The following is a 144,179-nucleotide window of genomic DNA, read 5'->3' on the forward strand; positions in this document are numbered from 1 at the left end:
ACTAATAAGTTTGGAATAGGTAATATTATTCCTAACATTTAATCCTTTCATCTAATCCTCCACATATTTTCTAAAGGAATGATCTCATTCTCTACCAAATTGTATAAATATTCAGAGCATGGCCACTTTCGAACCCTACACTAAATGATCATGTATAAAGAACTAAATGATCGTGTATAAATAACTAAACAATCATTTATAAATATCTAGACGATCGTGTGGAACATAGTAAACGATCATGTATAAAGAACTAAATGATCGTTTGTACTTTATTATACAATATTGTATAAAGAACTATTTGATAGTTTTGGACTTTATTACACGGTCGCAGATGATTGAATAAACAATCATGCAAAGAAAAAAATCAAACACTTGCACTTATGTTGTTTCTGAAGTCGATCGAATCTGAGCAAATATGAAATTGAACCTTCACCCTCAGATATTCTGAGAGATAACGATTTAAGAAGAATTTTCCAGTGAAGAGTATGGAATGAGAATTAATGTTTAAAAGGAACTTTTCTTGTCCCATTGTTGATACAAGTTCATTCAATACTTATGGATAAATGTTCGTTGGGAGTAAATATTTTGGTGGAATGTTGGTAAAAATGTATCTAAGAAATTGGTTGGAGAGAGAAAGGAAAAATAACGTCTATTTGAATAGAAAATTAAGGATAAAAGTTCAAATTTGCATCATAAAAAGGTTAGTTGTACTAAAGTTTTTACAAATAGGTTAATGATTATTCTAATTTTTTTGACATATTTGAAAGGTTAAATTACAAAAAGTGTTCTTTATATTTTTAGATGCATAAGAATTCCCATCCAATGCGGAATTTCCATTCCCATTCCCGTTTTGGGTAGTTGAGGTCGGGGTTGGGAGTCCCCGTTTAGGGTTCAGGGACATGGGGAAAAAATTCATTCATGGAAGAGTCATAACACATTCTCAAGTAAATACATGGATTCATCATAACCATACAAATACATTGAGAAATTACCAAACATAGAATTACTTTTGGGCATAAATTAGAATGGAAGGATGAGTTTTTAGAAGGATGATTAACAAATAAGCATATGTGAAAAAATCTATACATTGCCCTAAAATTAGAAACCATAAAAATCAACTTTTATCTACTCCTACCTCACTTTCTTTTCTTGCGTGTGCCTCCTCAACAAGCAAAATTGAACGGTGACCACAACTTCATACGACGCACACGAACAACTATCGAACAATAGCGATAACGGTTTTGACAACCTCACGTAACCTCCTGCTTCTTCGTGAAACCTTTGGACGTCGAACCCATCAAACGAAGGCGAAGAGAAGTAGCAAAGACTTGGACGGCGACACCAAAAACTCAGATTGGCGATAGCTGAAACTCGACGGTGATGACTAAACCTCGACAACAATCGCTAAAACTCAACCGCAACTAAGTTGGGTTTCGACTACTTAGATGACGTCTAAAACTCATTGAGTACTTCATCAAACTCAAACTTCAAAGATTGTGAGGGACTAGTTGACTGGTTTTGATTGTTTTTTAAGTATTCTTCTCTATTCGGATGGAAGATTAAGTTTATATGTTTCCTGATTTGTAAATTTATCCTGGGCTTCCAATTAGAAATTTTTTTTCTTTGCTTGTTGAGAATACATTTGTTGGTTTTATTTTGGTTTCACCAACCTTTCAGGAAAATGAAAAGAAAACTTGCGATCACAGACCACCAAAAACATTGTCAACGAGCCCGTGTAACTGATCATTATCATGTTGATAAGTGATTTGAAGATGAATATAAAATATAAGGTGAGGGGAAATTTGGGAAGTTTTTAATTAAGCTATTTTTTCATTTAGCAACTTTCAAACTCAATTGTGTCCAACTCCAAATTAATTTTACTCTCTTTTATGTTTTCTTTCGTTTTTATAAGCTGGTTTTATACTTGTTTTTTTTTGTGTGATTTTGGGTGGTTTTACACATGAAGTTTTGTAGTTACTTTTTTTTTTCTTATATCGCATCCATCTCTCGAATATCTTAGCAACTCCAAAAGTTGAAATACCCAACTCTAAATCAATTATATACTTGATTTTAGGTAATTTAGTAGGGTGATTTTGCACATGATTTACGAAATTTTGTAGGGTGATTTCTTGTGTGTAAGATGCATGTGCGAGATAATATTTGTGAGATTAAAATGATAGCTAAAAAAACTCTATTAAACATGATAAATTACTCTAAATCACCTAAAACAAGTATAAAATTAATGTGGAGCTGGGTATTTCAAATTTAGACACTGCGGGATGTGTGTGAGATTAAAATGATAGTTAAAAAACTCCATCAACATTTTAAAACACCTCAAACAAGTATAAAATTAATTTGAAGTTCGGTATTTTAAATTTGGACGTTGCGAGATATTTGCGGTATATATGCGAGATGCATGTGAGAATGATTGCGATATTAAAAAAAATAATAACTAAAAAAACTCAATCAAACATATTGTTAAATCACCATAAATCACTTAAAATAAATATATAATTGATTTTGAGTTAGTCTATTTCAAATTTGGATATCGAGAGATATTTACAAGATAATAAACATTACTTGAAAAACTACGTGAAACACATGTTTGAAAACACTTTATATCACCTAGAAAAATATAAAATTGATTTAGAGTCAAGTATTTAATGTTAATTTTAAAATTGCGAGATATGTGCAAGATGTCCGAGATAAAAAAGATATTAGTTAAAAAAAACTCCATAAAACATGTTTCAAATTACCATAATTCACCTAAAAACACGCGTCAAATTGATGTCAACGTGAGCAGATGTTTGCAAGATAAGAAAAAATAGCTAAAAAAAATTAAACATGGGCAGAATCTTCCTAAATCAACTAAAACAAGTATAGAATTAATTAAATATACCCACTTATTATTAAATGATTAATAATTTGAATAAATACTTGGTTGCATCATTTTAATAAAGTTAATGAATGAAAATGAAATTAAAGTATTATACTTTAAATATGTATGAATGGATATGAGTCAAACCTAAGATAACCACATTCAACACTTTTTTTTTTTTTATCCCACTTCTATTTGAGATAAAAAAAAAAAAAAAAACAACTTTAAGTAGACTTATTAGTTGGAGGTGAAGGGAAAAAGAAATTGGTGTCCCTCAAATTTGGTTTTGTTAGAATGTTGATTCTTGAATAATAACTTAGAAACACTATTTTCCCCCTTTAACTTTTGGTTTGTGTTGTTATCACTTTTCCACTAATGTGGCTAAAGGAAATGAAACTGAAACTTTCCCCGGCCATCATATTTTTTAATCAATAGACCATTGCTACAAAATAATTGCTGCCCTTATTTTCCCTCAATTGAAACGAGAGAGAGCAGATTTTTCATCACTTCAGTGTAAAGGACAAAGAGAATGAAAGAGTGTTAACCATCACAATAGATGGAAAGAAGAAGAAAATTAGAATAGTAAAAACATATCACAAAGTTATAAACTTCGGTTAGTTACACCGATAGAAAACGGACGAATTGACCAAATAAATTATTTCTAGATAGAAATCTCAAAAAAAAAAAAAAGGATAGTTTTAAATTTTTTAAATAAAAACTTGCAGATATTTTAAAAATTTTGGAAGTTTATAAAAGTATTTTGTTAACATAAGTATAAAATGTTGGAAATGCCAACTTCATTTATGAAATGATGTGCATATGAGAGGGAAAAGGAGGCAAGGAGAGGGTGGAGCAATTAATGAGAAAATATATAGTTTGCTAAAGGAGGTAACAGCACACAAAAGGGTTTATGAAGGCCAAAAAATTAAAGAAGAAAAGACCACCTCATACATTCTCTCTCAATAAAGTGATATGCAAGAATAAAAAAAAAAAGGAAAAAAGTTTAATTAAACATGATAAAAAATGTCAATTCCACAATATATATATATATATATATATATATGTATAAAATGTAGAGTACCTAAAACCTATATAATATTAACACTATTATATCTATCTAAGGATGTTGAGAATATCCAATGACCCAAAATGATCAACCTAACTCTGATATTATTACTACAAATTTGGTCTTTTTGATATATGGCAAAAGTTGTCTACCTTGATGGTCTTTGCCCATCGAGTATGCAGACATCAAGAAAGCCTATCCGTCAAGAAAATCAGTTTTTTTGAAAGTCATAACGCATGTCATCAAAAACCATTTTTTGATGGTATTTGCCATCAAGGTAAAGGAATTTGATGTTTTTTGCCCCTCAAGTATGATGAAAAGCTCATCAAGAAAAATCTGCATGATTTTAATCATCAAGAAAGGAGACTTTGCTGTCTTTTGTCCATCAAGAATATGGAAAAAAACTATCAAGATAATCATTTTCATTGACCTATTTTACCCATTAGGTAATAGTTTTTTACCATCAACTAAACTCTTTTTATTGACGTTTTTCAACCGTCAACTATAACAATTTTAAAAATATATACATGAGTCACTACGACCCTCCCATATATGCGACCTGAAATTATAGAAATGTCAAAATTTGAAAAATCCACATACATACAACTACAAACCAACTTCAAACAACTTCTACGAAATACCAGCAGTCACAAATATTATATCATTTAACACAATCAAAATGTATTAACAACTTAGTATAAAATATATTCAACATCATTAAGAAAATGAAAATAAACTTGTAATTAAAATGACTTAAACATTAACAAATCTTCAAGTTCGAACTAGACGTCATATATCTCGATGATTGTTTCTTTGTCCTTATTAACAAATGACCCTCATCCCATATACCTTGATGATTGTTTTTTCGTCCTTAAATTAAAATACAATAAGTTGCCTGTGGGCCTTTGCTTGATGGCCATATATTGTTAACTTAAATATATTTTTTGATGGGCTATCTCATCAAGAAAACCAGTGCCAAAATTTAAAATTGACGATTACTTAATGGGCAATATGCGTAAAGTAATATGGTATTCTTGATATGTATTGCCCGTCGAGACTTGATGGTTTGGGACTGTCAAGAAATATGGTAATCTTGATGTCTATTGCCCATCAAGAAAGGTTTTTCTTGAAAATTTTTGCCCGTCAACAAAACAACAACCCGAGAACTCATACTTTTTAACGTTTTTGCCTATTTTTTTCAACAAAAGAAAAGATATTTTCTTAACGCATATGAACGTCAAGATAAATATTGCATGAAGAAAAATATTTTTCTTAATGGTCTTTTGTCATGGCCATTAAAAAACGAAAATTTGCATGTGTCAAGAAAAGACAAACTTGTAATAGTGTGTACAATTTAGGTTGGATTATCAATTTATTTGGGTTGGATAAGGTTGTTTTATGGGTTCATATAAAATAACCCAAACCGAATTTGAACCATCATAAACTTACTATCATCTTTAAAATGTAGAATTTTTTTTTTATTATTGATACAATTATATATACATATATTTATTTTAGTTTTATTTAAGGTAAATTTACATAAATATAACAAAGAGAAACTTACATAAATATAACAAAACTATAAACTATTTACTGGCCATGTAATAAAGCTCATAAAGTTAGCCATTTTTTAAATATTCCAGGTTTGCCCTTCCATCTATCTATTCTTCCTCGCGATTCGTCTTCCTCCTATTATTTCATTTCTCCTGCGATTTCGTCTTTCTTCTTTTCTCTTTTTCTTTTCTGCAATTTCTTTCCACCATTTTTCTTATTTTTCAATTATTTGTTTATGTCGTTTAATCTTTCCATCGTTTTCTTCTTTTCCTCTTCGTTTTTTTTGCTTCAATTTCTTTCCGTCGTCTTTCTACTTTTTCTTTTTTTTTTTCACTGCAATTTCTTTCTTCGTCTTTCTTTTTTTTTTTATGCGTTTACATTTGGTAACCAAATCTAAACGACTGTGTATAAGTCTGTGTACAACAAAATAGCAAAATCTAAAAAATCGTGTATAAAGAATCTTGAAAAAAAATCATTTAGATTGGAGTAGCCAAATGTAAACGATCGTGTAAAAAAACAAAAGATTGTGTATAAAGAATCTTGAAAAAAAAATCATTTAGATTGGAGTAGCTAAATGTAAACGATCGTTTAAAAAAGTAAACGATCTTGTAAAAAAATAAAAGATCGTGTATAAAAAATCTTGAAAAAAAATTATTTGGATTGGAGTAGACAAATGTAAACAATCGTGTACCAAAAGAATTAAAAAAATCGTATACCAAATTTTTTTAAAAGAATTATTTAGACGATCGTGTAACAAAATCAAACGATGGAATTGAAAAGATAAATTGTAGTCATATCTAAACGATCGCGTATAAATTGTAGTCATATCTAAACGATCGTGTATAAATTATAATCATATCTAAATGATCGTTTTGTAGTCATATCTAAACAATCGTGTATATTGAACCATATCTAAACGATCGTCTTGTAGCCATATCTAAACGATCGCGTATAAATCGCAAATATATTACGTGCGCGTTATTGACGGCATGGTTGACGGGGTATTTTTGGTATTTTACACAGTTGGCCTCTGGACTTTTTCCGTTTTTGGAATTGTTCGCTTTTTTATATTTTTGAAAAGACCCCTATAACAAAGGTGCTAAATATTTACGGCTTGTATAACAATTTAAGAAAAATCCATGAAGCCAATTGCTTTTTGATAAACTCCATATTTGTCCTTATTGGATTTTGATATTGTTGGATGATTGTTTAGTTCTTTTTCTTCCTCTTCTTTGGGATAATTTATCCTTTTTTTTTTATATATATTATTACTTCTCCTTCTTCATATTTCTACTTCTTGTTTGCAATTTCTTCATTTCCTCTTCCAGAATCTCTTCCTTCTTCATCTCTCATCTTCTTTTTCTTCTTGGTTCAAGATCTAAACAATATTGGTATAGGATTTAAACGATCGTGTACTAATATCTAAACGATCAATTGTCTATCCCGAATAAATAGAGATAGACCACTATTATCACTAATAGACTGTTTAGCTTTGGTACAATATCATTTAAGTTGAGTATAAGAGTACAAGATCGTTTAGATTTGGTACAAAGATCGTTTAGACTTAGTACAAAATTGTTTTCACACATGTGTGATCGATTAATCAAGGATATTTTTGTTATTTTACGTTGTGAGCTTGTTGGTTTTTTTCTTTTCTAAAATTGTTCTATATGTAAATATTTTTGTATTTTGTTTTATTTTTTAAATACTCCTTTATTTAATTAAAATAATTTTTCCGACAACTCCTAATTATATTATATGATGATGTGATATGTCATCAAAGTTCACTGAGTGTTAATTTGGTATTTTCTTTAATATTTGATTAATAAGGTTAACTAAAAAAATATCATATTTAATTAAAAGAGACCACATGTGTTTTCATTTGATGAAATTATCTAGCAAGTCATTTTCGTCCATCATGTCCCTAAATAGTCATTGTCAAATCAAATAGTCTGTATATACATAAATATATATATATATATAAATCTAGTGAAATGATTCCATCATATAGATTGCATTTAATAAACATGTCATACCATAAATATAAACAAAATAATTTATGTATATGAATAATACCACTCTCAGTACACTCAATGGAAAAAGAAATTATCAGACTCCATTTTAATAAAAAGTACATATCACAATTATATCAAAGTATCGTGACGAATACTAAATTTTGATTTGGTGTTATTAACATATTCTCTTCACTAGTTTTAATTTAATTTAATTTGATTTGATTATTTTTTCTTTCAGAAAAGTTATATTTTTGTCTGTAAGTCATCGTGAAACAAAAATATAATAATTAGTATGATTATATAAAAAAAACAAATGTATAAATTTAAACTCTAAATATTGAAAGTTTAAATTAATATATTTATTAAAATTTAAGAATTAAATCGATTTATTTATTAGTTTATGGTTTAATATGATATAATTTTAAAGTTATATACAACCACAAAATTCAAAACTTAAATCAATAAAAATATCACAATTTTAAGGTTTAAAATAGATATTTGATCAAAATTTTATTTTGAAATCACTTCTCATCTTTTTCAAATTTACGATATTTTTCAATATAATTGACATACCTAAATATCTTGTTTAAATATCTGTCTTTAGTCTGACCTTACAAAAGGACAATGTACTATGAATCTTTTTATAAAAGGTCGCTGTAGTTTTGATAACAAATCATTTTTAAAATTTATGCATATTTTATTCTAAATATTCATTTTAGATTTTGTATTTTTAAAGTAAAAAAATGATAATTTGGATCAAATGAACTTGAAGATGAAGAATTTAAACTTGAAATCTAAATCTTTCGTTGGTCTAAAATGAAACAAAGTTAGAGAATATAATAGGAAGCATTAAAAATTAAAAATTATAGGTAGTAAAACCAACTAATTTTTTTGTTTTCTTATTTTTATCAAACATGACATAATCCTAAATTCTATTTAATTTGTTTTTTAAAAAAAAAAAAAAAAAAAAAAAAAAAAGAGAATAGGCAGAACTAAATTTGAATGAAACCGTCGTCGTGGTCGTCGTCTTCTTCATCTGCTTCATGAAAATTCTCATGAGTTTGATTTCATATCATTTCTCCATACATTTAGAAACAAACTCTCTAACTTGATTCATCAACACAGAACTCTCACCAATTTCAGGAAACAAATAAAAAGCATGAATCATATTTGGATATTCAATCAAATCCACTTTCTTCCCATTTTTCTTCAACCAATCGTAATACCTTCTCTGCCAATCCTTCAACGGATCAAATCCTCCCACGAACACTACCGTCGCCGGAAATTCCTCCAACTCCGAAATCTCCTCCGCATTTTCTCCACTCACATTCGCCGCTCCATGGTCCCGATCCGCTCCTTCCGGCAAAAACGCCCTCCATAACCAATCCGTCCTCGCAATCGAAACAATATACCCCGGATCTAATTGAATCTCCGCTTCCGTCCTCTCCTCACCTCCGAAAAACGGTTGAATCGACACTAATCCCACGACTCTCGCTCTCTCAAACTGCGATCTCTGCCTACAGAATCGAACCGCAACGTGATGCGCGAGATTCGCACCGGCGCTGTCTCCGGCAAGGAAACAGTTGGATAGATCGGCATTGGGAGGGAGGAGACCGATGGTGTTGCTTTCATGGTCGAGGAAACGGAGAACGTCGAATCCATCGTCGTACTGAGAAGGGAAACGGTGTTCGGGAGAGAGACGGTAATCGACGGAGAGGACAATGGCTGGGAGACGGCGAGCGAAACGGCGACAAACAGCGACGTAAGAGAAAGAGGAGTTGCTGAGTAAAGCAAAACCGCCGCCGTGGAAGAAGATGAGGATGGGGAGGGAAGCGGCGTCGGAGGAAGGGGTGAAGACACGAACAGAGAGATTGCGGGAGGAATCGACAATGACGTCGAAGGAGAGGACGCCATGAATGGGTTTGACGGGATTGGGAGGGGATTTGAAATCGAAGAGACGGAAGAGACGGCGGTTGACGGTGCCGTTGGGGCGAGTGGCGAGGTCGCCGCAGACGGAGGAGAGGGAGACGAGGAGGCGGGTTTTCCAGGGCAGAGAGGGGGAGGAGGGAGGAGGAGGAGGAGGAGGCGGGGGCGGAGGGGAAGGGAAATCCATGGAGGGATTAGGTGAAAGAGAAGAGGAAATGAATGAAAGAAATAAAGAAGATGAAGCCCTGCTCTGCCATGGCCAATGAGCTGTTACTTTTCTTTTTTCTTTTTTCTTTTTTTTTTCTCATTCATTTATTGCCTTTTCTTTTTGGTAACTAATTTTTCAAACTAATACAACAACTTTTATTTTAATTTTATTAATTCTAACCTATTCTTATTAAGACAGTAATCATTAGGTGCAAGAAATAAAAAAATTAATTAATTATCTATCTTTTACAATATATATATATATATATATATATATATATCAAAAACCTTTTTTTTCCAAATTCCATTACTAATGGGCAACATGGAGCCTAATTTTCTTACACCCTATATAAGAAAAAATCACAACTTAAGTAATCTGGAAGAGTTCGATTGGAAGAAAAAGAAAAATTCTATTTAGTTCACCAACTCACCTTTGTTTTTATAGCTAATCAAAGGTCTCCAAAACATAAACTCATTATACTATATATATCTTTTTAATGAGGGTAAACAGTTTTTTTTTTTTTTTTTTTTTTTTATTAAAGTTATAAGTTTGATTGAAGGTTGAGGTTAGGGTTAAAAATAGTATCTAAACTTTCATTTAAATTGGGTCCAATTGGTTATTGAAAAATGTAAATTTTGGTTAAAATCAATTTCATGCCTATGCATAGAGAATTTCTCAAAGCATTAGGAGTATCTCTTAGTTATACTAACAAACATTTTATGTATATCAGTTGAGCTATGTTAAATTGTGTGTGAAAGAATTGAACCATTGACCTTATGCTCAAGATTCTAATAATAGAAATTGTTTGAAATATTGAGTTAAGTTCTAAAGTCTAGATTAATAGTTAAAGTTAAGAAAATTGTGTTTGAGGTGCATAGTTTGAAGATAAAATCTCTCCACAAATATGAAAAAGGAAAAGAGAAAGATGGAAAGATTATGTTTTAAAGTCAATGAGTTGCACTTAAGTTTTTTTTTTTTTTTTTTTTTTTCATTTTCTAAAGGCACATATTTTTTTATGTAATTGATATTCTTTAATTATGAGATAGGATCTAAATTAAACTTCAATCAACAAAGTTTATAGATTAAATTTGTAAGTTAACTTAAAATTAATAATGAAAACATACCAAGCAAATAGTTGGGAATGATTAGCTAATTTAACATTAAATGAGTTACTTTCGAAGCGAAGATTCCCAATAAAGTTGAATATTTGCATTCTTTCATGCATTAAAAGACAAATTTTCATCCAAAAGCAATAATAAATTTAAGAATTCGTATCGGTTCGTATGTTTAATGAATTATGTACTTATTTAAATGTACATGTAAGAGGGTTGTTGAATGATTTTAATGAACCTACACAAATTAGTGAAAGATTAGTCCTTTAATGGTATCATTTTAATTAGATTAAATGGAGTTGTAATTCCACGGTACAAAAGTTGAATTTAAATGAAGTTTCTCATAGTGTTTTATCTCTCAAGTTTTATACTTTTCTTGTGTTAGAATGCATGTTTAAGACTTTCAATCGAGTTTGATCAATTACACTATGGATAGTTTAAAATTCTCGATCTTTGATAAACCTTTTTAAGTAAAATCTCTTTAACTTTTATGGAGTTGCTCACCAATTTGTTTAATTAGAATCGGGTATTCTTATTACTAGTGTAGAAGTTCACCTTGTACCAGTTACAGTTAGTAAACAACAATAATTTGGTGTGTTATTTAATTAGGAAGCAAAAAGGTGAGGAGACAATATACTTTTAGATAAAACCATAAAAATTTATATTTTGGTATTGAAAAAATTGGGGGAAGGGTATAGGATGATTGTGCCCCATGCCCTACACCCTTAAATTGGGTGGTGGTTGTAAATTTGATACAAAAATAGAAATAATGGAAACACCTACTTACATTAAAGAGAGAAATATATATATATATATATATATATATATATATATATATATATATATATATATATATATATATATTTATATTAATGTGAAAATTTGTAACAAATCACTATTTCTTTTTAATCTAACAATTGTAGGGTGACATTCTTTAAACAAAAATGTTATGTTAATTATGGTTCAGCTAATATTTCTTGAATTCATACTCTATAGATGCTATATAAATTAACAAAATCAATGATAATATTAAAAAAAAAAAAAGGTAAGTTTTTTATTATTTAGTTTTTGAAAATTAAATCATATAAACAACCATCACTATATGTTTAATTATGTTTTCTTTGTCTAAACTTAATCTCATAGGATGGGTTTACAAAATTATTAAATTTTTAAAAAGTAAAATTTAGAAACACTATCATGTTTTTAGAATTTTGATCATATTTAAAATGAAACAATTACAGTTTTATGAAGAAAAAAAATGAAAAAAAATTACGTATAAAATTACTACTAAATAGTTTCAAATTTTTGTTATATTTAAATATATATATATTTTCACCTATTTTATTAGATTATAATATTTAGATTATTAGACATTGAAAATCGAAGTTTAGAGATTTATTAGTAAATAACTTTTTTTAAAAAAAAAACCAAGCTTGTGATTTAAATTTGATAACTATATAATATTAGATTATAAAAGTATTATAAATATAATGTTCACCTAAATATATAATGAAAGGTGATTGGATCTAATTTTATTTTGGTAGGAGAGAAAAGTAAAATTGAATTAAAATTGTGGGGTTAGACTCAATGCTATGGTAGGAAAAGTTGTTTCCTCTGACTTTTTATTCCACTTTATATTTTCATATACACAACCTTGTAAACATAAAATACAAATAAGGAAAACGTATAGAAACAAAGTCATAAATGTGCCCCCTGGCCCCTTTATCTATCTGCCCTTCAGATCACTCTAAAAAGAAGATGTTTGTATGGCCCAACATTAAAAACACAAAATCATGTCTAATCTATTTAGGCTTTAACACACAGTTGCTACCAAGTTTCAATTTCGATATCAACAACAACCACCACCAACCATTTGACTCCAACATTTTCTTTTTAATATTGCATATGGGTAGGTAGGTAGGAAGGTAGGAGGTGGATATTGCTGCAAAAGTCTTAACACAATCAAGCAAGCTGCATTAGTAGTATTAGTAGTACAAGTTCTTTATAGAATCATCATCTTCTTTTCATGATTCGTTTTTAATTATTTACATAATCAAAAATTAATTAAAGTGGGGAGCCCAATTCAATTATCTATTTATAGAAATTAGTTCAATTAATTTATGTGTCATGCTTAAGAAGAAATACCATATACTATAATAAAAAGACTTTTAGTCAATAAAGATATATAACGTATTATAATTGATTACAAACACAAAGACTTGGAAAGACATGTTATTTTCTTGGAAGCAACATCAAATGGTACACCCCTCTCCCATACAATATAATTTCCTAAAATTAGGATCTCCCACACATAATATTTAGCTAAATATTAGGGAGTCTAACGTCCACCCATAATGATTTGGAGTTAGAGGTTTAAATCTCGTAACTCTTTATTTTAAAATAATTATATATGATCGTTATACATTAAAGCTTATTTGATTTTAATTCTTGTACTTTCAATATATCTCAAATTTAGTCCTAAAATTTTAATTTTTATACTTAATAAATTTATTACAATCTAAACTCTAAATTTTAGGATTTTTAACCATTTAGTTTAGTCTCATAAATGGTCCAAAATCTAGTTCCAACTCGATTCAATAAGTTTTAGGTTTTAGGTTTTATTTCATCTTATATTTGTAATCAAGTAGAAATGATGTAAGTCTCTATCTTTTTCACCAATATGGAAAGATAAGATGTTTGTTCTTTCTAGTTTTGAGGATTTTGTTGGAACTCGCTGTATTTTGGAGTATATTGATAGTATAGTTGATATTTCTTGTCTATGAGTTTTACTCTTGATTTGTAGATTATCTTGTTATTGATTGAAAACCAATGATCGAGTGTGCAATTCCATGCTTTAGATTAATGTATAATAGGTGACATAAAATTGTATGTTTATCTCTAAGAAACAAATAGGTTAGATAGGGTTGTGATTTTTTTTATAATCATTTGATTTTTTTTTTTTTTTGTTTTTAAAAATTAAGTTTATTAATGTCTTCTAACACATATAAAATTATTACTTTGTTATTACTGTCAACAATATTTTTAAAAACGATTTTGAAAACTAGAAAGAAAAAAGAAAAAAGTTAATGTTTTTTGAATTTGGGTAAAAATGCAATAGTAAGAAATTGAGGAAAATTTTGCTTTAATTTAAAAAAATAAAAATGATACGAAGCCAAAATCGAGTCAGAGTAGATCGATCACCTTAGGTTGCGACGAAGACTGATGAGATGAGGATTTGATGACAGTTAATTTGCACAAGATGACACAAGTACATATTGAAAAGATGACAGTGATGAATGAATCTTGAAGAGGTGATCAAGAAAGTGAATAACAACATAAACAACTCAACGTAGTGTTTATTATAAGCAAGGATGAGATATCAATGTTGATCGAAAATATTGAATTCCTAACTTTATGGAAATGTTAGAAATTTTGAAGAAAACCTCAAAAATTTTGAGAAATTTCAAGAAATAGAGAGAAAATCGAAAATTTTCCACTACTAAAATTTCTAGTCTCGAAACTTCAAACAAAACTTAGAACCGTAACTATAAGTTTGTATAAAGTAAAGCAACATAATGGTAAAACCATACCTAAAAAAGAATAGGGACATTTTCAAATAAAGCGTATTGAATTCAAATATTTACAAAATATAAAAAATTTCAAATTTTGAGTGTCTATTAGGAGCTAAAAGTCTATCGTTAATAGAATAATTTTTTTATACTACATCTAATAATTATTTTTAACAGTTTTGTTATTTACAATCATTTCTACAAAAAAGTATTCATGAACTTGATAATGATAACTATAAGCCCCTTACGTGTAAACCAAAGGAAACAAGTAAAAATCAAATCAAAGTTTTTAGTGGTATTTTTTCCTAATATAATACATACAACAACCTTACTAGAATGTGTAACCTAAAAGGAAATATCTTTTGTTTTCTCTGTGACTTGCATTCCTCATCTTCAAATAGTATATTTAGATTAGAGAATAATCTAATCACTCACTGTTCCTAATGCAAATTACTTGATGTTGAAAGGGAAGGGTTGGGAGATGATTGCTTAAGCAAGGGGGAATCAAAGAAAAAAACAAGAATGAGCTTAAATTAATGGACAGCTTTCTTGCTTTGGAAGTACATAGTTTGTTCTTGGACTAGAAGAAGCTATTGTTAATTTTTTGGTTTTGAGTTTTTAGTTTTTGAAAATTAAGTTTATAAATAACGTTTTTTTAACTCTAAATCTTATGTTTTGTATCTGCCTAAGTTAAATTTTTTAAGATGGAAACAAATAATTTTTGAAACATGAAATTTGACTAAGAATTCAATCTTTGTATTTAAGAAGTATATAAATTATTGTCAAAGAATGCATTCTTCCTTTCTACTTCTCACAACATTCTCTCTTGAACAATGAGATCAAACGATGTTGATGGATCGTGTGAAAACACTTCCTGATGTTGAATTCTAAAAGATGATACTATTCACTAAGCTTCTAAAAGACAATACCTTACAATGACTTGGTTCAAATGTACTATTTTTTTCAATTAAAGGTATAGTTGGACCTTTTCCTTTAGAGACATATCTCAAGTCCTAATTCACTAACTAAAATGTCCGACTTCCTCATTTTCCACTCCTATAACCAAATAAAATAACAAACTTTCTAGCTAATTATTAATACATTCTTAGTAACACTTCAATAAAATAGGCAGAAGATACTCACATTAGTTACAAATGGATAAAATCTTACGTACAAACATAACAACTCTATTGGCATGATGCATATCAAATAGAAGTCCAAGTAAAGCCACACACTAAAAATGTAGACAATGTATGAAGAGGGCCATTCTCATTTCTCAATTCTCATAACAGTATACAAACTCGCAACCATGTGAAATAGAAATCCCAAAGCTTAATTTAAGTTGGACATTCTAAGCCTTTGAACGTAGGAATCCAAAAGTTTAAATTAGGAGTTATCACATTTAAACTCCAAAAACTTAAATGGATAGGTAAGCTAAATAGTACAATAGAAGTCCAAACCTCAAGAGTGAAGCATGTCCTCAACTTATACAACCGTTAGAATTCTACCCTCAAATTACATAATTGTTGAAACTATAAAAATGGTATAAGTTTGGAAGTCAAGGGCGTGGAAAACCAACATAGAGACAGACATCTCACAAGTGAAGCATATATATATCTATGGGACAAATTGCAAACACCATTCCTAAAGTATGGTTGTAGTTACAATTACACCCTCAAATTTTCAACGATAAAAATCGAGCTCCTCAAACTTATAAAAGTGTCAAAATTGTAAACTCAAACTTACATAATTAGAGTTTAAATTTTATCATTTGAGGTTCCGATTTCTAAGACTATAATAAGTTTGAGGGTCCAATTTTAACATCGGTAGAAATTTGAGAAGCTACCGACTATAATCATACTTCAGGGTGGTTTTTGCAATTTGTTCTATATTTATATATATAAAAATCACGCTGATCATCATCTTCAGCATGAATGAATCAATGCAGAAAAGCATATATAGCAGTAGAAATATAGACCAAAAGAGCAGAGGAAACAAGAACAAGAAGAGCAGCCACAGCATGAACAGCAGACTTACTTCCACAAGACAACATCCCAAGCCGAATTTGAATAACATCCACCATTGACAGCATCAGAAACAAGCATCCCATAACAGATCCAATAGCAGAAGCCAACATCCCCAATCTCAAAACCTTCAAGTTGATATGAGCCCTAAACGCCTCATCCACATCTTTACTATTTAAAAGATTAATCGCAAGCTTCAAACCCTGCGCTACAAGAGACGAGAACAGAAAAAAGCTAAACGAAACAACCTCAAACACCAGAAGCTTCCGTGCAACGTCAATGCCGGCATCACAAACAGAGGAATTCTCAAGACTATGCTGCCCTGGTGTGGTCAGCGAAAGTCCTACAAAAACAGCGATTGTGAAAAGGGAATTGACGTTGACGAGACCGTCCAACGCTGTAACGTGGACGCTGGTGGTCGACGATGAGGAAGAGGATGTGCGCTGGATTTCTTCTCTTCTGCTCCGGCCATTGAAATGGTCTTTTGGGTATGCTTCGGATCTGGTTAAAAAGGGAAAATGAGATGAAAAAGGAAAGAAAATGAAGAATGTGAAAATGGAAGAGAGAGATTAGAGCTTACTCGTCCATTGAAGGTGGATTGTGGCGGATTGAGGATTGAGGATTGAAGATTGAAGATTGAAGATTGAAGATTGAGGAATGGGTATCGGATTACTTGGAGGAATTGTATTGGGGATTTTGGGAAGAAGAAGCAAAAGGAAGAAGAAGAGATGCGTTTGGGGTTTGTGCTTCTTTTGCTAGCTTTGGGTTTGTGCTTTTCTAGATAGCTTTGGGTTTGCTTTTTTGGTTTTGTTGAAATGGAGAAACTTGATGAAGTCCAAAAAGGAAGTCAAATACAGGGTCGTTGAGGTCAAGGGGTATTTTCGCCTAAGGAAAAAACTTTTTTCTATTATTACACCCATAACAATGTTCTTTTAGGACCGTTTGGGAAAGGCGCTTATCAAGTATTAGAGTTATCATAATCATCACTCCTTGCCTTGCTTGAGAGGAGGGTTAGCATAAGAGGGGAATTAGGATATCCTATTTCAACCCCATAACTCCTCTTCATAACATCCATTTGTCTTCATTTTTTTAATTTTATTGTTTTTGTATTATTTAAATTTTGTAAAGATTAGAAAAGATATACAATTTTATTTTTCTTTCTTAAAAAATTATTAAAATTTTACTTTTAGTTTTAGTTTTAGTTTTTTTAAGGGTCTTTTCAAAAATATAACAAAGCCACAAAATATTTACATTGTATAGAACAATTCCAAAAACAGAAAAAATCTAGAGGCACACCTTGCAAAATACCAAAAATGCCCAGTCAACAACGCGCGTGTAATATATTTGCTACACCATCGTTTAGATTTGGTTATTGTTTGGTGCACAATCATTTAGATATGACTAAAATTTATTTTTTTATTTTTTTAATTCTATTGTTTAATTTTGTTAATTTGGTTACGTTTAAATTTGGTTAGCCGATCGTTTAGATTTGGGTCTTAGGTTTGGACCCAAATCTAAACGATTTTTTTTCTTCAAAATTTGGTTACACGATCGTTTAGGTTTTGATGCAAATGTAAATGATTTTTTTTTTCAAAATTTGGTTACACGATCGTTTAGGTTTGGCTAAACAAATTTTTTTTAATTCTTTTGCTACATGATCATTTATTCTTTTCTACACGATCGTTTATTTTTGGCTAAACGATTTTTTAATTCTTTGTCTACCTGATGATTTTTTTTACACGATCGTTTACATTTAGCTACTCCAATCTAAATGATTCTTTTTCATAATTATTTATACACAATCTTTTAGATTTTACTATTTTTTTTGTACATTGTCGTTTAGATTTGGTTACCCAAATTTAAATGATGTAAAAAATGAATCAGAAAAGAAGAAAGACGTTGGAAAGAAATTGCAACAAAAAAAAAAAGAATAAGAAAAGAAGAAAGACGATGAATCACAACGAAGAGGAAGACGATGAAAGAATCGCAATGGGGAAAAGAAGAAAGGCGAAAAAGCAAATTTGGAATATTTAAAAAATCGCTAATTTAATTGGCTTTGTTACACGGGCTGTGAATAGTTTATTGGTTTGTTACTGTTCGCACGAGATTTCAGGAGAAATTTAATTCGTGGAATCGAACTTTGTATTGATTTATGTATTTAGGATACAATCTCTAATATTTACTCCTTTGATTCTTTCTCTCGGATACAAAAAAGTAAAATTTAGAACTTCGTGGTCTTTGATCTTCAAGAAGTCGTAACTACAAGTCAATTCAAGCTTCAATCTTCTGGAATTCAAGGAAAGTTTGATCTTCCAAGTCTTCGATCTTTCAGAAGGTTGATTTTGAGGTTGATGATAACTTGCGCGTCTTGAGAGTCTTCAGAAGTTTTTGTCTTCAATTCTTCAGAGCTTCGATTCTTCTCTTCAATCAAAGGTCCCCTCAAATGAATGGTAGATGTCTCTATTTATAGAGAAATTTTATGGGCTTTAAGTGGGCTTGGGCCTGTTTGTTTGTTAGGCTTAGGCTTAGCCCATTTGCTTATTGGGCTTGGGCTTGAGCCCACCTGACACTCTGGGCTTGGGCCCATTTGCTTGTTGGGTTCGTGTCCGGGCCCAATTGTTTGACGGGCTTGGTCCATTATTTCTTACCCTAATTTATATTTAGGGCTTAATTAGATCAGGTACAAGAAAGCTTCATTATCCAAACCCAATCAAATTATGATTATCACAATATTTATTGTGATGACGTGGCATAATTTAATTGGCCAAAATTTATTGCTCAACAAATGCCCCCTTTTCGAGATTCGTACACCTGCATGAGTGGATGAATTTCGAAAACAATAATCTGAGATCAAAAATACAAGCGATTTGTTCTTGATTTTGGCTCCCATAAAAAATGTCAAATTAATCACTATGCATTTGGATATGAGTGATTAAAACACTACGTGAAATTTAATTAATTAATTTATTATTATCATTATTTTTAAATTGTAATTGGAAAATTGACGCTTAAAAGTAATAAAATTGGAATATTGTCAATTTATGGATGTAAGTTGTTTATTATTATTATTGACTCTAATGTTTTTTTTTTTTTTTTTGTGTAAAAGAGAAATGGGATGGTAAAATTAGTACTTATTTATTTATTTATTTTATTATATTTTCTACATATTTAGAAGAAAAGAGAAGAAAGAAAAATAATAATAATAATAATAATAAAAATAAGAAAGATAAAAATGTGTATATGAATGACAATCTTTCTTCTTTTTTTTTTTTTTTTAATTTAATATATATATGTATATATCTTCCTCTTTTGAATTATTATTATTTGTATAGAATATATAGATACATATTTTCCAGAAAACGGAAGAGAAAAAAAAAAGAAAAAGATAAATAAATAAATAAAATCTCAAACTTCTCCAAGATTTAAAAGAAAACTTTTTTTTTTAAGATTTAGATAAAGATCTCAACAATTTAAATGTTTTAGATGAAGATCTCAACCATTTAAATGTTAAATCTCACCAATTTAAATATTAAATCTCAATAATTTAAATGTTAAATCTCAACAATTTAAATGTTAAATCTCAACAATCCTAGATATGATTTATTTTTAGTCCCTATAAATACGTGAGGCTATGGTGCAAAGAGGCACAACATTCACATCATTTATTGTCAAAGAGGGAGGAAGAAGAAAAAGGTTTTTCTTTGTTTCATTTTTTTTTTTATTGTTGATTTTTTTTTTTTTGGTTTTTTTTTTTTTTTTTTTTTTTTTAATTCCGCCGGCTGTCCTCTGTTAGTCAGCGGCGAAAGAAAGAAGAAGAAAAAAAAAAGAGAAAGGAAGAAGAAGAAGAGGTGCAGAGACGTAGAGGAGAAGGAAGAAAAAAAAAGAAAAATGAAAAAGGGGAAAGAAAGAGAGAAAAAAAAAGAAGAAGAAGAAAAAGGGAGAAGTGGCAGAGAAAAGACTTAAGAGAAGGAGAAAAGAAAGAGAAGGGGGGGGGGGGGGGGGGGGCGCGGCAGACTAGGTGTTTCTTTCTTCTTTTTTTTTTTTTATTTTTTTTATTTTAATTTTATTTTATTTTAATAAGTATCTATTTATAATTTTCTTTTTCTTTTTCTTTTTGTACGTATTTTTTTTCTTTCTTTTTTTTTTTTATAATTTCTAAAAGAAAAATTCCCCCCCTTTTTTTTTTCAACCCTTTTTTTTTAATCTCTTTCTTCTCTCTCTCTCTCTTTTTTTTTTTTTTTTTTACTTTTTATTTTTCATAAATGTTTATTGCTATTATTATCATTATTGTTTTAAAATTAGTTTCTTCCCTTTTTGTTAACTTTCCATTTTGTTCGGCATTTTTTTTTAGTCTATTATTTATTTACTTATAATTCTTTTTATTTTTTTTTATCTTTTTTTTTCTTTGTTTTCTATATATATATATATATATATATATATATATATATATATATATATATATATATATATATATATATATATATATATATTTACCCTTTTCTAAAAGAAAGACTTTTCATTTATTTATTTGTTTGTTTGTTAATCCCTTCTTTTTCTTTCTCTTTTTTTTTTTTTTTTTTTCAACTTACCTATATTTTTTTTTTCAGGTTTGCACCAACCAGAAGCTCTATCAAAGGTTGGTTCCATTTTTTTTGTTTACTATTAACGAATTTTTTTTTTTAAAGAAAAAAGAAAAAAAAAATGGAGATCCCATGCAAGTATATATGAAGTTAGATCTCCTGATGCGCTGCTTCTATGAATGTCAACTTTTGGGGTTTGTTCATGATAGACGATGCAACTCTATCATGACGCCCTACTGATTCCTCGACGCCTGGGGTTTGTTTGTGATAGACGATGCAACTCTATCATGACGCCCTACTGATCCCTTGATGCCTAGGGTTTGTTTGTGATAGACGATGCAACTCTATCATGACGCCCTGCTGCTTCCTCGACGCTTGAGGTTTGTTCGTGATAGACGATGCAACTCTATCATGACGCCCTACTGATTCCTCGACGCTTGGGGTTTGTTCGTGATAGACGATGCAACTCTATCATGACGCCCTGCTGTTTCCTCGATGCGTAGGGTTTGTTCGTGATAGACGATGCAACTCTATCATGACGCCCTACTGATCCCTCGACGCCTGGGGTTTGTTCGTGATAGACGATGCAACTCTATCATGACGCCCTACTGATTCCTCGACGCCTGGGGTTTGTTCGTGATAGACGATGCAACTCTATCATGACGCCCTACTGATCCCTCGACGCTTGGGGTTTGTTCGTGATAGACGATGCAACTCTATCATGACGCCCTACTGTTTCCTCGATGCCTAGGGTTTGTTCGTGATAGACGATGCAACTCTATCATGACGCCCTACTGATTCCTCGACGCTTGGGGTTTGTTCGTGATAGACGATGCAACTCTATCATGACGCCCTACTGATTCCTCGACGCTTGGGGTTTGTTCGTGATAGACGATGCAACTCTATCATGACGCCCTGGTGCTTCTTCGACGCCTAGGGTTTGTTCGTGATAGACGATGCAACTCTATCATGACGCCCTACTGATTCTTCGACGCTTGGGGTTTGTTCGTGATAGACGATGCAACTCTATCATGACGCCCTGCTGTTTCCTCGATGCGTAGGGTTTGTTCGTGATAGACGATGCAACTCTATCATGACGCCCTACTGATCCCTCGACGCCTGGGGTTTGTTCGTGATAGACGATGCAACTTTATCATGACGCCCTACTGATTCCTCGACGCCTGGGGTTTGTTCGTGATAGACGATGCAACTCTATCATGACGCCCTACTGATCCCTCGACGCTTGGGGTTTGTTCGTGATAGACGATGCAACTCTATCATGACGCCCTACTGTTTCCTCGATGCCTAGGGTTTGTTCGTGATAGACGATGCAACTCTATCATGACGCCCTACTGATTCCTCGACGCTTGGGGTTTGTTCGTGATAGACGATGCAACTCTATCATGACGCCCTACTGATTCCTCGACGCTTGGGGTTTGTTCGTGATAGACGATGCAACTCTATCATGACGCCCTGGTGCTTCTTCGACGCCTAGGGTTTGTTCGTGATAGACGATGCAACTCTATCATGACGCCCTACTGATTCTTCGACGCTTGGGGTTTGTTCATGGTAGACGATGCAACTCTATCATGACGCCCTGCTGTTTTCTTGACGCCTAGGGTTTGTTTGTGATAGACGATGCAACTCTATCATGACGCCCTATTGATTCGTCGACTTTGTTTTCATATACTCTTTGTTCCAAGACAATGTCATCGACACTAACTTGCTTGTGATGATTTTCTTTTACAGACGATGGTTTACTTCACGGAACGATTCTTGTCTGGAGTTCGACATCTCGTAATACTTTCTGACAGAAATCAACCCAGAGAAGATGGACTTAGTCTCATTGTGGAGAAGCCGTGGGCTGGCGCTTTTGCAGATCATTGGCCACGCTTAGACAACAACTCAGTTCTTCCCAGGTTATCCGTGGAGGTACCCTTGTCCGAGGGAAAAAGCGCATGGGTCTTGCAATCTTCTATCCACAATGAGGCTCCTAATTCTGGTAGAGCTCTCACTCTTGGACAACGTTTAATTGAAGGCCAAACACGTTGGGGTACTGTGACCAAGGTCCCTGGAGAGTTTTGCTTTACTGACTGTTATTGGGAGTGGTTGGAGCTTGTAGTTGGTCGAAATACACGACTTCTTTACAGTACTCGTTTATATGGCGCCGTAACAGCTTCTTTATACACTTATGACCGCAACAGTGATGTTGTTCGAGCATTTTGTGAAGCATGGTGTCCTTCGACTAATACTCTTCATACTATGGCAGGCGAGTTATCCATTTCTTTGTGGGACTTATGGTCCTTTGGGGGTCTTCCCATTAAGGGAGATTTCTACGAGGAAAGGATCCCTTCTTTTAAAGAATTGACCTCCACATCGCGGGATAAGACGAAGTGTCTTCCGACGACCTGTCAATATCTTTTCCAGGCGTATTACTCAATAGTTTGTACGCAGAGGAATGATCGCTCGGCCTCTTCTAAGAATGACTCTCAAGTAACTATTGGCTCTTGGATTTCATTCTGGTATCTTGGATCTAAGAGCTATGATAAGCCAACAACGCGAAAGCAAAAGAAGGCGTCGCGCTCCAAATCTACTCAAAACCCTGATGGTTCGAAGATCCAAGCTCGTGAGTGGTCTTCTAGGGAGAGCATGTTATTCGCAGAACTTGGGATCAGAGATGATTTGAAGGATGAAACGTATTTAGCTGCCTTCTTATCTTGTTGGTTATGCCTTTTTGTATTTCCTCAGAAAGGATCGTTTCTTCGTCCTGGAGTGTTTAGGGTTGCAAGCCTAATGGCCGCTGGCACTATTTATAGTCTTGCAGTTCCAGTTTTGGCGAACATATACCATGGGCTAGGTTTGATAACCAAAGCCTCCAATCCGATAGGACGCATGGACTTTCACTTTCCCATGCATTACGTCCATGGCTGGTTAGCTCATTATTTTGGCACACATTATCCACTTCCCACGGAAGTTCGAGGGCCCAAGATGACTAACTTTTCAGGCGAAGGCGGGTCTATTTATTTTGGCGAATATGAGGCACGCGAATTGATCCATAATGGTGCGAGAATTCAGTGGCACGCTAGCCTCCAGAACAGAAGTAAACATGAACGCATGGTTGATACCCATGATTCATCGTTTCTGCAAACGTCATATTTCGTAAGCATGCGTTCTTGCTACTTGTCCTCTCGTTGCGAAAATACCTGGATCATAACATCATACAGTCCATATCGATTTGGACGACAGTTTGGTTTTTACCAGGACCTTCCTAATGATATAGGGGGTATGTCACCTGCGATCACGCTGGATAATATATTATATCACTGGAGAATATGTACGAGGCGTAACACTTTATCCGAGCTATACTTGCCCGCCCGTTCATTAGAGCCTTGCAAGCATGTGACTCAGCGATTTACAGACTGGTGGACTACGAAGCACGAGACCTATTTTGAGGATAACAGACACCATTTGGTGAGTAGTGCCATTCCTCCCCCTTCACAACCTAGACTACCGAAGAACCGAGGGAGCAACCTAGGTGGTAAAGAAATTCGATTGGTTGAGGCGATGGCTCCTAATCTTGAGGAGGAGGTAAAGGAGCGTAAAGATGAGAGTGATAGCAGCAAAAGTGATCGTCATTGGAAGAGACCTTTGAAGAAAGCGAAGGTATCAGGTGATCATCCCGACGGAAGGGGTTTAAGTGCTTTGGAAGTTCCCGATGTTCCACCACTGGTTTGCACGTTTTCCCTTCTAACGTTTTTATTTGTTTTGTTCATCTTCTTCCTAAGTGACTTATTAATTGTTTACTTTTGCAGTCACCATTAAACGATCATCTTGAAGGACTTATAGAGCCAGACAGTGATGAATCTTTGACGGGACCTCACGCAGTTGATTCAGCATTTGAGGAAGTTGGTACCTCGAGAACTCCCGTCAATAAACCGACTGAACAATCCTTACGCCCATCTGCTCTTCTCGAGGAGATTCGTCGAGGCAAGATGACAGTGGGGGGAAAAGACCTTGAGAACCCTTCATCCAAAGAAGGTGCATGTCCTAAAGCATCTTTACAAAAAGTTAGCTCAGCACATGCTCCCCTTAAGTTTTCTGAATTACCATTAGACGTTTCTAATAAACAGACTATGAGAAACCCTGAACCTTCTCAGTGGGTTGGTGAAAAGGTGGTTTCAAATTTCTTTCAGAAAACAGCCTTATGTATGTGGGAGGATATCCAAGATAAGATCATGCGAACTCCTTTTGAATATATCCCTAGACTTAGGCCAGAAATAGCGACGGTTCTCTCCGGGATTGAGAAGATTCATGCGGATGGCCTGACTTCTCTTGAAGAGTATCTAAATAGTTACCTTAAGAGGGTAGACAATTTTAACGATGTGCAATCTTCATATTCTGCACAGTTGTCGTCGACGGACAAAGCTCGTCAATTAAATGAGAAGACATCTGCCATCAAGGAAGCTTTGACTTTGGTGAAACAATTACGAGGAGATGCCAAAGTTATTCAGGAAAGAACCGTAGAGTTATCTTTAGAAAGGAAAGAACTGGAGAAGAGACTTCAGAGCATAAATGCTGAATCTGAACAGCTGTCGATCTTATCTTGTGAAAAAGCGGAGGCCATAGACCAACAAGAACTAGAAGTTGCCAAGCTCCAGGATGAAGTCAATACCCTTGAAAGCACCCCTGCTATTACTGAGGAAGCGATTGAGGCACTAGCTACTGTCCGCCAGAGCATGGAAGCTGCACGAGAAGAATTCAAGAACTTCAAGTGGAGGCTTTGATTTATGCCCCCCTTTGCCCCCTTTTTCTTTTGCTGCAAACCTTGTAGATGTGATTTTTTTTTTGAATTATAATGCAGACGGAATTTTTTTTTATTTTATACATATATATATATACACACATTTACATTTGTTTTGCCGTGTTTTCATATGAGCAGACAATGAAACATGACTCTTTTTTTTTTTTTAATACATGTGACTGAACTTAAAGTGAACTTTAAGCTGCCTACGTACCCTTTTTATACTATAGGGATCAAGTCATGACGTAGTTCAAAATTTATTTATTTACTTATTATTATAATAAATTTTTTTTTGTTTACATAACTGGATTAAGCATAAAACTTCTTGAGAAATCTGCCGTTGATTGGGCCAATTCGTAATCCGTCTTGATCAATGATTTTGTATGCTCCATTCGTGAAAACTTCTTTGACAATGTAGGGTCCGTCCCATTTAGGTGTGAACTTATTTCCCGTATGCCTTGTCGTGATAATAGGTCTTCTTACTGCGAGCACTAAGTCACCAACTTGAAATGATCGGGGCCTTACCTGTTTGTCAAAGGCTTTTGAGATTCGTGCTTGATAACATTCGAGTGCTTGTTGAGCTTCCAGTCTCTTTTCGTCAAGTGCTTCCAACTCTTCAAGGCGTAATCTAGCATTGTCTTCAGTAGTTAGCCCTTCTTGAATAGCCATTCTTAAGGAAGGAATTTCTCTTTCTAGTGGGAGTACTGCTTCAACGCCATAAACTAAGGAATAGGGTGTAACACCCGTAGGAGTACGATGGGTAGTTCTGTAGGCCCACAATGCTTCCCCAATCTTTTCTTGCCAATCTCTTTTTGTCTTAGAGACCACCTTTTTAAGCAGACTGCACAAAGTTTTGTTGAATGCTTCTGCCAATCCATTTGCTGCAGCATTGTACATAGAAGACTTGAACTGTTTGAAGTTAAATTTTTCGCATAGCTTGTCCATCAAAGTGTTAGCGAATTGTCTTCCATTATCAGTTACGATGCGATGAGGAATACCATATCTGTAAATGATGTGTGTCTGAACGAAATTTACAATGTTTTCCTTCTTTGCTTCTCTTAATGGCACGGCTTCAGCCCATTTAGAAAAATAATCAGTTCCTGCAAGGATGTAAGAATGACCAGCCGTTGATTTAGGCGTGATAGGTCCAACCAGGTCGAGTCCCCAAGCTTCAAAAGGCCATGAAGCTATTGTTGGATGGAGCGGTTCTGGTGGCTGATGTATAAAATTTGCATGGAATTGACAAGCCTCACAATGCTTCGCAAAATGCATCGAATCGTGGATCATGGTAGGCCAATAGTAACCCATTCTTTTCAACTGATATTGGAGCTTTGGACCAGACTGGTGGGCACCACAAATACCTGAATGAGCTTCCTCTAAGGCCTTTGTCGATTCCTCTTTTCCTAGGCATCGCAGTAGAAGTCCCTCATATGAGCGTCTGTAAAGTGTGTCTTTGTAATAAATAAATCGCGCAGCTCTTCTACGTATTTCAGCTCTATGTCGAGGATCGGTGGGAAGTTTTCCATGCTCCAAATAGTCTATAATGGGTTGGCGCCAATCTTCTTCATCAATTGCATATACAGATATCACATCAGCTTCTTCGTATTGACTTTCAATTGAAGGCACAATCCATTTTTGGCAAAGGGAAATGTTTATTGGTATATCTTCCGAGACTGTTAAAGCAGTGGCTAGATTTGCAAGTGCATCAGCTTTCTTGTTTTCTGATCTCGGTATATGCTCCAATATTATGCTGTCGAATCTGTCCATCAATCTTCTAGCATAACTAAAGTAAGGCTTCAAGTCTTGATGTTTTACCTCATACTGATAAGAGAGCTGATTTATGATTAACTTCGAATCGCCGAATATTTCTATGCACTTTATCCCAAATTCTGAAGCCATTTGGAGACCGATAATGAAGGCTTGGTACTCGGCAACATTATTTGAACACAATTCACCGAGTGTGAAGCTATATGGCAACATATGTTTCTCAGGAGAAATGAAGACAATGCCAACACCAGCTCCACTTCTTCGTGCCGCACCATCAAAGAACATGATCCAAGGCTCCATGCTTTCAACAAACAATACTTCCTCATCGGGTAAGTCGTCACATAACTTCCAATTTGATGGAACTGGATGATCAGCCAGGAAATCTGCTAATGCTTGGCCCTTTACTGCTTTTTGGGGGATATATACAATGTCGTATTGTTGGAGTATAATAGCCCACTTCGCGAGGCGTCCCGAGATGACTGGCCTCGATAATATATATTTGACAGGATCAGCTTTTGCCACCAAGTGTATAGTGAAGGCTTGCATATAATGTCTCAGTTTATCTATTGCAAAGAAGAGGGCGAGACACATTTTTTCAATTGGAGAATAATTTAATTCAGCTCCTGTCAGAGTTCTACTTAGATAGTAGAGTGCGCATTCCTTACCCTTATCATTTTCTTGTGCAAGTAATGCCCCGAGTGAAGTCTCTTGAGCCGCAATATACAATATTAATGGTTTTCCAGTTGCAGGCGCACTTAAGACCGGAGGGTTGAGCAGATACTTCTTTATGCTATCAAATGCATTTTGGCATGACTGGTCCCAATCAAAGACTGCATCCTTCCTCATTAGTCTCTGGAACGGTTGACATCGACCTGCAAGATTAGATATAAACCTTCTAATGTAAGCCAAGCGACCTTGCAATCGTCTCAATTCGTGCAGGTTCTTCGGACTTGGCATCTTCTGGATAGCATCAATTTTTGAGTGATCAACTTCGATGCCGCGATGTCTCACTATAAATCCCAAAAACTTCCCTGAAGTTACACCAAATGCACACTTGAGAGGGTTCATTCTTAGTTGATATTTTCTGAGGCGATCAAGTACCAGTTTTAGGTCTTTCAAGTGATCGCATTTCTTCTTGGACTTGACTACGAGATCGTCAACATAACATTCAACGTGTTTATGCAACATATCATCAAAGATCCTTTGCATAGCGTGCTGATATGTAGCACCTGCATTTTTCAATCCGAAAGGCATTACCTTATAACAGTATATACCTTTTGGAGTTCGGAATGCTGTTTTCTCCTCGTCCTCTAGAGCCATTCTAATCTGATTATATCCTGACGACCCATCCATGAAAGATAAAGCTTCATGCCCTGCAGTTGCATCTATCATGATTTCCATGATAGGCAAAGGAAAGTCATCTTTTGGGCATGCGTTATTTAGGTCGCGAAAATCGACACAAACACGTAGTTGGCCGTTCTTCTTCCTTACGGGAACAATATTAGCTATCCATGTCGGGTACTTGACTTCACGAATAAATCCAGCCTCAATGAGCTTATTTACCTCTTCCTCGATTTGAGAAATGAGTTCTGGTCGAAATCGTCGTTGGGCTTGCTTGACCGGCCGATGCTCTGGTTTGATTGCTAAGCGATGAACGGCCACCTTTGGATCGAGCCCAGGCATTTCCTTGTATGACCATGCAAAGACGTCTTTATATGCTTTGAGTAAGTTTACATACTCATTTTCATCATTGTCAGAAAGTTGGGTGCTTATGAAGGTTGGACGAGGTTCTTCTTTCGTACCAAGATTGACTTCTTTTAACTCGTCAATCGTTGATTGACCCCCATCCTCAAGTGATAACGGAGCTGCTTCGGCATCCTCTTCAAATATATCATGATCAGATGTCTCTTCTATTGTAACATGGTAACAACCTGCCACATCTGGTTCATCTTCTGGTTCATTATCTTCAGGTCGAGTAAAAACAACATCATGTCGCTTTACTTTCAATGAACCCTCTGTATTTACTGAGACGAACATCTTTCTTTTCATTCTTGATGGAAATGCACTACGAATTTCCTCGTCTCCTGTCACTAGGCTAGATTTGTTTGAGACGGACATGGAGGCTTTCTTTTGGTCTCGTGTTACTGATACGCTTAACCTTTTGAAGGCAGATTTTCTTGTGGTCGGAGTTAGGCTGATAGATCGTACTTTCTTTGCACTTGTGTTTAGCCTTTGAAAGGCAGAAAGTCGAGTGGAGCTGCAGGTTGAAACTTGATTACTGTCTTTCGCTATCAATGTACTCACCCTCTGGAAGACTGAAGGACGTATAGCAGAAAAAGCAATGCGATCGAAAACTGAACTTCTTTGACTTCTAACTTTTTTGCCCTCTTCAGAATCTTTGCTTTCTTCAACCGTAATGTGGCATGTATTAGCAACTTTTGCTTTTCCTTTACCAGTTATTCGGACTGGTTCAGAAGACTGATATCCAATTCCAGCTCTGGAATTAGGTATAGAATATCCTTGTTTCTGAAGCTTCTTTTGAGTAGGGGAAAGCTCAGGCCTTTCATCAAATATTTTCACGCTTTTAAGCTCAGTACGAGTTGTAAAGTCATAACCCGCCTTTGCCATCAACTTATATGCCTTTGGGTCGAATCCCTCCACTGTTCGTCTTTCTGGAAGGTATGCTTGTAAGTCCTTTTTCTCAATTTTTTTCGCTTCTCCTTTCTCTATCTTGGTAAGCGGCGCGGTGAAATTTTCCTTTAATATCTCGGTATTTTTGACCGTCAGGTTTTTCGAACATTCTGTAAATGGTGATTCTCCCTTCTTACGTCGGGACAAAGGAATATAACGTAAAACAGGGGGATTTGAGACTTCCTTTTGTAAGGTTGCTATCTTTTCAGCTTCTGGCGCCCTTAACTTAGTTTCGGTCGTCAATTCACCGTTTTGTTGACTATTAAGTGCATCCTCTTTACTTGATTTCTTGCTTGTGATCATTTCTTGCTCGTTCTTAAAAGTGCCCTTAGTCACTGGAACTTCAGTTGATATGATTTCACTCACGTCTTCACTTTTTGTGTAAAATTTTGCATCAGCAAAGTGAGACTCAGCTTTTGTAAATGGCCTAGAGTCAGCATCAACCTTCTTAATTCCCTGTTTATAAAATTTGAAGCATTGATGAAGCGTGGAGGTTACTATTCCATTTTCATGTATCCATGGACGTCCCAATAACATTTTATAAGTAGTCCTCGAATCGATCACATGGAATATTGTGCTTGCCTGCAAATCCCCTATGACGACCTCCAAACGAACAGTGCCTATTGCCCGTTGTGCTCCTTGATTAAAGCCTTGAATCACCAGTTTACTACTTGATAACTCTTCTACTGAGATACCTAATTGATTCATTGTTGACTTGGGTAGGATGTTGACGGCGGAACCGTTATCTATGAGAATTTGATTGAGCTTTTGCTCCCGAACAAACCCTGACACATATAAAGGTCTATTATGGAGCTTTGACCCAAGTAGCAAATCTTCATCACTGAATGATATCGACATACAAGAGGAATCATACGTCATCGCTGGTGATGTAACAATAGTCGAGACATCATCATTTTTTAATATCTCGATGATTGTATCCTTAACTTCTCGCGATAGTGTTAACAAATCATTTATGCCTAAAGGAAGTAAATCCTCTGGCTTGGGTGTCTCCTCCATCGCATTTGATGGACAAGCGTCCTCCTCCGTCGTACTAGTAGTATGACACGAGACTATTTCCATTGGAAAGTTTTTAGGGAAGAAGTCCTTTAGAATTATCGGTCGTCGTGGTCGAGAAAGTCCCTCACTTTCTTCAATAATCGGTAGAAACTTTCTCGGGTTCTTTCTTGTGTTTCTTCTCTGGGACTTACCCTTGCTCCTGTACGTTCGGTACGCGCCAGATTCTTTTTGGGAAAAACTTTGCTTGCGCTTCTTTCGACGCGTTACCAGCGTCCATCCCTCCTCAACATTATCTACTTGTTTTTCTTCTTCCTTAGGACCATCAGCCCGGAAGTCGTTATTTTGTAAATCCTCCGGTGAAGAATATATAACAACAGGCTCCAACGATCCAAATTGGATTAGACTCCCTATAGCAGACAATCTACTATCTGACTGTATGATTACTGCGGCGTGATTTGTTTGTGCCACATCATCAAGTTCTAGCTCGATTTTTTTGTCTAGAGCTAACTTTAGAATCAACTCCTTCAACACAAAACATTTTTCAACGGGATGGCTGATGACCCGATGATATTTGCAGTAATTGGGATCGTTTACTCTCCCCATTTCTGCAGGTCGTTTACATTCGGGGAGTTGAATGAGTTGTTTTTCCAGTAGTTGGTCTAACATGTCAGGTAAATCAGAGTCTGGAAAAGGATAAACTTTTTCTTGCCTTTCTTTTAATGTTGGACGTCTTTTTTCGCCTTCGTCTTGGCGTTTTTCCATTTTCTTTTCCTTTGAGACAAGCTTCAAAGGGGTCGTACTGACGACCATAGCCTCCTTGGTAACACCCTTCAATGCCTTCTGGGTGCTCTTCACTTCTTTCTTTTCTTTTCTAACTTCTGGGACTAAAAGATCATTGTTTCCTCTATTAGCAATACTTAGCTCCATATCATGAGCTCTGGTTGCTAACTCTTCAAAGGTACGGGGTTTTATTCCCTGCAAGATGTACAGGAGTCCCCAATGCATTCCTTGAGTGCACATTTCAACAGCTGATAGTTCGGTTAATCTATCTTTGCAGTCGAGGCTTAATGCTCTCCAGCGATTAATATAGTCAATGACTGGCTCACCTTTTCGCTGCTTGGTTGCAGTTAACTCTATCATGCTAACAATACGTCGGGTACTGTAGAAACGGTTGAGAAAGTCTCTTTCAAGCTGCTCCCAACTATCAATGGATTCAGGCTCCAAGTCGGTGTACCAGTCGAAGGCGTTTCCTTTGAGGGTTCGAACAAACTGCTTGACTAACAAATCTCCTCGTGTACCAGCAGTTTCACAAGTTTCGATGAAATGAGCAACATGTTGTTTTGGATTGCCCTTTCCATCGAACTGTTGAAACTTGGGTGGCTGGTATCCATGTGGCATTCTCATATTGTCAATCCTTTTTGTATATGGCTTAGAATATAAAGAGAATGTTTGAGCAGGTCCACCGTATTGAGTTTTGATGGAGTTTGCAATCATCTCTTGCAGCTGTTGGACAGACAATGATGCGATCAAGGTGGAATTTTGTGGTTGACTTTCTTGCATGATCGCTTTCCCTTTGTTAGCATTTTTTATAGTGTGTGTGTGACTTGATTCAGCAGCGTCACGACTTTCAATGTGATTCTTCAACAATGCGATCTCAAAATCCCTTTCTTCAACCGCCTTCATGAGCATATTAACCTTTTTTTCGAGCTCTGCCATCCTGTCTTCGCTTGTATCCACATCAGTTACCATAACTGACATTATATTTGGCTGTGGAACCTCCTCGTTTGAGCGCTCAGACAACGAGTTGTGTTCGTCCATCGCAGGATTCTCTTTGATTACAATTCCACCTTTTGGTGGCTTAGAGATTTGCTCCCAAATATTCTTTGCAACGTCAAAAGGAGGCATATCTTCAGATGACTGAATCTCCCTTGAGCGGCTACGAGTGTTTGGCCGTTTGCCGATGTCACTGAGAGCTTTGGAAGTGTTGCCTTGAGATGTCATGATTTTCTTTGGATGTTCTTCGAAAAGAGAAAGAGATGAAAGGTAGAGAATGTCCCACTGGGCGTGCCAAATTGTTCGCACGAGATTTCAGGAGAAATTTAATTCGTGGAATCGAACTTTGTATTGATTTATGTATTTAGGATACAATCTCTAATATTTACTCCTTTGATTCTTTCTCTCGGATACAAAAAAGTAAAATTTAGAACTTCGTGGTCTTTGATCTTCAAGAAGTCGTAACTACAAGTCAATTCAAGCTTCAATCTTCTGGAATTCAAGGAAAGTTTGATCTTCCAAGTCTTCGATCTTTCAGAAGGTTGATTTTGAGGTTGATGATAACTTGCGCGTCTTGAGAGTCTTCAGAAGTTTTTGTCTTCAATTCTTCAGAGCTTCGATTCTTCTCTTCAATCAAAGGTCCCCTCAAATGAATGGTAGATGTCTCTATTTATAGAGAAATTTTATGGGCTTTAAGTGGGCTTGGGCCTGTTTGTTTGTTAGGCTTAGGCTTAGCCCATTTGCTTATTGGGCTTGGGCTTGAGCCCACCTGACACTCTGGGCTTGGGCCCATTTGCTTGTTGGGTTCGTGTCCGGGCCCAATTGTTTGACGGGCTTGGTCCATTATTTCTTACCCTAATTTATATTTAGGGCTTAATTAGATCAGGTACAAGAAAGCTTCATTATCCAAACCCAATCAAATTATGATTATCACAATATTTATTGTGATGACGTGGCATAATTTAATTGGCCAAAATTTATTGCTCAACAGTTACATTTATGAAAGTTTCCCTTTTTTTAACTCAGTATTATATTTTAAAATATTAATAGATGGTAGAGGAAAATTTAGAAGAAAAAAAAGAAAATTATGAAAATTAATTTTATAAAATTATTTTTTTAAAACTAGTAAGTAAAAGAGTTAAACATTTTCGTACAAATAATCATTTGGTTTTTATTTTTGTTTCTTTTATAAAAATTTAGAAATTTTTTCTTATCTAATTACCTACTTTACAGATATTTTTAAAAATTAAATTTAAATTTGAAAAAAATATAGCTTTTAAAAACTTGTTATTATTATTTTTTTAAATTTTAGTTATTAATTTCATTCTCGTAGTTAAGAAACATGACTTAATTTCAAAAATAACAAAATAATTAATCAACTAAGATTTTTTGTTTATCTTTTAAAATTAAAATTAAGTTGATAAACATTATTTACATAAACAAGCTTCGATAATTTGTTATTACTTTTTACTATTGTTTTATTGAATTAAAATTTGAGAAAATACAAAAAAAAAAATCAAAGAGTTGTTTTCATTTTTAGAATTAGAATTTAACTAGAAATTTTGATTTTATTTAACGTTGAAAGTTTGAAGAAAAATAAACATTGAATTTAATAAATATTATAAAAAAATAATTTTAATAGAACATGAAAAACAGAAAGTTACCAAATGAAGATTAATCTTTTTAAGCACAAGAAAACTTAAAGACCTAGAAGATTTTTTTTTAAAAAAAAAAAGATAATTTTTTATGGCTGAAATTACTTCCTAATATGATTTATTAAAATAAATATATTAAATTTGTTTATTGGATATACATTAAAGAAAATCATAACACTAATATCATAATTTTTCTCCCAAACGTATATTAACATAAAACTACGTATCAGAATCTTTCCTCCAAACACATACTATCATAACACTATCGGTAGTAATAAACCTTCCTCCAAACATATGTTATCATAACACTAGTTTTATCATAGCCCTAGGATTATCATAACATTAACCCCTATAACGTCACTTAATGTATAACTTGATGTTAGAGATGAGGGTAGAGAGATTAACAATATGATATAATTGTGGGGATGGTTGGCATGGCTTATGTAATTGATGTGAAATTTTGAACGTATTTTGAAAGTGAAAAAGAAGATTGAGGAAGAAAAATTGAATTAGGATGGAGAGTTTGTAGGTTAGACTACGACAGATATAAGAAGTATATGGATGAGTTGAGGTTAGAGAAGTGTATGTTGTTGGTGGAGATAGGGCTGTAGGGGATCCATTCGATGGAGATTCCTTGTGTTAAGTGGGGGTAATGAGAAAAAAGATTTTTTAACTATCTTCTCCTATCCATTTCCCTACCTTTTTTATAAGTTCTTATAACCATTTAATATTACGAGTATTTAATCAAATTATCATATTGAAAAAAGAATGTATAGATATCTCACAATTATTTCTGAAGTTTGTTTAAATTGAAACTTCAAATTAAGTCAAATCATATAAGTAAAATAAAAGTAGGGCATTAGCAAAAATTTAAAAAAAATTTAAAAAAAATTAAAAACAATTAAAAATTTTTTTAAAAAAAACTAAATTAGGCCCATGTCACTTGAATTTTTAAATTTCAAAAAAAGAAATTCGATCAGCCCAGTCCAAATTCACTAATGGTTTTGAAATAAAAAGTTGAAAATACTTCTCATTTTTTAAAGGGGCGACAAGAAAAATAACAAAATATAAGGCTTACTTTGGATAAATGACAATTTTATTTTTAAATTGTCAAAATAGCAAAACAATTAATTTTCACATAATAAATGGGACAACTATGCCTTAAATGCCCCTACCTAATTGACAATATAGATTTCTAAATACAACAGTAAGAAAAACCACAAATACCCTATAATTAATACATACTATGCACTTCCTTCAATCTTCTAATTTCTCCCCAGGAAAGAAATCATCTTTGGTAAAACATCACATCTTCTGCATGCAACCTATCCACTTCTCCAAGAGAAACCTAATTTTTCCTTCCTTTTTCCTTCTTAAAATTCAATCGCTTTCTCTTCCGTTTTTTAAACGCTTTCCACTGTCGTTCTAGATACGCGCAACCTTCCTTTTTTAATCGGTTTGCACCACCGATTGCTTTTCACCGGAACCGTTCCCAAATCTCTTTCCACCGATCTTCAACCTTCTGATCGTTTGTACCATTGTGTTCGTTCTTCAACCTTCCGTTGGATTTCTGCAGTTAAAATTTCGAAAACAATATCCTTTGCTACGTTCTTCATTCAAATTTACGTTTCTACGACCATGAGTATTCCGGTGATTGTCAATATGGTCTTCCAGCGAATCTTTTAATTTTGTTTCCCTTACTTTCGCATTTTTTTCCTATATAATTAATATTTGCATTGTATTTGGCATAATTTTAGGGAGAGTTGAGATTTGAATCTAAACTTAACTATTTGCATTATATTTGCCATAATTTTAGAGAATGTTTGATATTTACGTGAGCTTTGAAATTTGAATCTTTTAAATGATTTTTCGTTACTTTTTAAATGTTTTTGTTAATAATTAATTATTGCATTATCTTTGCCATTATTTTAGGACGTATTCACTTTCGAATGTATAATTCCAAAATTTAAAAAATGAAGATTTGAATATCTTTTTCATTAATTTCTTATTTTTTTTATGATAATAAATAATTACTACGTTATATAGTTTTGAACTTACAATAGTTCGAATCTATAATTATTGCATTAAAAAATTCAAAGGAAATACTCATATCGAATACAGTCTTCACTAGTAGATTGTACATAGAGGGATGAATATTGAAACCAATTGAATATGTTTAGGGATCTCTGAAAGAATATAATAATTTTTTGATTTAGTTAATAATTATCATAAGTGGGTGTGTTTACAAATACATTGTAATCGGACATGTGATATTTTATTTGATTTTTCGATCTCATTAAATATATTGTATTTGAATCTGGTCAGTTTTCATCCGTTGAGGGGCAATTTGGGACAAAAAAAAAATGAAAAACAGTTAGTTTTGCCATGAATAAAAAAAATAACAGTTTGCTATTTTTTTACTTTTCATTCTTATATTTGCCATTTCCACGGATTTCCCTTTTTTAAAACAATTTGATTGTTATGTCATGACCTTTTACATTTTGTTTTTCCAATTTTAGTTATCTAGGCTCATGGCCCAAAGTTTGATTTTTGCTGCAAATTTGGACACCCAAAATTGAAACTGAAAATTTTTAAATATCCTCATTGATTAACGAATTTGTGCATGAAATTTGATTGATATGAGATTGTTATATGAGTATCATTTTATTACCTTTTTTTTTAATTCTAATTAGCCTAGTAAAATAGTCATTTGATTGACTTTGGATTGTCATCTGAGAACCATTATTAAAAAACAAAGATATCTTTAGAGTCTACAATGTCATTGTTAAAACACGTGCAAATTTACATGTTCTTTTAATTTGACCAACATGTGTTCAACGACTATGCTTCATGTGCTTTGCCAATTCAATAATTAAAGGAATAATGCTTACGAAGGGTGTATTTGGTTGGGATTTTGAAGTATTTAATTTTACAAAAAACTATTTTGGAAAAAGCTACGGTGCCTTTGGTAAATTTAAATAATATATATTTTTAGAAAATAATTTATAAAATAATCCATTTTAGAGAAATCATGAGAACCATATTTTTACCTAATGAATTTAAGAGATTGACTGAAAAATTAGAACTTTTTTCATTTTATATGAAAATTACAAAAATGCCATTATTTGTTGTTAAGAAATTATTATTATTATTATGTTTCTCTCATTTTTATTGGTTGCTAATAATAATACCCCTACAAAAATGCCTTAGATTACAAAATATATATATATATATATATATATATATATATATATATATATATATATATATATATATAATTTAAGAAAATTTTTTATTATTATATTTTGTTGTTGGAGATCAATTAAGAACTTAAGTATCAAAATACTTCGATTAAAAATTTAAGTATCAAAATACTTCTACTTCTAGAATAAAATTATCTAAAAAATTTAATACGAAAAAAAATAATGCTTGGTTTTAACTTTCCTAATTTCAAAATTTTAAAACAATTAGTTTCAAGATATGTATTTTTTTAAAGATATGTGTTTTTTTTTTATAAAATTAGATAATAGTGTTTAATAGTCCAAATTGGTAATTTGAGTTAAGTATAAACATTTTTGTTATATGATAAACCAAACAAAATTCACATATAAACACTTATAAAAAAAAAAATCTAACCAAATATGTAATTTATTAAATTTTAAACTCATTTTTAAAGAAATATTTAAAAGAAAATGTATTATTGAGAAATATTTTTTTTCATAAACAAACCAAATGTACCGAAGTCTTCTTGCTTGGCGTTTAATAATTGTAAGGCAACATAGTGTCATTCACTTTTATAATACTCTATGCATTATGGTTACCCCTACAATAGAAGTTAGATAAGAATTAGATAGCAATCAAATCGATACACAAAGTATATAATGCTAAAGATGGTGATTTTCAATATGAATCTGATGATAATTAAGTACCAATAAGATGACAAACGAATAACAATTATAACATTAACTAAGCTACTCAATCTCTAGCCAAAACATTGGCCAAAAAACCCAAATCATATACCTTACCGATGAATCTATACTCTCAAGAAAATTATGTCATTGCCATATCTCAAATTTATGGTATCTCAACTGGATATTTTTTTTCTCTTTAGTTTATAACTCAAATGCTTTGGAAGCAGAAAAAAATAATACCAAAACCATCTTCTTCAAATTACTCACAAATATAGGAGCAAAATTACATGATTTTTAATTAGCAAAATAAAATTACATGTTCTCCAACAATCTGTGGGTGTTAGAATTCTTTCCTTATCTTGAATCTTGGCCTTAAATGTTGTTGAGAATGGCGGATTGGAAGACTCCACCTCCAGAGTGATGACTTGAATATGTGAGAGTTCTAACAAAGATTTGCATCTATATAGAACAAAACAGAGAAATAAGATTCAAACTCCACCTTAACTACAAATCAAAATTTCATAGTTAAAAACTAAATTCTAATTTAAGTTTAATGGAATAATGAAAGAAAAAAATTCTTAATTTAGTACAATCATAGACATAATTGTAATAATAAAATTTCTTTCCATCCAAGAGTAGATCTAACCACGAAACAGATGCTCTACAAGGATGTTTGATATTAAAACAACCTTTACGACAGCTGCGCTGTATCAATTTCATCGCTAGTAACGGATGAAAACGAAGCTGAAGGTGAGGGTGACATGATGGAGTAGCTAAAATTGGAAGAAGATTTTATAGAGAGAGAAGTTTTTAGAGACAGAGGGCAAGCTTACCGGTGAAAATTTTCAAGGACAAAACATGAATACTGATGGACCATTTTTGTATAAACCGAAAAGTTTGTTTTTGATAAGTAACTGAGAAAGAGAATCTGAAATACGAGAGCAAGGAAAAGATGGCTAAGAATAGGGTTTAGGGTAAATGGTGGTTGAAGAAGATATATATTCAAGGGTAAAATGGAAATACGAAAATAATTAAAATGAAAGTTGAATGTTTTTGCTATTTCTCCTAAATTTAAAAGACCCAAGCTATGTTTTGAATTTCTTTAATAAAGTTTGCCACCCCCTTACAATTTCCCATCAAAATATGTAATAGCTAAACCAATATTTGATCGTTTAGGTTTCTTCTTTTTGTTATGTTTTATGTTATGTTATTTTAATAATATATCTTAGTTATTAATAACTAATTAACTTAGAAACTAAAGTTAATAGAAACAAACCAAACGAAACGAATATTTGGTTGAAAAAATGAGATCCATCCCAAAGAACAATAACAATGAAAACCAAAGAGACATGTTGCCACACATCCCTCCGGTCACCTACTTTCAACCTAGGAGACTATGTGAAGCCAGTGAATCTCGTCGATCTCTAACTACTCAACAACATATGTCGATCTTATCTTAACTAAACAACTAAGTCTTATATGTAACTTTACTAATCTCCAAAATTTATATAGTGAATCGTTATTTCTTACAACAGTACTTTATAAATTTAACAAGTTGCCAGTAAAAATCTTTGATTTGACATTAAGACAAAACATTGTTAACATTACAAAACAACTCAATGAAATCTTAAGACAAAAGCAACTTGACAAGATGTCACAAGGAGATGTTCAACATTTTCACCTGCAAACATATTTACCTCGTAACTACTAATCATAAGATGCCCAAGTGTTAAACAACGACAAGACTCGCACAGCAGACTAGCGATAACAAGTTAAGCTCGGGGATCACAATCTCTTTCTGAAAAGTGAAAAACATTTGGAAAAGGTGAGCTAAAAAGCTCAGTGAGTGACTATTTGAAAACATTTAACTTAGCAAACCATGTTTTAGAAGATTTAGTAAACAATCATCAATATGAAAGTTTATATTAAACAAAACATTTAAAGAGAAACTCTAATAAAGTTATAACATTTAAAGATAATTATCTTGCCGAATAAAATAATTCTTTGTTCCTTCTATACCCTACAGTAAACTCAGTCACGTTAGCTTGACAACTCAATAAACTACCATGCCTGATAAACTCGGCCATGATATTATCCTACCTAATCTCGATAAAGATAGTAAAGTATGGTCGATACTATCTTGCTTGAACTCAGTGGTAGATGGATAAGTTGTTAACAAAGCCTCATACCCGTGATACTCTATGCACATTAACTACATATAATTTGATGTATAGAATAAACATAATTTTAAAATCTATTTGTGCTTTTAAACTTCTTAAAACTAGTAACTCAAATGTCTTGCATCAATACCATAATTCAAAACTAATTATTCTCGAAACATAACTTTCAAATCTTATGTTTAAATAAACACATGTTAGGAAATAGCTCATTAAAACAAGCATAGTGTAAACTCATTCATTAAACTCATGCTTGTAAACTCCTTTCCTAAAACAGTAGTCGACATTGCTTCAAAAATCTCAAACATTCAAAGATAATAAATCATTTAATTGGAAACTTGCTTTATTTCTAATATCTAAATTCATGCTTGGAAACTTAATTATGTAACCAGGACTTGATCAAATATTCTTCTCAAAGCAGAGCAAGTTAAGAAGTCAGTTTGAAAATCATTTTGTCACTCACTAGTAGTAGCAAAATCCTTGGATTGTAAATTTGGCCAATCTCTTCTTGTCTTAAAATAATGTCATTTAAGCCTAAATTAACCCCCTTACCTTAGAAAATATCTAAACCTCTACTCAAAATTGGCAAAAACATCTAAATTGCTAAAAGATGCCCCTCGATATGGTTGGCGCGCGTAGGCCTCTAGGTAGCCTAATCACGTGCTAACCTCGCACCTAGGCTTGTTTTGTGCACCCCATGGTCGCACGCCTTGTGCATTACGTGCATCAACACACATAGGGCATGCGCCGGCCGTGCACTGGCCCTATTACTCGCATGCTCCAAAGTCTTTACTAACCCCTTTGTTTATCTTGCATGTCCAGTTAGCTTTGTCTTCTTTGTCACTCAGAAAACCTTCAACTTTGCCTAGATTTTCTTTTTCCGTCCAAAACCTAAACCCAACTTTAGAGGTCAATAACTTAAAATATGTATCTCAAATTATAAAACTTCCTTCTACACATTTATTTAGAATTGGCTTAAGTATCTTACCTTCAAATTTCAGCAGTAATGTGTTCTATAGCCCTTAGGAACTCAACAATGTTCTTTTGGTGCTTTAGCTCAAAAGTTGAACTCCTTCCTCTCAACTTTTTTTAGTTCGGCAACCCCAAATAGATTCATTCACGGTTCTTTTGAGACTTATTTACTACTTATAATATTCACTAATAACCCATTTATTTTAAGATATGAAGCCCCATAAATCATTTGCAAATTACATAATGATCTTTACAACAACCTTCCAAATTACCAAACATAAAAGCTTGGCTCAAACTGATTAAACTGTCAAAGGAAGTACTAGAATTCTTGTTACAAAAAAAAAAAAAAAAAAAAAAAATTATTACATTGTTATATCAAACTTTGTTCCAACAATTTAATTTCTAAATTTAGTCTTCCCATTAAACATGAATAAATAAGCTAAGGCTTCTGATCCTTGAAAAAAACTCTAATTTACCATTTAATTGTCTTTTCCAAACCCCCCAACTTTGTGCATCCAAAGTTATTTAATTAAGAGACTCTTGGCCATGACCATAACAAGAGATATCGGCCTCTTTCAAATCCTTCTCTGGGTATTTGCTTGGCAATGTTGTGATAAGGTTTCTGCCATTACCAACGACATTGCAAACCTCAATTACGAGATCGTATCCACGATAAATCAACAACTTCCTAGTCCAGTCGCAGCACCGGGGCCTCTTGGTATTGAAACTCTTCCGGACCTTGACAACATGGTAAATGATGACATTAACACTAATTACAATGATTTGAATGGAAATGGTGGGTCAGTTTTTCATGTTACAAAACATGGAGCTAAAGCTGATGGAAAAACTGATGATGCACAGGTAAGAAATATCCACACACAACTTATTCAAAGTTTTAATTCGAGTTAATTATTTTTAAACTTGTAAAATTTAAAACCTACCTTGGTTTGTTATAGCTCGTCTATATAAGCAATTAAGTTTAGAGTAATACTCATGTATATCTGGAGATACACATTCTTTTTGTTCATCTCCCTCTCATCACTCACATCAAACAAATAATTGAAATATTTATAAAAGAAATAAGAAATAATTTGTAACATGACAAAATTTAATTGGACAATGACGAAATTTAATTGGACAATTTAGTAACATGCTCAAAGATATAGATGTTTGATATGAACTGTACCTAAGTATTTTTCTTAGGTTTAGTTACAATCATTTTAGAGCAATATACTTCGGTGTATCTTGAGAGTTCACCTCATTCTTACTACGCACTCAGCTAATTGCACAAATAAAATCGAGAAAAAAACTACAACGAATGCAGCTAATTATGAATGATAAAAAATGTGGGTAGCTCACAATGCATGAAAAGAAGATTGCAAAGTTTTTAGATTTGAATGGGAAAGTACTAATTATAAATACTAATGGAATATATATTTCGATCGTTGAGATTAATAGACTATTGAACTTTTAATTTGAATATAACTATACGAATGAGAAAGTCATTTTTAGATATAAAATCCATAAATCTAAATCAATCAAGATTCTAAGAAATATCTAAAAGTTCGTTAACTTGTAAATAGTTGAACCCATTTTTCCTATCTATATATATATTTATTGAATTTCTATATATGTTAGGCATTCGTGACAACATGGATTGAAGCCTGCCGGAACACAGTGGGTCCGGCGAAGATTTTGATCCCAGAAGGCACATATCTGGTGGGTCCGGTGACTTTGGCCGGTCCGTGCAAAAGCTTCCCGATCACCCTCGAAAATCAAGGGACTGTAAAGGCTACAACCGATATATCTCAATATTCATCTCCAGAATGGTTCTCCATTGAAGACATCACCGGTTTTATCCTCACCGGCTCCGGCGTCTTTGACGGCCAAGGCGTCGCCGCTTGGCCCTATAATGATTGCAAGAATAATAACATTTGCCAGCTTCTTCCAATCGTAACTATATATTTTTGCCTAATTTTTCCTTTAATTTTTACTTTCGAGTGATTTATTAATTGATTGGTTTCTTTGTTCTGTTGTAGTCGATTAAATTTTCGAGATTAAATGACACGATTGTTGATCGACTCACTTCACTAAACAGCAAGGGCTTTCACATGTCCCTATTCTCCTGCTACAATTTTACTGCCACCAACATCAACATTATAGCTCCACATGACAGTCCCAACACCGATGGAATTCACCTTAGTACCTCCAAATTGGTCAATATTGCGAATAGCATCATTGGCACTGGTGATGATTGTGTCTCCATTGGCCACAGTACTGAAAAAATCACCGTCACCAATGTCACTTGTGGCCCTGGACATGGTCTCAGGTAAATATAAATAGTATGTCTTTTAGATTAAATAAAAACAAAGAAAAACATATCGTCTAAGAGTTATTATTATTGTTGTTCAGCGTCGGCAGCTTAGGCAAGTACCCAGAAGAGAAGGATGTTTATGATGTTTTAGTAAAGAACTGCACCATTTTCAATGCCACCAATGGTGCCAGAATCAAGACATTTGCTAGTCCTATCTCAGGGTCAGCATCGGGAATAATCTTTGAAGACATTGTAATGTACAACGTCAAATATCCTATAATCATAGATCAAACCTATGACACGAATGAGAACAAGGTAATATACAAACAAAAATAAAACCTAATGATGAATCATGTTATACATACGGATGAAAGCTTAATCTTTTTAGTAGTAATTTTAACCGAACCATGTAATTGATATATCTTACATATGCAGGAATCGAAGTGGAAGGTTAGCGACGTACACTTCAAGAACATTCGAGGAACATCAGCGACAAACGTGGCGGTGTTGTTGGATTGTAGCAAGTTGCTTCCATGCGAGGGGGTGGAGCTTAGGGACATTGACTTGACTTATGGAGGCACCGACTTGAAGAATACAACCATTGTTTCTTCATGTTCCAATGCAAAGATTACTACTTTTGGGGTTCAAAACCCACCACCTTGTGATGTATAAATTTTAGTTTACGTTTGGTGCAAGGTTGTTGTGTATGCGCTTTGAAAAATTTGTCAAAAAGTGGTAAAATGTTTCATCATTTCTTAGTTATTTTAATATAAATTGGAGACCTTTTTTTATTCCTGAGTACATTGAGTTAAGCTTTTGTTAGCTATAATATTTTGTTTTTTATAATTCATAATAAAACTTTGAAAATTCTTCCCTTCCTTTTAGTTTATTCCTTTTTTGACATTTTTTAATTGCTCATTTCCAATATAATTTTTATTTAAATAAATTATAAAATTTCTTACTAAAAACGAAATAATTTTTACTATGTAAAGAATAGTTAGAACGATTTGACTATTAAAAAATACAAAATTTCAAATATATGAATCAAGAATTCTATTAGATTAAACCACATGGGCGTTGAATCATTTTAAATAATTAGCTATGAGAAGCATCGTTTGGTCGAAGCCAATTCTTTTATCAAACCAATATTGAACTAATCATGGTTACCATTGGTTTCAAAATCAACCCATGGGTCAATTTGGATCGACTTATTTATTTGTTATGCAGTTAATTGAAGTCAAAAGAAAAAGAAAACTTTTCTTTGATATAACTATATAGGATGGAAAATTGAACCTTGAAAAAATAAATAATTGCAATTCTGTGTTTAAGTAGCTTTTTGAAATATAGAAAAACAGTTCCAAAACCCATTATAAAATTATGAACATATATAATTTACGACCAAATTGCACCACTTTTTAGACTTCTCCAAAGCATGTGTTTTCTCCACATTTACGAAGTGCTATAATCAATTAACATATATGTTTGGCTATTGTTTTAAATTTCAGTGAATATAATTCTTTTTAAAGATGTGATGAATATAATTTTACTCATTTTAAAACAAAAAAAACTATCAAAGGGTTTTTAGTCCCATTAAAATAAGTATATTCACCAAATCTCTAAAAAAGAATTATATTCATTGAAGATGTGACAAATACTTAAGGGTTTCTAGTCTCGTTAAAATAATTAGTAAAGGAAAATAATACACGCGCGTTAATATTCTTCAAGTGGTAATTTAATTATTATTATCATTATTTAACAATATGGGTGGGAGGATCAAACATTTATGATCTTGAAATCAATAACATATACACAATGTTCATGTTAGACATGACTACCTATTGAGTTTAAGCATATCAATAAGTGGAGGAAAAAAAAAATTTACAAGGAATCAGGTGTTCTTGACGTCTGAATTGTAATATGGAGAGAACACGTCCTCACCGATGGACTAGGCATAAGTTCTTTAGAACTTGGAAGTGGTGCCAAAGAAGGTGAGAGTTCTGTTGGGGTCCTGGTTCCCAAACTTGTTGGTTGGATTGCTCGAGCTACTCTTATGGGCACCGATAGATCTACATAGGGGTTAGGAGGTATGTGTCCTCAATTTATCGATTTTTACATTTTAAATAAATACCTTTTGAAAAAATATATACAAATATTCAACATAACTAACAAAATGAGATGGTGGTATAGTGGTAGGTGGGGTACAAGGTAATATTCATTGGTCGTGGGTATATTGGTTTGTCGGTTTTTGCATGATAGGACTTTTACTTGTAGAGTTTGTAGTAGAGTAAAAGCATGATAGGAATTTAAGTTTTAAAAAAAGCAAAAAGAAAATAAAAATTCTTAATTAACTTACATTCTCTTAACCCGACGCGAGACAGAATCTGGGAAGAAAAGTAGCTATATCCAACCAGGAGGAGGCTTTCCTTCCTTAAGTTAATCCTAGGCTTTCTCTCTTCTTTTGATATTGAATGCTTAAAGATCAAAGATTTTATATTAGAGGAAGATATATACTTTGTTCTTTTAGTTTTGTATTAGAGGAATAAAAATATTAAAGGAAAAAACTACTCATTCGGAGTTCTCCTAAGCCTCCTAACCCTACCTAAAGGAATAAGACTCCTTTGGAGGAGTTTTAGTATGCCTCCAAATAATAGGTTCTAGAAAAAGAATAAGACTCCTTCTACAGAGTCCTCCTACTACATCTTCTATGCGATAATCTGACTTAAGCAACTGAACTTCTTGATGGAAGGAACGTATAAGGAAAAGGAAAGCCTATCCTCCAAAGACATGAGCTTTCTCTTTTTAGTGGATTTAGAAGGCTATGAATGAGGAGTTTTCTTCCTTATAGAAGAAAAGGCAAAGGTAAAGAGGAAGAATACTACTCCTATGGAGTCCTAAGTCTAAAGGACGCGTAGAGGGACTTTTTCAATTTCAAAGTTCCATTCCACCTATGGCCAAAAACACCTACTAAATTGACATTTCACCTCCTCCCAATAGAATTTCGTTAATTTAGATATTACAACGGTTAAATTAAATATATTTTAAAACATATTAATAATTTTTATTTTTTAATAGATTATTTTAGAAAAATGATTTGTTTTAAATCTTATTTGCCTGTATATTTAAAAATTTTGTGATTTTATAATTAGTATTATATTGGAAACGTTTCCTAATATACCAAAAAGATTCAAACTATTTATAAAGTATAACAAAATTTATCAATTTTTCTGTAGTAAATTCTTTTTACTTATACTTTGTAAATAGTTTCAGTTATTATTTTTTTAATATATATATCTATAAGATTTTATCATTTTAAAATTGTGATTAAAAAAATTTTAAAATTAATTTTTTCTCTAAGCTTTAAATTTTCTATTTTGTATGCTTTCAATGGTAGGAAATGGAGAAATTGGTCTTCGATAACCCCTTCCCTCCTATCAGAAATCCTTACCACTATCCTCGCCTTCAAATGGTGGGAGCTAGGGTGAAGATGAGGTATATACCCTTGGTGGGGATAGAGACGAGAGACACGAATCTTACAGTCAACCCTAGCATATATAAAGTGTCCTTTATATGAAATTTTTGTATACATCATTGTTTGCTTGCAGTTGGGAGAGTGGGTGTCAACAAGAGACAAACTAGAAACAAGTCCTTAGAGTACTCAAACAATCAACTCATACCTAGTAAAAACAAGAGGAATTTGATTGTTCAATTAAAAGATAGCGTTAGAATAAGTTAGAGTTATGATTTATTAATTGCCCAAACTTTTTTCATGGACTATATATCACCTTACACCCAAAATTTGTAACTTAAAATGAAAATTGTAATCACCATAGTCCAAGTCTCCATTAATTAATAGGACCCCATGAATACTAATAAAACCTTATTCTTCTTCCTTCTTTCTTCATTTCATTTGTAGGTGATGAAGGGAGTTAGGATATACATATACTATTTGGTGGATCCACGCATCTTCTGCATCAAAAGTAGAATTGAAAATTTTGGGAAAGGATTTCACTGGTGAAAATCATCCACAAGATCTTACACAAAATCAGGCCTACTTTTGCAAATTCAACAACACTTCAGTCTCACCGTCAAAAACCTCCCAGTTCTTCAATCGATCCATTACCGTAATCATCCAAACAAAAAGTTAAACGAACTCACTGTTCGTCGGCAAGATTCTAAGTCATTTCATCTTTTGATCGTTTCAATCAGCGAAAGGGAAGGGATTCAAGTGAAATCCCATTTAACCCGACTCCCGTTTTGAAGCCAATTCCACTTCAAAGCTCAGGTCTTTGCTCAGTTCAGTAGAACGTCGTCAATCTTCTTCATTTTATCTTTGATTTGGATGTAAAGCGCTCTCCAAGGATTAGGACGCTCTATTCAGTGAGTTCTCGTAAATTTTGTTTGTGGGGTTTCGTTTCATCATTTATTTATTTAGACATTTGGTTTGTTTTACATTTTCTGATTCTTCGCTGCTTAGATTCTGTAACGTTTGTAATTTTTTTAATGCCCTAATCTTGCTACTAATTGAATTATGCCACATGTAGTTCTCTTGCGGTAGATTAAAGAGTAAGGAAGATTCTTTAAATTAGGCTGCATTTTCATTATTCTACATTGCCGATTTATAGTGTTATCTGGTTGGGGAGTAATTCTATACTCGAATTATTTTCCTCTTAATTGAATTGAATTATGGGAACTCGATTGATTGATGCAATTCTGTTTGTTTTTCTTTTCCTGGTGTTTAAATGAATAAATTTACCTGTCATCCGTTCTCCAGATACAGTAGCGTAAATTTTTACTCCAATTTTTTGTTCTTGTTTGTTCCCCTAAGGTTAGGATTAGTATGATTTGCCGTTTGGGTAGACTTCTTTGTGCTTAATATTGCGAGTTGATGAGATCAAGTATGATCAATAGCTTGTGATGGGAAGTTTTTCTATCAAGAAGGCTTCTTTGTGATTAGGCTTAATTATGGGATAAGATAGAAGAGTCAACTTGTTTTTAAGCAGTTACTTTGAATAATGTTCATTTGCTTAGTTGGAGCCGTGGAAGATATACTATGAAGCCGTATGTGGTTATGGATAATGAATAATGTTCATTCATCTATTTTAGTGATTATGTTAATTTTCCCGAGGGTTTCTGTTTCTTTTTTCTTTCTTTGTTTTGGATTTTCATTTGCTTTGGTCGATTATACATTATGCTTCAATCTTTGTTTTTTAATGCTTTTATTTATTTTTAAAAATTATGTTTCCATATTGAAGCTGTTATTGGGAAAAAAAGATAATATTTTGCAATCTGTAAGAGGCTTCACAATTCACATGCTCTCAAATATGATAATAATTTCTTGACGGGTTTCCCCTTTCTTTGAGTGGGAACTAGCATTTCATCAATTAATGAAAAGGTTAGAAGAAGAGGGTGAAATATTCACAATGTAATGTAGTAAGTACTACAATTTGCATAGACTAATTGAGAATCATAATTAAGAAAGAATATCAAGAGTGTATTATTCATAATATCATTTCTTATACGCTTAACTCATTTTCTATGTTAGTAATGTTGGTGAATGTATCCTGCAGTGAATTTAGACGATGGATCAGGGCCAGCACACAACTCTGTTGAGGTTAACACAGATGCTGCCGATGGAAATGTAGTATCGGAGCCATATGTGGGTATGGAGTTTGATTCTGAAGATGCTGCCAGAAGATTTTATGCTGAATATGCCAGACAAATGGGGTTTGTTGTACGAATCATGCAGCGACGTCGTTCAGGAATTGATGGAAGAACTCTAGCCCGGAGGCTTGGATGTAATAAACAAGGTTTCTCTCCCAGTCATAGAGGAATTTATGGATTGGATAAAAAATCACGGCCTAGTGCACGAGAGGGCTGCAAGGCAACAATTTTGGTAAAAATGGAGAAGTCTGGAAAGTGGGTTGTTACACGGTTTGTGAAGGACCACAATCATCCCTTAGTTGTTTGTTCCAATGGTTTCAACAGTTCGGTGAGATATTCTGATTCTCTATCTTATGCTCTTCTTCCCTTAACACTGTCAGCACAAGAACAATAAAAAATAAGAAATTAAAATTAAAATTTTGTTTGTCCTGTTTCTTATGGATATCACTATTAATGAGACAAGGTAACACAATAAATATATTTGAAAAATTAAATAAAGTCAGCAAAAGAATAATGCATAGCCATTGTCAAAGCTGTTGATTTTTTCTACACAAGTATAAACAAGCAATTCAACAAGATGTGGGTGAGGTCAACCATTAATATCAATGGGCTCAAAGTTTTTTCTGTGAAAGATGATAGTTATGTATTACATATTAAAACTCTCTTCCATTTGTCACTAATTTCTTGTTCTATTGAATAATCCAAGAGCCACCCAGGGTTTCTTTTTCAAAAAAGATATGGAACTTTTCACGAAGGTAAGGGAAAGAGACTAATCCTGAAGGATACAAGGAGAAATGAAAAGAACTAGAACTTGGAGCTACAGCCAATAAGCATAAGCAACAACAAAGAGACATAAAGCAAGCTAACAAGAAACAAAAATATAATACTTAAGAGTGTCCTAGAAAAGAAGTCCAATAGACGGCCTTGACTACATTTACCCAAAGCTCGTAGGGTTTCCTGTTAAAAGGGGTTTGGTTCAAAGTTGTAGGATGAATTCTCTCCACCAATCAACTATGTTTCATGTTTGACAAAAGGACTTGAATTAGACGTTGTGATAGCTCACATGAATTTCCTTTATTTCTGATTATATTTTTAGTCTAACTTGTGGGTTGAGGATTTAAACCTCTAACCTCTTGGTTGACCATATATTTTAACTAGTTGAGTGACGCTCGTATTGTTCCTTCCTTTATTTATTTATTTAAATCTATATAGAATTTCTCTTGGTCCAAAATGTTTAAGTAACTTTTTCCCAAACAATGAAAAATGCATGATTTCTTAGAAAACATTTGGAAGAAACCTCTTTATTAGGAAGAGAGTGGAGAAGAGTTATAGTCTGCCTTATTAATCTGCATCATAGGAAGAAGGTTGGCTAAGTTAGTCAAGTAGAGTTTTTAGCAAGTGGGGCCCTATGCAACTGATAGTAACTGACTTTGGCATGGAACGTCTTGAGTAGCTATAGCTATTTTGAATACTTCTTGTATGAAGAGGCGTGGACTTTTGGTAAGTGACCACGGGAAGTGAAGAGAGCTCTTAAATCTTCCTTTAGAGATATCGTCCCTTTATTTCCTATCTGTAAAAGTAAAGATGTTTGTTTTGGTATAAGAGTTTTTTAGCCACTAGGAATGGTTGCAAAAGTAACTGATTTTGGAGTGGAATGTTGTGAGTGGCTATAGCTATTTAGCATACTTCATGTATGAAGAGGGGTTAAGTGACCGTGAGAAGTATGAGGATGTCTCAAATCTTCCTTCAGATGTTCCTATATTTCATTTGTAAAAGTAAAGATGTTCATTTAGTATTAGAGCTATTCAGTCATAAGGGATGGTTGAAAAAGGAACTGGCTTTGGCATGGAAGGTTGTGAGCGGCTATAACTATTTTTAGGATACTTTCTGTATGGCAAGAGGTGGACTTTTGGTAAGTGATCATAGGGAGCAAGTGGGAGCTCTCAAATCTTCCCATAGACATATTTCCCTGTATTTCCTATTTGTAAAAGTAACGTTGTTCATTTTGTTATGAGACACTAAACAGTCATAGCTAGTAAAGCAGCAGAAACTAGACTGGATACTGTTGTGACTTGTGGAGAATATCATTCAGGTGTGAAGTTTGATGCTTGGAGTTCAAACTTCTAAGTGGTTAAGAAACAGTTGTTGAACTTAGAGAATAAATGCATATATCTCTAGGAAAAGGGATTGAGTCATTGTTTCTGTTAAGAAGGATGGAATGTGGTCAGTCCGGGAAAAAGTATTCCAAGAAGAGCGCTAGTAGAGGAAGGTGAGTCGTTGGTGTGTGTGGCAACATTGAACAGGACAGAAGGTCGAGCAAATAGTGGATGGTTCGACATAGTTAATGGACGGTTAATCGTGTTTTTTATTTGCATTTGCCAAAATTGGATGTTGATTTGTGATGAAGTTAGTCTAGATCGATAGCTGCAAGTGGAGAGATGGTGGTGAAAGAATGAGAGAAGTTGGAAGTTGCGATGTTATATTTGGGTGGGGGAGGTATTTTCATGGAATTAATAAACTATAGGGAGGAGATCAATTGTTAGGGGGGAAAGAAGATATATTGTGTGAGAATTTCTCCCCCTTGCAAATGGAGACTATTGTAGAAGTATTGCCATCCTTTTAGGAGTATACTTTGCCAATTCTGAAGATTCTAGTTTTAGAATTTATTTTGGTGACTCAACTTGTCGATAATCTTAAGTAAAAGTTTAAGGCCAAATCATGAGTGTTCTACGTAGCCTCATGTCTAGAAACAATACATCAAACTCCTTTGTTATCAGCACTGTTTGGCGTACTTTGAGTCCTTCTCTACTGCACCCTCAAGCTGGTCTTGAATGTGAGTGATGGCTGTTGTTTTGGCGGTGCAGAAATGGTGTCCTTATTTATTGGGACAGATGTTTATGGTGCATACTCATCAAAATGGTGCAAAAATTTTGTTGGATCAACAAGTGGTAGAATGCGAATACCAACAAATGGATCAGTAAATCAATGTGCTTTGATTTTGACATATTCAAAGTTTCAAACCTAACTGAGGTCAGTGTTCTGAGTGTTGTAGGAGGTTAGAAACAGCATCAATTGCAGACAAAATTGCATGTATAGAGAGCTAGGATGGACTATAATCTCTATTTGCAGAAGGGAAGAACTCCAGGTCAGTTGATGTGTCGAGAGGAGTTATACTACAAAAGTTGTTTCTTCCTGCTGATTCTTCTACTATCCACTTACCTCTACTGTGACTGGGGTCATGGGCGAGTCTTAAAGAGGCACAAATGTTTAGCTTAGGAAGTTGATTGGAAAGGGATGAAGGCAATGGTATGATCGGATGAAGGCCATGGTATGATCATGTATATCATTAAATATCTTGTTAGCCAGAAAGCTAGATTTTTTGTTTTGACACTTGTGGGACTTCCCCTGCCCATCCCTGATAACATCTAGGACGTTGCAGTGAATTGTTTATTTCTATTTTGGTTATCACTCTAGGCGTGTGAATTCTAAACTAAGTCCTTAGTTTGCATGCCTTTTCTGTGCTACTAATTGCATTGGGCGAGAACATATGGTGTTGCCTGAATCTGTTTCCATCGACTCTTTTTTTCATGTTTGAGAATTCAGGAAACAATCCAGGAAGGCCATTTGTCATAGTTTTCTAGTTATCCCATTACAAAAAAATTACTTTAGATATGGTTTTTGAGAGTTCAACTTGTTGAGGTCATAAAAACTGACCCGTTAGCCCGATCTAATTGCAGCCAAGGTTGCAACATTCATTTTTGCTTGTGATTCGTGAATATCTTTATCTGCCTTCTTTATGTGTACTGTTTCCTGGCCAAAGATAAAGGACCAGAGATGAGATGGTTTTGAAGTATCAAATGTGTGAATATGCAGAGCAGAGCAGAGATTGGATAAAAGTCAAAATTTCTAATTAATGAAGGATTGTAGATGATTTGATAAAATATTACATAATAAATGAAAAACTGATCAAGGAGAATCACACTTTGTGGACCTTTTTGTAAATGCTATTTTAGATTCGGAATCATCGTGAAGGTTCTTGCAAACTCATTATGCTCCTTCTGAATCGATCATAGGCAGGAAACACAGTAGTCGCGAACATTAAAAGATAGATGAGGAGATAAGTTTATGATATAGGGAACTAAATACTGTCACGGAGTCATTAACTTTTCATGGTAGAAAAATGCAACATTTATACTATCACTCGATTCTCGTGTCCCAATTGAGGCTTATCTGGTGTTTGCAAAATGCGAAATATGAACTGTGACAATTATAGTTGTACCAAACTGGATCTACTTAATCTCTCATGTGGCATTTAATTGACATGGATCGATTTTTCAGGGCGACAAAGATAAGAAGATCGAGGAACTGAAAATGGAGTTGGAGCATCAGGAGCAACTATGCATAGCGTATAGGGAAAAGCTATTCAATTTTATCTCAAATGTGGAGGAACAAACAGAAGAATTATCTTCAAAAATACAAGTGATCATTGGCAATGTAAGGCAAGTCGAATCTGGAATGCAAAAACATTATCAATGTCGACAATAGTAAATAAATAAATCTGAAATATGTAGAGAGTTGAAAATTTGAGTCTCAATAATCTTTTCTACTTGTACTTGATTTAGGAATGTACAGTAGCCATTGATGTATTGAACTGAAGATAAGAGTCTTGGACTCTTAATGTAATACATGCCGTTGGAATATCTCCAAGTGTCGTTTTTCTTTTTCTTTTTCCCAATTTTTCTCAATTTATAATCCAAATCTTTCGTTTTCAAAAGATATTGTATTTGAAAAAACCACGATGAAGAGCATATATTTATTTTTAACCTCATTTTATTTATTTTTATCCAACTGATGTAACATGTTTGGTTACCAATGGTTTGTATTGTCCTTGTAAGTTTGAAAATATAGTTTAATTTATAAGGGTTTTGAAGCAGAGAAAATTTTTAGTACAAGTGTATCATATATTCACATTCTAAATTTATTTTCATGAACATTTGTGGACTAATCGAATTCATTGGACTTACATTCTTTTCAATACACCATGCTTTTTATATTTTCTGTTTTTTTATGATATTATTCAAACAACAAAGACTATAGGTATGCATTACCCATCAAATCTTTCAGTTTGAAATTTCCCATAGTCTTTGATTTGTTTTTTTTATATATATTATAAACATGAATCACTTGAAAGAACAATTGAAAGGAAAAAAAAAAAAAAAAAAGAACACAAAATAAGAATGACATATCAGATAAAGAAAATCTCCTAATTTTGGTCTCATTTCTTGTTTTTACTTTTTAGCTTTTGAAAATGAAGCTTATTTTCTTTCATCTTGTTTTTAGAATTTGTATTAATGTTAAGCAGTAAGGTTGCATTTTTAGCCAAATTTCAAAAACCAACGTTTTTAAAACTACAATTTTTACTTTTCATTCATATTTTGGAGTGACTAGGTTTCTAAAACAAATCATGTTATAACCATTTAAGTAACAAACTCATCAATACATTTCTAAACAGTTTAACGCAGCAAATCATGCTAAATAATTTAATCTCTGCAAAGCATTTTAAACAAATATTCAAACTAGTTTTCCTCTCTATACCATGAAATGACAGAGCTAAATCAATGCTAAATCCACCTCTGACTAGAATCTTAATACTAACGGTCAGACTTTTGAATAGGTATCCTGTCTCAATGTATCCTTTGAGATAGGTGTCCCCGTCTCAATATATGTATCCTCTGTGCAATAATTTTGTCATTCGTGCTATAGTATGTCTCAATGTAGAATAAAACATGCTTTAAAAATATAAACTTTCTTTCTATGGAAAACGTAAACACCGCATGTTTAGAAATTCTTTAAATTTTCTTGCTAGCCAAAAATCATTATCAGTAATCTATGCTTTGATTAAACTTCATAAACTAAAACACATACTTTTAAAATAGCTTGCTAAAAAACAATACATGTCAAACAAATAACCTCAAAGTATGTTAAAACAATTTGGCTAGTAGATAACAGTAGAAATGTCTATTGAAATTTGTTTTGTCACTCAGGCTAGATTCTCGATCTGTAGACTTGAACTATTTCTACTCAATCAAGAACAAACTATAACTGGGTATCAGAATCCAAAAAAAATTTGTCCTTCTATGATGTACTAAAGATTTCATACAAATATTCCCAACTTAAGGAATAAAAATCGAACTTTCACAGTTTTATTTAAAAATTTTCATATTCAAAAATCCAAATTCAGAAGCGCATAACTTATTCATTGCTTAATCAAAATAATTGTATTTTATATTAAACTCTTCATTTTCAAAACCTCTGCAACTTAATTGAAGAAGCAAAGACCAAATTCTCAATAGATTTTCCTAGAAAATCCTAAAAACAGGAACTATGCAAATTTCACGATTCCAGCCACCTTTTTGTCTTTTACCTAAAAATTAACTTACTTCTAATCAGATTTAGCTGAAATGATCTTCATGAAAATTGTAGAAACCACATCAAATAGAGCTTTTATCTTCTCTTCTCTACACTTTGGACCACTAAAAGAACTAAGGTCCTCCACATTCGTGCACAAAAACAATAATCTCTTTTTATCAGTTTAATATCAGATTTGGCACACAAACTGTATTAGAAAATGAACGAGCCTTCAAACCTGATAGTCAACAAAACATCAGAAGTGTGTTATGTGTTTCAAATCTGTCAAGGATGTGGCTTCGACCTGAAATTTCACCATATTCCAATCATTTCTAGCTCAAACGTTCTTCATAAAAATTGTGGACTATTGAATTAGCTTTCTAACCTAACAAATTTGAGCTTTTGATTCCAATCCTACAATTCAAACTACACAAAACACCAGAACCTCTCTATATACATTCGGATCCAACTCATGTTTTATCTTCACCTTCAAATCTCTCATTAGTTTCAGCTTAAGTATCCTTCATAAACTTTGTAAGGAATTGAAGTATCATTCCAACCTGATAAATCTCAACTTAACAAACATTAGTAGCTAATTGGATGAGCCGAAAATCTACTTTGGTTGAAGAATTGTCTCAAAATTCTTCATCTTCCCGAGCACCAAACCTCAAAAACTCCTTAGACTTCTTCTCTCAACTTTCTCCTTTCCATTTCTCTAGAAAAAAATAATAATAATAATAATAATTGATGAAGAATGCTTGACAGTGGAGGTTTTCAACCACCCAAATTCTCTTCTTTTCCTTTTTTCTTTCTTTCTTGTTTTTTATTAAATAAATACAACCACTAGCTAGTCCATTTCTCTTTAACACTAATCACTTAATTTGCTTGACAACTTAAATAACCTTAATTTAAATGATTAGACAATTTTGCCATTATTATTAAAAAAGACAAAACTCAAGTTTACGGTAGGCTTTGTTGTGAAAGAGGTGTTTATATGATTAATATTCATAAACTAATATTTCACCACTTCTTTCAATCGGATACGAATCAAACATCCATCGATAAAGATTATCAACGTATTGACGAATACTCCATCTAATCTTCCAACATTTATTTACTACGAGGAACCGCTAGATAAGGTTATCTAAGGTTGTCTCCTGGAACTAACTCACTAATTAACAAGACTCATTAGCAAAAGCAAAACGTTGAGACTGAAGAACAGCAGCCTCTTTAGAAACCAATGCTTTGATCAACAATGTCTTCACTTCCCAAGCCGAATATGGAAAATCCCTTCTTCTAGCATACGAATTCAACAACGCTGCAGTTGCTTCCTTCACTACTCTACCGAACACCTCCTCTTCCGCACCCCCCGCCGCTTCCATTAAAGTCATCTCAGATCCATACCGTTCACGAGCTCTCGATCCGAAAATTTTCGCCACTGTAGCGGACTCCGGCGCCATCCGTGGCCAAGCCTCACTCCTACTACTCCAGAACCTGGACGGAAATGGATCTTAATCCGTCCGATCGATTACGGTAAAAAGAAAAGAGAAAAACTAACGAAAATGTTTATGAAAACGTCCAGTAGGAGATGATTTTGATCTAGTTTTGTAGCGTGGTTGAAGAATTAGTGTATGTTTTTAGTGAAAGGAAATGGAGATCTTACTGCGCAGTGCATCTTCCTGTAGTTCTTGAGAAGAGAAATCCAGGGGGGCGAGCTGATGCTACTTCGGCGGCGGCGGCGAAAGAGAGAAGGAGAAGAAGAGTGAGAAAGGGAGAAGAGTCCATAGTGTGGCCGATTAGATAAAGGGTGGTGGGGTTTGGAAAGAGCTTAATGAAAAAGGATTTGAAGAAGAAAAGTGAATTTTTGGTTGGATTTTGCATGGGAAAGGACCAATTTGACCTTTTTGTTCATTTCTTGTTCCTCAAACACAACTTAATCTACCTACCTCCATCTTTGAATTTTAAATGAATTCCATTTATAAGTTTTCTAAAGTTTATTTTAAAAAAAAAACTTTGTATAATTATTATTTTGTAATATTGTATAATTTATATTATAAATATAAAGTTTGGTCTAAAGGGAGTTAAAATTTAGATATTATAGTTTATGATTAGTATTTAGTGTAGGTTTCATATAAAAATTTCATAAATAGTACCGTAAATACTCTTATGATAAGACCGAAGACTATTTGAGAGGATTTTAACAAACCACAAAGACTATATACGAAGCTAAATCAAACCATAAAAACTACTTTCTAATTTTTAAAACTGAAAAATTATAGGGATGATATTTACGATATGAACTCATTCACCCCCAAATTCCATTTTTCAAATACAAAATTTTGGTTGTATGTTAGAAAATATAAAACTACCTAAATGCTCTCTTACAACTTAAAAAACCAGGAGAATTACTTCAATATTTCAAACTCAATAATAACAAATAGATATTGATAAACACCAATAGACTTTTATCAATATCATCAATAGACTTTTATCAATATCATCAATAGACTTCTATCAATTTCATTAATAGACATGGATAGAAGTATATCATTGTTATATTTGAAATTTTGATATATCTTTTTAAGAAAAATTGTTATAAATAGTAAAATATATTTCCAAAATATAGTAAAAAAAAAAGTTTTCTCAACAAAATAAGAGCAAAATATTTACAGAACAGTTTCAAAAACGAAAAAACCCACGTGTCTACAATAAAAAATAAAATGCCCTGTCAACCATGCCTAATATATTTGGTGGATTTGGCTATTGTTGTATAAGATCATTTAAATTATGGATAGTCAAATCTAAACAACTTTTTTCAAGATTGTTTGTACACGATTTATACACGATTGTTTCATTTGGTTAAATCGTTTAGATTTGTTTGTTTGGTACATGATCATTTAAATTTGACTAAAACATCGTTCGTTTAATTTGGCGATCCATAGTTTTTTTTTTTTTTTTTTTTTTTACATATCGTTAGATTTAGGTACCAATTTCTTTTAGATTCTTTTGTTAGATTTGACTATTTTTTATCGTAGTTGTTTTATATTTGATAATGACAAATCTAGAATATTGTTATATTTACGAAAATTTATCTATAAAACATAGAAAATTTGATGTATTTTGCTATATTTTATAAATAGTTTTGATAAAATGTAAAAAAAAAAGAAAGAAAGAAACTTTTTGTAAAGAAATAATATATAAAAAGAATTTCATAAATAGTTCGGAAGTTTCTTCAGCAGCATAGCATATGGATTGAACTCCAATTCTCGCGGCGGCATTTTCTTCTCTCCAAGACAAGACCGCACTCATCACCCAAATTCCGAGTCTTCCTCCATGGACTTGCTGGTACAATTTCAATTTATTTCTTTATCATTTCACTCCACTCCATATCTTCTTTTTCTTCTGAATCTCCTCCACTATGCAGAACAAGTTCAATGCCCGCAAGAAGGACCCGGTGAAATCACCTTCTCTTCCTGTTTCATGGATTGAAGTCTCCGACTCTGTCTCCCGCCGCTGCCAATTTCAACCTGATGGTCATCTTTCTGTGAGCTTCTGCTTTTACCCCCACATTTATGTTTTGTTTAATTGGGTTTGCAAGATTTTATGCTGTTTTGCGTCCTGAGCTGTTGTTGTTTCATTTCTAAATTACCATTTCTTCTTCTTTTCTTTATGGCGTTCTTGCTTATTTACTGTAAATGTGGGTAATTGGTTGCCGCATATTTAGAGATTAAGAGAGACTGAGGGATTGTTTTCAAATTAACGTCATGATTCATAGTTTTATCTGGAATTGAAAGACAGTCTGAGGTTTGAGGAGTTAACTATTTACACTATTATCACTAATATGATTGTGGAATGAATGTGTATCAGAACTTTATAGGTTTAGCTGTTTGTCTTCGGTTATAAATGATTATAGAATGATATGGTGCTGATCTTCTTATACTTCTTTCATTAATATGATTATGAAATGAATTATTATTGGAACTCTGTTGGATTAGCCTTTTGTCTTTGGTTATTTGAATGGCAAGTGAGTGGTGTGTGATATAATCTTTTCTGGTTGTCATTGATTGGTCACCTTTATGATGCAAATGGGTCAGTGTCAAATCATGATTTTGAAACTTAAGTTGATCTTAGCTTATCAACCCTTTTTTTAGCATGAATGTCAGAAAGATAAAGGCTTTTTAAGCAGTTATTAATGAGCATGTTTTTTTAGATCGTACAAGTTACCCAAAATATGCTCGACTTCTTTACCATCAGGCATCGATGTTACTGACTTTGGTTAAGTTCCTGCACTTACAAAATAAATAAATAAATAAATACATACTTCAACTCTAAACTCTAAAACACGTCTGTCCTAGAGTCCTCTGTTAGCAGTGTAAAAGAGAGTCCCACACTGGCGGAATAATACATAAGTGAGAACAATTATCTCCATTGGTATGAGGTTTTTTTGAGTGGTTTAAAAGATAAAGCGATGAAGGTTTATGCTCAAAGTGGACAATATCATACTATCATTGGGATAGATGCAGGGGTTGTCCTTAACATCCTCAATGTTTGAAAAAGACCTTTCTAATAAAAAAAAAAAAGAACTTGCTGCTTTCCAATCAACTCAATCAACCATTCCTCCTCCACATGCTTTGAAAAAAATTTCTAATGGTGTCTTGAAAATATCATTGAATGGAATTTTGGAAATGGAAAGAAAGTATGATTACAGAGGAGCAATATAATTTTTAGAGGGACAGAGAAGTCTTTAGATGAGGTTTGGGAGAGGTGAGGTTTAAATCCTCATATTGGGGCGTTCGCATGTCAGATTTTTTGTAATTATTAGGTTAGTATAACTCTTTTGTATTGGACCTATTCTTTTAGGTTGTTGAGGGCTTTTTTCTGTATATTCTTTCATTTTTCTTAATGAAATACCAGTTTCTTATCAAAGAAAAAAAACAAACAAAAGGCAGTAAAAGGAATCTTGTTCAACATGGTTGGATGAAAGTAGGTCCTTTTCTTCTAAATCAAATTTCATTGAGAAGCATTTGGAAGGGGAAAATACCTAAAAAAGTCAAAGTTTTGTTGTGGACTCTTGCTATGTGAAAATGGAATACAAGGAGAGACTGGGAAAGTTGTTTTAGAAATTATTTCGATGTGTATGACAGTGTTTCTGATTCAACCACGATCATTTTGAAGTTAAATTTAACATTGGTTATATTTTCTTTTCCAGTTGTATAACCTCAACTAATCCATGGTGACTGCCTACTTAGGATTTAATTTCCAATAAATTTTCTTGACACCAAAATGTTATATAGGATTAGATGGATTGCTTGTGAGATTAGTCGAGATGTGCGTAAGTCGACCCACCTAGACACTTACGGATATCTAAAAAAGGGTTGTGTAACCTTCAAATTGATTGTTAATATAAAAAAGAAATTGATTTCTGTAGGTGAAGATTATTGATGACTCAAGACCAGCGATTCAGCGAATCGTTGATTCCTTCCTTAATACATTTTTTCCCTCAGGATACCCATACAGGTAATCTGCATTTGTAATAAATAAGGTGGAGAGTTGTTGCATATGTAATTAAATGAAAAATTTATATGAGTAAATGTAATTAAGTAAAAGGCACGATTGCACCAGAAATGCTGAACTAATCTCAACCAAATACAGTAGGAAATGTAGTTAGGTAAAAGGTAAACTACTGTTCTCTAAATACAATTCATAAACTAACTCCCTAAACAATTGCCGCTGAAGTATGAAGTGTGATATGTGCATGTAAAACAAACAGTTGTCCTCTGTAAACTACTTGATTATTGGCATTTTACCTGACAGTGTCAACGAAGGTTATTTGAGATATACACAATTTCGAGCCTTGCAACATGTTACTAGTGCAGCTCTGTCAGTACTGTCAACTCAGGTCTTTATCCAAATCTTTCCATCTTTGGTATAGCATTGTTATTACATATTAATTCTTTAAACTAGGGATATGGCGTTTCATACATCAATGAAATTGTTTTTTAAGTTGATAAAAAAGGAATCTGACAGTTTTTTTCTATTGTGAAAGATTTAGTATGGAAGGGCACCAAACAGAGATGGGCAGTGCTCACATATGCATGATTGGGTCTTAACAAATTTAAATTATTGCTGTAATCTTCATGATGCTAAATGGTTTGGAATTCTGGAGCATAGACATTTATTTTACATGTTAATTACCCATTGTAACTGTTCTCGAACTTGTTGACATTAGAAGTATGACTGGTGGTGTTGGTAATGATAACTGCTTGCTCATACAATTTATTGCAATTGTCATATGACAGACCTATCACGCAATTGATCTCAAGTTTGTGTTTCGTTTTATTAATTTTCTTTCCCACTTCAAATGGTAGAATGATGCTCATTGATATATGTTCTTAATTCTGTTCAGTCACTGCTGTTTGCTGCAGGCTTGCGGCCAACAGCTGCACAAGCTACTGTTGTAAGTTGGGTAAGTTCAATAATTGTTCGTTATGTATCCATATGCTGGGTAACATACTTCTCTCTTTCTTTTTTCTACTTTCATCCTTTGATTATTCATCAACTATTTTTTATTGTTTTTTTTATAAATAGTTTTTACACCTATCAGATAAAATTATTGATACATTCAATACAAGTACACGGTTAGAAAACTTATTCTCTCTTTCTTCCCGAAAGGTTTTGAAGGATGGGATGCAACATGTTGGCAAACTCATATGCAGCAATTTAGGTGCAAGAATGGATTCAGAGCCCAAAAGGTGGAGAGTTATAGGTATTCTTCTCTGTGTCAATTTGTTATTCATTTTAAGATAGCATTTTCATGTGGACATTATTTTCTTTCTCGGAGTCACATATTGTGTGTGTATGCTCGCATGCTTTTTTCTTGTAAGTGACTGTTGACCATCGCTTCTATAAATGATCGGACTTTATGTTGTAGCTGATGTCCTCTATGACTTGGGAGCTGGCTTGGAAGTTATTTCTCCTTTATGCCCTCATCTTTTTCTTGAGATGGCCGGGTTAGGAAACTTTGCAAAGGTTTAAGTTGCTTCTAACTCCCTTGGTTTCATAAAACGAAACGAAAAGGAAAAAATAAATAGTAGGACAAATGTCAAATAATTAAGAAAAACATTTTTCTTATCCAAAAAAATACTTTGGCAAACCAAGCTTGTCTAATGTTCTTTTCTTGAATCATGATCATATACTGACACTGTCAAGATAACAATGTTATTCTTTTACATTGACAAATTTTATGATGTATTTATCAGAATTCCTCCATTCTCGTTACCCAGTACAAGAACTAACATGCCTTCTTTATTTTATGAATTTTTTTCTGGGGCTAGGGTATGGCAGTAGTTGCTGCAAGAGCAACAAGATTACCAATATATTCTTCATTTGCTAAAGAAGGCAATCTTAGTGACCTTTTTGCCAAAGGAGAGGCCATCTCCACTCTCTTCAATGTTGTCGGAATTGGAGCTGGGCTACAGTTAGCGTCAACTATTTGTTCATCAATACAAGGAAAGGTACATTCCTCTGAATTTCCACTGTCAGTTTATTCTCTTTTTCCTATTTTCTCGAGTGTTTTTCAACGTCATAAAAATAGACAAAAATGAACAGGTGTTAAATTTATTAGTCAAAGATTATCAAGTAGTATACTCTGTTATCTGCATTTGTCCCTTTTGTCTGATCATTGCAAAAAACATTATTCTTCAGCAGCTTCTCGGCTAGAGAATCCACTTTTGGGAAGATAGGTGGTTCATTTCTCTCTCATTTTTCTAACTTCTGGATCTACATCTCATGTCCAAGGAAAAATATGCCACAATTAATGAATCTAATGAAGATCAATGAAATTAGGGCATGGGAATTAGGAATAATCTCTTTAATAGAGAAATGGAGAATTGGGTTTATCTCCATGCCATTCTTGCTTATGAGAAACGTTCAATCAAAATTTCATTGATTGAGGTGATTGCCCTTTGTCCAAGTGAAGTTGGAATGATTTGAACCATTTATAATTTTGTTTCCTTTAAGTCCATTCTTTTTATTTCATCCCCACCGCCCTAATTGTAAGTTCCCCACCATGATTATAATGCAATGTGCCTTAGTTATTTGTTTAGCTTTTCTATCTTGCTTTATTATTTATTTAAATCTGGTTCAATCATGAGATACATTCAATTAAATTATTTAGTTGGTTTTAATTTCTATTCATTGCAGTTAGTAGCTGCACCTCTCCTTTCAATCGTACATGTATACTGTGTTGTAGAGCAAATGCGAGCAACTCCAATAAACACGTTGAATCCGCAGAGGACGGCAATGATTGTAGCTGATTTCGTGAAGTCCGGAAGGATACCAAGCCCTGCTGACATAAGGTACCAAGAAGATCTTGTTTTTCCTGGAAGACTCATAGAGGAAGCTGGAAACGTAAAAGTAGGAAGGGCTTTACATGAGGTTATTAAACCATCAAAACTTGTTGAAATGAAACAAATATTTCCTGAGGAGAAGTTTGTTTTGAACCAAAGTCAAAAATGGGTTGACATGGTGTTGGAGCATGATGCCTCAGGTGAAGATGCATTGAGGGGATGGCTAGTAGCTGCATATACTGCAAACATAAAAGGGCCTTCTCATGAGCCAACTGCTAGTGCATTGCTCGAGGCTTACGAAAAGATGAATGATGTGTTCACTCCGTTTCTATCTGAACTTCAGGGTAAAGGGTGGCATACTGATCGTTTTCTTGATGGAGCGGGAAGTCGTTTTGCCTGGTAGTTCATTCACTTTACTTCCTTTAGTCTTTGATTCATTTAGGTCTGTTGATATTAGAACCCTTAGACTATATGAAGTAGATTCATAATGTAGTTACATATTTGCAAAGTTGGCAATGATGGCACTATGGAAATAGTTGATGTTATCCTCGCAAGAGAATTAAATTGTACCATAGTTCTATTAGATTATCGGTCCATTCAAAGGTTGGGAAGATCTTGTTTTGTTCTGTAGGTTTTTTTTTTGGATAAAAGGTTTTTAGGAGGTTTATAAATATAAAAATGTATTTGTTTTATTTGGTTTGGTTTGAACAACAATTTTGAGATTGTCTAGATTTATAGTTTCTCCATAGAGATCACTACAACAGTGCATATGTCTTAAATAATGTCTCTTTTCTTGAGGTTGATTGTGGAAAGATATCAAACCATCGATCTTTGTAATGATAACGGGTGCCTTATTTGATATGTTATGCATATTTGATTACATGTTATTGTTGGCAACAGTTTTTTCTTCTTCTTCGTTTTTTTCCTTTTATCTATTTATTTAGGGTGAAAGATAATTAGATATGTTTGTAAAACTTCTCATTTTATATCTCACTCTCTAAAGTTTTTATCATCAAGTCTTTCTGACTCTCTCAAAGGTTTGATTGGCTTTGGACTAAATTTTAAGTAAATTGAGTAAGTATCAATTTATACTCTCCCATGTTTTGAGAGTTGTATCATTTTAAAGTATGAATTAAATAATTGTATCTATTTATATCTTGAACTTTTACAAGTATATCAATTTCGACCCTTCCATTTTTTTGAAGTCTCAATTTATGAGCATATTTTTATGTCTTTCTCTATATAGTATCTTTCGCCGCAAAGACCAAGCATTTTCATCATTCTTCCTTTCTTTCTTGCCTTTTCTTTTCTTTTTTTCCTTCTTTTAAAGTATCTTTTATTAGAGAGATTCGATCGTTGCCATCACCGCATATGATTGTTCAATTGCATACTACTATTTTTTTCTCCTTTCTTTCTTGTTCCTCTCCAGCTTTAGCAAACATTCTAGACCTTCTTTTTTTTTTTTTTTTTTTTTGTTTTATGAATTAGTTTCATAATCACTCTAGACCATCAATTGAACAAAATCAATAGGTGGGAGGTTTGATCACTCCAAGCTTTGCAAATCAATCAATGGTCACTCCTACTTTTGTAATTGGGAGCAAGGAGAGGATTATGCGTGATTGTAAGAATTCTTTATCCATAAGAATTTTTTTTTAATTTTTGTGAGTTGTGGTTTTTCTCAAAATTTGAAAATGTTCGTGCAAAATCTTATGTTGCTTTTGTGTAATTTTTAGATTATTTCTACTTGACCCAGCATCATAATTGAGAGGTAATTTTCAATACCAACAAACACAAAGCTAAAAGTCCATACACTAAATGAGTACTTTGAACCTTTGATTGTTGTACTGTTTCATATTTTGGAGTGATGCAATCAAAACCTATTCTTAAACCATGAATAAAATGTAGGTTTTAAATTATTTAGTCTTAAGTTTGTCCCCTCCACCCCATAAAAGTTTGTCAAAGTGTAGGCAAAGTAGGTAAAATAAAATCAAACAAAAGCAGTAAGTGTTGAAGGGTATGAGTGATTGGTGTTAACAAAGAGCACTAAACTCTTTTCTCTTTTCACAAACAATTTAACCCCAACTCAATTAATTTCAAAGTTGGTAGAAGTTGGGTGGAGTTGAGTTTTCAAATATCATATTTAGCTACCTATCTCAATATGCTAAAATAAATATATCCAAACATGAATTATTTTATAAATATTGTGTTACATTTGTAAATATTTTCAAAAATTTTATATAAAATTCAAAACATAACATTTTAAATGTCTGCAGTATACTTTTTCACAATTTTAGAACCTAACATGAAATTCTTATAAACAAAATTTCGTATCGTGGAATTGTAAAAAATGATAAAAATTGACAAAATATTTAGACTTCTTGACAAAATCAAATGCAATGAATTTTTGTGTTTTAGTGATATTTTTGTCATGGTGTGTAAATAGTTATTATTATTATTAAAAGACCCGTTCGTTTAATTGTTTTTGCTTTTCTTTTTTTCTTTCCAAAATGAGAGAATTCAAACTTTTTAAAACTTTTGGTTAAGAGTGTAGATGTAATATTGTTAGCTGAGCTATTATGATGTTCTCATTTCTTGTATACCTTTATCATGGTGTGCAAAAGGATGATATTTGTTTAATCAAAATCCACAACAAGGGGAGTGGAGACAACCCCACTCTAAGCGATACAAAAACAGAAGATAATTCATAAACCTACTTTATATAATTTTTTTGAACAAGTTGATTTAATTCATTAAATTATGGTTTCTAATCTCTTTAATTTGAGTTTACACATACAATTCAATCTCATCTCACTTATTTAATTTTGATGGTGTTAACTTTCTAAAATACTTCAAATATAATATATAATGTTAATGAAGAACATTAGCCATTTATTACGTGGCCCATTTTATTTTATTTTATTTATATATGATGTAGCAGTGGAGAAAGATGGATCATGTTTAGCTAACATTTTAAATAATTTACACATTATAAAATCATCAAACTGATTGACTTTTATTACACAACTTGTAATAAAAAGCATGAATTTGGTAAAAACAAAAAACAAAAAATACATTAGAAAACTGTGTGGGGGTTTCTTTTAGGTAAAAAGAAAAAGGGTTCTTATGTAAGAAAAAAAAAAATAGATTTTAGGATTAAAATTTCCAAACAGAGATGTGTTCAAGAAAATCCACCTCTCTTCTACCACAACCCTTTTATAATTTTCCCCTATCTGATTTTCTTACCCAATTTAAGAATTATTATGTCTATATTTTAAAAAGAACAATACTTTTTTTTTACCATTTAAGACAATATTTTTAATTTAAAACGTAAAATTGTCATTATAGTTGATTTCAATATTATATTAAAAACATTTTATATATATATATAGATAGAAGGGAGATTGAACTTCCCATTCCTAGAAATGGAAGATATATCAATACTACTAAACGAAGCTAACTTGTATTTAAAATTTTATATTAAAGTATAAATATTAGAATAAATAAAATATTTAAATTGAAAGCTACAGAAATCAAACAAAATTAAAATAAGCTTTTCAAATTTACTTTTAAATTTATTTGTCCATTTTTGTGGGAAAGAAAATAAGTTTTGAATATGGATGGAGTATCACATCAAGAGTAAATTAAAGTTTAATTTATTTAACATTTAGTAATGTTTTTTTTTTTTTTTTTCCATATGTTTTAGTTTAGAAAATTGACTAAATAGGCAATGGATGTATGGGACAATAATATTTTTAGTTATATGAATATATATATTTGTTTTGTAAAAATGGAAATGTTAGATTGGATCATTGCCAACGTCACTTACCATTCCCCCCACCGACACTAATTTAATTTGCAAATTCAAATCTTAATACTTCTACTCCATTCCTAATCTATTTTGGAATAAAAACAAAAGTTAATTTATATCCCTAAAGTATAATTAAAATTTTGGACAATTCATTTCAAATTCTATAAATTAATAGAAGTTTAATTTATTAGTAAAAATCTAAAACTTTTGCCAAAAATCCCCATGTAGAAAAAAATTCAGGTAATTTTTCTAAACATATGAAAAAGAATGGAAGAAAATGAGCAGAAAATTTGATCTAATTTAATTTAAACATTTGATTTATACATTTTTTAAAAATTTACTAATTAATGAAATTCTACACGTACGTATATAAACTATTTGTATTAACTTTTCTAAATGTCTATAAACATTTCTATATTTACTTATAAACACTCACAGAACTCTATATTTACTTATAAACGCTGTTAAAGTTAGATTATGTATAAAAACTTTTGATTTTAATTTTTCTTTTTTTGGTAAAATGATATATTGTGTGTGCTCTTAAAAATCACGATGGAGATGACAAATGTGTGTTAACTTAGTTGGATATGTTGGCGTAAGTTGGAATCATTTTTTAACCTTTATTATGTGTAGGATGTTGGTGAAAAAACTATTGAATTATAATTAAGGTTTTATTGAATTAAAATTATATATTAAAGCGTAATAAATCAACTCATACTTTTAGGTAATTTTTGATGTAATAAATAAATATATGCATGTATGAATAGGGTTAATATGTGTATGCATGTATCACTTTTAAAATGTTAATATATTGACAAATACACACAATTTTTGGGGTTTAGTACATCTATATATATATATATATATATATAAACAAAAGGTTAATATATGTATGTATAACTTTTAAATGGTTAATATATATATATACACACAATTTTTGGGTCGAAGGACATAACCCAAGGGGGAAAGACTTAGGTTTTTTTAGTACAAAATCAGATTTTGTTGGATAGCATTTTTAAATTTTAGTTTTTGCTTTTTAAGAATACCACCTTCCATCAAGGAAGTTTCTTTGGTTTTTTATAAAAACTAAAATATATTTTTTTTAAAAAAAATAAGTTTTTAAGAGGAATAATAAAAAAGTAAAGTATTTATATTTCTTAACAAGAATAAAAAACCCACTACTTACGGGTTTATTTCAAGATTTTTGAAATTAAAAAAAAAAAAAAAAGATTGTTTTGGTATGTGAATATAATATATATGACCTAAAATTCAAAGGATTCCATTGAAAAGATGGTTGGAATTATAGTAAATAAAGTATATATTTTTTTAAACAAAAGAAAACTATAAAAGTGGGGTAAGGAGGGTCAAGAGTCAACCCAACCCAACCAAAAAATTCTAAATTGAATAGGATTGAGTTGGTGGATTGGTAAAAATTTTCATATTGTTTTTCAATATACAATATAAACAAATTGTTATGGTATAAGGTGATATGTTATACATTTAAATTTCTCTACAATATCCATTCAAAATAACTTCTACTTTTTTTTTCTTCAATTTTCTAATCCAACTCAAGCCTAACACAAAATTAAATCCAAGCCAACCCGGTTTAGATTGGGTAATTCTGTGGATTAACAATTATTTTAAATACTATTGTCGTAATCACTTAAAAAAAAGAGATCGTGAAACTATTTAAATTGACTATCTAACATAAAGAGTGATTCTGATTCAAACTTTTCTCATATAAAATCTTTTTCAATAAAAACGAACCATTTTTAAATGTTGTTTTGAATTTTTGTCAAATATTTCAATTTTTATCTAATATATACTCACGTATTTTTAAGATTTTAATTTTGAATAAATTGTTTTGAAAACTATCAAAATGATTGTATAGGGATTCAATTAGCTTAATTTCATTTGATACCACGCTTATTAGAGTAGGACTGAATTTTTCAAATGTTTTTTTTGATGATATATTTTTTTTTTTTAAAAAAAAAGTTATTAACAATATTAAGGATTAGAAAGTAAAAGTTGGAAACTTGATGGGCATATGTCAATTACTATTTATCCTAAAATTAATTCAAAAGTATACACATTATTTTGGTAGATCAATTAGTGACAATCTTTCTTAATGACCAAAACTTGTGTAGATAAGGTAATAATGAAGCATATTATTCATAATTCACCACTTCCACTTCCCCCTCCATTCCATTATTGTTGCTATTGGATTTCCACCAACCTTTTGAAAAATCTAACTACATCATTATATATTTATACTTTATGCTTAATTAATTGTATATTTATATTTGTATACCTTTACCTTATACCATTCATATAACTCTAAGATATATATTGCATTAGCTTTATGAATTATCAATGTTTAATATATACCCTTTTTATCTATTACACCTTTACCTTTTAGCAATCATATATGTTATTGCATTTGCTTTATAAATGTTGAATATATATCCCCCTTCATATTTTCTATTAGGAAAACATGCTTTAAACATTTCAAATTATGACAACTACGTTATTTGTCATCATTCAAAATCACTTCCTTTATTTCTAAAAACATTATGAAATATGCGTAATTCTAATGATTCAAAATCCATTATGATGAATTGAAAATTATATTTAAAAGTGATAAATTTTAAATTAAACTAGTTTTGAATGATTAAAGACGTGTTTTGAAAAATTAAGTTAATTAACATGGCAAAATGACTTACGAATAATTTTAAAATAAATATATAGAAATAATAATTAAAAGAAAAATACGAGCAAAATGATATTTTTGTTTATTATATAACTAATCAACTTAAATCTTATTTAAAATGATGTGTTCAAATATAACAAAAATTTATTTTCTATTTGTGGTATAGAGCGTGATAAGACCCTAGATAAATATCTATTATTATGATAATGGGCATTGATAACTAGTGTTTAGTTGGATCTATCATAATCTAAAATAAAATTTTGTTTTATTTATAAATATAGCCTTTAAAAATCTTATGTTGTGCGGACTATTTTCTTCTTTAATTCTATTTTCTTAGCTAATTAATCCTAACAATAATAATAAAAAAAAAAACGAAAAAATATATATTTTTGGCTAGGAGAAGCATATTTGAACATTGTTTCTTAAGATCACGAGAAAGCAAAAACGTATTTGGTAACTAAGTTTGAAATTCCACGAGAATGATAATATTATTTAAAATTAAAATAGTATACACCTCAATATCATAATCTACCTTTTCAAATTTATCGAAGAAAGATTATATCTAATAAAAGCTTAAAATAAAATTACAATTCATTACAATTTTTAACGGTTTGTTTTAATTATGTCAATATTGAAAATTAAAAAAAGTAATTTTAAAATAAACTTGCTTTTAGAATTTAGAATTTGGGTAAGAATTTAATTACTGTACTTATGTATAAAAGAATTTAGAATTTGGATTTGGCAACTAATGATTTTGGTATTTTCTTGCTATTGCAGCCGCTGAAGCAGCTATTGGCCCCACAAATCAATACCGATCTTTCCGCATGATTTGTGATTTTTCTTTCACTGGCATCCATCTTAAGAAAATTTTTCAAAAAGTTACCCAACATATAGATTGTTCCAAGCTAAACACGCTTAATTTTGGAGTTCCCTATATGATTGTGCCACCGAAAACGAAGATAGTACATTTGGTTGGTATAAATAATAAAATTTGATTCTTTTAAGTATTTTTCTAATCATATTTTTATGATCTCAGGATCTTCTCTCATTCAAATTCAAATGTGTGATCTCATCCTAAACTTGAGACATAAATATGAAAACTATTATAAAATTTAAAGAAAATAAATTTAATATTTTTTAATAAAAAATGTAAAGCTAAAGATAAACTGATTATGATGCTAAGTATATATATCATCTTTATTTACATATTTTGCAAAGGCAATGTGCATGAACCATCAAATATATATACAAAATATAAAACTGTAGTGTATTAATTATCATAATTATATTTTACAAGAGAGTAAAGTGTATGGGGAGCACGTATGTATTCTCTCTCTCTCTCTCTCTCTCTCTCTCTCTCTCTCTCTCTATCTATATATATATATATATATATATATATATATATATATATATATATATACATACTCCCTTCTTCAAACTTTATAATCACCTCTTCACATACTCCTCTAAATCTATATGTGTTTAATTAATTATATATTCATTATATATATGTGTGTTTTTAGGTTCATAACACTCTCCATTATTATTTAAACTAAATAATATGATGTGATATATATATATATATATATATATATATGTTTGACTAAAACATCTCATACTGATTCTATAAAAACATTTACATTTTGTATGACAAAATTCGGGATAACAAAAATATTTAAATATATGATTTTCAAAATTAATCTACTAAATAAATTTAAAACCTTCCTAAAAAAACCAAAGTGTGTGTTTACATATGTTATCACTATAACTTTTTGCTTTTTTTTTTTTTTCTTTCTACCATTTAACATAATACAAAGAACAAGAATACCTCATTTTCGTTCCTAAATATTAGATATAATTTCTATTTAGTTCTTCGGTCTCATCAAATTATGCTCTTTAAATTTTGAGGTAATTTTCAAATTAATTTTACTTCAACTTTGCTTTCTAAATTTTAAAATTTATATTTTTAATTTAATTTTTTTTATTAAATACTCACTTTTATATATATATATATATATGATATTAATATCTATTAATTAATTTAAAATAATTACAAAGTAAAAATTTAAAATTAATTTTAATCAAATTGGCGTATTAAATTTTATTATCAACTTTAAGGTCTCATGTTCAATCTATTTATCCTACATATTTATCGAAAAATATTAAATTAATTATAATTCTTTTAAATTAATATGAAGGTATTGACATTGAAAACCAGAGTATGAGAGTTTATTCTAAAGTGTGAGTTTTTAATAAAAAAGAATAGGGATCGTAAAGGTAAAATTTGAAAACTAAGTTAGAGATCAAAATTGAAACAAAACTAAAATCTTTTAAGCAACATTTCGAAACTTTGAAACTGAGTTGAAATCAAATTCAAAATTTAAAAACTAAAAATATAACGAAACTAAATCCAAAATTTAAGAACAGAAGAATAATATTTTCCTCTATAGTCTAATACCTATCAAATTACCTAATATATATATATTAACAAGAAGCAAGATCACATCATCATTTAAAGTTAACAATAATGTTGGATTATTAAAATTAGAGGTGTATGTAAGTCGGGTTGGAAGTAAATTATGAACCAACTCGAGGTTCTCGAATTAACAAAATTAATTGAATCCTATTGATTTGATATGGAAGAGTCAACACTCAACCCAACCTATAATTTTTGGGTTGGTCACTAGGTTACCTTTTTTCCCATAACTCAAACTATTTGTTCATTCTTTCCTTTTTCGTTGGAAATTGAATTTTTGCAATGAACAAAATGTCATATTTAGGTAAATGACCTAAATATGTTATATTAGTTTTTAAAAAAATTATAATCAAACAAACAATCAGTATAAAATCTAAGTGTATACCCTAAAATATACCTGAAACCTAAGTTTATTAAAATCTAAGTTTATATTCAAATTCATTCAAAAGCATTACAAAACACTATATGCAAAGTTTAGATCTACATTCAAAATTAAATAATAATAATAATTACAACAACAATAATAATACAATCCGGTTGGGTTGCACGGGGTACTAAATATATAATTTGCAATCCAACCTAACCAAAACCTTACGATTTGGGTTGAGTAATCCAAATTAACCAAGTTATTAGGGTTTTTTTAAACACCTCTAATTGAGATTACATAAAATCTCATTGAATCAATATAATTTAAATTTAAAACTATGTGTATGAATCAAAATATTTACATAATAAAGCAAAATATCACAATCTATCTATAAGATGGATGCGATAGACACAAATAATAATCTATCTTTGTCTATTATCGTTTATCACAAATAGATTATGATATTTTATTTTATTTGTATATTTTTTATGAGTCTTGACATTCAAATTATTTTCCCTTAAATTAACAATATATTACCATTGCGTACGAGATATCGAAAAAAGAAATATTTTGTAAATAGTTTTTTTTTTCTATAAATAATAATTTTTCAAAATTTTAAAATTGATATCACTTTAACCCCATTGGTCAAATGTAAGGACCCTTTTTAATTGACAAAAACACTAAGGACATATGTCGGCAAATATTTTATTCCCTAAGTTTTAACAAACATGACAACATTACATTTGACTTTCATAAAAAGGTGACAAAAAAATAAGTCATGAATTATGATATATATATATCTAACAAAAAAAAAATTAATTTCAACTTATAGCATTTTTCGGACTATAATCAAATGTATAGTAACATTTTAAATGACTTACAAAATATTAAAAAGAATCATTAGTAATAAATTATCTATACCATTGATATATAGATTCCAAAAATTTAATTTAGTTTTGTTTATAGGTTGGTAAATTATTTTGTATTTTATGATATATCTATTAATGTGTTTGAAGATGATTGTTATGTATTTGGAAGGATGGAGTTTGTATGTATAAATAGATAGAAGGGTAGGGTTTGTGAAAGAGTAATGAAATTGGAAGAAAATGGGGAGAGCTCCATGCTGTGAGAAAGTGGGACTTAAGAGAGGGCCATGGAGCTTTGAAGAAGATCAAATTCTCATCAAATTCATTCAACTCAATGGCCATTCTAATTGGAGAGCACTTCCCAAAAAAGCTGGTATGTAACTGATTATTTAAATTATATATTACACACACATATGATATAATTATTATCCATCCATCATCAGTACTATGAAAAGGGTTCTGTTGTATATATTTATGTTTGTTTAATTTGAAGGTTTATTAAGGTGTGGAAAAAGCTGTAGACTTAGATGGACAAATTATCTAAGGCCAGACATTAAAAGAGGAGATTTCACTCATGAAGAAGAACAAACTATTATCAATTTGCATCACTTATTGGGAAACAGGTGTGCATGCTTTCTTTTCTTTTCCATTGTTAATTGTATTAACTTCCTTATATTTGAATTTCTTTTTCAAAGTTTAAGAATTTGTGGGTCTTAATTATATTAGTGGGTACTTATTGTTTTGGTCCATATAAACTTCTTAACTCAACCGAGTTATAAAGATTATGTTTTCGAACTTTTTGACAAGAAATAGAAAGGATGAATGAGACCAATGATAGGTATAATTAGATTAAAAGAGGTATGATAATTTGATGGACACCAACAAATTCAACTCTAAAATGAGTAGGGCTAGCTAGGTATTTGATTATTTTCAAATTTGATGAATAATGATATATCAATTGTATCATTCAAATGTTTATTATTATTATTATGACAATAAGGAGGAGGAACAAAATAATTGTATAAAAATAAAATTATATTCATGGTAGTACTATTTTTTTTTCTTTTTTTTGTTTTAAGTTACCACACTAAGTTGAAATTAAAATGTCAAATTCTTAAAAATTCTTTGAACTACGTTGAATCCAAATTGGGAGAAATAGTTTGTATGTTTGAGAATAATTTTGGAATTGTTAATATTCATTATCACTTTCATCCAATTTAATTATACATTTTTAAATGATTGTTTCATATCATCAAAAAGTATAAAGCATGTCTTATATTGATTTTGAATATGAAAAAAAAAATTAATATTTTAAAAATGGCCATAATTAATCACATTTGCATTGTGGGTTAGCAAACATAATTTATATATCCTATTTTAAATTACTAACGCCCTAGATCCTATAATATCATATTTTCCAATTTTTTTTATTTAATTTTATAACTTTTTTTATATCGTTTAGATGGGCTGCTATTGCTGCAAGATTACCAGGAAGAACAGATAATGAGATAAAAAATGTTTGGCACACTCACTTAAAGAAGAGAGTGACGAACCAAAACGAAACTCTAAAAGATCAAACTAAACAAAACAAGAATGATGACAATAATTTATATGATCAACCATTTTGTTCGTCAAAAATCAAATTGGATATCGGAGAGGAAGATATCGATCGATGTACTAAGAACAATAACGATGACAAAGATACCGAGCTTGTGGAACTTGCTCTTGCCGAAGATTTTTTGAATAGTTTATTATCAGATGAAGAGTTTTTCGAGAACGATTGGAATAATTTAGGGAAGGATTGTGCAATGGTAAAAGATGTTGATGAATCACCAAAAGAAGTTGAAATTCCTTTGAGTGGGGAAGAAATGAGCAATTGTAGTTCTTCAGATACAGTTGATATCATGGATTTTTGGAGAAATGTTTTTATGAATGATGGAGAGTTACAAGAAATCAATATATAATATGAACATAATTTTTGGGATTTTAATGATCCGTTAATCTATTTTATATCAAAGAAAATAATTTGTACTATTGTGAAGAAAAAATAGCTTAAAATTTGTTCAATAATAAAGAAGCAACATATGGTTTTTTTGTTTGTTTTAATATATATTTTTTGCGAAAATCTCTATTTGATAAATGTTGTTTTTGAGGTGGAAAAATCAATTTACACTCAAAATTTTAAGAGCTGGTATCACTTAAAATTTCAAACGAATAATTATATCGAAAGCCTATACTTTTATAAAAACTATTAAACCATAATTTTCACACGTTAAATAAGACTTTTCTTTAGTATAATAACTGTGGTGTGTGGAGTTCGAAACATCTGAATTACAGCGATGAAAGTCACATGTATTAATAAAAAAAATATTAGAAAAGAAAATGTTGAAATCAAATTGATATAATGTAGTAGCACTTTTCTATATCTATCTGTGTTACTCTATCATTATCTATAACTAATAGACAAACTATCTTGATATATTTAAAAATATTTTCTTACACTTTTATTATTTTGTGAAATTCTTTTAAGAATTATCATTGGACTTTAATGTAATATATTTTATCAACATTTTCATCCAAAACATACTCAATAAGTTTACATTATATTGCTTTTTACTAATAAGAAAATGACAAATATTTGGTAAAGTTTCAAAATCAAACAATAATAATCAAAAGAATAATAAAACCCCTACTATGTAAGAACAAATTGAAACTAAAAGTTATACGAATTGAAAAGATCGTAAAAGCATAATTATGAAACATTGAAAAAATATCACCAAAATACCACAAATGAGAATCTAAATTTTTCCAAGTAAAAATGTTTTAGTTTATTTTAAAATTAAAATACATTTTTTACGAATATTTTCAAATATAACAAATGGATCAAAATTATTTAATTGTAGAATATAAAATTTTGCTACATTTACAAATATTAATCGTAATTTACAATAATTTTCCTAAACTTTAGGGTATAAACTTATTTGATCTTAAAATTATTTTTATCAACATAAAATTGATTAATCATATAAAAGCATGAATATCATTACGCGTACATTTTACAAATAAATTAAGAAGAAAAAAAAAGATGAATTTAAGTGTGTTTTTTCCTAATAGAAAAGTGTGATATTATGCTCATTTTTTTAGGGCATGGGGGCAGGATTAAGTGGGCCACCAAATTATTTTAGGGTATTAAAAAAAGTGTAGTTTTCCAACATAACTAATTATATTGTAGGGTTGTATATATAAAAAGTAAGAATACCTTAAAATCTGGACTCAATATATATATATATATATATATATATATATTTTGTATGTTCATGTTCATGCCCATGCACACCACCTAAGTGCACATCTACGTAATAAACTCATTAATACAAAGGTTTGTCCCTCCCCCATCATTTCCCTTCTTTTTGCTTTCCTTCCTATTTTTGGCAATTTTTGATGTCCTTATTCAAGTTCTATGATCAAACCCTCTAAATTTTATTGTTGGAAAAATTTTAATTTACACCCCTAAAATTTAAAACTATCATCTATATTTAAACACTCAATTAATAATCCTATCAAATTAAACCCTAAATTTTTAACTAACACCCTTTTTAGAACTCTTTTAGATTTGGCTGTTTGAACAATATAATGCTTCAAATTGAACTACAAAATTTCTATGAATAACTCAGTTCAGACTCTTTATTGAACTGATCGTCTATGATCTACGAATATAGACTGCTTCAGAAGTCGATTAGGATCTTTCATAACATCAGGTGACCAAATATGCATTCAGTTGAAGTGAAAGTTCAACTATGAAGGATAAAAATTTTGAGAAATTTATTCAAAGGTTGTAGTCTTCGCTAGGAATTTGGCTAACAGTGAGGAGTCAACTAAAGCTTTGCTCCTCAATCACTCAATGGGGCAACTTAATTAGGCTATATGATTTTTGTATGGCATAAGGCCATAAAAGAAAATAATGTTACGTGCCACAAAATTTTCTTTAACCAATAACACCATACAACGTTATGCATTCTTTAAGAAAGAGAAAGTATTAATCCAAAGGAGCAAATACAAAAAGAGGGGATCAAGATATCCCTAACAAGAAATTTAATAATAAATACACTTTCATAAGTCCGGAATAGTCAATCCATAACAATCATGAACATGGCTCCAATGGTTAAACATTAGTAATTCTCTCCATTGATCATAGATTCGAATCCTATCCCCTTCATTTATAATATAAAACAATTCAAGGACAAGCATGGCCAAGCACATGTATAAATAGGCTACACTTCCCTACGCTAGCCTTGGTGAAGATAAGTTGGCTACTTGAAGTACAATAAGAGGATTTAGGGGACTCATCTTTCAACTCTGTAGATGACAAAGACGCCATCAGAGGATCCATTAACAGCATTCACAATGTCAAGTCCGGATCATCATCGTAGTCAAAATCTTGCTCGCTTGAATGCCGCATTCTCTTTGCATCCCTCGGAGCTGGTCTTCCCTTTTTTGGTTTTCCTCTGCAAATGCAATGTATAAATTATCATCTAAACTATCTAAAGTTAAAATACCTTGAGAAAACTCAATGTTATAAAGTAAAATAGCTCAAGGTTACAAATAAGTAATTTTTTTTTTTCTATCTGTGGATATTAGTTGTTTAATGGTGTTTATGTTAGAGAAGTTTAAAGCAAACTGATCGAACGAAGCAAAGGTTTGGCAGAATACTAACTGTCCATTGGAATATATTGCTCCACCTTTAGATCTGCCAGGACCTAAGTCGGATCTCCCATCTGCAACAAGGTTTACAAAAGACGACTAAATTTTTAATTACAAAAAAACAAAAGTATTTACCCTTACTGCTACAGCTTACCATCTCGTCCAGCTGCAAGCTCTTCAGCCTGAAAGTTAAAGGAAAATATGAAAACCAAGAGAAAACTACAGGAGAAACTATGGTGAGAGGAAGAGAGGTAAAGGACAAGAAGATGGAAAACGAAATATATTTTCTGTAATTACCATAGAAATTATTGTCTAGTCTTCATGCATATAACATAATTCAAAATAACAGGCCTGCAATTTCCTAAGGTTAAAAAGGAACACACCCAAAGATAACTATCCATTAAGAATTTGAAAGTTTACATGAAGACACAAAATGCTTCAAATCGCATACCCCCATAAAATCACAAAATTCAATCACCCTCCACAAACCATCTCAGTATGATGCAATTACCATCAAGTACAATTATAACTAATCGTCCAAAGAAGCTCAACGAGAACAATTATATCTAGTCTAGCAAATGCAAAATAATTAACCTCTCGGCTCCCCAGAAAATCCCTAGAGATCCTATATAGTTTCTTTCTAATCAAATATTCCATAATATAGCCTTTGCCTAGCCTTACCCACATAAATTACATAGAACCTTAACTTTTTCTTTAAAGAAATAATCACACAGAAGTTCCATTCCTTCAAGAGAAAATTGTAGAATGCAACTGTGGAACTAAATTCCAAGAATTTCTGCTAAACAAACATGAAAAGGCAAATGGTTCATCAATCACATCCTCCCTCTATAGCAGCACTACTTCTAAAACGGATCCAACACCAAGTCTAGATATCTTATTAGCCCCAAACGGGATGTCCTTGTCTTAGCTCTCTAAATGCATTCGTATTTTGTAAATAAAATCTATTAAAAACTAGTTTACAACTGTTTAACATGAAAATGATTTCCTGTATGACATAACTAAAAGTATTCTCGAGAGAAACTATGGCAACAAGTAGTGACTCCTGTGTCCTGTAAGTAGTAAGCATTTGATTTGATTGTAGAATCTAATAAAAGATACATGGTGATGTGCAGCTGTGAAGGAGAATCTTAACTTCCTTGCTCATTACATGAGAAACTGTCCATTCACAAAGAAAGATAGTACAACAAGAATAATCGAGAAAAGCATAAATTTCCACTTCAATCACGGGTTAATAGTCAAAGTACATACAGCAGGGGAGGTGACTGAAGACAATGAGAAGAGCCTATCTTCAAGCTGAAACTTCCTAGACCGCTTCAAACTGCATACACAAAGTATTTTTAGAAACTTTACCCCACATTCATTCTTTTTAATAATTTAACAATAAATTAAAAAAGGAAGGAAAGAAAAACTTTGTAAAGATACTGGGCATTAAGTGAGCACCACAGGCCACACCTCCTCTTAGAAACTAGTGTCGCTTTACAACTTGCGAACTAAATAGAAATTAAATCCACACCTCATAGTCATAGCACCGTCACTCCTAAGTTGACCAAGTATTGGTGTTGGATACCAACATGCAAAATAGCGTGTCTATTATTATGTTTTCAGACACACTGATACACACTACGACACATGAAGAACGTGCAACTACTGCATTTTTTAAAGGGAAAGTCAATGGTTTGGTGTAGACAAGTTGGTGAAAGAGAGAATCTTAAGAAAATTACATCATAATTTCATTAATGAAGAAGGATAGCTTTAAATACAAGCCAATCCCAACAGAAAATTACACAAGAGTTACCACACGGTAACTAAAAAACTAACAAATAAAATACTTAATACAAATGACAGAAAACAGGAGAACCAGACCAGCTAATAACTAATCCCAAACTACATTGGGTTTCTTTAGCCCATTAAGGTACAAACCATATTTCTTTAAACCTTAGGGGTTTTCAAACCCACCCACTGACTCATCCTCAAAACCCAGTGGCCACTTACTCATCCAGCCTCAAAAGTTTAAGCCCCTGATATCTTTCCTCTCTATTTCCCCGAAACTCAAAAACTAAAACCACTAACGATCAGACAATCCGGCAGCTTCGTCCATAGTAACTTCTTCATTTTTTTCCTCAATTTGTCTTTTCTTTTTCACACTATGTAAAAATATGCACACATATATTTATTTTTGAAGGAAAAAAAGTGATAAAAACATGTCCCCAACATAACATGTCCTACTTTTTCTAGAAATTAACATGTCATCGTGTAATTTTCCCTGAATTATATTTAATTGATCCCATTAATTAATTAATTCAGTAAGCATAAGCCATCATGTGCTAAGACAAGTAACATACAAGAAACAGGAGAACTTTAAAGGAAATTTTGGTGAGAAATAATTTTATAGACACCCCATACAGAGCAGTACTCTTAGATGCAGACAGGAATCCTTCAAAACCTTTCAATACATTCCCACACTGGCTTGGATCCTGTAGGTAATTAGTCTCCATGTCATACACCTGCAGTTTTTACAGGATATAAGTACTATAGTTACATGGAAAATGGAACTGTGAAAGTAAAGCCAATTAAGCCATTCTCATATATATTTCTTTTGCTTCTATCGATAGGGTAAGCAAGTACTTTAACTTCTCCTGAAAGAACAATACGAGTTTATTATAACTTCACAGATAGAAATACTAACAAACAGGCTCTGTTTCTTGTTCAAAAATTAAAAGGAAAAGGAAAATTACTTTCTATACTGGCGTGTTGGGAGAAAGCTTTTAAGACCTTTAATATTTTTAGGTCTTCGGTAGAAGATAAAGGGAGAATAAACTCCCGCTGCTAAGGCTGAAAAGTAAAGCTAGGTTGTTGCTGGTTAATGTAGTGAAAACAACTCTTTCGTGTATGTGATATGCCAAAGGATATTTCAAGAAAAAACCTCTAAGTGGTTTGAGGGATGGGATATTTCAAGGAATCATGTCTCTCCACAGTGTTCTCAATCAACCTTTTTAGCCAATTATTCTCATAATGTAGTCTACTCTAGCTGTAGGGCTTGGTTGTGAATCTAAGTAATTTATCTGAATATTAGTCATGAATATAGTATTCCGTTTTTTCCATATATGCCAAAGAAGAGTTCTAATAGCGTTGCTCCACAAAATATTAGCTTACTTTTTATACAATCATCTAGACAAAAGTTCGAACAAACTATCATCTACGCTTTATGGGAGGCAACAAGCCAGATCAAAAAGGTAGTGGAGGAACATTCAACCCTTATAAGCAAAATGGCAGTGAAGGAAGAGGGGGCTACTAAACTACTTTCTGAATTTTCATTCCACAGAAAGAAAATGTTGGGGGAAGGAGCCAAATTTGTCTGTTGTCTTTAGAGTCCATCAATCATATTAAGACTACGATGAACTGTGCAACAAAGGAAGAACTTTACCTTCTATGGACTTCTACGTTCCCAAATCAATTTTTTCTGTAGGTGTCCTCTCTATTCCTTACATCCATGTATTTTCAAACATTCCGTTTAAAAAAAAAAACCTTGTTAATCAATTTGATCCTCACAACTAGATATACACATAGCAGCGGTTTAAAAAAATCATAATAATAATTGAGTGACATAAGATTTCATAGTAAAAGAAGAAAAAACGCAAAAAAAAAAATATATATATATATATAAAAAAGGGCCAAGTACCCAAATAGAATCCAAACAAAAAGCATTGAAAAGACACAATGTATGTCAAGTTCAAATTGATAAATCAGAAAGTAGAGAAAATTAAAAAAATTTGAGAAGGAAACAAAGAGAAACCTGTTTTTCAATATTCCGAAGCTCATCCTGGAGTTTTGCTCTCCTGGAAAGAAGACCAGCAAGCATGGCGGAGGGATTTGTGGCCGTCTTTTGACCTGAATCATAATTAATCCATAGTATAGTGAAAGAGAGTGAAGAGAAGAATCAACAAATTCAAATTGAGAACAACAGCGAAAACTATAATCCAACAAACGGTTACCTTCAGCTTCCATAATCTCGCGGGAAACCCTAGAGTAATTGGGGAAAATTCTTTTATCAATGCTACCAATTTACGTTCCGTTTGAATTACGAAAATCTGATGAGTTTCGGAATAAATAATAAATAAATAAAACAAATCAATTAATTAATTTAATACACGTGCGAATGAAGAGAAAGTGACTAAAATGCCCTTACAAAAGCTAATCTCTTACCATATATTTAACTTTTTATTGATTTTGATTTTGATTTTTTCCTAATAATACTATGTTAATTTCATAAAAACTTACTTAGTCAAGATAGTTTTTAAAATTTAGCTTAGTTTTTTAAAATATAGATAAAAAGTAGATAACAAAGCAAGAAATTTAAAAGCGAAAAAGTTTCATATGAACTAGTCTAACTATCAAATTATTAATTAGATTTTATTTAATAACTTTGATTTAATTTTAATATTTTTCATTTTCACATATTAAGTAGAGGTAATTTTGTCATTTTATTATGTTGCATTGTGGCTTTTCCTTTTTTTATTAAGAGGTTGACTAAGCCTAATCATTAGTTGTGGAGACAGGTTTGGGTGTATATTGAATTTTGGAATGAGATTTTATGTGTTAAATGACAAAAATTCATCATTAACCTTTGTAATTATTGATCTAGGGTTGCATGTTTGAGCATTCAAGTAAGTCTTATCATCTTGCCTATGGAAGGTTCAAACTTGAATCTTATTTATTAGTTTTCAATAAAAAGTCAATCTAATTTTAGTTTTTTTTTTTTTTTTTGTCAAACTGATTTGAGAATTTTTAAATTTAATCTTAAGAATTTACCAGTTGGATTCCCAATTTCCATTCTTAGGGTTTTCGTATCATGTAAAATACAAATAGTTACTAAATGGAGCTTCCTCCAATTATGAGAAAAAATAAGACACACAATTAGAACTTAAAGTTTTATCACATAAATTTTATTTATTTGTTTTAAAAAATACATAATAATTAACCTATATTATATAGATCAATTAATTTTTAAAAATCTATTGACAAATTTTAGAGACTTACATTTTGGTGGGCTTTTGAAATTGTTGACATTAATTTCAAACAGGCAGTTATGTGTGAGCTTATGCCCAAATTTTCTTTTAATAAAAAATTAGAGTAAAATAAACTATATGAATATGATATACAAATAACTAAAGTTGTTACATTAATAGCTTGTATGATTAAACAAAATTGTAGTTGAATAGATAAAGATTAATAATCACATCCATATTCTATTTTTTTGCTTAAATAAATTGAAAGCTTAAATAATTAGTGAAGAGCTCAAGTTTTAAAAGCTTAAATAATTATTCAAGAGTTTGTTTATGTTTCCGAACGTATAAACAATAAATAAAAAGTTACTAACGTAGATTAAAAAATGAAATTGTTTTCAAACGTACCGATAGTAAACTAATTCCAATTTGATTCGTGTTTTTCTATAAATGTAGAATAGATCACAAATTATTTTAATACAAAATTAAAATTTAAAAAAACTATGACACAAAGTTCCAAGTCTTTGGTTGTACTGTTTTGTTTAATTTTCATTTCTCAGTTTGAGTATCATTCCATCTGATTTAAATTTATAGTTTGAAATTTAAACAGTTACTAGACTAAATTTTAATCAAAATGACAGAATATACATTACTAAATAAGTAAAAAAAAATGAACAAAATGTTAGTAACCAATTTTTACATGAAGAGATAAAAATGTTTACAGAATACAAAGTGAAGCTTCAATACAGAATACAAATGAAGCTTCAATACAGAATACAAATGAAGCTTCAATACAGAATACAAATGAAGCTTCAATACAGAAGTATGTTGCCTTCATACTCAAAAGGCATATATTATATATGAACTTCTGATTAAAATCTCAGTACATAATTTACAGTTCCTGTTTTAAGCATTAGCTAAAAAATCATTTCATTTTCTCTTACTATTGAGCAGCCAGAGGGTTCATCAGTCAACTAATTTGATACAGTACTATAAATTGTGCTTTCACAAGCCTAGCTTCTTTGGTCTTAGATAAGTTCCAGAACCTTGACGAAAACCCGGCATAGAAATTTGCTGTTGCTGCTTTCTTCTCTTCTCCTTTTCCCGCTCTTTGTTTTCTTTCTCTGACTCGACTTGAATCTTTCTCAATGACTCCATCTCTTCTTCCATGGCTGTTTTCGATTCTTTTTGCCTTTTCTTATGCTCCAAGAGCGATGTATCTGACTCCTTGACAGAGAAGAACATCGGTCCGAGTTCAGCCAACCACTGAGGCTCGACTGCGGTCGCACATTGCATATACTCCTTTGTCGTCAAAATCAATTCATGATACACAACATAATCAGGAGTACATCCCATGCCATAAAGAGCACTGCTCGGATGAAGATGGCATGGCATCCCATTTCTGCAGTTCACATATTCTCCCACACCCTTCAATCTAGCTGCATTGTGAAAATAGGCAGAGCAAATAGCCTTTCTCACGAGATCTGTATCTGGCCAACAAGATGTCAGAGGTATTTTCAAAGTCTTCAAAATGTCTAACAACTGCGACCGCACCTCTCGAGCCTTTCGTAGCCCTTTAACATGCAAGAAATGGTCATTGCACCAATCTCCCCTGTATTGGTGTTGTTTCCATTGTTGGTAAACATTATATAACGTTAAATGGTCTGATTCTGGAATGAAAAACCTCTCCCTTGCAGCATCACTCTCCTCAACTCGATCTTTAGGTCGAAAAAATACTGATGGTACTGAAAGCATCGAAACGATCGTTAGTACCTCATCAAGGCACTCAAGTTGCTCGCCCATCAGAAGCATTTTGGCTAGTGGGGGATCCAATGGGAACTCAACCATCTTCCACCCAAGTTCAGTCAACCCTCCTACATTGTTAAGAGCCCCTAATACCCACAATTGGTACATGGAGTTGAGAATGTTATCCTGTGGTGGCGGATCCATGAAGTCAAAATCCAGTAGGTTTTCAACTTTAAGAGATTTAAGTAGTAAAACAACATTTCCCAGGTTAGTTCTTTGGATTTCTGGCACAGGACTTGGCAACATTTCGTTTAAGTATGCACTCTCAGTGTACAAACGATAGCAAGTACCAGGTCCAGTTCTACCGGCACGTCCAGCACGTTGATCAGCAGCAGCACGACTTACTGGAAACACTTGTAGTGCATCCATACCCATTCTAGGGTTGTACACTTTCATTTTACCATAACCTGTGTCTATAACATAAAATATTCCATCAACTGTCAAGGAAGTCTCGGCAATATTAGTTGCAACAATGCATTTACGGGCACCATCTTCAGCTTTCTGAAATATCTTGGCTTGCAAGTCAGCTGGCAGCTGCGAATAGATGGGTAGTATCAAAAGTTTGGGCACCCCCTTTTTTGTTGATGAAATGAGTTGTTCGATGCGCTCTGCAAGGGCAAAACAGGCTGCCTCTATCTCGTCTTGGCCAGTCATGAAGATAAGAATGTCACCAGGAGGGCTAGTGATATGGATGGTCATAGCTTGCTTTACGGCTGCTTCAACGTAATCTTCACATGGAGTTTTGCTATACAAAGTATTCACAGGAAATGTTCTCCCAGGGATGTGAAAAATTGGGACACTGCAAACATTTTAGTGAAATAGTTTTAAGAGGCCTATCATCCAAAGATATGCATACATGAAAAAAAAAAAAAACAAATAAATAAGAAACTGTAATCAACAATACCTTCCAAAAAAGTTCGAAAACTTTTGAGCATTAAGGGTCGCAGATGTCACAATAAGCTTGAAATCACGACGTTGGGCAACCACCTTTTTCAAGATCCCGAAAAGGACATCAGTGCTGAGTGACCTCTCGTGAGCTTCATCCATTACAATTACACTGAAAGAAAATGATAACAATCAACAAACAAAGAGCATTTTCCTCTCTAAAATGAAAAATGAATCCTAACATTGCTTACCGGTATTTTTCAAGATCAGAATCTTTGAGAGTTTCACGTAGAAGAACTCCATCAGTCATATACTGAAACAATATGAGAACAAGTTATTCATAACTAACATCATCAATAATAAGCCTTATATGATATGGGATGCACATAAGAAAGGCGTTCATACTTGAACAGTCACCTAACTCAACTGTGGTTGAGATGAGCAATCATATAAAAACTAAAGATACATAAAAAGAACCATGACCAGAAGATCTCAGGGAATCAAGAATAATTTGCTCTTTGAAAAAATATACTCACCTTGATAATAGTTGATGGCCCCGTTACATCCTCAAATCGAATGGCATAGCCTACTTTATCACCTAACTCGCACTCCATCTCTTCGCTGACTCTTTTTGCTACACTCATTGCTGCCACACGCCTTGGTTGGGTGCAACCAACAATACCATTTGTAGTATAACCATCCTCAAATAGATACTGGCAAAATACATAGGTGTTAAAGAGGTAACCTAATAAAAAAAATTATGTAATGATGGAAAGATAGTTAGCGATGAATAAACCTGAGTCAGTTGTGTGGTCTTTCCTGAACCAGTTTCTCCAACCACCACAACCACCTGATTTTCACGGATAACCTACACAAGACATTAGTTAATATGATTAGAAATATTCAAAACAATGAAAAAGTTCTCCCCAATTCAACATGTACAATAATCCACAAACAATTTTGTTTATATTTCTATTAGATAACACGGGATTTCATTTTAAAACTAATTGACAATGAGAGAAGTAGCCCATCTATAAGAAGTATGAAGTTTCTTGATTTTTCCAATGTAAGATCCTCAATATGCCTCTTAAGATGGTACCTTTGTTTTGGGTTCACCATTCTTGATCAAGTCACAATTTTCATTTATTGAACCAAATACCCGTTCAGGCTTTTCAGCTCTAATACCATTTTAATTTTGAAGAGAATAATATTATCTTCTGATTGAATATGTGCAATTTACGTCTTCCTATATCAACGAATGACCTCTTACAAATATGGAAAGAATAAAGACAATAAAGGATAAATAAATTGCCCTCCCATTGTCTTAAAGGTTAATAAATACATAACTTAACGACATAACATCGCAAACTTGTTATTAATGATTTTTATTCCTAAACTATAAATTATAAATGAGAAAGAACCAATATAATAGTATGATTAAACATTAAAGGAGAACAAATAGAAGGAAAAGAAGTGTAACCTGCAGCAGCTCATCTCTGACAGAATATATAGGAAGATATTGTCTTTGTTGTGCAATGGTTTTTGACTTAGCAAAGTCACTCACTGCTTCCCCCTTCTTCATATGTTGTGCAAACTTCGCATCTTCCTTAAAATCAACTTCACCTTCATCACCTACTGATGCAGTATCTGCATCTATCTATCATTTAAAAAAAAACATATTTAGGACCATTACAGAAAGAGTATCAAAAGACAACAATCCTTATCCTGCAAAGTATCAAACAAACCTGCTCGGCTGTTTTCTCAACACCAAGGATATCACCAAGTTTAGAGCCTGCAAGCTCCCAAAAGCGTTGTCGTGACTTGTTCATATTTTGTTTCTCATGAATTTCCCTCACCAATGAAGATCCTTTACGTGATATTATAGCCATATCTGATGTAGGATCTTTTATTGGCATTATTGGTTCTGCTTGTTTAGTGAAAACAACTCTTCCATCAAGGAACGGAGGCTTTGTATCTGTCACAAGATTGCAACAACTTTAGCTTGAACTCAACCAAATAGAATCATAATTATCTAGCGTATATGTAAGAGTACTTCTTACCATGTACAAGAAGAATGACTTTCCGCTCTTCCTCATCGTCAAAGTCAGTTTGCACCTCAGTACCCCTAACAGCTCCCGATCTTAAAAGTTGTCGGTCTTCCCACTGTGCATTATCTGCAGTGAGCTGAGACAGCTTTTTGCTTTGAGCAAGAGTCATCTTGGTTCCATCTCGACGGACCTGCACCAAAGACCATGTTGATTCACTTTCATAAAAATTTTAATTTTGGAGAACAATTAGATATACAATATCAATTATTGGGTGATTTCCCACAAAATACCTTCTAATCTAAGATTTCTACTCCTACAGAGTCTAACGATCCAAGAAAGAAAAGATATGCATTAGAGAGAGAATAAAGTCAAAAGGAAAGCCTAAAAAATTACCAGATAAATTGGTTACCATTAGAAATTTTTGGGCGTTATACAATAACAAGAGATCTTTCGAAATAGCTAGATAGATAGAATTATTGAAAAAATTAGCCCAAGAAATATTTATATTTAGAAAGAATTTAAAAGTGTTAGAATTAGAACGCTAAGCCGAAGGAAAGATTTAACCTAATTTTCTTTTCTTTTTTATCTTAAGCTTGTTGTCTATTTATTTTTCTTCGTTCATATGAGATAATAATAAGAAAGTTAGATCATGGTTTTTCTTCCGGTACTCGAGTTTCCATGTAACTCGGTATCTATTTTCTTTACTGTTTTTAATAGAACACCTAAACTATCCCTTAAATTTGCTCCATTACCCAACTCACAAGATTGTTATTCTAAAGAAAGCACTGTCCATGACGATTTGGAGCTAAAGAGCTTCTAAATAGACAAGGGGCAGAGAACTGAACCATCCAAGCTCATCCAAGCTATATTTGAAGTGGACAAATTGAAATAATCATTGAAAACATAGTAATTCTATCGGAGTACTTGTATTTAATCTACAGCCATCAATCTGAAAGGAAACAACATCTTGTAATGAGAAAACTAGGATATCAGATGACATTTTATGATTTCCTCAATTTGTCCAAGTTTTACAATTATTACTAAACCCAAGGGCCATATGTTAGCTTTAATTCAATAGTAGCTTGCAGCAGATGGAGTGAATGACACCTAAAATTATTATAGAAAAGTTCAAGTACAACCATTGATGCAAACAAGTTACTGATGGTGTGCATCCAAGTTGCATTATAAAGCATGTAAACACATCAATCTAGAAAAAACAAATTGAACCTGTTGAACATACCAATCTTTTGGCCAGCTCTGCTTCTTTCTTCTGGAAGGCAGCGTCATCTCCAAAGAAAAATGATGAGCTATCAGCATCGAACATTGTATTACCTTCATCTCTATCATACCTACACAAGTGAAATTAACCGCAGCCATAGGTTTAGAGAAAAGTTTCAATCTGGTATAAGAGCAAATCCAAAAACCAAAAAAGAAATGTAAATGGTCCATGAACAATTTAAAATAGAAATTCCAAATATTTGATGCAACACAACCAAGTTAACAAATTTACTTTACAATATCCCAACTCATCTAACTAGTTTTATATTTGTATTTTACATTGGATAAGTGATATTTGGTCATCTTGGGAAAACACAAACACTAAGGGCGTGTTTGGGGTGGGGTTTTAGAGGGAAAAGGATTAGGAAATTGGGCCAAACTGTGTTTGGCCCAAGGAATATGATAAATAATCCTAATCCCTAAATAACCCTATCTTATCCTATTTTTACTTTCTTACAACCCTACATTACCCTACCTAAATAACCCAATCTAAATTCTATTATTATTTTTTAAATTACTACAATCATAATCCTTCCCCAAACACATATTACTATAACACTAGTATCATAATCTCTCCCCCAAACACATTATAATACTACCTTTTATATTCTTTCCCCCAAACACATATTATCATAACACTAGGATTATCATAATCCTAGAATTATTATAATCCTTTTCCCCCATAACTCTTTCCCTCCCCCAAACGCACCATAAGACTTTTAAGTATATGTTAAATTACCAAGCCCGGTCAGAGTTGTACTCCATCTCCAAACGCATATTCTCACTGATCTCATACTTGGATCCATTTAACTCGGACTTGTCTGCCTGAGAATCTTGTTGAGAATCCTAAAAATGGTAACCAAAACACACTCATTAAATAACGTATGCGCAACGATTATGTCAAAAAGGCACAACTCCAATTCAACTTAAAACGATACATATAATTATTCATAATAATATGAAAAATGAAGCTACATCAAAGGGTAAGTCGACAAGTTGGCTAAGAAAATTATTCATAAAAACGACAATGCAATACCTCGGCCAAAGGTGAACTTCGCGATGAAAATTTAATATGGTGAGTTTTAGAAAGATAACTTGTGCTTGATGACCTTACTGAAGATCCAGAGGCACGCACTGGAACTGGAGAAGGAGAGATCTGATCCCAAGGGGAAGCAGAAGAACCTAATACAATTTGCATTTTGATAAGTAGCAAGCATAGTATTAAAACAGGAATCCTAATAATATCAACATTATCTATTATTCAATGGAATTTACACGATATTTTTTCCCCTAGAAGGTTTAGCTTACCAGTAGAATTAGGAGTGTTCCCACCAAACCATGGAGAAACTAACCGAGCATCTGGTGAGGCGCCAACATACATCGGGGATGGTGAAGGTTGATGGTGCCTACTAGAGTTAGAGCGGCCATCTCTACGTGGTGTTTCTTCCAAGCGGCCATCTCTACGTGGTGTTTCTTCCCATTCCCATCTACCATCATCCCAATCAGATCTACCTAAAATAATAGTCCAAAGAAATCATACTGTAAGCAATCAATTTAGGTGTTGTACATCAAAAGTAAGTCAACAAGTTGGCGAAAGAAATTATTCATAATCTATTGATTACAAAGTTTCTTACGTTCACTTAAATATTCACGACCTTTGCAAAGGAAAAATACATTACTCAAATCAAGAGCTTTATCTTATAACCAATCAATTTAGGTGTTGTACATGGAAAAAACCATTGCAAGAAGAAATTTCCATTATAACATTATTATTTACTGCAAACCAATTAATATTTCCTAACACTGCAAAACAGTTTTGAAACAATAAAAAAACGACAAGCTGGTATAAAAGAAAAGACGGGCAGCAGGCACTTACATAAGAGAGCAGATGGGAGAGAACTTTAGTGAATGGTATTATGTTTAACTCCAAACATAAAGAGAAAGAAAACCAATTCGTAGATGAATACCATTTTCTAAAAGACTGATAAAGTATTAAAGGTAAAAAGAGAAACAACCTAAGGGTCCAGGGTACGGGACACATCCTCCCATGAAGACAAATATATTGTTTTCTAATTAGGCTTTAGGATATTTTTAATATATTTGATGTTTCTTATCAACAGCTAATAACAACAACAATAATAATAGCATTTCATGGGAGTTCAATAAATGCTACAAAAATATTATACCTCGTCTTCTTTTTTTCGAAACGGAAACAAGCCTTTTTGTTAATGATAATAAATGAAACTAAAGATCAAAGTACTATACTATTATACTAAGAGCAAAAAGAACTAGAGAAAATACAAGCTAAAACTTAAACAAAGACAATACTTGGGCAACATAAATATGATGGTAACCTAAAAGTGAATCGAAACAGAAAAATAATGGGCTAATCGAAACAGAAAAATAATGGGCTAATCAAAGCCACTAAAGACAATACATCAGTAGAAGCTAAATACAAAGCAAAACTTAAACTCTCTCTCAAAAATAGCCCACTCGAATCTAAAATCTTGCACACCCATTTCTTCAAGATGAAAGGAGAGAGAGAAAGCCAAGAAGATGCAACCAGCTTCCTAAACTATCTTGCCAATGCAATCCAATGACCAGATGAACTTGAAGCAGTCATCCAATCCACAGAATCTGTTCCCAAAAGAAATCCTTGGAAGTTACTCTCCTTTGGCAAGTCAGAAATCAAAGACCAAACACAAAAACCATTATTAAGCAAGCTAAAACAAACAGTGAGGCTTTACATGCTCACCCATGCGAAGCAAAATCATAGAAAGACAAAAGTTGGTCCAACAGCTAGGGGAAACTAGAATAAGTCCACAATCGGCGACTATTGACTTTAGATGATCTGGTATTTCACAAGAACGGGGATGAGAGCAAGTAGCAGAATGAAGTTTTTCAACTTTTAGTTCTTCCTTGCATTGAAACAGGGCATTAAGATCTAATGGCTCAAAATATCTCTGCCTTTAAAGATCAGCTGACTTATCAAAATGTTCCATTTTCTCACTACTAACGATAAAAGGAGAGTTGAACGAAAACTTGCCCCTTTTTCTAGAGGGAATGCGAGGGATTTGCTCGGAGAACCCCTTAAAATTACACCTTCGAGTTGGGCAAAAAAGATTTAGAATACTTAAACTGCATAGGGGTAAGAATGTGAATCTGACTTAGTAGAACGGGCTGGAACTTTTAATTGGGTGCAACTAACTTCCAATAAGACAAGGTTAGCCTCTGAAATCAACTGTAAGACCTCCTATTATTAATGTGTATAAGAGGAGGGGTAAGAAAGGAAAGTTACATGACAGCAAGGAGGAAAGAGAGAATGGAAATGAAATAGTGGATTAGTGGAGCAGCAAGTGGGCCCTACAGGATCATGTTGTTTGTCTTATTCGGCCAAATGTCTTATACATAGCAAGGGGAGGGTAGCATTCTAGGTATGAGAGATTTATAAAGAATGTTTTGAGAAAGAATAGAGATTGGCGGCTGGGGAACCCTACCTTAGCCTAGGAGAATAGGTTGGTTGGTTCTTTACTGTTTTCCTTGTTTTATTTGCTAGTTATTTCTATCATATATCTTGTATCTACTGTTTTTTGGCAATATAAATATATAAACACAGAGTGCTGCCTCTGTTTTTGCCCTTGAGTTAGTAAGAGAATATAAGAAAGAAGTGAGAATCCTCACAATTGGTATCAGAGCTTTGTCAAACTGGGAGTGATTACAAGACTGATGGCACAACGACAAATGGAAGAAAGGCTGGAGGGAACGGAAAAAGAGGTGTTGAGCCTCAAGGAAATGATGCTGGAGATGAAGAAGAGTATGGACCGATTGGCCGATGAGTTGAGGGACCAGTCTTATAAGAAAAAAGAAGAATCTGGTACATCCGACGGGTCCATTATGAAAATGAAAGGAAAAATGGAAGAGACAGATGTAACTGGAGAAATACATACCCACCAGATCGATCGAAGCAAATATAAGAAGCTGGAAATGCCCATGTTTCTGGGAGAAAATCCAGAATCCTGGGTTTACCGGGCAGAGCATTTTTTTGAGATCAACAACTTACCAGAAATAGAAAAGGTCAAGGTGGCAGTGGTGAGCTTTGGACAAGATGAAGTGGACTGGTACAGGTGGAGCCACAATAGGAGAAAGGTGGAATCGTGGGAAGATCTGAAGACCAGAATGTTCGAATTCTTCAGGGATACTGGACAGAAAAGCTTGGGGGCTAGGCTAATACGCATTCAACAAGAAGGCTCCTACAGTGATTATGTTAAGAAGTTCGTAAACTACTCGGCACCTCTCCCACATATGGCTGAAAGCGTGCTCCGTGATGCCTTCTTAACTGGCTTAGAACCTGCGCTTCAAGCTGAAGTGATGAGTCGACACCCTCAAACACTAGAAGATTGTATGATGGCAGCCCAGTTGGTGAATGACCGTAACTTAGCACTCAAGTTGGCTCAAGCAGAGATGGGTATTATCGAGCCAAAAAGAAGCGAATCAGTTGGTAATAAGGTGCAATGGAACAACGAAAAAGGGATGTTGAGGAAAAATGAGTTCCAAATGAAGCAAATAACTATACCCCTCAAGGGAAGTTATCAAAAAGGAGAGCCCCCCGTTAAAAGACTGTCTGATGCCGAATTTAGAGCACGTTTAGACAAGGGTCTCTGTTTTAGGTGTAATGAGAAATATTCTCATGGACATCGATGCAAAATCAAAGAAAAAAGGGAGCTCATGCTTTTTATCTTGAATGAAGAAGAAAGCACCGAGGAAGGGGAAGGTTCAGAGGCACCAAACACAGAACCAGTAGAGATCAATCAGTTGGGAGAACCAGAAGAAACTATGATCGAATACCGGGCCATCACCAGTTTGACAACTAAAGGAACTATGAAGCTGAGAGGAATAGTCAAAGGAAAAGAGGTTATTGTATTGATTGACAGTGGGGCAACCCACAACTTCATTCATCATGAGCTGGTCAAGGAAAGGAAAATCCCCATCAATAGAAACACTCAGTTTGGGATTACTATTGGCGATGGCACAAGTTGTAAAGGAGAGGGCATTTGTAGCAAAGTAGAAATCCAGCTTGAAGGGCTAAGAGTAGTAACTGATCTGTTGGTTGTGGGATTGGGGACAATAGACGTGGTGCTGGGAATGCAATGGTTGGATACAACAGGCACCATGAAGATTCATTGGCCATCGTTGACAATGGTTTTTTGGAAGGAAGGGAATAAGGTGGTTTTAAAAGGAGACCCGGCTTTGATAAGGGCAGAATGTTCACTCAAGACCTTAGAGAAAACATGGGAAGCGGAAGATCAAGGTTTTTTGCTTGATTGGCAAAGATATGAGATCGAAAATGAGGATGCTGATAGCAAAAACACGAGCCATACAGGAGATGAAGAGGGATTACCAATGATCCAGTTCTTACTCCATCAATACTCTGATGTGTTTAAAAGTCCGACCACTCTACCACCCAAGAGAAGCATTGATCACCGCATACTCACTCTACCGGGGCAGAAGCCAATCAATGTCCGACCTTATAAGTACGGCCATCAACAGAAAGAAGAGATAGAAAAGCTAGTCATTGAAATGCTGCAGACTGGAATCATTAGACCAAGTCACAGCCCTTTCTCAAGTCCAGTGCTGTTAGTCAAGAAAAAAGATGGGGGCTGGAGGTTTTGTGTCGATTACAGGAAGCTAAATAAGATTACAATAGCTGATAAGTTTCCCATTCCGGTTATTGAAGAACTCTTGGATGAGTTACATGGGGCCACGGTGTTTTCCAAATTAGATTTAAAGTCAGGTTACCATCAAATACGAATGAGAGAAGAAGATATCGAGAAGACTGCGTTTAGGACGCATGAAGGCCATTACGAATTCGTGGTAATGCCATTTGGTTTAACCAACGCTCCTGCCACTTTTCAATCCCTAATGAATCAGGTATTTAAGCCTTTTCTCCGACGTTGTGTTTTGGTTTTCTTTGATGATATACTAGTCTATAGTTCGGACATAACAGAACACGAGAAACACTTAGGAATGGTGTTTGCAACACTAAGAGACAACCAGTTGTATGCTAATCGCAAGAAATGCGTTTTTGCTCACTCACAAATACATTACTTAGGCCATGTTATCTCCAAACATGGAGTGGAGGCAGATCAGGATAAAGTTAAAAGTATGCTACAGTGGCCGAAACCCAAAGATGTGACAGGTTTAAGGGGTTTTTTGGGGCTGACAGGCTACTATAGGCGTTTTGTCAAAGGTTATGGTGAGATTGCAGCACCACTGACTAAACTACTGCAGAAGAACGCTTTCAAATGGGACGAGAATGCCACCCTTGCATTTGAAAGTCTGAAATCTGCAATGTCTACCATACCAGTACTGGCTTTACCCGATTGGTCTCTACCCTTTATGATAGAAACTGATGCCTCAGGTAGTGGATTGGGAGCAGTACTATCCCAGAACAGCCATCCCATAGCATTCTTCAGTCAGAAATTGTCTACAAGGGCTCAAGCCAAGTCCATATACGAGAGAGAATTGATGGCTGTAGTATTATCCGTGCAAAAGTGGCGGCACTATCTTTTAGGAAGGAGATTCACCATTATGTCAGACCAAAAAGCTCTAAAGTTTTTATTGGAGCAGAGAGAGGTACAACCACAATTCCAAAAGTGGTTAACCAAGTTATTGGGATATGACTTTGAAATTTTGTACCAACCGGGACTTCAAAATAAGGCAGCAGATGCACTTTCAAGGATGGATCATTCAATAGAATTGAAGGCGTTGTCAACAACAGGGATTGTAGACATGGAAGTAGTTACAAAGGAAGTCGAGAAAGATGAAGAACTTCAACTCCTAATCCAACAGTTACAGAATAACCCAGCATTGGAGGGCAAATACTCTTTAACAAATGGCACGCTAATGTATAAAGGAAGGGTGGTGCTGTCCAAATCATCGTCAATTATACCCAGCCTTTTACACACCTTCCATGATTCGATTTTGGGGGGCCATTCAGGATTTTTGAGGACTTACAAGCGAATGAGTGGTGAGCTGTTTTGGAAAGGTATGAAAGAAGACATCAAGAAGTATGTGGAACAGTGTGAAATCTGCCAAAGAAATAAGAGTGAAGCAACCAAACCGGCAGGGGTTCTACAACCATTACCCATACCCGACCGCATATTGGAAGATTGGACTATGGACTTCATCGAAGGATTGCCTAAAGCAGGAGGTATGAACGTGATTATGGTGGTTGTCGACCGGCTGAGTAAATATGCTTACTTTGTCACCATGAAGCATCCGTTTTCAGCAAAGCAAGTTGCCATGGAATTCATTGATAAGATAATTCGAAGACACGGCATCCCTAAGTCAATTATATCAGATAGGGACAAAATATTTGTAAGCAACTTTTGGAAAGAACTATTTTATGCCATGAATACCATCCTTAAACGAAGCACTGCCTTTCATCCTCAAACGGATGGCCAAACAGAACGAGTCAATCAGTGTTTAGAAACCTACTTACGGTGCTTTTGTAATGAGCAACCAAACAAATGGCATCAGTTCATTCCATGGGCAGAGTTATGGTACAACACCACATTCCATTCGTCAACACGCACAACTCCTTTTCAGACTGTGTATGGTAGACCCCCACCACCCCTGATATCCTATGGAGATAAGAAGACACCTAATGATGAAGTTGAAGCATTGCTGAAGGAAAGAGATTTGGCTATTAGTGCGCTCAAGGAGAACCTCACGATCGCTCAAAACAGAATGAAGAAATTTGCAGACTCAAAGAGGAGAGAACTTAAGTTTAAAGTAGGAGATGAAGTCTATCTAAAGTTAAGACCCTACCGGCAGCGCTCCTTAGCAAGAAAAAGGGCAGAAAAGCTAGCTCCTAAATATTATGGCCCATATCGCATCACTGAAACCATAGGAGAAGTGGCATACCGACTTGATTTACCACCCGAAGCATCAATTCATAATGTTTTCCACATATCACAGCTCAAACTGAAACTAGGCAACCAACACAACGTCCAAATCCAACAACCACAGCTCACAGCAGAGTTCGAATTACAACTTTGGCCGGAGACAGTCTTAGGCATACGTTGGAGTCCTGAATTGGGAGCCAATGAATGGCTGGTGAAATGGAAAGGACTGCCAGACAGTGAAGCCACCTGGGAATCAGTTTACTCAATGAATCAACAGTTTCCTTCATTCCACCTTGAGGACAAGGTGATTTTGGAACCCCGGGGTATTGTAAGACCTCCTATTATTAATGTGTATAAGAGGAGGGGTAAGAAAGGAAAGTTACATGACAGCAAGGAGGAAAGAGAGAATGGAAATGAAATAGTGGATTAGTGGAGCAGCAAGTGGGCCCTACAGGATCATGTTGTTTGTCTTATTCGGCCAAATGTCTTATAAATAGCAAGGGGAGGGTAGCATTCTAGGTATGAGAGATTTATAAAGAATGTTTTGAGAAAGAATAGAGATTGGCGGCTGGGGAACCCTACCTTAGCCTAGGAGAATAGGTTGGTTGGTTCTTTACTGTTTTCCTTGTTTTATTTGCTAGTTATTTCTATCATATATCTTGTATCTACTGTTTTTTGGCAATATAAATATATAAACACAGAGTGCTGCCTCTGTTTTTGCCCTTGAGTTAGTAAGAGAATATAAGAAAGAAGTGAGAATCCTCACATCAACTTAGTACTGTTAGAATGAGCTGAGGCTTGAGAATGGATGTGCTTTTGTCTCTAACAAGTCAGGAATTTGATCTTCAATTATCTGGGTCTTTGTGGATCTTTTAACCGAAATCTTCTTCATTTTTTCCTCTCGAATGAAATACTTTAAAAAAGGCTTGAGACAATGTGGAAAGATCTTTGAAGATTTCTTTCTTTGAAGATTTCTTTCTTCTTGATTTTGCTCTCGACCCTGATCTTGTTAAGGAATAGAAAGAAGAAGAGGAGAAAGAACCTGAAGATGAGGAGTTGGTAGGAGCTTGAACTGAGGAAACTTTGAAGAGCTCTGGTGCACCTGTTGAGGTGGGAACTAAATGCTCTGATGGCACAATGGACAACAACCGAATTTTCGAAGAATTTTGAACACCTAACGTGTGACAGTTTGCCATTTGGCCTTCCTTTAAAAAGTTATGAATCGAATTAATCAAGGAGGAATTTAAATGCTTGTTTAAAGGCGGTGTGACCGGTTTCTTATTGGGCAAAGCAAATGTCTTGGTCACAAATTTTTCTCTCCTCTGTGAAAACGTCTTCTTCAATCATGTTTCCTCCAATTTTGAATTTCTTTTTCAAATTTAAGACAGCGGGAAGAAGGATCCCCTACTAGAAAAGCTTGAACCGAATTGCTATTGACGTTAGTATAAGGATTTCTTGAGAATTCTGGCTTTGAAAAAGACGACGTGAGAAAATCCCATTACGGATTGAAGACATTCAAATCTAAACCTTCATCCTCCAAGACTTGATCGATTCTTGCTAAGACAAACATATTTGATAAATCCATGAAAAAGAGAGCATTTTGAATGGCTGTAGCCTCTTCAACAACTTCAATATCATCGGAGTAAGATAGAAATTTCCTCGAGCCAATAAAATTCCACTTAGGTTTTTTCTCAACTTAATTTTAGCTTTCAACACATTGTTTATATTCAATGTGTCTAAGGATATTCTCTTGAGTCCTCTAAAGTAATTCCCAATTGCAACAAAAACCTCCTTTTTCCAATAATCAAGCGATAAGTTATTGATGGATAACCACCCTCCAAAGCCTCAAATAACTTCTGACCTGCCATGTTTAAACTTATTCCATTTTTCAACTATAAGATGGAAGGGCCCAATTCACTGCCATTTGCTAGGAATCTCAATCAAATCTTCCAAAATCCCTTGTGAAAGATGGATTAAAGCCTTATCCGAATATAAAGGGTTGGTGCGGATTTTGACTTGAAAGTGTTCCTCATCTTCTGTTAGTAGTGTTAAGTCAAGCTGAAGCCAGGGAGGTAGCAAAACCCATTATCTCAAAAAATCTAATTTGAAATATAAGTATCCTTGAAGACAAATATATTGAGCAATGTGAGCAAGTGGATGTTACCACACATAAAGTACCTTTTTTGTATTCTTTTACCATATAATTTCAGTAACTACTCTTCAAATGATACTTGACAGAATGGAATCCTTTCATGTAAATGTTAGAACACTTGCTAACAAGAACAAGATCTTAGTTTATTATAATGAACTATAAGAAAATACATGATAAACCCAAGTATAAGGCACTTGGAACCTCCCTCTTGAGTACTTTCACCCAAGCCCTAAATCACTCCACAGAATAACCTCCCTCTCTCACTTACCCTCCCTCCACTTATACCAAGATGTAACCACCCTAGTAACTACACTTACATAATAACTACTAGTAACCACACTTACACACTTCCTAAGCATCTAACTACCCTTATACCCCTAACCCTAGACTAATCTAATTACCCTTATACAAGATAAACCCATGTATACTAATCTAGGTATCTAACAGTAAACTTCTTCGTAAATTTAGCTTGGGGTTCTTTATACTCCTAAGAAGAATATGTAACTTTGAATACTCATAGTTTTTCAATAACTAAGCAATAAAACATTTGTTTTTTGTTAAAAGAAAAAAGAAACCAACAAAAATTAAGAGCTAATTACAAGTACCAATAAGATGGTTTACTAAATAGTACAATGGTTTAACAATACAATAATGCATAAAAAGGAAAATTATTCATACCAGGAGTTCTTCGTGAACTTTCATATCTACTTCTCTTTCTTTCATTTTCCCTGCCATAGTCCCTTTGGTACCGAGATCTCCCATAATAAGGCTCATCACCATCACCGTGCCCATGTCTCGCCCGCCTGTTATTGCTTCTACTATCATTGTCAAATTCTTTTCTCTCTCTGTCATGATTATCATAGTCTTGTCTAGGGCTCCTATACCTGCTCGCATGTGTGCTTTTGGATGACATAGTTGTAACCTTCAATATGGAATAAGAGCAAGAATAAATGAGAGATGAAACTAAATAAACCAGAAAATACTAACATATCCAAAAGAATATAGTTTTCTAACAATAATCTCATAACCAAGGTGAAGAAACAGGTTAATAGAGCAAGAACATTAAGATATCTAAAGTAATCTTTCTATGTTAATATGAACGTTTTAAGTTGGTTTGCAATCAACACACATGGAACATACATACATACATACATACACCTAATTGGCATTCTGAAAAATAAAATCCATCAGAAATCATATACATCATGCAAGTCATTATAAACTTCTTAATGGAAGTTAGTTTTTAATTAGTACACATACATAACACAGGATAACAACATCCGCTACCAAATATATTTAAGGGTTGTTTGCCCCTAGAATTAGAGAGGAGTGGAATAGGCTATTTTAGCCCACTCCACGTTTGGCCCTTTCATAATCATAGTATTATGATAATACTTATTCTCACTAGTTTTTAATTAGTACACATACATAACACAGGACAACATCCGCTACCAAATATATTTAGGGGTTCTTTGCCCCTAGGATTAGAGAGGAGTGGAGTAGGCTATTTTAGCCCACTTCATGTTTGGCCCTTTCATAATCATAGTATTATGATAATACTTATTCTCACTCCCGTTTCTCCTCTTCCTTACACCCCATCTCTCACTAAGCTCCAAATATTTACCAAGTAAAAGTAGAAGGTCAAGCCAAAGCGGAAATCCCATTAGCAACCACCATAAACGGAAGCAACGCCGACAAAAGTTGAGATAATAGTCTGCAACCCAAACACAGATTATTATAATCTCTAGACTATTATAATCCTCAAACTATTATAAGTCACTTCTAGCCCCAAACGCTCCTTTAATAATTACCATTATTAGTGAGTTGAATGCTCACAACAGTACAGAGTATCATGTTTCACTAATGATAAGAACAACCAACATACTGTAAATAATATAAAGTTAAATTGTCAACATCTTTCAACAAAAATGCTCAGAAAAATATGAAAAAAAGCAACCAAAATGAAAAATGAACTTACACTAGAATCCGAAGTTTCATTAGAATTTCGACTCTTAAAGGAATTTCCAGTTATTCCATCTTCAGCTAAAGTACTCCCTACAACATGGAAAGCAAAAAATTAACAACTTATTTTTCATGTGAGTTACATTTCAGTGGAAAGCCAAGGAAACAAAAGGCTAATATTTATATCATGCATAAGTAGGTTGACAAGCCTGCCATTTTTTTTTTTTTTTAAATACAAGACCTTACATTCACGGACATTAAAAAAACACAAACATAATCCCACGAAAGAGAGCACCCCAAAGGGACTTGTCAGCATCGCCCAAAGGTGAACCCACATTAAGAAGCAATATAAACTATTTCTCCTTTTCTTCACTTAATTTAAAAACAAATTTTATTAAACCAGAGTGAGAAAAAGGGAAAGATGGGGCATCCACCCACCTCAAGCCAAAAAAGAGATCACAATAATGCTCATCTTGGGTAAACTAAGCAAATCTATAGAAAGAAAGAAGAGATTGTTTTTTTCCTGAAGAAATGAAAACATGCCACATATTCATGGGAGTAGGAAAACATTCATAGGATTGATCATTTGTGAGGGTTTTGTGGGTTTGGTTTTTAATATGTCCTTGTACTCTTTCATTTTTATCTCAGTGAAATTAGATGTTTCTATATTTATAGGGAAAAAAGCATGGTAGGATTGATCACAAGATAACATTTATCTTCAATCAATTTACAACCATACTGCAATAACATATATCTAAGCTTTTTCTAAGTAGCCTCTTGAGAGGGGCAATTTCTAGTCCATCCCTTGGGTTGTTATTTTTTCTTTGATCCATAATTTTCTTGTCGAAAGAAAAAAAAGAGGAAATATCAAGAATGATCAAGTAGAAAAATAAATAACATAACATAAAAATGACTTTGCATGAAAGAAATTTTCAAGGAAAAAGTACCTTCATTTGAATCATTGGAAGCTATTTCCCGATAATTTCTATTTTTAACAGAATGACTTCGTGGAATAGCTTCTTTTCCTGAATCAGTTACTCCAGATGATTCGATTGTATCCTCTTCTTCCATTGATGAAACAAAAGAAGCAATTCTTTGTTGTGGGATTTTGAATCCATTATCATTAGATCCTCCCCTTTTTGCATTTGCAAGGACATCCAGACCTTCACATCAAAAGAATTAAATAAATAAATTAAATAACTTAAGCCGTATTATTGTAAGCTTCAAGGTGAAGGCAGCAATACCTACACGTTCATACACTATGGAGTTAGGAGGCAAGACACATTGTCTAGAGAGGAAAAGTCTTTTTACGAAGCACACAAATGTTCTTAAATTTTCTAAACAATTGAACCTCAATGGGTACTTGAATCATGACCTAAAGAAAGCCAAGGTAACACATTATAGGAGATAAGAGACCTCCCACCTACTAAGTACCAAGTATGTGAACTTAACTAGCTTAGCTGAACTAACTCTTAAGCATATTTTCATCTTAATTCTAAGACCTAAAATGAACTCAAAAGATTCACAAAATAATGTTAGAGACAATCACATCCTTCCTAAACTAAACAATATTATTTGAAGTGTCAGGTTGAATGCAGCAATGCATACGTTTCGTTTATTTTTTTCAGTGGAAGTTGTTTTCATAAAAAATGATCAATAATTACCAAGAACTCAACCATATAAAATTCTTGAACGCTTGTTTGGTTTATAAGTTAAAAACAAATATAAAAATGCATCTCAATAATAATCATACCTAGATGGGATCTTCTTTCAGGAGGTCTAAACACTGGTTTATCCTTTCCCGGAACTGATAATCCCCCTTCAGTATTATTCTCTGGTTCTAACAATAGGGTTGTTCTATCTATGTCAATGGCGTCATCTCCTCCTTGAGTCTAACCATCAAACAAACAAGAAAAATGGGAAGAAGTAGAAAAATTACATAAAAATATCAAAAATATCGGAAAAATTAGTTCAACCGCAGCAATATAAACGCTTCAGACACAATTCAATTACAAGCTAACCTTCATTAGAAAGAAATTTTTCAAGCTTCAAGTCGGCTACCAATTGATCTGAAAGAGAGAGCCGCAACAAAATTAGCCAATATTGGTTAATATAAAACAGACGCTTCAGAACACCTATAAGATTAAAAATAATAATAATAATAAAGCAAATGGAAATACTGCCTAATGGAAGACAAGAATTGATTTTTTTTATTTTAAATTTTGGGTTTTGGAGCCCTTACTACTGGAACGAGATAGCACACTAGTCCTTCAAAACCCAATTTAAGATCTAAATATTATGGGTAATCATTAAATCTAGAGTATTCAAGTTCACAAAGAAAAATACACCGAACTTACAAAAAGAACAGTGAAATCCGGCGACGCGCGGCAAAGGCAGCACGGATGTTAACCGAGAGAGAACGGAAAGAGAAACTCGTCAATGGGTGGCGCGGTGGAGCGAAGATGGCTGGCGGAGGAAGGCGGACGGGCGACGGTTTACTGAGGTCGGTGGCGGTGTGCGTGGGTATGATGATGTGCGCGAGAGAGAGAGGAGTGCACAAAGAGAAGGCTCCTGTTAGTTGTTTTTTCTCTTTTAAGTTCTAACTCTAAGCTTTGGAGCTTAATAAAATTTAAATAAAATACATTTATGTATGGAAAATTTTCATGGATATAACAAAACCGTAAATATTTATGGTTGTATAACAAGTCCGCAAATTATTTTTTCAAAATTTCATATTTGTCCTTACTGTTTTATAATGATTTTTTCAAATCTGTTAGTTTCTTCCCGATTTTTTGACAATCGTTTCCGAGTCATTCATCTCGTCTTTTATATATATTTAATCTTGATCATTCTTTCTCTTGTTCGTAATTTTTGACAACATTCTTTCTAATTGTAACGACCCGAACTTTTAAATTAAGTTAAGATCGTTACTTAAAAAGACGTGAAAACGTGACTTGTGGGTTATAACAATTTTAAAGAAAATAAAAACAAATAAATGGGACAAAATCTTTAACTAAAATGTTTAAAATTTAAAATAATGTAAAAAAACGTATAAATAAACGAGAAGCTATCTGTGTCCCCATATAGCATGTCACGAATCCTTTACTATTGTTCACACGAAATTTCTGGAGAAATTCGATTCGTATAGTTGAACTTGTGTTGATGCTGTATTTACGTTGATTTGATGCGATGTGGTCCCATCTCTATCATTTGATTCTCTGGATGCTTATGTTTGATTTGAGGAAACGAAGCACGTGATGTTCTTGGAATTGGAGTTATGGAAGAAAGTTTGTATCTTCAAAGCAGTTTCGATCTTTGACGGTGTTCTTGAAGTTGGAGTAAAGCTTGTATCTTCAAAGGAGCTTCACTTTTCGAGGGTGTTTTCAAGGGTGTTCGAATTCTCTCTAGACCTTCTGAAGTCAAAAATTTTCTTTTAGAGCTTCTGAAGTTCAAATTTCTCTTTTTCACAAATGAAGAGAACTCCTCTATTTATAAAGTCCAGCTTTTATAGACTTGAGCTGATGCTAATAAAGACACTTGACATTATTAGAATTGTCCAATTTGTTTTTAAATTTAATTTGGGACACATGTCAATTTTTAGTTAATCCCAAATACAATTATTTTAGTAAATGATATGACAATTTGTGATTGGTTCCAAATTTTCATATTCAACAAATGTCATTTATGCACGTGTATGGGTGGGTGAATCTCGAAAAGATAAATTTAAAGTCCAAATACGAGCATTTTGTTTTTGCTCAATTTGACCTATCCAATTAATCAAACTATGAATTTAGTACATGAGTTTGATTTAAATTTGAAATAAGGGTTAGGATATGGCCAATACTTAATTTGAGAAAAGTTTAAGGGTGCGTTTGGGGGAAAGATTGAGTTATGGAAGGGTTAGTGTTATGATAAAACTATTGTTATGCTAAACCTAGTTTTATCATAACCCTTGTTTGGGGGAAGGGTTTAAAACTGTAGTTTTATGATAAGAGGTGTTTGGGGGAAGAATTATGTGGGTAGGTTCATGGGGAGTTTATGATAAGATATTTGGGGGAGGGTTATATGAGTAGAGTTATGAATATTAATTTTTTTATTTATTAATTTTTTTTAAATTAACATTGTATATATACCAAATAAATTATTATTGCATATATTTTATTACGAAAGCGTCGAACCCCTCTTATTGCATATTGTTCTTTTCTATGTGTAATGTTATTAAATTATTAAATACAATTGACAAATTTCGAAATAATTTGTTAAAAAATTGTAGTAATTTTATTTAAAGTCATTGTTTACAATTACAAACTACTTATTGCATATATTTGTAATTAGCGATATATTGTACATTTGTTTTTACTTATTACGTAACAGTTGAACGCCATAATGTTCGAATTATTACTATTCGCCTAAAGATTTTTAAACCGAAGTGAAGGGATACAGGAGGAAAACATATGCAAGTTGACCATTGGAAGATTCTCATGCAAATTAAAATAGTGCACAATAAAGAGTGGATAAAAGAAAGTTAATCTTTTACTAAATGCATCTAAAAATTCAGTACACAACGACCAGATGGGTAATTCTATGATAACCACCCACTTACTCTTGACATATCAATCTACACTTTTAAAAAAGAAAAAACTAAGTTGAGCTATTGAAGGAAGGAAGCCATCCACCGTATCATCAATCACCCTTTCTCCTTAAAGAACACCATTCGATGAGTCTAGCACGTCCTCCCATCGGCTGGCATAAGACTGTTCGACAGTTAGCGCATACCACAACAATTTGAGAGTGGCTGAAGACAACGGTACTGCATTTTATTGACCAAAACAATCGTCATCAGAAATTTCAATCTACATCATCTTCAAGCAGAATCCAAAAGAGTTGCAAATATATCGAACTAGTGACAAGTGATGGAACTTACATGTTGAAACATCCTTGGCACTTGACGTCCTTCAAATCATCAACATATGACAATTAAAGCAGTATTGTCAGGATCTCATAATATTATAGAAATCAAGTCAAAAACAGAAACATTAACTACTGAACAAAGAGAACTTGGTGATACAACACTAGATTGATGTGCAAAATTTGAACAGTCACAAAAAATGGCATGGAAAGGAAATAGAAGAAAAAGAATACCATGAAGGAGTTGGGTGATTGCGCAAGACGCTTGAGCTTGTGCTTCCTCTTCTCTAACTCAACAGTAAATCAATATCGTTTTGAAGAACCTGTAGATACAAAAACAAAACATCTCATTTCAGCAACTCCAGAGTTAACAACCCGATTCGCCTTTTCAAGGCCACAGACATTGGAACAAAAACTAACATTAGATTAATAAGAAAGGGACTATAGCAAAACAACAAAATCAACAAATAGTATCTGCTACACTTGGAAGCTTGAACACAATTAAGAACATTCCATTTGTTTGCAATTCTAAAAAATCAATAAGCGTCAGCATGTGTTTGAATGTTTATAACTTCAATGTTTGAAATTTTTTGTGCATAATTCCATTCAAATTTCACTGTAGGGTTCCAACTTTTTATTTAAAAATTAGAAGAATCCCCTTTATTCTCAACCCACGTTATAAAATATAGTATGCCACTAATTTCCTACAATACCCGTCTCCCAAAATATCATTCACATGATTCTCAATCATCAAACATTCATTCAAAGAAAAATTAAATCGAAAAACAAAAAACCCAAAAAGACAACCATAAGTTTAAATGTAAATAAAGGATTGAAATGTATCATTTCTTCTGCCAAAATACAAATCCATCATTTAAGAGAGTATAAAGTAAAAAACCCATAGCTTAAAATACACCTAAATACATTAAACTACGCATTCATACAATTTGGGAGAAACAAACATGGAAAAGAACATATCCAAAAGAGAACAGAATAGAATAAATCGAGTAGAAGAGGAATGAGAACTCACCATAAATACGAAATAAACAATAAAGAAGTAACAACAATTGAACTCCATCCCAGTGAACATAAAGTAACTTTTTAAATTAAAAAAAACCCTAAAACACGAAATTCTCCTCTAATTTCTACTACAAAAGAGAATCCATCAACCAATTTTGACAGAGGGTGAGGAAGAACGTTTACAAACAAATTCAAGAGAAATTAGAAGCAAACCTGAAGAACTGAAGGAAGGAAGGAAAGGAAGACAGAGGAGAACGAAAAGGAAAATCGAATTTATTTAATTATACTCGCCGAACTTCTGTTCAAGGAATCGACGAAAATTGAAAATGGAAGAGAATAGAAAGAATAAGAAACGCAATTGGAACTGAAAGAAGAAGAGAATCGAAGAGAAGTTGAAGACGGATTGAGGAGAGAGCAGAGAATCGAAGAGAAGTTGAAGACGTTGAGGAGAGCGTAAACACGGGTTGAAGAAGAGTTTTTAGTATATTTAATTTGGAAGGGGCAGGGATAAAATCGGGTTTATGGAAACCCTAAAACTAGGGTTTCCATAACCCGAGTACCAAACGCGGGTGAGGGTTAAGTAACCCTAACTCCACAGTGTTAATCTGCCGCCCAAACGCCCCCTAAGGTTTTATCCTGAATTGGATAAATATTTAAATTTGATGATGATTTGATTTTTTTTAGATAAAATTTTGGAACCATATTTTAGTTTGAGATAAGAATGAGGTTTCTATCGTACTATAATTTGTCTTGAGTATGAACAAGAATTTGGAATGATCAATTTTAATATTGGGATAAAATGACCAAATTTAATTTTGAGATAAATATGAAATCTCAATCTTGGGATAAAGTTGGATTTATGGCTCCAATTTAAATTTGAGATAAAACAAATGGAGATAAAATTTAAATTTAAATTTAAATTTTGGGGTAAAAACTAAACTTTGAAATATTCAAATATGCTTAATTATCTCAAAAAGTGAAACTCGAGATTTTATTCCAAGAATAACATAAGATAATTGAATTTTAATTTTATTTTAAAAAATTAAAATCATTAAAATATGTTTAAATATCTCAAAAGTGAAATCCGAGATTTTATTTCAAAATAAAATAACACAAGATAATTGAATTTTAATTTTATTTAAAAAATTAAATTATTAAAATAGGTTTAAATATCTCAAAAGTGAAATCAGAGATTTTATTCCAAGATAAAATAACATAAGATAATTCAATTTTAATTTTATTTTATTATTTAATAATTCCAAATCCTCTTAGGAATTGGACTTGTTGGCCTTATAAATAGACCCATACCTTGATTATTCTTTACTCATCAAGCAGAACAAAGGTATGAGAGAAACAACTTCTCTTTTCCTTCTTTTTTTTCTTCTTCTTTTTTTTTTTTTTTTTGCAAGCGTTTGAAGGTCCCATGCAAGTATATATGAGGTTACAATCTCCTCGACATCCTACTTCTTGACCGTCAACAACTTTTGGGGTTTGTTCATGATAGATGATGCAACTCTATCATGACGCCTTCTTATTTCTTAGGGTTTGTTCATGATAGTCGATGAGTCTCTATCATGACGCCCTCCTACTTCTTAGAGTTTGTTCATGATAGCCGATAAGTCTCTATCATGACGCCCTCATACTTCTTAGGGTTTGTTCATGATAGCTAATAAGTCTCTATCATGACGTCCTTCTACTTCTTGGGGTTTGTTCATGATAGTCGATGAGTCTCTATCATGATGCCCTCCTGTTTCTTAGGGTTTGTTCATGATAGACGATGCAACTTTATCATGACGCCCTCCTGTTTCTTAGGGTTTGTTCATGATAGAAGATGCAACTCTATCATGACACCTTCATGTTTCTTAGGGTTTGTTCATGATAGCCGATGAGTCTCTATCATGACGCCCTCCTACTTCTTAGGGTTTGTTCATGATAGCCGATGACTCTCAATCATGACGCCCTCCTATTTCTTAGGGTTTGTTCATGATAAATGATACAACTCTATCATGACGCCCTCTGGTTTCTTAGGGTTTGTTCATGATAGCCGATGAGTCTCTATCATGACACTCTCCTACTTCTTAGGGTTTGTTCATGATAGCCGATGAGTCTATATCATGACGCCCTCCTCCGTCTATTTTGCTTTTATATATTCTTTGCTTCAAGATCATGTCATCAACACTAACTTGCTTCTGGTGAACTTCATTGGCAGAACGATGATTTACTTCACAGAATGATGCTTTTTCGGTGTCCGACACCTCGTAGTACTTTTAGATAGAAATCAACCAAGGGAGAGATGGACTTGACTGCACCGCATTGAAGATGAAGATCGATTGCGCCACATTGAAGATGATCATCGTGTGTGCTGCATTGAAGAGGATGATCGTTTGCGCCGCATTGAAGATGATGATCGCCTGGATTGAGTCGCATTGAAGATGAAGATGACGACCACATTTAAGATGAAGATGATTATCATTTCTGCTGTGCTCGTATTGAAGATAGATATGATGATCCATGAAGATGATAATCATTTCTACTACACCGCATTAAAGATGAAGATGATGATCGTCACGACTGCGCCACCTTGAAGATGATGATCGTCTGGGCTGCGTTATTGAAGATGATGATTGCCTGCGTCGCGTTGCATTGAAGATGATGATCGTCTGCGTTGTTCGACATTGAAGAGGATGATTGTGCACACCGAAGATGATGATTACTTGCGCCACATGAAGATGAAGGTGTTGATCGCCCCGGTGCAACATATTTGAGACGACGACCTTCTCGACTACAACATATTTGAGACAACGACCTTCTCGGCTGCAACATATTTGAGACGACGACCTTCTCAGCTGCAACATATTTGAGATGACGAATTTCTTGGTTACAACATATTTGAGACGACGACCTTCTTGGCTGCAACATATTTGAGACGATGACCTTCTCGGTTACAACATATTTGAGGCGATGAACTTCTCGGCTGTAACATGTTTGAGATAGCGACCTTCTAAGCTGTAACATATTTAAGATGACAACCTTCTCAACTGCAACATATTTGAGATGATGAGCTTCTTGGCTGCAACACATATGAGAAGATGAAGATGAAGATGAGGATCATCTCGACTGCAACACATGAAAAGATCCTCGTCTACAACATATCAGAGAGGAGTAGAGCTTGCTGGTCAACATTTTGGAGAGAGGCGAAGCTGCACCTGCAACGATGAAGTTTAAAGCTTTTAAACTTGAACTTGAAGAAGCAACGATGAAGTTTCTTGAGGAAGACGAAGCTAGCTATCTTAAGAAGGTAGACAGTTAAACATCTCTGTTGTCACCAAAGAAGCCATTGAGGCCTAGCTACGGTTCATAAGAGTCTAGAGGCTACACGCAAAGATTTTAAGAACTTCAAGGGGAAGCTTTAACTTTTGCCCCATTCTTTTTTTCTTTCATTGTATTCTTGTAAATGCAATTTTTTTGTTGAATGGTAATGAAAATGTTCTTATTCTAGTTTGTATGCTCATGAATTTCATTTTGTACTGTTTATGCATCCTTTACTATGCGCCTACATCATCACAACGAAGAATAATATATATATATATATATATATATATATATATATATATATATATATTGCGTGTGACTGAACTTAAAGTGAACTTTAAGCTGCCTACGTATCCTTTTTATAATATAGGGATCAAGTCATAACGTAGTTTAACTTTTTTTTTTCTGCCATTCACCTTTTAAGCTTTTGTGGGTTAGGAGCACCATGCAGTTTAGGCTCTTGTGATAAGGAGCTTTGCATTTTTAGTAGCTCATATTTTCATCAAGGATTTGTTCACCTTTTTCGTTTGTAGAATTGGTGTATATAATAAGTCTTGGCTTCACTGTCAAGAAGCGTTCTGTACTTATGTCAACAGATAGCTTCCTCTTCATGCGTGATGGGACACGACTGTGAATCTTTTTGTCATCATTGTTTTCTTCATGAAATATCTTTGTCTTCAAAATTTTCATTTCTCTTTGTTGATCGTTTGTCATCTTTAGACGATAAAAAACAGATGTCGAAGGTCGATCTTTCTTTGATGTGGAGATATTTAGCCTTTTGAAAGCTGAAGTTCGAGTGAAAGTAGACATGGACATTGGTTTTCTTCTTCTTTCATGGCCAAACTCAATCTTTGAAAGACTGAAGATCGAGTAGTTGAAGGCTTGATACGATTAAAGACAGAAATCCTTTGCTTAATTTCATTTGAATTTTCGATTTCTTTAGAAGACACATAGTTGTTGTCGACTTCTATTATGCTGGTAGTATAACATGCAGTGACTTCTAATATTTCTTTTAGATGACCCTCAAGGAAGCTTCTTGGAAAGAATTCTGTCAAAGTTATCAACCGTCAAGGTCGAAGGAAGTTCTCGTCTTTTCCTTTAATAGGCTTAGGCTTCGACATCTTCTTGTTTCTTTTTCCCTTATTTTTATGAGAGATGCTTCCTTTTGAATGCTTTTGATGGAAGTGCAACTTCGTTTGAATGGAATTTGTTTGTCTCCCTTTTTGACGAGCCATGACTATCCATTCTTCGCCCTCATCCTCAATAGGCTCTTCTTTGTTTTGAGAGTTCGACGTCATGATCTTTTGTTGGAATCGAACAAGTATAGATTCAAAAGTCTCAAATTGAATCAAACTTTCCCTTTGATCATAAAGCAGTATTGATGGCAGAACACTTGAAGTCATATTAACTGCAACATGATTTGTTTGAGCTACTTCATCAATATCCAGCTCAATCTTATTTTCACGAGCCAACTTTAGAATTAGCTCCTTCAACACGAAGCACTTTTCAACAGGGTGACTAATGACCCGATGATAGTTGCAGCAGTTAGGATCATCTACTTTTCCTGCTTGCTCCGGTCGTTTACATTCTGGCAACTGAATAAGTTGTTTCTCTATTAATTGCTCCAACATGTTTGCAACATCAGAGTCAGGAAAGGGATACACTTTTTTCTGTCTTTCTCAAAGATTTGGGCGTCGCTTTTCATCACCATCATGATTTCTTTCATGTTTGTTTCTTTTCTTTTAGAGAAAGATTCCAATGGAGTCTCTTGAACAACCATAGACTCGTTTAGGATACTATTTGCAATCTTTTTAGTCTCATTGATTTCATTCTTGTCACTCCTTGTTCTTTGAACCAAGAAATCTTTTGCTCCTCTGTTGGCTATACTCAACTCCATATCATGGGCGCGAGTTGCCAATTCTTCAAACGTGCGAGGTTTTATTCCCTGTAAAATATAGAGAAGTTCCTAGTGCATACCTTGGGGGCACATCTCTACTGCAGACAGTTCTGTGAGCTTGTCTTTGCAATCCAGGCTTAGAGCTCTCCATCGGTTTATGTAGTCGATGATTGGCTCTCCTTTCCGCTGTTTGGTATTTGTTAACTCCATCATGCTGACAACAAGCCTAGTGCTATAAAAGTGGTTGAGAAACTTTATTTCCAGCTGCTCCCAGCTATCAATTACTTATGGCTCTAGATCAGTATACCACTCGAAAGCACTTTCTTTTAAGCTTCGAATGAACTGCCTAACTAGTTGGCCTCCTCTTGATCCTGCATTTTCGCATGTTTCGACAAAGTGGGCGATATGTTGCTTTGGGTTGCCCTTTCCATCGAATTTCTGGAATTTTAGAGGTTGGTACCCAAGTGGCATTCTCAAGTTGTCGATTCTCTTGGTGTATGGCTTAGAGTACATGAAAGAAGTTTGTAGCGGTCCTCCATACTGAGCTCTAATGGAATTCGCGATTATATCCTGTAGCTGCTGAACTGAGAGAGAAGCAACAGAAATTGATTGTTGTTGTGGTTTGTTTTCTTGCACCACATTCTTCCCTTTATCAGTAGCTTTGACAACAGGAGTTTGACTTGACTTAGTAGTTTCATGAGTCTGCATCTGCTCTCTCAAAGTTGTGATTTCATGATCTCGTTCCTCCACAACCTTCATCAGGAAGTTAACTTTCCTCTCCATCTCTGCTATGGCAGCCTCGACCGTTATATCAGCCATCATGACAGACATCACATCAGGGTGTGTTTCTTTCTTTGACTTGCTAGAGGCAGAATCAGAATTATCATACAAAGGATTTTCTTTGAGGACAATCTCAGCTTTAGGAGAGTCCATCAATTGCTTGAGAATGCTCTAAGTGACGTTAAAACCTTGATCCTACTCTTGAGTGATTCCCTTAGAACGACTTGGGGTGATGGGTCCTGTGTAAGCGTCGCTTGCAATAGAAGATTTGGATGCAGCCTTTTTTGATGCCATTGATTTTCTTGTAGATTTAAATGATGAAAGAGAGATGAGAGGTAAAGAGGTCCCACTGGGCGTGCCAATTTGTTCACACGAGATTTCTGGAGAAATTTGATTCATGGAGTTTAACTTGTGTTGATGTTGTATTTACGTTGATTTGATGCGATGTGGTCCGATCTCTAGAATTTGATCCTCTGATTCTCTCTCGGCTGGATGCTTATGCTTGATTTGAGAAAGCGAAGCACGTGATGTTCTTGGAGTTGGAGTCTTGGAAGAAAGTTTGTATCTTCAAAGGAGCTTCAATCTTTAAGAGTGTTTTTGAAGTTGGAGTCTTGGAAGAAAGCTTGTAACTTCAAAGGAGCTTCAATCTTCGAGGGTGTTTTTGAAGTTAGAGTCTTGGAAGAAAGCTTGTTTCTTCAAATGAGCTTTAATCTTCAAGGGTGTTCGACTTCAAGAGTTGAGGAGTTTTCTATCTCTTGGGAGAATTCTCTCTAGATCTTCTGAAGTTAAAAATTTTCCTTTAGAGTTTCTGAAGTTCAAATTTCTCTTTTTAACAAATGAAGAGAACTCCTATATTTATAAAGTTCCATGGTGGGCTTTTATGGACTTAAGCCTGGTCTGGTTCATGGACCATAACCATGGGCTCAATCACATGGATTTGGGTCATATTTTATTTTGGGATAAATTAAGCTTATTTTTGGGCTTAATTGAATTTTAGCCCAAGTAAATAATATTTAATCGAACTAAAATAATTAATTTGATCCAACTGCCATAATAAAGACACGTGACATCATTAGAATTGTCCAATTTGTCTTTAAATTTAATTTGGGACACATGTCAATTTTTAGTTAATCCCAAATACAATTATTTTAGTAAATGATGTGGCAATTTGTGATTGATTTCAAAATTTCTTATTCAAAAACTATCGCTCGCCAGCTTCTCAAGTTCTCTACCTTAGCCTGAAATATTAAACATAGAAAAGAGTGAGTATATAAATATTCTCAGTAAGGGACTCACTAGGTGATCTGTTCACTTTCTGTTAGAAACATAATCATAACGTCGTGTGTTCAATGGAGTATGCCTGGGTGAGTGAGACCATACGAACACCCTAAATCGTGCAAGTGATTTCGTGGGAACACCCACGAGTGATCACAGGTACACACTCCATAAACATATTTGTGATATGTGGGTACACCCTTAATCGTGCGAGTGGTCCCGTCAGAACACCCCTAGTCGTGCAATTAACCTTGTATACACAATATAACTGTTCCTTTACCGCCCATGTGATCCGTAGCTACACCCCTAAATCGAGCAAGTGGTCCTATAACTGTTCCTTTACCGCCCATGTGATCCGTAGCTACACCCCTAAATCGAGCAAGTGGTCCTATAGGAACACCCCTAGTCGTATGAGTGACCCTGTAGATAGGATCACAATACAGGTGGGGTAAAAACTTAATAAACAAGGTTAACAGATTCACCACAATTCAAAACATGTAACATCATCATAAGCATCAAACAGGATATGAATATTAATCATAACATCCTTAAGCATGTGATTAATACATCATGTATCATAAGCATAGCTTGAATATTAATCTTAATGTCTTTAATCATGTGATTAATATACTATGCATCATCATCAACGTAAATTAATCATCAACATAATATCGGTCATCATCATCAGTCATCAGCATCAACACATTATGCATCTTAGCTACATCAATGCATAATAGAAAATTACATGCAAACTCTTAATTTCTGTTCGAAGGTCTAGTAGGAGAATCTCTTACCTCGAGATTAGTTAAACGTTTATTCCCTATCTAACACAGTCAAAGCTTTCCAATAGACAAATCCCAAAGTTGAGGTTGAAACCTTATTAAGAGAATTCCACAAATTATTTTTCCAAAGTATTATCCCAAATGAACTTTCAAGGGAAAAATCCAAATTAAAATTCAAAGTAAAATTATTTTCGAGCAAAAAATTACTATTTAATAGGTAAACCTAAAACCCAATAAAAAAGCCAATAAAACTCTCCAAAATGTGGCTCAAAGTAGGAGTAAAGAAGGCAAAATAACACTGGTGGCTCGACTAAGCACAATACGGCTTGGGTGGCTAAGGACTAGCGCGTGCAACTCAGCGAGGAAGGGCACACGTGCTCGGCTTGGCTTAATGAGGATGAAACATGGCTTGGCTTGCAGAGGGTTTGGCTACCAGCTTGGGCGTGGCTTCGTCTGACCGTTAGTGGATGATGCTGACACTGACGAAAGGAAGAACGACGTGGATTGTGGCTACGGTGAAGAGATGACGACGACGGCAGTAGATAATAGACTGGCGTGGTGCTTGGCAACGTGCGATTTTGGCTTGGGTTTTGTCAGGCGATAAACGCGTGGCTGAGATCGACAGAACCCGTGGCAGCGTGCTGGAAGTTCTACGGACAAGAGGTTCTCAAGGACGACTTGTGTTCGACGATCAACGACGAAGGAAATCGACGACTGTAGGTGGCAGCGGTGTTTAGGGTTTTCTTTTCTAAAGGAAGTGAGATAATGAAGATACACACAGAACGAGGCCTCTTTATATCTTAACAATAATAATATCATTATTATTATTTCTCTTCCTTTTCCTTTTTAAATTCTTTTCCAAAAATCAAATCTTCTCTCTCTTCATTTAAACCCTATCAAATCAAACTTTATTTTTCTTATATAATTATCTTTTACTAAATAATAATTATATTTTCCATTATATAATTATTATTTTAAATTTCCCCTTTTTTTCTCTCTCCATAAATATCCTTTTTCCAAACTATTACTCTTCAAATAAATCTATCTTTATCTTCTTTCAACTATACAATATCTTTCTCCAAATAATTATATTTCAACAAAATAATAATCTTAATCTTCTCTCCAAAATACCATATCTTTTCCTTAACTAATTATATTTTAACAAATATAATTATCCTTTTTATTTTCCATAATAGTTATATGTATATATATCTATATATACATAAAATTTTCAAATCTCTACAAAAATCCACTTCTCCAATTTAATTAAATAAGCTCTCAAATTTTTTTTAATTAAACTCCAATTTCTAAGGAAGAACTAATAAGTCTTTAAAATAACGGCCACTATTTTGAACCTAAGTAAACAAAACTAAGATAATTAATTCAAAAAATAATCTTAATTTTTGGGGTGTTACACTCATATTCATCATCTTCCATAACATTGTTTCTCTTCTTGTCATCTTGGACAATCAAGATCGTCTATATTGCTTTGTCAATATCGTCTCAGTGATTTTGATTTCACTGAGTATTCTAAATATTGTTTTTATCTGAACTCCTTAGTTGATTATAAAATTTCGTTTAGAATTATATATTTCCACGTCAAGATAAAATGTTTAGAATATTTAGGTATTAATGTAAGACATCCTGTATTTCTTTATGAAAATTGTTAGTTTGAAGATTTTGATAATCGTTTCCGTTGAACTAAGAATTTATATTTTAGTATGAATGTCGTTTTTTGTTTTCTGTTGTTTGTAAAAATTTTAAAGTTTTTTTTTGTTTAAAACTTTTTAAGAATTAATGTAAGAATTGTGTATTTCATTATGAAGATCGATAGTTCGAAGTTTTTCACGATAATTTTCATTGAATTACTTGATCGTTTAGCTCTATCAACATCATCGTTTATCTATATAGAGACAATTGTTTTGCTATATGAACATGATTGTTCATCTTTATGAACACGAACATTTTCAACATTTTATATAATCAAGTCTTTAAACGATCGTGTATCTAAGTCAACAATATTGTTTAGTTTATTCTATACAATGGTTTACTTTATTTTATACGAACATCTATTGTTGTCAAATGATCGTTTAGTATTTATTATCTTTTTTGCACGATCGTTTATTTATTTTTTGCATTGTGTTTATTTTTATTGTTTAGTACATTTTGTTCTCTTATTTTGTGATAGATATCTATCTAATTCTTTCTTTCACCATTAAATACTTAATTATATATTCTTTTTTCCAGATTACAATGTCTACTCCGATTGTTGTTTTTTATAGAGGTCAATGGAATAAATGCAATGTTTACGAGAATTACTCAGTGTCTAGAATTTTGGTAGATATTTGAGTCAGTTTTAATTCTTTGGTTGCTTTGACATGTGAACAAATTGAATTGGATGAATTAGTAGAATTATCTGTTTTACTTGATTTTGGTAAAACCAATGTTTAAACTGTGGTGCCAGTAAAGAAAGACAATGATGTTGCTTGGTATTTAGCTTTTGCTAAAGACGCAACTAGTAAACATCCATTAGTTGCCCATATAAGTGTTAATTGTTTAAGAATGTCTTCTTCATCTAGTAGTGTACGAGAGAATGTTGATATGTCACTGAATATAGGTTCTTCTTCTTCTGTTTCAAATGATGAAGTTATAAAAAACATCTTTTATTATTCTGATTTGAAGGAAAAAGTTTATTTGAAAGTAAAAAAAGTGCTTTCAAAGTGTTTTAGCATAATAGTAGTGAAGACCAACTTTCAATTTAGGACTATAGTATCAAATTAAGGTCTCTTGAATTTAGATGTCTGCAAGAAGGCTGCAAATGGTATGTTAGGGCATCTCGTTATAAGAAGAGTGCTTTATGGATGCTACAAAAATACACTTCTAACCATTATTGTTCATTGTGTACTGCCCAAAGTTCTCACATGCAAGCTTCTTCAACAGTAATTGACAGTTATTTGATAGATGATTTTAAATTTATGTTTACTGATCGTTCCATTCCTAAAGAAATTGTGCATAAGGCTCGTACAAATCTTGGAGTTAATATAAGTTACCAAAAAGTTTGGAGGGCGAAATAACATATGGTAAAGATATTACAAGGTGACGCAGTTGAATCGTATGCATTGATTCCAAGCTTCTTTGATAAATTGGTTGAATCTAACCCATATATGATCAGTTTTGCATATCAAATTTAAATTCATTTGTAGATAGATGTGGATAGACTAATATCATAGTCTATATAGATAGACAAATATTAGCATCTATCACATTCTTTTTGTTCTTTTTGTTTGTGCCGGTAGAAATGTGTTTATAATTTTTATAGTTACATGTACTGCTTTAGAAATGGATGATAGTGGTCACTTCAAGTTTTGCTTTATGGCTTTTGGTGCATTAATTAAGGGGTGGAAATATTGTAGACCTATTATTTCTGTTGATGGGACATTTTTGAAGTGTAAGTTTGGTAGCATCATATTAACAACCTCATCACAAGATGGTGACAATCAAATCTTCCCTCTTGCTTTTGCCATTGTAGATTTTGAAAATGATGTATCATTTGACATGATTTTTTTAGAAGGTACGAAGTAGTTTTTTAGAGCGGGCTAATTTAGTCATTGTTTCTGATAGACATCTTAGTATCCCTAAAGAAGTTTTAAGAGTGTTTCCTGATGTTGAGTATTGTGTGTGCACAAAACATCTTTTAAGTAACTTGAAACTCCATTTTAAAGATCCACTACTTGATAAATATTTATTTATCTGTGCTTATGCCTACACCGTTGATGAATTTGAGTACCACATGAGATGCATGGAGTTCGTTTGTCCAAATACAGAGATTATCTTAGTAGTGTTGGTTTTGAGAAGTGGTATCAGACATATTCACGTAGACGAAGGTATAGAATGATGACAACAAATTATGCAAAAAGTGCAAAATTTAGTGTTTAAAGATCTTAGAGAACTACCTATGGCTACAATGCTTAGTTCAATTAGGGATGTATTGCAAAAGTGGTTTTATGAACGAAGTAAAGCTGCTTCTACAATGAAGAGTCGTTTAACTTCTTAGGTTGAGAACGTTCTGCGTTTAGAACATGAAAAGTTGAGAAGATTATTTGTATGGTTTTTTTTATGTTGGACAATTAGAGATAGATTGCTATCTTTGTCTATCCGATAGATAAAGATACCAATTTATCTGTTCCTGTCTCAGATAGAAACAGATAGATTTCTATCTGTATATATCTGATGTATACAGAGATTGAAATCTATTTGTTATTATTTTATTAATTTTCATTATTTGTTTTATGTATTAGGTTAATCCAATTAGTACGATTGAATAAGAAGTAATGGATGAAAATCAATAGTTTATTGTGAAGTTAAATGTGGGTTGTTGTAGCTACCAAGTATGGGATGTTGAAGAAATTCCTTATGCGCATGCTCTTATTGTTCTATGAATGTTTAATTTAGAAACCTATTCTTATGTATCTGAGTTTTATTATAGAGAAACGCTATCAGCAACATACAGTGGTTGTATTCAACCTGTTGGAACTCATTTCCATTAGAGAGTTAAAGATTCTATCATGAAAACATTACCTCCCATTCTTTAAACGACAAGCTGAAAAGCCAAGAAAACAAAGAATTTCATTTGTTGGCGAATTTAGTAGTTCAACTAGATGTTCTAACTATAATCGTAAAGGACATAATAGTAGGACTTGTAAGCAAGATTTGAACAATTAATGAAAATGTGTGATCTTTTTCTTTCATTCTAATACATAATATTATGTATAAAAATTTGACATAAAAGTTGGTGAATGACTACAAAGATGATGGAGATTTAATATCGTGATCCGAGATCGTTTATATGTATTAATAAGATCGTTTGGACTTTACTAAATGATCATATGATGTGCATCACAGGATCGTTTTAGCTTGATAATTGTACATTTAAATATAGTTAGAAGATCGGTTTAACTTAAGTACGTGGTAGTCTATGATGTCGTACATGATTGTTTGTTGCAAAATACGTGATCGTTTAGACATTAGTGTGGTATATATAAACGATCGCTTAAAGCTATATACACAATCTTTTATATTTATGTACATGAATGTTTTTATATCTTTATACAATTGTTTTCTGAAAACTATCTAAACAAATACAAACATTCAGTCAATAGGTGATTAAAATTAAAAAGTAAAAATTGTACATGTATATCAACCGAAACAAACATTTTATTTAGCAATAGAAATTAATTGCCCAAAATTCTATTACATATTCTTGTCTAAACAGTTTCGTGTTATCCATAATTAGACAATTGTGGTTTGCATTTGTTGCAAGGTATTCAATAAATTTGGCACAAAAAATCCCGCAATCTAATGAAGGGCCGTTTTGTAATGTGGTATTCGATCTTACTACTAGCCAAGGGCCGTACGTGAAATATTTTCTTTGCACATGTAATCCAATAGCAATTGTCAGTGAGTGGATGCATCATGTAGATATTGCAATAGTTGCATCAACAAGTTTTTGTTCAACATATTTTGGCATAGAGTCAAACACATAGATTTTGTATTTCTTCGTGTTAGCTGCAATAGCCAACCAGTGTTCTTTTATGTTGATGCAACCAATCACGTAGTTGACATCTGCCCACCCTACTTTATCTTGGATTGCACCAATAGTTGAAGTAAAATAATAATCTAAATCGCTTTCTGAACATAGAGCTAAGTGTCCTGTTGTGTCTGTCCATTTAACCTCCTCATTGTCTGTTGTCAACACACGATCATCAAAAAGTCGTTGACTAATTATGGGTTCTTTGTTGATGCCACTCTTGAAGAACAAATAAAAAAATTTAGCTAAAATATAATTATGCAACTTCTAATACAAAAAAAGAGTTTAAAGAATAATAACTAACCATAAATGACAAATCTAGTACTGTAAAACTATATTTGCAAAGATGCTTTATATGTAACATCTTATTCTGCATGTGATACAATAACAAATCCATAGTCTACAAAAAAAATCAAATGATCGTTTAATGAATACAAGCGATAGCTTATCAAAATTCAAGTAATTTCTTAGCAAATACAAGTTATTGTTTACAACATTCTTTTCGAAACTAAGCGATCGTGTACAACATTTTTTGTTCGCTAATCCAATAAAGCAATCATGTATTATATATAAGCGATCGTTTAGTTAAATAAAGAATATTGTATTTGATCATGTAGTTGTATATATAAAATGAAATTTGGAAAGAGTACTTACGTGTCCTAGTATCCATGTGTTTTGTTCAAGCATTTTGAAAAATTCCTTCCTTCTGAATGAGAACACTACTGTCCTCTCTTCATTAGTTATTTTTCTAGATCTTTTCCAAGTTAAGTATGCCTTCCACAATTTTGGATCCAATGGCCACATGGGATCTAATCTATCTATGTCTCGCAATTTGACATCTTGGACAAGTATTGTAGGTTTTTATATGACCTCAGTAGATGTTGTGGGTGGGTTCACTTGTTGAACATACACTTTTATCTTCTGTTTTACATAGTTTTCTTCTTTTTATTAGTTTTTTTATTCATTTATTTTCTAGAATACACAATGTTAAATAACAAAAAAAAAAAAATGATGCAAAGGACTACAGAGTTCTTATATATACATCACGAATAGAGATTCTAAGTCAATTGTTGAACTTTGTTTCTGAGTTACTGGTTCATTTTCTTTTTGTATTTCAATCGAAGTATCTGCTTCATCATTTTTTTTTTTTTGTATTTCCTACAATGTATAATATTAGATAAGAAACAAAATATTAATTCAAAGGACTACACATTTGTATATACATACCAATTCAGATTCTATTTTTTCAGCCAAATTAACTGTCTGCACATTTTCAATTGTTAAACTTGTTCCTCAGTTACTGGTTCATTTTCTTTTGGTATCTCCGCCAAAGTAACTGCTTGATCTTTTTTTTTTTTTTTTTGTATTTCCTACATTGCATAATATTAGATAAGAAACAAATTGTTAATTCAAAGGACTACATAATTGTGTATACATACCAGTTGACATTCTTCATTTACATCTGAAATTGATGGTGGCACTTCATGAATTTTCAAATTTTTTTTTTCAATGGAGCTAATGCAAGATCTTTGAGAGTACTTGATGGTAGTATCTCACAATGTGGAAGTGGTTGATTTATAAGTGGAAGAGTAGTAATCATTTATGACAGGTCTTTTTCTTTTTGATTTTGAGCATTCATATTATCTGATATATTGCTTATAATTAATAGCAAGTCTACATCTCTGTCGTCTATGCTAATATCACTGTCTGATTCCTCTTGATTTTTAGGTGATGTTGTTTTTTATTCCCTAAACAAAATGAGAAATTAGAAAAGAATAATAAAAAGAAAAAAAAATCTAATTGTTATTTATTTAGAATGTAAGTAATTTTCAACAATATAAAGTAGTAAATAATGAATGAAACGTTAACCTTTGAGTTTAATTCCATGGTAAGTCCTTGAGTATGTTGCTCTTTAACATATGGTTGGTCAGTGCTGATTATATCTTCTGTATTCTGATGGTCATTATTTTTGTCCACATTGTCATGATCAAAATCATTATGAAGATCATCTTGCAAGTGATTAATATTATCATTCCCTTGATTCTGATTCTAATTCTAATAAATAAATAAAAAAGAAAATAAAATTTAAAAAATAATTGCTAAACCATCGTGTATACTTCCAAACGATCGTGTATCTTATTTAAACGATCGTGTAAATGCTATAAGTGATCTTCAAATGTGATGGGCGACCGGATATTGCAGTTAAATGATCATTTATTTAAACAACTGATAAACGAAATACTTTCTGAAATCAAAGTTTACCTAGACCAATCTATCGAGCATGTGCTTCATTTTAGACAACTCCAATGACTGCTTTCTAATTGCGTCATCCATCCTAGAACTTAATGTGGATAAATCGTTACAAACTTTGTTGTTGTCATTTTTAGTTTTTTGTAGGATTTCGAATGACTTCATTCTGGTTTGTCATGGGATCTGTAACATTTATTGTTGGTTATTGGATTGGTTTCAGGTTGGTCAACCACTATTTGTTTTTATTTTCTTCGTGGTGATGGTTGCACGGTAGAATTAAGCCCACTAATATTTTCATTGGACTGAAGCAGTGGAGATGAAGTTGATTGCAAGTTTTCAAGTCATTGTGATCCGATGATTGATTGTTCATAGAATCAGTAGGAGTATTGGTATCGCTGCTGTTAATATCTTGCATGGATTCATCGTCCTTAATATTCATGTTATCATTCCCTCGAATTCTGCTCTCCTTGAAAGCTTTCTCTTGGGATGATAGCTTCAGTTTAGGTTGAACAACAGTCTGCAATGTTATAATTAAAGAATTGTTAATGTTGGAATTTGTGTCCTAAAACTCGTACTTTGTTATTTGATTCAATAAATTTTATTATTGAATGTTATAATCTTAAAACCAATAAGTTAAGGTCCCGAGACTATTTTACTGAATTAAGTTCAAGTTAATAGCCTAAATAGTCTATAGTGTATGAATAAGGTTGGGTGTCTTATTCGGGATAAACACTATGGATGCGATTCGCTCCGTAGTTAGTACAAACAATGTAATCTTGAATCGTTCATGTAGAAACATGGGAGTGGAGGCATCCTATGTAAATGGTTTGTATAAGACCGGAACCACGAAATAGTTACTTTTTGTTATAACACCGTAAACTATAAACTGACTATTTCAATTATAATGACCTAGGTAATTTGATCTTAATCCTGAGCTAACTATGAACTTCTATTCATTAGGTAGTATCCTTAGATCCACATAGGTGATGGCAGCTCATCTTTGTTGGCCCAATAAGCCTCCCATTTCAGGGATAAGACCGAGTGGGATAGCTAGGGACATAGGGTGCAAGACAGAATTCACTCCTACCCATTTCTGGGATAGTAAATAGATTGTTCCCTTAAGGACTGAATCCAAGTCTTCAACAAGGGGCCCCACCTTCTCATTGGCTCGAGAAGGATTCAGAATTATAGGTTGGACCTTAAACCAATTGTTCAATAGTGGATCAGTGGGTCTTAAGGAGAAAGATGTAATCTTGGGGGTAAAACAGTATTTTGACACAGCCAAGATTACGAACAACCTGTGAAGGATCAACTTACTCATCATGGTTATATCAGATGGATAGAAATATATCTATAGCGAGGGGAGTGCAACTAAGAGTCTTTAGTGGAATGACTCTTTAGTTAACGAATGTTGATTAAGCTTGGTCTAAGAGAGTTTAGCCAGTTAATCTCGAATCGTTGGAGCCCATGATCTATAGGTCCATTAGGTTCCCCTACTAGCTCATATGTATGCAACTAAGAACAATATGTTGAAGTAACTCGAATGGTTCGAATTAAGAAAAGAGAGAGAAACCGAAAAATATATATGATATAAGTCGGTAGATATAAACTTTAAGCTTTTTATTAAATATTATTTAAATAAATATGAATCTATTTAGAAGCTTGGAAAGTTTTGAAACGGTCAAAGTTGTAAAAGTCAACTTGTTGACTTTTAACTTTGAGAAACAAAACTTTGACTGAATATATATTCAAATATGATTTGAATTATAGAAAAATAAATATGGATTCATACTCGGGAGGTTAGAATTAGTCAAGATGGGAAAAATAGAAAAAGTCAAAAAGTTGACTTTTGACTATGAAAAGTCAAAGTTTGACTTTGACTTAATTGGTTAAATGACCAAAATGCCTTTTTGACTAATTACTTAACTAATTAAAAGTTAATGGGCTATGTTGAGAATGTATGAAATAATTTACATGCAATTTGCATGTAAAATTTCATATATAAACTTCTCATTATAGAATGAGAGAGGATGATGTTTTGTAAAATTTCATATATAAACTTCTCATTATAGAATGAGAGAGGATGATGTTTTTCTGGAAAAATCACCTAAACGATACACCTCCTTCCTTTCTTTCTAAATTTTACTTTACAAAACCGAGTCCCACAACTCCGTTTTGGTCCTGAGTTTAGTAGGTCAACTTAGTGGTTGTCCTTACTCGTGATATTCAGGCAAAGAAGAAGCTTTGGATCGAAGAAGAAGTTCAGAACTATAAAAGGTAAGTTCACTAGTACAAATTTGGGTTTTAACGACACTACAAATCAAAACATTGTGTCGTTAAAAATAAAAAAGGGGTAGGGTAGGAGTAAAATGTGTCGTTGAAAATAGAAGTGACACACTATTTCTTGACACAATTCTATTGTCACAATTTAATTTTTCTTGACACGTTTAAAGTGTTGTTAATTAATGACAAATTCTTTGTGTCATTAAATAAAATTTAAAATAAAAAAACCAAAAATTAAAAAAATTTCAATTCCCTCTTCGCGCGATATTCAAAAAGAGTTTTACAATTTGCTCAATCTTTTCTCTCTTTCCCTACCAAAAAATGGGAAACAACGTAACTCATCTCCAAATCTAAGAGACTGTCGTCAAACCCACTAATCTCACACCGTCGAACAAGCAAACATTATCTAAGGGACTGCCGTCGAACCCACCAATCTAAGAGACTACCGTTCGAAGAATCTTGGCTGCTCCGATTTCTCTTCTCCCTCGGCTAGTAGAAAAATGGGTTTTAATGACACTACTAATCAAGGTATTGTGTCGTTGAAAATAAAAAAGATGGGGTGAGGTACAATTGTGTTGTTGAAAATTATTTATTGACACAATTTAATTTTTCTTGACACATTTAAAGCGTCGTTAATTATCAACAAATCATTGACATTCAAGGTCGTGAGTTCGAATCCCAGCCGAGCGTATTCCTTTATTCCCCATTTTCGAAAGACTTCACGCCTGCACCTTCTCCACTATTCAGCTAATCTAAGCATGCCACATGTCGTCTTCTCCTCGCGTGGGCGCCTTTGATGTCGTGTATTCGAATCTCATAGCCTACAAATCGTTTTTTCTCGCATATTTTCAATGGCAATCTTGTAAATATATAACAACTTTCTGAAAATCCTCTCATTTCCGTCAAATTAAGCGCGCACCTAGCCCTAAAGTTATGAGTTCGAAACCCATGAAGCGGTTATTTTCATTTCTTTTCTATATATAACTCATTTTTCTGTAAATCTTAATCAATTTTCAGTTATATTTGATCCATTCATAAATCCAACTTCAATTTTCACCCAAATTCTCTTTAAATATCATTTTTTCAGAACTCTCCCATCTCATTCTGTCATTTTTTCTCTAAAAAATATTTCATCAATCTTTTATTCCAATAGAGGGGTAATCTTCTAAGGGGTAGGAGGATCATGGGCATTCAATTTATTTGAGAGTTTCTTCCATTTTTTTTTTCTAATTTAGCATGTTGATTCTTTAATTTTTGTTCAAGAACGAAGTCAATTTCATGTGATCTCTATGAAACAATCTTTTAATTTACTCTTGATTGTTTAATTAGTATGCAAGATACATTTTGTATAGAAAATTAAAGTGCAATTGATTATCTTTGTCTACAAAAAATATTTTTTGATCCAATGGAAGGGTAATCTTCTAAGAAGTTGTAGATACAACATTTTGTCCTTTATTTATTATTTTATTTTATTTAATTTACTTTATTTTTATTTTATTTTGAAAGTTGGATTTGAATTTGAAATTAACTTTTTTATTTTTAAAAACAAAAACAAAAAAAAAAAAAAAATGAATATGAGTCTCTTCCCTATTTTTCCTCGACTCACCCAATTTTCTCTCCCACTCTCACCTTCTTCACTATCTTCCCTATTTTCCCTCAACTCACCTTCTTCACTATCTTCCCTATTTTCCCTCAACTCACCCAATTTTCTCTCCACTCCCACCTTCTCCACTCTCCTTCCTATTTTCTCTCAACTAACCCAATTTTTTTTCTCACTCCACCTTCTCCACTGTAAAAACAAAGGTGGATTTTTTTGGAGGGTACGTTATCAATTGAAAGGGTCGAAAAAAAGCTAAGGAAACTATTCTGTCAAAGGTATTTTTTTTTTAATTTTCTCTCTTTCCCTTCCCTTTTGAGGGTTGAAAAAAAATAAAAATATTATGTCAAATTGGTCTTCAAATGTTTTTTTTTTAATTTCCTCCCTTTCCTTTCCCTTCTGAGAATGTGATCAATTACAAGGATGTAGTTTATCAATTATAAGGATGTAGTTTTTCAAATTTGTTTTTGTTGTAATTTCGTTAATTAATTTTAAGGTGACTTTAATTTTGTGAGGGTTAGGCCAATTAGGTTTACTGTGCTTTTATCGTTAGTTCAAATTTAGGTCAATTGAATTTATTGTTTTTTAGGTCAATTAATTTCAATGTGCTTCGAATTTGTTAGATTTAGGTCATTTGAGTTTATAATTTTGTTAGGTTTAGGTCAATTGAATTTATGGTTGCTTCAAATTTAATAGATTTAGGCCAATTGATTCAAATTTGTTAGATTTATGCCATTTTATTCTATATTCTTTAAATTTGTTATGTTTAAGCCAATTGATTTAATTTGGCTATTGTCAATTGATTAGACTTGTAAAAGACATAATAGTTTGTTAGGTTTGATATTTATTTCACAAACCTGTATTATTTCTCAACTTGTATATTATATTAGATATATTATTTTATATAATTTTTATATATTATTTTATATTATTTCCAATATTTTTATATTATTATTTATTTCACAAACCTGTATTATTTCTCAACTTGTATATTATATTAGATATATTATTTTATATTATTTCCAATATATTTATTCCCAATCTGTATATTATTTTCAATATAGTATTTCTCAACATGTCTATTATATTATTTCCAACATGTATTATTGTTTTGTCATATTATATTATTTGTCATATTTCACATGTTGTTGTTGTTGTTGTTGTTGTGTATTTATTTATTTTTTAATTTCTATAATTGCAAAATGTATGAAAAATTCATCTATTTTTTGCCATATGGATATAAAATTTGAGACAGAAAGGAATAATGTTCATTTATCATCTAATTTTAACATTTACGAATAGTGATAGACTAAATTAAAAACTATAAGAGAATAAGATACAAAACTAGGACTTCTCAATTTAAGCCATTAAAGATTTGCTTATGTGTTGAATGTCAATAATGATGTTTTCTTGTTTTATGGTTCCTAGAAAAAAACAAGAATTATTTAGATCAATATATTGTCTACTCGATTTTTTGGGTTGAATTTGATAGAAGAGGAACTACAAGAGATCTTTGATAGCAACACTTCCCAATCTTCATGGTAAGAAAGTTTTGAAACTTACTTATTTTGCAACTGGATTTTATATATTATTTGGATTTTTGGAGTATGTAAAATTTTAAAGTGTTTGTTATTTGTTACATTGTTTGTTGTTTTCTCATAACATTCGTTGCAACTTTTGTTCTTGGAATAACTTGAAAATGATGTTAACTTAATTTATTATGAACTCTGTTAGGAATCAAATAATTGTATAACTTACGTAGTTTGTTATTCATTATTAGGGCTTCCGAACTTGCAAGAAAGAAGAAGCCTCTGTGGAGGGTAATCAAGATATGGGGGTGGAGATTTAGTAAAAGAAAGAGGTAAGCGTGCATTATGTTTTATAACGTAACTTAACTATTTTATTTTAGGAATCATGTTAACGTGTACTTAGGAATGTTGCTTTGACTATCCTGCAGTGGTAGCCATTGAAAATCTATTCTGTGCGATCCACTTAGACATATGTTTTAGGAATCATGTTGACACGTACTTAGGAACTTGATACTTTGTTGTGTTAATTATTCTGCAGTTATGGTAGTCATTGAAAAGCTATTTTTTCAATCCACTTAGACCTATGTAGGAATCATGTTGTTTTGTATTTACTTTGGAGGAGGGGGGCTAAGGGTAAGTTTATGCTAAGTTTCAACCTGATGCAAACTAGAACATTGCTTGGTCTGTAAATATTGAATCAAAATTTAAATTGCAACATTTATATACAATGCTTATGCCTATGCTTATGTAGTCGGTGTTTTTTTTTTTAATCTTTTGCATTCCTTATGGGTCTTTTATTAAAAACTTTGGTTGTATGAACTTTGGACGCTTATTTTGAAAAGTTTATTGGTCTACTTATTAAGAAGGTGATTTTTGTTTGGCATGTACTTAATGTTTATGCTTCTGTTTATGCATTTTCCGTAATGAATGTTGGCTAAGGTTCATTTTTTTCAAATTTGTAGGTAGTTGAAGAATCCATGGACCATGGTATCGATCAAATTCTCATTTATGCGTCAGTTTGATTAGATTAGGTCACACATACATGCAATATTACAGTAAATTTATCTTTTAGATTATTGTAAAATCTTTACCGATAATGTAAGTTATATTTTTTTATTATCAATATAAATATCTTTCCAAACATATGTGGGTAATGCTGAAATTTAGTATTTAATTTTTTTTAAAGAAGAAATATATGACAGAAAAATATGTGTTGCGAAAATGAAGAATAACGAGACCAAACATGTGTCGACATATAAGCCTTTATTAAACATAAATAGTGTCGTTAAAGCACATTTCTTGACAACAATTTGTGTAACGAAATATTTACAATGACAATATATTAGTGTCGAGTTATATTGAAAGGTGACACACTTAAAACGTCGTTATAAGAGTATTAATGACAATATATTGGTGTCGAGTGATAGATAACGGTGACACATTTAAATTGTCAATGTAATAGTATTAATGACAATATATTTGTGTCGAGTGACAGATTACGGTGACACATTTAAAGTGTCAATGTAAGGGTATTAATGACAATATATTTGTGTCAAGGTATAGATAACGGTGACATATTTAAAGCGTCAATATATGGTTATTAATGACAATAAATTTGTGTCGAGTAATAGATAACGGTGACATATTTAAAACGTCAATCTAAGAGTATTAATGACAATATATTAGTGTCAAGGTATAGATAACGGTGACACATGATTTGCGTCAATATAAGGGTATTGATGACAATATATTGGTGTCGAGTTATAGATAACGGTGTCATATTTATTGCGTCAAGGTAAAGGTATTAATGACACAATTTTGGTGTCATCTAAGCATATTTATAACACGTTTTTCAAAGTGTCGTTAAATAGCCTTTCTTGACAGTGGCTTCAATGACGCGAAAATTGTGTCGTTGAAAGTCTTTATGACGCAAAACTTGCGTCGTTAAAACCCATATTTGTAGTAGTGGTTCATCGTTTATCTCTTATGCTCTTCGTTTAGGTCCATCGCATAGCACATGCATGTCAACTTCTAAATCGTTTAGATGCATATAGAGTAAAACATGATCCTTATTATTCCATTGCAGCATGTCTCTTGATGTTTTTTCTATTAATTAATACGTTGTATATCAAACTAAGCTAGTACAATCGTTGAGAGTGATATGATACATGATATGGTACCCAATTTAAATGATCTTACATTAAGCTAAACAATCGTCTATCAAAAGATACAAGGTCATGTTTCAAATATAAACGATCGTGCAATTGTTTTAATATTGTTGAGTTTTCCTAGAGTTCTTGAATGTCCATTAATTTTAATAGTGAGAAATGACCATAATGCCCCAACTTAACATTAAACTTCCAATTTGGCCATTTTCTTAGATTTTCCATTATTTCAACACTTAATTTCCAAGTCTTGCTCCAAACTAAAATGTTCCAATTTACTTATCACAACGATTCAACCTTAAAGAATTGGAAGTTGGATTTAAACTTGTTTTTCAAACCTGGAAAATATTAAGTAAATAAAAGGAGAATGGGATGACAGCTAACAAGTTATTACCTCCTTTTAAGAATTTAGTTCTCAAAATTTGGCCAAGATGATTATGTAAAAAGTTGTGGGTATCGAGCCTTCATTGCCTGCTCAGTCTCCCACGTTGCTTCTTCAGCAGTATGGTTCCTCCAAAGAACCTTTGCTAACGGTATGACCTTGTTCTTTAGCACCTTCTCTTTCTTATCAAGAATTTGTATCGGTTCCTCTTCGTAGGACAAGTTGTCTTCCAAATGAACCGGTTTTGCTTCAAGAATATGAGAAGGATTTGGGAACGTACTTAAGTAACATTGATACATGAAACACATCATGAATCAGAAAAAGTTCCATCAGCAACGCCAAACGATATACTGCAGCCACAATACGTTCTAATATCTCACAAGATCCAAGATCCTTTTCTACCACGCATAACTTTCCAGAAAGGAAGCTTAAAGGGAGAACTTTAACACCAATTTCAACGTAACATTTATCTCCATAACTCCTTTGGCAATAATGGGTTGTGCTTAGTTTATCTCTGATAACCACTATTATCTGAATGGCGACTTGTATCAATTTTTGGCTAAGTCACTTCCCCACCTTTACTTCATCCCCCAAAAATATTATTACAAACAAATTCAAAGAAAGCCATTTAAATGTTGGAATTGTAACTATTGTTACAATCAAATTCCATCAATGAGAGATATGAGTTCCAGTAACCCTTAAACTGTGAAATATAGACTTGTAACATATCCTATAATGTCGAAGTAGTTCGCTCTGACTTCCCATTAGATTGAGGATAAAATGTTGTACTAAACCTTTGTTTAGTAACAACTTGCTATAGACTTAGCCAAATTCATCCAACGACATAGTGTCATGTAAATGTAAAAAAAAAATCATGTTATCCTTGTCAATCTGTTGACTATCACCAAAACACCACAGTGTTTTCTCCATGCTCAAGGAAGTCCAAAAGAAAAATTCATCATAAAGTGATTATAGTTCCACTTTAGTAGTTGAATTGAATTCAAAAGTTCTAATGTTTTTGTCTAAAGGTTCAACCTATTGGCAAATCAAACATCTTGAGACATACTTAACTATCTCTCACTCCATTTGATGTCACCAATAGTGTTGTTTCAAAGTTTGATACATTGTAGTGCTTCTTGAAGTTATAGTATGAATGGAGACTTAAACTTCCAATAACATTTCATTCTTTAACTCCAATTGGTTCTGAATGCACGATTGATTATATCTTGCTATTACTCCATCACCTTTTAGATCATAGCTTGCTTGAAAGCCTTGCTTTATTGATCCTCTAGTATGCTTTAAACCTTCATCTTTTGTTCACCTTCAATAATTTTGTCAACAAGAGTAAGCCTTATCGAAAACTGTGCAAGTAAAACTCCTTAAGAGTCCACACTCATCTTTTGTTCACCTTCAATAATTTTGTCAACAAGACATAAAGAGTCGATGACATTCAAAGAAGCTGGCAATGAACTACCTTTCTACTTAAAGCATTAGTTACTACATTTGTTTCCCCGATGGTAATCAAATGCACAGTTCATAATCTTTGACAAACTTAACCATCTTTATTGTCTCATACTTGAATCCTTTTGATCCAAAAGTACTTTAAACTCTCGTGATCTGTCAAGATACGACACTTTTCTACATATAAACAATGTTGCCATACTTTAACCTCAAGACTATTGTAGATAAAGCCAAATCATGAGTAGGATAATTATACACATTCTTCTTCAATTATCTGGTAACATAACCTAGCACCTTACTTCTCTGCATGAAAACACAACCTAAACCCTGATGAGGCGCATCATTGTAAATTTGGGGTACCAACCAGATATCCAAATTGTTAAACTAGGTGCTGCAACAAGTCGTCTTTTCAGTTCCTGAAAACTTGTTAGCAATATTCGTCCACATAGTTTATGAGTTCTTCCTAGTCAACTTGTTAATGAAAGAGCTAACTTTGAAAATGTTTCTACAAAATGTTGGTAATGTCCAATTAAACCAAGAAAACCACATACTTTAGTAACTGTTATAAGTTGCTTCCACTTACGCATTACTTTAGCTTCCTGAGGATCCACTAAGACACCTTCAACTATAGCAACATGACCAAGGAGTGTTACTTGTCTACGCCAGAACTCACAAGCATTGAACTTAACATAATCTTTCTTGTCTTGTTATGTCTACGACAATATTCTAAGATGTATCATCATGCCTTTTCTTTTCCCTTAGAATAAGAAATACATCTACAATGAGCACAATGACAATTTACTCTAGCTTGAAATACTCGATTCATTAAGTCTATAAAGGCAGTTGGTGCACTAGTCAAACCAATAACAATACAAGAAACTAATAATGCCCACATTTCATTCTAAACATCATCTTTGTGACACTTGGCTCCTTACTCTTTAATTGATAATATCCTACTCTCAACTATTTTAAAGAACACTAAGGCATCCCTTAGATGATTAAACAAATCATCAATACACGACATCAGATACTTATTGTAGATCGTTACCTTGTCCAACTATCATTAATCAATACTTACTCTTAGGATGTCATCTTCTTCTTAACAACTCAAGACTAGTGCATCCAAGGAGAAACACTAGGCTACAAAGAACCCATACTCACAAGAGTTTCTACAGTGAGCCTTTAACTCTCTCTCAGCTTTGTTAAAGTTCTTTTGTATGGTGTGAAGGGATTTGTGCTATACCAATGCTGAAACCATGAAGAAATCGATCTCTCTATAGATAGTAGTCCTTGTATTTCATCTAAAAATACATTCTGAATACCTTTGCTCTTAGCTTGTGTATTTATTACATAAGTCAGGTAGGCAATACAACCCATTCTTAAACTACCTCGCTCTAACCACAGAAGTAACATACGCGAGAAAATTTTTCAATTGCCTTCGAATTCACTTCGGACGTCACCTTGTTACTTAAACACTTGCTCCTTTACCATCAACTTGTGTGATCCGTTGACAAGAAATCTATTTGGATAAACTCATCGAACTCCACAATTAAACCAGTCATTAAACCTTTCATAAAATAAGCGTAAAAGATTAACTACTCGAGCACCCCTTATCTTTTATTTCTTAGCCTTCATTTCCAATAAGAGCTCTCTCAACTTGCTTAGTAATATCAACAAGTTCATCAAAATAAGTTCATTAAGCACTAGTAATATCATGAGTACAGATCTCACCATTTAAACTATCCTTAAATCTTGTACATTTTCCTACCTCGTCTTAAGGCACTAAGAGGGCATACTTAGACAATCATTTGTAATACTTTTCATATTCTACTCCATACATAACTTCTCATTCAAGCTTCAGAAATTCATTCTGTTTCGCATCTCGGGATGACCTCAGATAAAGTTATCAGGAATAACTCTTCCATGTTCTTTCCAACAAACTAGTCTACCACAAAGGCATAATTTAGTATAACGCCATCAACACTTTGCTCTTTTCTACAACAAGATAATGGCAAGTCCAACTCACTTATCTTATACCAAATATTGTCGTTTCTATAGCCTTTAAAAGCTCAAATCCTAAGTTTTTCTTAGAATTGTCTCACATTATTCCCATACCAAAAACAATATCATGAGCCAAAAAAGATATCATCAGCTCACAAAAATTCCTTTCCACATGAGGGTGAATGGTGTCACTTTAAACTTCCTCAACTCCACGTCTAAACTATCAAGAGCGTCACAAATTTCCTTAGTAGGTTGCCTGGGTATTATGCCACAATGTGGTATGTTTCATGCAATTCTAACTCTTGTCGAGTCTCTAATGCATACGCTCTTGATTTTCCAAACTCTTGCTTATAACCCTTAGGTTTCCCAAAACCATGCTCTGATACTAAAATTGTCACACCCCGTTCTAGTTTTTCCCTTCTAACCTAGATTGTGGTGTGAATCTACTCTTAACAAACATTCCTTTTCAACTTTAAGGTTGATAAAACACTTTTCAAAAAAATTCTATAAAAATTTTAGCAGCATCTCCCCTAAAATATAGGTTAGCCAAACGTGTAAAGGGGAGAAATTTTGTGGTCTATATATGTAAGAGATCTTCAGACACAAAAACATCGTCTCGAGTGTGTCTCACCACACACTCATCAAGACTAGTCAAGAATCTCAATTAGAGTTTATATCCAACTAGAGATTTGGTTACAATTGATCACAGTCCATTAATAAAACTCTCAAACACATGTCTATAGCATGATCCTCGTTACTTCTAGCTACCCTATGAAGTAATACAAAACTTAGGTATATACATACAAAATGGAAATTCTATAAAGGTGATGGGGAGCTCAACCAAAGTTTAGTCCTTGACCGCTACTTGGGGGAGAAAAACATTGAATTACATAAGCTAAAACTCAGTGGGAGTGGTAAGTTTTCAGAAGTAAAACGCTCATAAAACATGTAAAAGAAATGTAAATATGCATCAATAATGAAATAATAATTAACACTTTATCATCACATGTTACTATAAGTCACAAGTAATGCCAACAAACTTGTACTCAATCCAACAATGGCAAGGCGTCTAAATATACGGTCAAAAATAGCTTGCACATGACCAAAGAATCATGCAGCCAAAACTAGCTCACGCATATTTAGTACCTCCCACGATAACAACCTCCATCCAATCCAACAATGATAGCATACTAAATACACAACCTGGAATAGCTCATGCATGATCCACATCCACAAGGAAACGCGTGGCCAAACGGAGCTCACGCATACTTAGCATCTACCACAGTAACATCCTCCATCCAATCCAATCATGATAACATACTAAATACACGACTCGAAATAGCTCACACATAATCCATATCCACAAGGAAACACACAGCCAAATGAAACTCACGCATACTTAGTACCTACTACACTAACAATCTCCATACCCACTCATATGTGCACATAGAGCCACCTACCATGGGTTAAACTAGGCCCGAAGCCAATCTCACATCCTCCATCCATGTCCTCACCTAAGCTTAGGTTCCTGGATCTCCGGTCACGGCCTCTTTTAGTCCTGGAATCCCCTGACAACCATAGGTGGCACTACGGAAAAGCATTCACGTAGCTTTAGGATAGTCATCAACATTCATAAAAATGAGATATTTATTGCTTAAAAGCCAACATGGCCAGGAACACATTTCATAAAGTCATTTTAAATCCTTAGCGATCAATGTATGTTTTAAGAATAACCTTCCATTCAAACCATCTACGTTTAATAACAGATCGAGTATTCTTTAAACTAGTTGCCATATAAATCGTGATTAATAAGTTCGAGTTCAACCATGCTTTCAAAATATAAGAATTCATGGAAAATAGAAAGTCTTATCCGAAAACATTTCTAACACATAGTTCATAAAGTAATCATGCTCGAAGTTCTCACAATCATGGCATACTATAATAACATATATAGATTTATAATGAAATACTTGAAAATAAACCACTCATCATCAATGACTCGATCCCCAGTATTATACGCTTTCCTCATTTCAATTTGTCCTGAAACAAAGATCAAGGTATCTCAGTTTTCTTCATTAGCAAGATGGCACAACAATCTCTAAAAACACTTCATTTTGAGCATTCAAGTTATTTTACATCTCTACATTCCTTAAATTCTTGAATCTTCTTAGACAAGACTAATAATCCACTTTCCAACCATTAAACCTCAATTTTAAATCCTTAGTAAAATGGATGTCCAAACATAAGTCAAACTGATTGAGCTTTCGTTTCAATAGGCTTTTAAACCCAATATCCATACCTTGGAGATTTAGATCCATTAACAATCTCAATATCAAACTAACGAGTAGATAACTTAGGAACTTATCCAAACTCATTTAAAACAACCTTAAACGTGTTAATCAATGCTTCCAAGTTCTCTAATTGTAAACCTGAGATTCTCTTTGGATTATTTTTTTTATTTTATATAAAAGAAAGAAAAAGAGAAAGAAAAAGAAAACAAAACAAAAAGAAAATGGAAACTAATTATATAATATTTATATATAATTAAAGGTTTACTTTAAAAAAAGAAAAAAGAAAAGAAAGGATAAAAGAAAAGAAAGAGGAAAGGAGGGAAGGAAATTCTTTTTTCTTCTCTTTCGGTGCATGTTTCTCTCCTCCGCCCAAAGCAAATTATTCACCATTTTCATCCAAACTTTCAGAGTTTTCTTTTGAGAGAGGAATTGGAGAGAACCTGAGCAAGAAGAAGAAGTTTTGTTGGTTCTAAGATTGAAGAAGAAAGGGAAAAACTCAACGGAAGTTGCAACCATGGCAGATTTTGACACACATTGCACACTTCTGGTTTTTAATTTGGTTTGATCTTCTCCAAAAGAACTAAGAGTGATGTTTAAATTTCCTGAAAGCTAATTAATTTTTGAACAATTTTCATGAAGGAAGTTTGAGTCAATTCAGTTGTTATTTGGGTGATATTTGACAGAGAAGACAGAGTAAGTGCTTTCCATGCGAAATCAGATATCCTTTGGTTTTTTTTATAGTTTCGGTGTGTACACATTGAGTTAGAATCTCTATATGATATGGTTGAAAAGTGTATTCAATTTTCTATAACTATTATGAAGATACTGAGAGCCAATTATGTCTAGAAATGTGTTAAATTATAGGGACAAGTTGAAGGACTGCAGAGTGCGCGATTTTAGAGTGGTTATGTTTCGAGGTGTTTTTGAGATATACGACTAGGAATCTGGTTTACATGTCTTCACGTAAATTATATAGAACTTCAGTAAGAATATTTTGATATAAAGAACACTTATTTTGGTTAAGTATTGAGGGAGTTTGCACTGAAAATCTGAAAAATGCATAAAGTTGTGTGGAATAGGATTTTATTTCTTAAACTTTGAATTCGTAAGCGTCGTCTTTAGTGCGACATGTTAAGTCTATCTTTAGAAAAACAGAATATTTAGGTTCTAATACTCGGTTAGGTTGTTGATAGGCCGAGAAGAATTTCATAAATCATCTAGACTTAACATTTCGCTCTAAAGATGACACTCACGAATTCAAAGTTTAAGAAATAAAATCCTATTCCACACAACTTTATGAATTTTTTAGATTTTCAGTGTAAACTTCAAATGACCATAACTCTTTAAATACTTAACCAAAATGAGTGTTCTTTATGTCAAACTCTTCATTTTGATGTCATCTATAATTTACCTGAAGACATATAAACCGAATACCTAATCAATAATCTCAGAAACACCTCAAAATAGAACCACTGTAAAATCATGCACTCTGCAACCCTTCCAATTGACCCTGTAATGTAACATATTTCTAGTCATAATTGGCTCTCAATATCTTCATAACTGTTATAGAAAATTTTATAAGCTTTCCAACCATATCTAATAGAGATTCTAACTCAGTGTGTACATACCAGAACTATCAAAAAACAAGAAGTTATCTGATTTCGCATGGAAAGCACCTGCTTTGTCTTCTCTGTCAAATATCACCCAAATAACAACTGAATTGACTTAAACTTCCTTCATATAAATTGTTCAAAAATGAATTAGATTTTAGAAAATTTAAATCTCACCTCTTAGTTCTTGTTGAGAAGATCAAACTAAATTAAAAACCAGAAGTGTGCAGTGTGTGTCTGAATATGCCATGGTTACAACTTTCAGTGAGTTTTTCCCCTTCTTCTTCAACCTTAGAAATAACAAAACTTCTTCTTCTTCCTCCAGTTCTCTCCAATTCCTTTCTCAAAAGAAAAGTCTAAAATTTTGGATGAAAATGGTGAATAATTTACTTTGGGCGACGGAGAGAAACATGCACCGAAAGAGATGAAAATTTCGTCCTCGAAATTTAGATGTCCTTAACTAAAAAGTGTCAGGTATCTATTCTTCATCTGATCTTCTGGTTCCTAAGTTGCCTCCTCCACTTCGTGATGGCTCCACAAAACCTTTACGAGTGGAATCGTCTTGTTTCTTAAAACTTGTTCCTTCCTATCAAGGATCTGAACTACTTCTTCATTGTAACTCAAACCTTCTTTACTCAACTAATTGCTCTTGCAACACATGTGATAGATCTAGAATATATTTTATCAACATGGATACATGAAAAACATCATGTATTTGAGCAAGTTTGCTGGCAACTCAAGTCTATAGGCTACTGGCCCAACTTGTACTGTTATCTTGTAAAGGCCAATATATCTAGGACTCAACTTTCCTTTCCTCCCAAAACGAAGAACACCTTTCCACGGAGGTAACTTCAAGAAAACTTGATCTCCAACCTGGAATTCCAATCTATTCGTCGCTTATCTGCATAGCTCTTCTGTTGATCTTGAGCTATTTTTAGGTTTTCTCTAATCATTTTAATACTGTCTCTCATGATTTGTACTAAATCCGGACCAACTAACTTTTGCTCCCCCACTTCATTCCAGCATACAGAAGTTTTGCATGGTTTGCCATACAAAGCCTTAAATGGTGTTATACCAATACCAGATTGAGAGCTATTATTATAAGCAAACTCCACAAGTGGCAAGTGGGTATCCTAACTTCCCATAAACTAAAGGACACATGCTCTCAACATGTCCTCTAAGGTCTTGATGGTCCTCTCAGACTGACCATCTGTATAGGGATGAAATGATGTACTAAAATTTAACCCTGTTCTCATTGCCTTCTACAAACTAGGTCAAAATCTAGATGTAAACCTCGAAACCCTATCTAAAACTATGAACATCGAAACTCCAAACTGACTCACAATCTTGTCGACATATAATCTACCTACCTGATCTAACCTAGATGTCACTTTAACCAGCATATATAAATCGTGTTGTCTTGATGAGTTTGTCTACTATTACCCATATACCATCATGTCCATTAGATGTACGAGGTAATCCAAATAGAAAATCCATAGTGATATGCTCGCATTTCCATTTCAGCACTACAAAGGATTAAGGAGTCCTCCTGGCTTCTGTCTCACTGGTTTAACCTATTGACAAATCAAACATCTATCAACATATTTAGATATCTCTTGCTTCATTCCAGGCCACCAATAAGTCTTCTTTAGAGTTTTGTACATCTTGGTGCTATCTGGTTTAACCTATTGGCAAATGGTATGACTTTAAAAAGTTAAAGTTTGACTTTGACTTAAATGGTCAAATGACCATATTTCCCTTGGACTAAAGTTAGTAGGAAAATCAACATTTTGTTGGATAATACCAATAACATTTAGTGGGATAAGTTGGTACATGGATGTAAACATCTAACACATTAAGAATAAATGGAATGTTAGGTGTTGAGATTTGGTACACTAATTACATGCATTTTTTAGTTGTTTAAAGGCAACATTTCAAATGTTTTAGAAATTTTTGCAAAAATTTGTAATTTTGACTTACAAAATTTTAACAAAATCAATTTCTCTCAACCCTCACCCTAAATTCCACCTCCAATTTCTATCTCTCTCTTAATTCCTTCGCTCATCGAGTCTTACAACCTGATTCTAAGTTCGAAGAATAGCAGTTAAACGTTAGGAGTGGTCCCGAGTTCGTGTTCATGAAAAGATTACAAGAAACTTTAAAGGTATGACTTTTTATTAACCCTAATTTCACTTAATTAGGATAGTGATGCATTTTACTTTTTTAAATAGTTGATATGTAATTAGGATAAAATTAATCTTGTTTTTTTTGTGTGTGTATGTTTAAGGCTTTCCATCAAACATGTCCATGTCATAAATTTTTAGAAACAAAATTTGGATTGTCTGCCACCATTCATGTTCGATGTGAATTTGAAATCATAGAATAGAAACCCATACTACGAACCTAAGCTGCTTAAAAAAGAAAATAGTATTAATAAATATAAGTAAATTTAAATTATCGATATATTTAAATTTTATCGAACTCCAAAGCTTTGGGTTGAAAAAGAAAAAACAACTAAAGCCTTCTCTTTGTGCACTCCTCTCTCCCTCCCGCACATCATCGTACCCACCCACACCGCCACCGACCACAGTAGACCGTCGCCCGTCCGCCTTCCTCCGCCGACCGCACTTCGTCACTTCACCGCGCCAGCCATTGACGAGTTTCTCTTTCCGTTCTCTCTCGGCTAACATCCGTGCAGCGCCTGCCAGCTGCCTTTGCCGCGCTTTCGCCGGATTTCGCTGTTAAGTTTGGTGTATTTTTCTTTGTGAACTTGAATACTCTAGATTTAATGATCACCCATAATATTTACTATTTAGATCTTAAACTGGGTTTTGGAGGACTTACTGTGCTATCTCGTTCCAGTACTAAGGGCTCCAAAACCCAAAATTTAAAATGAAAAAAAAAAAAAAAAACTTGTCTTCTTGATTAGGCCGTATTTCCATTTGCTTTATTATTATTATCATCATCATCATCATCATCTTATAGTTGCTTTGAAGTGCCTGTTTTATATTAACCAATATTGGCTGATTTTGTTGCGGATTTCTCTTTCAGATCAATTGGGAGGCGACTTGAATACTCTTTTTCTTGTTTGTTTGATGGTTAGACTCAACGAGGAGATGATGATATTGACATAGATAGAACAAACCTATTGGTCAAAAGGTTTCTTGTTCTTTCTTTTCTTTTCCAGGAAACAAACAATAGCAAGGACATCTTGCATCATCCTTGAAGTGCTTGAGTGTTATTTGTGAGCAGTTTGTTTATGCTTGATGAACCTTGTTTTTGTCCCCAAGCCTTGCGGTTTATTGATCTCACGTTGCTACTCTACTCTTTCTCGGCCTGACCTTTGTCCCTCTCGGTGTCTTCTCCATTTTCTTCAGCATGCAATCAATCACCAATCTCAGAAGCGCATTCACCAATCTCATGCTCAGGTTATTACTCAGGGATTGGAACAAAACCCTTTCTTGATTACTAAACTTCTTTCTGCATACTCAAGCTGCGGTGACCTTAAGGAGTTGAATCTCATATTTGACTTGGCTTCCATTAAGACTGTTCATATTTGGAACTCCTTGATTAGTGGGTATGTTAAGAACGGTATGTTCCATGGGGTATTTGGTCGTTTTAATGAAATGCAAAAATGCAACATAGTGCCAGATGACTTTACATTATCCATATTGGCAAAAGCATCCAATGAGCTTGGGAATGTGGTTGTTGGGAAATCGATTCATGGAAAGAGTTTACGACTTGGTCTCATTTCAGATATCATCGTTGCTAATTCTCTCATATCAATGTACTTCAAGTATGGAGAGTGCAAAGAATCATTAAAGCTGTTTAACGAAATGCCTGAAAGAAATTCAGGTTCATGGAATGTCCTATTAGCTGGTTATGCCAGTTTTAGTGACTGTTTCTATGCTAAAGAAGCATGGGAAGCTGTTAGAAATATGCAGATGGATGGAATAAAACCTGATGCCTTCACTATTTCAAGCCTTCTACATTTTTGTGGTCATCCCAATGGGAAATTGAGTTATGGAAAAGAGCTCCATTGCTATATTGTGAAGAACAAGTTGGATCTTGATTCTGGCTCAAAATTTCATATCAGCTGTGGTTTGATCGATATGTACTCTAGGGAGAATAACACCATTGCATCTAGATATGTATTTGATCAAATCAAGAGTAGAAATATATATGTTTGGACAGCAATGGTAAGTGGTTATGCACAAAATGAAGATCCAGATAAGGCATTAATTCTTTTCCAGGAGATGCAGATGAAAGATGGAATAGTACCAAACAAAATATCCCTCATTAGTCTTCTCCCTGCTTGTAGTTTACATGCTGGATTAACGAATGGAAAACAAATCCATGGTTATGCTGTCAGAAAAGAATATCTCGATGATGTAACTTTGTGTAATGCTTTGATTGATATGTATTCAAAATGTGGTAGCTTGGAGAGCGCAAAAAATGTTTTTGAGACTGATTCCTTTTGTAAAGATGTAATCTCTTGGACTACAATAATTTTAGCTTATGGGTTACACGGATTGGCTGAGGAATCCATAAGATTGTATAATGATATGGTTGAGCTTAGCATCAAGCCAGACCAAATAACTGTTGTAGCAGTTTTATCCGCTTGTGGGCGTT

The 144,179-nt window shown here is 33.0% G+C and overlaps 10 protein-coding genes, 1 long non-coding RNA gene and 1 pseudogene across 13 annotated transcripts in view; 5 read left to right on the top strand and 7 right to left on the bottom strand.

Annotated features, from left to right (window-relative positions):
- Positions 1 to 8,510: 8,510 nt before the first annotated feature.
- Positions 8,511 to 9,763, bottom strand: LOC103492592 (probable carboxylesterase 18). The gene has a single exon (XM_008453023.3). It carries the CDS (start codon positions 9,624 to 9,626, stop codon positions 8,586 to 8,588), a length of 1,041 nt encoding a protein of 346 aa, XP_008451245.2. The 5' UTR covers positions 9,627 to 9,763; the 3' UTR covers positions 8,511 to 8,585.
- A 5,808-nt stretch (positions 9,764 to 15,571) lies between these two features.
- Positions 15,572 to 17,170, bottom strand: LOC103492593 (uncharacterized). Its single transcript, XM_008453024.2, has 2 exons — positions 16,933 to 17,170; positions 15,572 to 16,853 (listed from the first exon to the last, which is right to left on the bottom strand). Exons 1-2 carry the CDS (start codon positions 16,938 to 16,940, stop codon positions 16,268 to 16,270), a joined length of 594 nt encoding a protein of 197 aa, XP_008451246.1. The 5' UTR covers positions 16,941 to 17,170; the 3' UTR covers positions 15,572 to 16,267.
- A 21,611-nt stretch (positions 17,171 to 38,781) lies between these two features.
- On the bottom strand, positions 38,782 to 39,515 carry LOC107991167 (uncharacterized). Its single transcript, XR_001763074.2, has 2 exons — positions 39,237 to 39,515; positions 38,782 to 39,006 (listed from the first exon to the last, which is right to left on the bottom strand). It is a non-coding gene; the product is annotated as an uncharacterized LOC107991167 (long non-coding RNA).
- A 2,727-nt stretch (positions 39,516 to 42,242) lies between these two features.
- LOC103492867 (exopolygalacturonase-like) lies at positions 42,243 to 47,646 on the top strand. The gene is made up of 7 exons (XM_008453413.2): positions 42,243 to 42,557; positions 43,335 to 43,649; positions 43,736 to 44,025; positions 44,109 to 44,325; positions 44,446 to 44,676; positions 47,402 to 47,499; positions 47,613 to 47,646. Exons 1-7 carry the CDS (start codon positions 42,243 to 42,245, stop codon positions 47,644 to 47,646), a joined length of 1,500 nt encoding a protein of 499 aa, XP_008451635.2.
- Positions 47,647 to 47,803: 157 nt separating this feature from the next.
- On the top strand, positions 47,804 to 54,371 carry LOC103492594 (protein FAR1-RELATED SEQUENCE 5). Its single transcript, XM_008453025.3, has 3 exons — positions 47,804 to 48,387; positions 49,578 to 49,999; positions 54,010 to 54,371. Coding segments are annotated over exons 1-3 (630 nt in total). The 5' UTR covers positions 47,804 to 48,386; the 3' UTR covers positions 54,217 to 54,371.
- A 2,679-nt stretch (positions 54,372 to 57,050) lies between these two features.
- LOC103492595 (uncharacterized) lies at positions 57,051 to 57,911 on the bottom strand. Its single transcript, XM_008453026.3, has 2 exons — positions 57,743 to 57,911; positions 57,051 to 57,573 (listed from the first exon to the last, which is right to left on the bottom strand). The coding sequence occupies exons 1-2, from the start codon at positions 57,862 to 57,864 to the stop codon at positions 57,255 to 57,257; spliced, it is 441 nt and encodes a 146-aa protein (XP_008451248.2). The 5' UTR covers positions 57,865 to 57,911; the 3' UTR covers positions 57,051 to 57,254.
- Positions 57,912 to 59,302: 1,391 nt separating this feature from the next.
- On the top strand, positions 59,303 to 65,307 carry LOC103492596 (protein root UVB sensitive 2, chloroplastic). The gene is made up of 9 exons (XM_008453027.3): positions 59,303 to 59,424; positions 59,504 to 59,623; positions 61,508 to 61,596; positions 61,894 to 61,978; positions 62,486 to 62,545; positions 62,752 to 62,845; positions 63,011 to 63,108; positions 63,414 to 63,593; positions 64,282 to 65,307. The coding sequence occupies exons 1-9, from the start codon at positions 59,413 to 59,415 to the stop codon at positions 64,828 to 64,830; spliced, it is 1,287 nt and encodes a 428-aa protein (XP_008451249.1). The 5' UTR covers positions 59,303 to 59,412; the 3' UTR covers positions 64,831 to 65,307.
- Positions 65,308 to 74,766: 9,459 nt separating this feature from the next.
- Positions 74,767 to 76,762, top strand: LOC103492597 (transcription factor MYB14-like). Its single transcript, XM_008453028.3, has 3 exons — positions 74,767 to 75,027; positions 75,148 to 75,277; positions 76,117 to 76,762. Exons 1-3 carry the CDS (start codon positions 74,895 to 74,897, stop codon positions 76,616 to 76,618), a joined length of 765 nt encoding a protein of 254 aa, XP_008451250.1. The 5' UTR covers positions 74,767 to 74,894; the 3' UTR covers positions 76,619 to 76,762.
- A 1,983-nt stretch (positions 76,763 to 78,745) lies between these two features.
- Positions 78,746 to 83,477, bottom strand: LOC103492598 (uncharacterized). Its single transcript, XM_008453030.3, has 7 exons — positions 83,369 to 83,477; positions 83,170 to 83,264; positions 81,780 to 81,880; positions 80,625 to 80,694; positions 79,510 to 79,537; positions 79,369 to 79,429; positions 78,746 to 79,159 (listed from the first exon to the last, which is right to left on the bottom strand). The coding sequence occupies exons 1-7, from the start codon at positions 83,379 to 83,381 to the stop codon at positions 79,054 to 79,056; spliced, it is 474 nt and encodes a 157-aa protein (XP_008451252.2). The 5' UTR covers positions 83,382 to 83,477; the 3' UTR covers positions 78,746 to 79,053.
- Positions 83,478 to 85,050: 1,573 nt separating this feature from the next.
- LOC103492599 (pre-mRNA-splicing factor ATP-dependent RNA helicase DEAH7) lies at positions 85,051 to 105,013 on the bottom strand. Of its 2 annotated transcripts, XM_008453031.3 has the most exons (18): positions 104,775 to 105,013; positions 104,439 to 104,486; positions 104,171 to 104,309; positions 103,365 to 103,580; positions 102,434 to 102,510; positions 101,134 to 101,377; positions 91,705 to 91,908; positions 91,433 to 91,578; positions 91,136 to 91,242; positions 90,359 to 90,467; positions 89,131 to 89,308; positions 88,816 to 89,045; positions 88,551 to 88,727; positions 87,867 to 87,938; positions 87,607 to 87,783; positions 87,322 to 87,383; positions 87,090 to 87,242; positions 85,051 to 86,984 (listed from the first exon to the last, which is right to left on the bottom strand). In XM_008453031.3, the coding sequence occupies exons 2-18, from the start codon at positions 104,442 to 104,444 to the stop codon at positions 85,385 to 85,387; spliced, it is 3,897 nt and encodes a 1,298-aa protein (XP_008451253.2). In that variant the 5' UTR covers positions 104,445 to 104,486; positions 104,775 to 105,013; the 3' UTR covers positions 85,051 to 85,384. The 2 variants fall into 2 exon arrangements, with proteins under 2 accessions (XP_008451253.2, XP_050945424.1); XM_051089467.1 differs by lacking the exons at positions 102,434 to 102,510; positions 103,365 to 103,580; positions 104,171 to 104,309; positions 104,439 to 104,486; positions 104,775 to 105,013 and adding an exon at positions 102,080 to 102,145.
- Positions 105,014 to 106,968: 1,955 nt separating this feature from the next.
- On the bottom strand, positions 106,969 to 113,705 carry LOC127148507 (40S ribosomal protein S27-2-like; annotated as a pseudogene).
- Positions 113,706 to 142,026: 28,321 nt separating this feature from the next.
- The window catches only part of LOC103492869 (pentatricopeptide repeat-containing protein At3g12770-like), a 2,708-nt gene continuing 555 nt past the window's right edge, over positions 142,027 to 144,179 (top strand). The window contains exons 1-2 of one of the 2 annotated variants that reach the window (XM_017045544.2): positions 142,027 to 142,299; positions 142,599 to 144,179. The exon at positions 142,599 to 144,179 is cut by the window's right edge and continues 555 nt beyond it. In XM_017045544.2, coding sequence (XP_016901033.1) covers positions 142,814 to 144,179 — 1,366 coding nt within the window. In that variant the 5' untranslated portion in view covers positions 142,027 to 142,299; positions 142,599 to 142,813. The remainder of the gene's footprint in view (positions 142,300 to 142,598) is intronic. The other variant, XM_017045543.2, reaches the window with a different exon arrangement.

The sequence above is a fragment of the Cucumis melo genome, chromosome 1 (assembly GCF_025177605.1).
Source record: "Cucumis melo cultivar AY chromosome 1, USDA_Cmelo_AY_1.0, whole genome shotgun sequence".
NCBI lineage: Eukaryota > Viridiplantae > Streptophyta > Magnoliopsida > Cucurbitales > Cucurbitaceae > Cucumis > Cucumis melo.

Bases quoted from the DNA above. Each gene is read 5' to 3' on its own strand.
- LOC103492592 (XM_008453023.3), bottom strand. From the start codon at position 9,626: ATGGATTTCCCTTCCCCTCCGCCCCCGCCTCCTCCTCCTCCTCCTCCC.
- LOC103492867 (XM_008453413.2), top strand. From the start codon at position 42,243: ATGACCATAACAAGAGATATCGGCCTCTTTCAAATCCTTCTCTGGGTA. The intron at 42,558-43,334 runs GTAAGAAATATC...TATATATGTTAG, and splicing joins GAAAAACTGATGATGCACAG to GCATTCGTGACAACATGGAT. The intron at 44,677-47,401 runs GTATAAATTTTA...TTTCAATGGTAG, and splicing joins AAAACCCACCACCTTGTGAT to GAAATGGAGAAATTGGTCTT.
- LOC103492594 (XM_008453025.3), top strand. The intron at 50,000-54,009 runs GTGAGATATTCT...TCGATTTTTCAG, and splicing joins CCAATGGTTTCAACAGTTCG to GGCGACAAAGATAAGAAGAT.
- LOC103492595 (XM_008453026.3), bottom strand. From the start codon at position 57,864: ATGGACTCTTCTCCCTTTCTCACTCTTCTTCTCCTTCTCTCTTTCGCC. The intron at 57,574-57,742 runs GTAAGATCTCCA...ATTTCCGTCCAG, and splicing joins ACAGGAAGATGCACTGCGCA to GTTCTGGAGTAGTAGGAGTG.
- LOC103492596 (XM_008453027.3), top strand. The intron at 59,624-61,507 runs GTGAGCTTCTGC...TGATTTCTGTAG, and splicing joins AACCTGATGGTCATCTTTCT to GTGAAGATTATTGATGACTC. The intron at 63,594-64,281 runs GTACATTCCTCT...TATTCATTGCAG, and splicing joins GTTCATCAATACAAGGAAAG to TTAGTAGCTGCACCTCTCCT.
- LOC103492597 (XM_008453028.3), top strand. From the start codon at position 74,895: ATGGGGAGAGCTCCATGCTGTGAGAAAGTGGGACTTAAGAGAGGGCCA. The intron at 75,028-75,147 runs GTATGTAACTGA...TTTAATTTGAAG, and splicing joins AGCACTTCCCAAAAAAGCTG to GTTTATTAAGGTGTGGAAAA. The intron at 75,278-76,116 runs GTGTGCATGCTT...TATATCGTTTAG, and splicing joins CATCACTTATTGGGAAACAG to ATGGGCTGCTATTGCTGCAA.
- LOC103492598 (XM_008453030.3), bottom strand. The intron at 79,538-80,624 runs GTATGTACTTTG...TTTAACTTTCAG, and splicing joins CTTCAGTCACCTCCCCTGCT to GCTGAAGAGCTTGCAGCTGG. The intron at 79,430-79,509 runs GTAAGCTGTAGC...ACCTTGTTGCAG, and splicing joins GCTTGCAGCTGGACGAGATG to ATGGGAGATCCGACTTAGGT.
- LOC103492599 (XM_008453031.3), bottom strand. The intron at 102,511-103,364 runs GTACTTTTTCCT...TCCATGTTGTAG, and splicing joins TTCCAATGATTCAAATGAAG to GGAGTACTTTAGCTGAAGAT. The intron at 101,378-102,433 runs GTAAGTTCATTT...TCCATATTGAAG, and splicing joins ATGAAACTTCGGATTCTAGT to GTTACAACTATGTCATCCAA.